This window comes from Arachis hypogaea, chromosome 16 (genome assembly GCF_003086295.3).
Source record: "Arachis hypogaea cultivar Tifrunner chromosome 16, arahy.Tifrunner.gnm2.J5K5, whole genome shotgun sequence".
In the NCBI taxonomy this organism is placed as follows: domain Eukaryota; kingdom Viridiplantae; phylum Streptophyta; class Magnoliopsida; order Fabales; family Fabaceae; genus Arachis; species Arachis hypogaea.
Window position 1 is genome coordinate 138,174,404 of NC_092051.1, and position 144,179 is coordinate 138,318,582.

The window sequence follows — 144,179 nt, forward strand, 5'->3', positions numbered from 1 at the left end:
AACCACTAAAACTAGTTAGTTAATTTAGTAATTTAAAGCATTAGTTTTTTATTTTTTATGTTATTAATATGTATAAAATTCGAAATGATTGAATTTTGTATTTACTTTGAAAAAATTTGATATTTCTGCGGGTAGGGTAGGGTAGGGTAGGATAGGGTTTAGAATTTTAGGGTGCGGGTAGGGTTAGGGTTGAGAGATTCTCAACCTGCGAGTAGGGTAGGATAGAGTTTTAATAAAATTTTCAACCCGCGGGTAGGGTTAGGATAGGGTCCAAACCCTACCTACCCATTGCCAGCCCTACCAGAAACCCCCTTTCTCCTCCACTTGGTGCTCGAGAAGAAAGCAGGAACTCTTCTGTCGATCCCGCTGTCGACAGCATCGCCAAGGCCAACATAAAAGACGATTTCCTGGAGCAAAAATTTGGACGTGATTCGATGGTTTTGGAGACGGAACTGACCTGGGTTGATGGAGCGGAACGGAGAACAATTGGGTGCAGTAGTTGCAAAGATTTTTGGAGAGGAAAAGAAGCTAATTCGTGAAGAATTTAGAAGCAATTTGAAGCTTAAAAGGTTGGTAATTGAGAAGAAAAGGGTCTTTAGATGCGTGAGATTTATGAGGTCGTTGTTGTTGTTTGTTGTCCATGACAGAGACTTAGTGAGTTGACTAAGACAACGGAATCAAAATCGAAAAAAAAGAAAGAAGAAAAGTTTAGAGTAGAACGAAAAAAGATGCTATTTTAGAATTAATTAATTAGGATGAAGGTATTTTGGGCAAGAATTGTTACTTAAATTTTAGTCTCTATCTCCAAAATTTTTAGTCTTCTAAATTTCCACCTTTTTGAGATACTAAAAAGACTCAAATTTTGTGTTGCAAAACTGAAATTTTAGTTCCAATTTCAAACTAACAAACATGATACTGAGTTCTAATTTTTAAGTCTCATCAGTACCTCAAAATAAACACTACCTTAGTTTCTATCTCTCAGTCTCAATCTCCTTTTCAAACACAGTCTAAATGTTATAAAACGGTCATTAATGTGAATGTCATATCATGGAGTATGAAGCACTATCATACATAATGAAATATGGAATATCATCAATTAATGGGGTATGAATTTCTATAATATGTTTCTACTAATTAATAAGTGAGTTAGATAAATAATATTCTACTATTATTTTCTTTAAAACACCAAGTTTATAATTTTATATTATTCTAGCTCTGGTGTTAAATCTTGTATATCATTTTTGTAAATTAGAAATCTAATCTCATAAATTATCAAGTGCTATATTGTGAGAATATCATTAAAATACAATTCTTCTATATTCTCATATTTAAATCTCTAGCCCTATGTATCTACTTTCATCATATTTTCGCAAGACGTTATCAGCACAAAGGCTCTTAAGATAAGAAAGTTTAATCATGTCAAATCTTTTTTATTTGGAATTTGTACCACTTTATATTTCTATAAAAAATCATTTATCATAAATTATAGATGTTAAAATTTACCTTTACTCAATGAATCTCAGTAATATTATTAAGGCAAATAATAATACAACATTAAAGGATCATGCTACGTGTAAGAACTGCGACTAATTAACCGCCTAATTAGGTAATTAATATTGCCCAAATTAGGTTCCAAAAAGTTAGAGTGAGAATTTGAGAATTTTAAATGTGATTTTTGGACTTCTGCGAAAAATCGCAAAAAACCGCGAATCGACAGTCGAATCGGTTGAACCGGTTCAAGTCTGCCCGGTACTGTGCGAGAAAAGTGGAAACAGTAAAAAAACCTTAGAAAAATTATAGAAGTCAAAAACCAGGCGTTAATTTTAAAGGTTTGGCCCGAAGTTGGGTCAAACGGGCTAAAAACGCTAACAGGTTGGACCGGGCCCAAGTTAGGCCCAAGCCCAACATATATAAAGGTTCATTTAATGAACCCATGCAGCACAATAATACAAATTAAACACACACACTCAGCAACAAAGAAAAGAAGGAAGAGGAAGAAGAAGTACTATTCATCTTCAACTTCCTAAGCTCATATCTTGAGCTATAGAGCTCCGATCGCCACACCGTTTGTGGCTACGCATTCCTTGTGAAGCGCTCTACAAAACTCACCCAAGAAACTGGTAAGAAAAGCTCGAATCTCTCTCAGTTCTTCTCTTCAAAATTTTGAGTTTTTAGGGCTTTTGATTAAGTGAGTTTTGTGATTTTGGATGTTTAGGTTCACTCTAATCCTTGCTTAGCATTGGATTTTGGCTACTAAAACTGTTGAAAAAGGTAAGAGATATTAAACCCTTGTGAGATTATGTTTAAATAGAACCCTAGATTGATTTGTGATGGTTTATGCATATATGGTTTGATTATTGTGAGTTTGGGAGCTATTGGAACTTGTTGGTGGCTTGGATTGTGTTGGAAAGCTTGTTGGTGGTCATTGTTGTGCTCATTTGGGGTTAAGGACATATTGGAAATCGGCCAAGGTATGATTTTGGTTTTTTCTATGTAGTATATAATATTCATGAATACTTTGGCTAGTGGCCCATATGATAGGTTTGAATTAAAATGGTTGTTGAGTTATTGAATGATGAGGTATAATAAATTATGATGAATTGATGAGCCTTGGTTATGTTGGTGAAAGTGTTACGATGATAATGCATGATAATTGATGATTTGGAATGATTGATAAATGGCTATATTGATGTTGATAGCATGATATTAGAGATTGATATTGATAATTGATGAAAATGATGGTTAGTAAGGGTATTATTATGTACTTGATAATGTGAAGTGATGGTTATATATGTTGGAGTGGTAAGTTGAAGTATGGCAAATGGTAAAATCTGATATGGGATAGAGTTAATGTAGTTTTGGTTGGTTTGGGTTATGAATGTTGGTAAATTGAGATTTTTGTGAGTATGGGTAAAAGTTGGTTTTTGGTGAACTTTGTCTGATCATAACTTATGCCTCGGTTTTCAAAATTGGTTGAAAATTGTTTGAAATTAAAGCTCATTAAAAACCCTTTTAATCGATATAAAGTTTGTAAAATTTGGGTTTTTGTAGAGGGAGTTATGATCATTCAAAGATTGGTGTAAAAATCTGAAATCCTGCAAAGTTACAGAACTTTATGATTTCTGGTATGTGTGCACGCACAACCCTGCAAAAATTTTAACCTGTGCGCACGCACAGACCTGTGCGTCCGCACACGCAGGGGAAGGCTCGCTGTTTGCAGCACTAGCACAGCTTGTGTGCGCACACACCAATGAGGAATTGCAACCTGTGTGTACGCACAGCCCTGTGCGCACGCACAAGTTGGGAAGGTCAGTCGATTGGGGGCGCTAGCACAGTTTGTGCGAGTGAACAAACTTGTGAATTTTCGTACCTATGTGTACGCACACCCCTGTGCGTACGCACACTTTTAAAAATCTTCCTGGGCGTGCGGACGCACACGCTCTGCTTCTCAAATTTAACTTTGTTTTCAACTATTTCACCTTCCCAACAAGATTGTAAGCTTCCATGACACCATTTCAAGGCTTTTGGGCTTAATTTTAGGTATGAGAACATAGGAAATAACCTAAGGGTTTTAGTTGATGATTATTATGAAAAATTAGAAAACGGAAGCTTAGGTTTTAGGTGTACTGAGGATGGTTTGATGGCGTGTGAAGGTAGACTGGTATGTGACATGAGAAATTATGAACTGTAGAGTTCATAACTGAAATGTGAATTGACAGTGGTTGCGATGAGTCGAGGACTCTGAATGAGATGATGGATCCATGTATACTGAAAATGTTTTCTGAAAATCACTGAAGTGTAATTGTACTGAGATTATGGGACGCTATGTGCCCGACAGGGACGGCGGTTGGATCCTGCCTGTCGAGGTAGCGGCAGCGGCGTAAGGGCGGTGGTTCGTCCCGCTTGCGTTGAGATGTGAGGTCTGAGGCAAGAGTATCCCGCTCGCATCCCTTCGGATCATCAGAGTGTGCAGGCACAAAACCCTGGACAGTGATCCGAGCACTATATCTCGAGGGTTCCCAATAATGATTTCGAAGGGCGATATCTCCATGGAGATGTGTCGGGTTAGCAGTTGAACCGACAATGTGATATCACAGCCAATAGGGCAGGCATTCATCATATGCATTTTCTATCTGTTTGTTTGCTTTGCCGACTTGTATAACATGCCTAATTGCTACTTGAGTTACTTGCCTTATATGCTTCTACTTGTGATTTACTTGTATTGTATATAATTGTGATTTCTACTAGGATTGAGGAGGTTCGGAAGGCGGCGGCGATGGGATCGCATGGAGGATAGGTTAGTGAAGGCTGTGGGACAGCAGTGTTTGGTTAGCATAGAAATCCCTTAACATAGAGTACCCTGTTTATTTATGTTAAGGCTTATATGATCATGCTTATCTATTTTAGTATGCCTTAAGATTGAATCTTGTGATGGATATGGATCTTAGGATTGTCTTTGGCGTCCCGGGGTCTTATATCCTACATCACTGGGCACTATTACCATACTGAGAACCTCCGGTTCTCATACCATATTTCTGTTGTATTTTTCAGATGCAGGTCGCAACCCACCTCGGTGAGTTGCTTGGATAGTGACAGGAGCAGAGGATCATGATACCTTTTGGAGTCTTTTGTTTATTTTGTTTATACATCTCTCACTTTTGTATGTTGTTTTAGCCTAGAGGCATGTATTGAGAGAACAAAACTTGTATAAGTTGTTTTTACTGTCTGGTTTGAAGTATGGTTTGTATATGGCTAGCCGGCTTAAACTCCGCGAGTCGTGGCTAGATCCTTTTGATATTATACTATTATATTTTGATATATCTTATCTGTTTCTTGTGCTTTAAGTTAGAAGCTTTGTTAGCTCGCTTTGCGCTTTGTAAATCCTGTTTTTGAGCTATATCCTTCATCGAGCTTCTAGATTATATTGTTCTTTCTCTCTCTCTCTCTCTCTCTCTCTCTCTCTCTCTCTCTCTCTCTCTCTCTCTCTCTATATATATATATATATATATATATATATATATATATATATATATATATATATATATATATATATATATATTATGTATGAGCTTAGAACTGTCGTAATCTCTTATTAACCTTTGCTTTACGGCGCGAGGTAAGACTTAAGCTAATTACGGTGTTACACTACGGCAATGGTGTTCTTTTATCGTCATCTTGACAACAGATTAAAAAACAAATATTTTACTATAAAATATTTAGCAAAATTACGGAAGAGCCTGGAGAAAATGTATTATCACAAAAAATCGGTGATTCTTCCAAATGTCCAATATAAATGATTACATTTGTAGTTATAGGATTTTAAATCCATCGCTGAATATAATTTCACAATGTTTAAAATAACCTCACAATTAAAATTGTGTGGGAAATATATTATTGATAAAGATATGTTAGTGAAAACATATTCGACATTTCATCTCTTAAATATACTCCTACAATAACAATATTGAGACAAGAGATTTACAAAATACTATAAATTAATTGCATGCCTTCTTGTGGTATAACAAAATAATGAATTACTCATGAAAAATCATGAAGTTTGCCCATTTTCATGAAGTTTGCCCTCTGTGGTTCTACTCAATTCCCCTAAATGAATGTAACACATTGTAATCTTAAAAATGATAAAAATTACTATTTTGGTAACAAATATGATAAAGAAAAGAAGAAAATATTCTTCAATAATAAAAGATCATCCAAAAAGTAAGATAATAAAGAAAAGAAAAATGGGCACATTAAAAATATAGAAAGCAGATGTCATTGTTATGATGGTAAAGGTCATTGATCACGTACTTGTCGTACGCCAAAGCACTTAGCTGAACTTTACCAATCATCTTTAAAAGAGAATGAGAAAAAGATAGAAACTAATTTTATCTCAAAAGATGTTCCTACCATAACTTATTATGATATGTCTGATTTCTTTAAAGACACTGAAGTAAATATTGGTCATCTAATCATTAATGTAAATGTTGAATAATTTATTTCCTTGTTATATATTTGATTTTTGATATATTTATATATGTTTTTACTTATTTATATTTGAATATATTTACTTTTAAATTTATCCTTCTATGTAAGTTTTAAAACATTCATAAATAAATTTGTGATTGAGTTATGAATTTTAAAGATAAATATTTTTTCACGTGTTTATTCTTTCTTTTGAAAATAATGATAAAGATACAAGAAGATTCTTATAGATAGTGCAAGCATGTACATTATTCTTAAAAACAAAATTTATTTTGTCAACTTTATACATAAAAAGGCAAGTGTTGCTATTATTATTGGTACAAGTAAAATAATTGATAATTCTGAAAGAGATGTTATTTTATTTTTTAGAAAAACAAAACTCATTATAAATAATGTGTTATTATCTACAAAGTCTCAAAAGAACTTGTTGAGTTTTGAAGATATCCATAAGAATGGATATCATATTGAGACAGTATTTAAGAATAACAATGAGTTATTTCATATTATGAGTTACAATTCAAGTAAAAAAGTCATATTGAAAAAATTGCCTATGCTTTCTTCTAATATATATTATACTCGTATTAATGCAATTGAATCACGTGTTATAATAAATCAAAAGTTTATTAGTTCAAATGAATTCACAATTTGGCATGACTGATTAGGTCACTCTGGAACACCAATAATGCAAAACATTATTGAAAACTAATAAGGGTATTCATTGGAGAACCATAAGATTTTTCAATCTAGTATTCTAGTTAGTTATGTTGTATTGCATGTTTTCAGCAAAGACTAGATTTGAATCTTCTGAATTCCTTCAGTTAATTCAAAGTAATATATGTGGACTAATTTATCAATAATGTGGATCTTTTAAATACTTTATGGTCCTAATAAATACATCTTTATGGTCCTAATAAATACATCTTTAAGATGGTCTCATATGGGCTAATTATTATGTCGTAATTTGGCGTTTGCGAGACTACTTGCACAAATTATAAAATTAAAAGCACAATTTCTAGAAAATTCAATCAAAACAATTTGCTCTGATAATGTTGGTGAATTTACTTGTCAAGCCTTTAATGGTTATTATATGGCTACTGGTATAAGTATTGAACATTCGATAACTCATGTTCGTACACAAAATAGGCTAACAGAATCATTTATTAAACGTCCCCGATTGATTGTTAGACTCTTTCTTATGAGAATGAATCTCCCAATTTTTATTTCGAGGTATGTTATTTTACATGTTGTAGCAGTTATTCGGTTAAGGTCAACAAGTTACAATTGACTTTGGCCAACAACCAAACATATCCCATTTGAGAATATTTGGATGTGCACTATATGTCCCAATTGCTCTACCTAATCGCACCAAAATGGAACCCAAAAAATTAGAAATATATGTTGGATGTGATTCTCCTTTTATTGTAAGGTATCTAGAGATACAAATAGGAGATGTATTAAAAACTCAATTTGTAGATTGTCACTTTAACGAGATAATATTTTTAACATTAGGAGGAGAGAACAAATCGTTGTCCAAAGAGTTAAATTGAAATACATAATTGTTAATAAGTTTGCATTCTCGATTAGGAATGACAACACTATCGTACCCGCGAGTACCCACTCTATCCCTATTTGCTCGAGGGTGGGTTTTAGCAGCGCGGAGCGGGGCGGGTTTAGGTAATACCCGCCTTGTATATATATAATATATGTGAAATCATTAGTTAAAAAATTAATAATATTATATCATTCTTAAGGTTTTACTTTAATTGATGTTAAGTATATAATAATGGTTATATAAATTTTGAAATTTAATTTTATTTATTGAATCTTAATAATTATAGGACCGCGGGTAAAGAGTGAGGCAGGTTAGGGTTTAATTTTGGCCTATCCGTGAGTAGGAACGGGACGGGTTCTATGTGGGTTATTGTAAGACTGAGTCTAGTAGCGCAAAAATTCGTCCCTATCCGCTCCATTGCTACCCTTAGGCGTGATGTCGACATGGCAGTGGTTATGGTCATCGACGGTAGTTTTTGAAAAAGAGAAAAAGGTTTTTGGAGGTTTGAAGAGAAAGAAGAAGGAGGTTCTATCTAATGTCCACATTAGTCCACGTTTTAAAGGAAAAATGAATGGAATGATGCATATGTCTCGCATTTTAAATGGTCAAAGATGATTTTGTATTTTCAATTAGTGAGAAATTAATTTGTCTTCGTAAAAAAATATTAAGGACTTATTTATCTTTCTCTCTTAATTTAGATAACCAATATTTTTTCTTCGGTGCATACAAAGCGTCAATCTCATGTTTAAAGAAGAAGCGAAAAGTATTGTAGTCCCACGTTTAATAACTCGTAAGTTCTCAAGATCATTTTATATAGGATCATTTTATATAACCTTTGGGTTTTGTTTGTTTGGATCGAAGTACAAAAGAAATGGAGGAAAGAGAAGCTAAGATACATAAAAGATTTTTAAATATAAATTAGACAAATTTAATTTTAATGCATTATCAGTATAAAAACACTTTTAGATATGCATTTGATTATATAATGTCATGTCAACAAAATAACTATTATTTTAACTATATGAATGGTTAGTAAAAAAATAAATACGAATAGACAATTATATAAAATGCTTTATACCATCAGTGTATCAAAATTAGACTCTAAATTATACATCAAAATATGAAAATTGTTCCCTCTTCCATTTTTCTTTTACTTAAGTCCAAACAAACAGAGCCTTACAATAACCTCCATAATAAGTCCATAGTGCTCATAGTATTTTTTTTTGTGTGTTTGTAATAAAAATTAAAACAAATAGGAACACAACACCTAAAAATTACACAACAGAATCATTCAACAAAATCTGCTTGAGATCATCACTTGACTGAATTCACACCGATTGAGAATAACCATTCTTAGCCAAACAATCAGCAGCAACATTAGCTTCTTTTCTAACCCAAGTGAACGACACCTCCCAGTTCTTACTTAACAACTCCATAATCTTTTCGGTAATCTTTATCTTTATAGTAATATAAATGGGGAGCTCATATGCCGACATGGCACTCATACGTTGAGTTTGGAAATTTATTTGCTTAGGTATCGTCACTAGATTGTTATAGGATAGTGAATAAATCAAATTCGTTGATTATGGCACCTTTTTTAAAAATTTGTTGATTCTTTTTATTTAAACGCTATGTTTGAAACTTTGAATATTTGTGTTTGTTAGAATTTATATTTTAAATATATTTGTATATTTATTTTATCTCACTACTAGAAAAAGCGTTTTTTTCGACGCCAAATATCGACAGTTATTTCTGCCGTCGATATTTTTCGACGGCTTGCTGTTGATGTTGCTAAAAAAAATAATTAAAAATAAAATATTAAAATCGACAGCAAGGTCGTTGATAATTTTATGATGCATTAGCCTATCGTCACATTGTCGACGAACCTGGGGTTTAGAATACTTTTATTTTAAAATCGACGAAAACAGCGTCTATTTTATTAGTTAAAATATTGATAACACTTACCGTCGATAAATTTAAACGGTTTAGATCACTTTCTAAAATTAAATGAACGGTGTAGATTTAATGTATAAAATAGACGGCTAGGGTGTTGATTTTTTTTAAATTAACATCGACAAATATGCCGTCGATTTTTGTCACTAAAAACACTTGCCCGCGTCCACTTCCCGCGTCTAAAGCTCAGAAACACAATTCCCTCCTTTTTCGCCAAATTCCCCATTCATCCCCAAATTCCCCAGTGGCCAGTGCCTTCGGCGCCTTACTCAGTAGTCCGGCGCGGCAGCTAATTGCACGAGCTGACAACGAACCCAAGGCGAGTAGAACTCCAGCAAGGGTCCGTTTCCCCTCTTTCTTCTTCGGTTTGTCTACTAATTCAATTCTTGCTCCTTTATTGCTTATTAGCTATGAACTCTTCTTTCTCTGTGTGTGACAACTTCGAAACCCTAATTGCTAACATTAACAAGTTTTTGTTGCCTTGCTGATTGTGTGGCAGCTTCGAAACCCTAATTCTCTTCCTGCACGGGATGTGAATTTTGTGATGTGGAATGGGTAATATATACTTCTTTAGCCCTATTTCCCCTAATTTAACAACAATGCTAACTATGAGCATTGAGCTTCAATCACTTTCCTATTTGGTGTGCTTGGCCAAACTCATATTTGTATACTTCATCTTCTTCAAAATTAATCAAAATTGGAAAAGAAAAGGTGAAAATATCATTAGTTTTCAAAGTTATCTTTCTGACAAATTTAAATATAGGATTGATGCAATGCTGCTTCAATTCAAGCAGTGTTCTGTTAATACAAGATTATTAGCAAACACTAAAAGTGTCTGTGTGTGAAAATAGGAAAGTGAGTGGAAGCTGTTTGTGTAACTTCTATCAGCATAAGGTTTTGCTTTGTTGACTTGTGTGGAAAAGACAAAAAGGTGAATTGGTTATTGTCTGGAAATGATATAGTAATTTACTATTTTCATGTGTGTATTTTTGTGTAAATGGATGTGTTAATCAATAAACTATATGAGACTGGTTATAATTTATGGTTAGCATTAAAGAAAATAAAACATTCTCTGCAGATACTTGGATTTTTTGCACTTTGGTTATATTATTTATGAAATTTGTTTATAAACATGAATCATATTTGCTTATATAACTTATAAATTAAGTTTGATTATAGATTTGAACATAAGACTACTACTTTCTTATACAAGTGACTTGATTTACGGCTGATTTACAGCTGAGTGGGGATGCCAATGCTTCCAAAGGACCAACAATCACCCAGTTCTGTCTTCTTCTCTTTGTTTTATGTTTGCCCACACCGGATTCTTGAATTTATGTTTCAGTGTTTGCATTCTGTTGAGTATTGACACTTAGAAAATAGTTGAAGTCATGATCATCAAGAACTAAGAAAATGAAGACCATTTCTCACTCATTCATTGTGGCTTTTGATTGTTAATTAGTTTAATCAAGTTGTGGACTAAAGAGTGTAAAACCAATTTTTTATACATTAATAGATAAGAGAATTCACCATAATTATTAAAAAATAATAATGTCACTCTTATTTTTTATAATATTATTGTTCACATATATATTATCTAAGTTGATAAAAAAGTATATATAGACCACATAGAAACGAATTTAGTGTCATCATATACATAAGAAATACTAATATACATAAGCTAGCTAGATACAGAACATGCAACTAACTGACTAGATATCAGATTGATTAATGCATAATACACTAATTTAGTGTGATCATATACATAAGAAATACTAATATATCAAAGTAGAGTCTAGACAGATTATTTCTATTCCTTTGAATCACTAACTGATGAGATGTCAGAGGAAAGTGATGAACCCCTATGAGTTGTAATATGTTCAAAATTCTCTTCTGTGGGTGCATCAAGTGACTAATCTTCTAATTGTGTATAAATGATAGCTTCTTTATAGAAACGAGTTGAATGTCAAGGCTCTCCTTTGATCTTCTTTGGTTCAATAATAGCTTCTGATGTAGTTTTCAGTTCTAAGGACAAAGGAATTGAAACTTTAAATTTGAAAGAAAATCAAATTAGTGCCATGAAAAATGTGTATACATAAAGAGTATAAAACTACTTGGTTTAGCTTGTAATCTGTTTTCATTTCCTATGATAAAATTTATGTGATCATTCAATTTTAACTTTCTAATTAACACTGCAGATTTATTTTGGACATTGATTCTCTAGATCTTCTGCTGAGGCATTGTGTAATATTATTTCCAATCTAACCTATTAGGTGAAAACTATTAGGATAATATGTCTACAATTGAAAGAAGGATCATCAACTTTGAACTTTAGTGGCACTAAAATGAACAAAGTATAATGAAGACTTTGTAATCCCATGGAAGACATAACAAATTTTCATCTATATGATCTCTCTCTCTTTTTTTTTTGTTTTCCTATTCATTGTAGAAATCCTTGTAGATTATCTATGTACACTAGTATGCTAAGCATGATTATCATCAACTATGTCTCTATTGCAACCTGCAATTATGTTGTTGATGCAGCTGATCATGACAACATACCTATCTCTAGAAATGAGCTTCATGACTTGTTGAGCAAGCATTATTTAAATGGTATTCCCCTGTTGGTTCTTGGTAACAAGATCGACAAACCAGGGGCTTTGTAAGCAAGAGCTGATGGAGCAAATGTAAGTCTCTTGTTGAGATGTATAACATGGTGCTGAATCAATCAGAAAGTTCGCTTAAACATTTCCATTACAGGAAAATTGTAAATAAGATAATTCATAGTTACTAATTTATTAACATCTTATGTTTCGTTACCTTAATTCATAGTTACTAATTGAGGTTGTACTTGTATTACTTCTAGTCAATAAAATTTGTTTGATGTGTGCAAGGAACTAAAATCCATCAATGAAAGAGAAGTTTCTTTAATATATATTTTATATTATTGATTGATTTTATTATATACTAGTGATTCAATAGATACTATTGTATTTGTTTAGCTATTTTTCTATTGAGTTTAAGAAATTAATTTTATATTTTTATTTTTAAAATTATAAATTTAATATTAATAATTAAAAATAAATTATAAAAAATAAAATATTTATGCAAACTACAAGGTTTTCATGATAAGATTTTTATGTATTGTTTTTAGTGTTGATGTGCCTATATATATTTTTTGGTAGGGTTGACATAGTCACAAGTATTATCAAAGTTGTAGTGGCATCCATTTACACTATCTCAGGTATTGGTAGAGTTTAACACTCCCAGAGAAGCTATTCAAGGTTTAACCTTCTACTTTTTTATTTATTTATCTTTGTTAAACTATTGAGTTTTAATTTATCTTTGTCTTTATTATCTGTATTAAATTATTATGCATGCTTATCTATACTTACTTATCTATGCTTGTTTGGGTAAACTATTCATGGTGAAAGTATAAATTATATTTATGATAAGACTTTTATTTGTTGTGGTTTCTCGTTGAATAAAAAAAATTTAAAAATTGAATATTATCCATTTGATATGTAGGAAATTAAAATCATTAATAATGAAAAATCAGAACCGAAGTTGGATGTATGATAGAATGTATGACCAAAGGCGAGGTCTTAAGCCCAGGTTTGTTAAAGGGGTAAATGAATTTGTGGAAGTGTGTACTAGAACTCATGAATTTCTCAAAGGAGTTTTAGTTAGGTGTCCATGTGCCAAATGTCAATGTGGGAGATTTAAACAGCTGATCGACATTAAGATTGATCTATATACTCATGGGTTTAAACCTAATTATTGGGTTTGGACAGAGCATGGAGAGGAGATAACCACAGAGAATCAGATTATGATAGATGAAGACATTGAAAGCAGCTCTGCATTAGGTGGTATTATATGGGAAGAAAATTTTGATCGTTATCATGAGATGGTTGTTGATGCTTTGCAACCTAAGTTTCACATGTACATGCAACCAGCAGTGGAGGAACCAAATCGAGATGCTAAGAGATTTTATAACCTCTTAGATTCAATTAGTAAACCCTTGTGGGAAAATTGTATCCATTCACGATTGTCACTTGCTAGTAGGATGCTAAGTATAAAATCACAATTGTCTTTTGACCAGTGGACAACTTTGTTTAGAGAAATGCAAACAACTCTAAATGAAATTCCTGCTAATTATTATGAAGCTAAGAAAATTGTTTCCCAACTTGGGTTTAAGGAGGTTAAGATAGATTGTTGTGTCAATGGTTGTATGATATATTACAAAGAGGACAAAGATCTTAGACAATGTAAATTTTATGGGGAGTATATATTTAAGCCTAGAAAGGGTAAAAATAAAAAGGTTCCATATAAAAGAATGCATTATTTGCCATTGATTCCAAGGCTACAAAGGTTGTATGCATCAATGAGTACTGCCCCTCATATGTTGTGGCATCACCAAAATCGCAGAAACGACGACGTGATGACACATCCTTCTCATGGTGAAGCATGGAAACATTTTGATACCAAGCATCCTCATTTTTCAAGCGAACCGCGTAATGTTAGACTTGGACTTTGTTCTGATGGGTTTTCTCCTAATGTTCATTTTAGCACACCGTACTCTTGTTGGCCTGTTATAGTCACCCCTTATAACCTTCCACCTCATATGTGTATGAAAGATCATTTCTTGTTCCTAACGTGCATCATACTTGGAAAAGAAAATCCCAAAGCAAAAATTGATGTTTATCTTCACCATTGATAGATGAACTTAAAGAGTTGTGGGATGAAGGCGTCCTAACATACGACATTCATAGCAAGAGGAATTTTCAGTTAAAGGCCACATTAATGTGGTCCATTAACGATTTTTTTGCTTATAGAATGTTGTCTGGTTGGAGCACGGGGGGAAGATTAGCGTGTCCAATATGCATGGAGGATACCAAGGCCTTTTGGTTAGATTATGGCAGAAAGAATTCGTTGTTTGACTGTCATAGGAGATATTTACTTGAAGGTCATCCTTATAGGCGTAATAAAGTTAGTTTTAAGAAGAATGTTGAGGAAGATGAAGAACCTCCTATTAGGCTTAGCGGTGAACAGATCTGGAAAAGAGTTAGACAATATCCTAAAATAGTTGACAGAAGATGACAAGTGCGATTGAGCGGATATGGGGTGGAACACAATTGGACCAAAAGGAGTATATTTTGGGATCTCCCATATTGGAAAGATCATTTGGCTCGTCATTGTTTGGATCTAATGCATATTGAGAAGAATGTTTTTGATAACATAATGAATACTGTTATGGATACTGAAAGAACAAAAGACAATGAAAAGGCAAGGTTAGACATGGCTATACTTTGTAGGTGACCAGATTTGAATTTGGTGCAAGTACGTGAAAGTCATTGGGCAAAGCCTAAGGGCACTATGTCTTGACACTCCAACAACAAAAAAATATTTGTAAATGGGTACAAGAGTTGAAAATGCCAGATGGATATGTTTCAAATTTACAAAGGTGTGTCGATGTCAGGGGAGAAAAATTGTTTGGGATGAAAACTCATGATTGTCATGTATTTATGGAGTGTTTGCTTCCGTTAGCCTTCAAAGAGTTGCCGGACCACGTGTTGAAATCGTTGACCAAAATAAGTCAATATTTTAGGGACCTTTGTTCATCTACTCTTTGGGTTAGCGATCTTGCATAAATGGAAGCTAATATTCCTGTTATTTTGTGCAAGTTAGAAAGAATTTTTCCTATTGCTTTTTTTGACGTAATGGAGCATCTACCAATTCACTTGGCATATGAGGCACGTGTTTGTGGACCAGCTCAGTATAGGTGGATGTATCCATTTGAGTGTGAAATAGGCACGTATAAGAGATCGGTGAAGAATCGGGCTAGAGTAGAGGGTTCAATTTGTCAAGCATACCTGGCTAGAGAGACATCAATTTATTGTTCTTATTACTTTGAGCCACCTGTAATGTCTAAGAGAACAAGGCCAAATCGGAATGATGACGGTGGTGAAAGTTCATCTGAGCCTACCCTTTTTATTTTTGATCAACCGGGTGTTCCTGGGAGAGCCAACAAAGACAGGTGATTGACTAGTATGAAAATGAAAGCCGCTCACTTACATATCTTGTTGAATTGTCCTGAAGTCAATAAATTTAGAAGTCAATACGAGCAAATCCATGGAAGCAATAATTCTTTGTCCAACTTTCCATCATGGTTCCATGAACATATAAGTTATTACATTTTGTTGACTGTACTAAAATATGTCAAAGTAAATATTGTTTTTCTAAATACTATATTTTGTTTGACAAAATCAGGTAAAAAATCCCAGTAATGGCATAACTTGTCCTCATCTATTGAGTTTAGCATTCGGTCCAAAAATTAGGGCAACGAGTGTTGGTATGTTCAAGGTCAACGGGTATAGATTTTATACTCATGAGCATGCATGTGGAAAGAAGACAGATAATACATAAAGGCAATGGAGAGAATGATGCATCTAACTGGTATGGTACTCTTAAAGAGATTTTGATTGTTGATGAATATCCAAGTCTTGTTAGTTTGAGAGTCACCTTGTTTTACTGTGAGTGGCATAACCCTACCAGGTCTCGGGGATTGCATAGACACAAAGACTACAAAATAACTGAAGTATTACCTACTAGGAGATATGGGAGTTACGATCTATTCATCCTTGCACAAAAAGCTAGACACGTGTATTACATGCCATATCCACAAGGCTGTAAGTCTAATTGGAAGGTTGTGATTATATGTAAACCGGGAAAAATAATGGAAGAGACACAAAATGAGTCTGAAACCGAGGTATATCAGAATGATGAACCTCCACAAGCTAGGATCATTTTAGAAACCGAGTTTCCACCATCATTAGCATCTACATCAGGAGATGTTGATATGATACAACTTCAATTAGCTGACCTCCAGGTTCCTATTGTAAATAATGAACAGGACGATGACATTGAGATCTATGATGACGATGATGCTTACATTGATGATGATGATGGAAGTTCAGAATTCTCGGATTGAGGTTTTAGTTGTAATTCATATTTTGTAATTTCTTGTATCGATTACTTGTAATTCAAATTAAACACCTTTAAGAAACTATCTTGGACACTAATTAAATAAATATTTAGTGTGTGCGTGTGGAAGATGACACTGATATAATTTGGTTTCTGAGGAATTAGGTTTTTATTTTCTCCCTCTATTTAAGTCATAAGATGATGCTGGTTTGTGGTTTTGGTGGTCATTGCAGCTTTGGGATTGAATTGGTCATCACATAATCATGTATTGATTCTGCTGTTATTTCTTTCTTTTATCAATGTGTTGTATTTCCTTGTTTGATGTTATTATTTTCTTATGAAGATTTGTGGTCCTGGTTTGTTTGTTTAACATGAATAAATCCAGGCAGAATCATCCATATATATTATGTATATCATCTTGATGGTCCATATGAAGCTACAAAGAGTACAGTTCATGTTTACTCATTCATATAAACTGTCCACATTCTTTTATCCTTTTGTTTTCTGCATCTAATTGAGCCTTTTTTTGAGTGTTCACAGGCATCTCTATCTTGTAGTAGAAACTGTATGTGTTAGAAAAAAGTGCTTGGCATCTAATGCTTTTTTTTAATTTTCTGTTTTTCCTTTTAATACAGTATTGAGAAGCATCCACCACATCAAAAAATTTGGAAAGCTGGAATACAGTATAGGATATGGTTGGTAGAGGCGGAGATCACGGCCGTGGCCGTGGCCGAGGCCGAGGCCAAAAAGGGAGGCCTAGGCTTTCTACCGGTCACCCCCTTGACTTGCATGCGGATCCATACACTCTTGTTGGGTCATCATCAGGCACGACTGCTCCGACCAATGGGAGACCGCCACCTATTGCTACGACTACCCCCTCTCGTCAGGAGCCTCAGATACACATGATGCCTACTCTGGGTGTGCCAAGATCATGCACACAACAAGCCAATGAACCTTCCAACACTGCCTCACATGGTGTGCAAGAATGATCCAGCTATTGTAGCGCCCAGTCGAGCAGGATCTTGTGGGGAAAGACAAACCACATCTAATGGTACCCAAGATACTCATGGTCAAGGAATATCCACCGCCACTGGTCACTCCAGCACAAGTGCTCCCACGCTTAGATATGATGGTGCCAAATGGTTTGTTATTTGCTTTAAATTTTATGAATTTCATGTCTCGTTTTTACTAAGTAATCTATCCTTATCATTTTTTTTGTTTTTGATGTAGTTGGCACCCACCTAAGCCTGGTTTGAAGCGTATTTCTCAGGTTTTTAAGGAAAACTACAACAAGCCTTGGCTGAGTTTTGATGAGGCAGATGATGATACTCGAAAAATATGGTGGATAGAGTGGAGGGTAAATTTTAATTACTATATTAAAGTATTTAACTCGAAAAATTATATGGCTGAGTTTTTAAGGACCTGCATGTTTTCACTGCACATGCTAATCTCATTAATTAATTACTAAAGTACATGTCATAATCTGTTTAATTTCAACGTGATAAAGGGCTAATTTGTTGCTGATACATTTTTTTCTCGGATCTTGTTGTTTAGAATTTCAATGCCATATTATATACTATACCATCTGATTTATATATATACTTGCTGGCTGCTTTAGTTAACATGTATGTCCTTGCATCATGGACGCAATATATATTGATTTATAAGGGTAATGATCATACTATATAAACTTTAGAAACACCAATTATTATAGCTACTACCCAAGAAGAATTTGAGTCTTACTTTTTGGTATCTCTTGGTTACTTGACTTGCAAGATTTTTTAGTAATTCAGACTACTACTACCTAATATTTTTAGATAAATTAAGATTAGAAAAGATATGGTGGACAAAGTGGATATAGTAGAGGGTAAATATGTATCATAGTATGTTATATAATAACAAGATATTTTTTTTAAATAGAAATGCTTTGACATTCTTGACACGGAAGAGGATGATATCTATCAAGCTTGGAGGTTTAGAGCTGCCAAGTGCTTGCGAGGTATGCTCCATGCCATTCGCAAAAAAGGTGCCCGTCCATATTGGATCCCACCAGAAGTTCTTGGTGAATTGATGAGACGTTGGGACACTGATGCCTTTAGATAATTACAGGCGAGAAATACAGCTGCCAGGAAATCGACTCGAGGTACCTCCCTTCATACTGCAGAAGGCACCACCTTTCCAGAAGCGAGGTTACGCTTGGTAAGTTGCTTATAGAACCCTCTTTTTTACTTTATACTATCAGTTGCCATCATAATTTATACTATTATTTATAGAGTTGATTTGATATTAGTTTATACTGTTATTCTTTTGATCTAAACCGAAGCTTTGACTTTTGGATTTCTTCATCTTTGTTTCAAAATATGAGCTAAATAATGAAATAAAAAATATAAAATAAAAACAATTGAAGTTAGATTTCAGTTACCTTCTGTGTTGGTTTTCTTTTTCATTAAGAGTGGTTTAGAGTGCCTTTGATCATCATCATCATCAATTACGATATAGTCATGATTTTCATGAACTTCTTTGAGCATGCTTTTATGGGTTCCTGTAAAAAACAATAAAATAAAATGAAGTACTAACCTTCCTTAGCTTCCACAATTTAACAGAGAATGAACCTCTGAACTCTATAAAATATAATTTGCTATTTTAATTGGTTTTGTAACCTCAAAACTCAAACATGAATAACAATATGCAAAGAAAATGAAGGCTTGAAGTCATCAACGATTGTGAAGAGGATCTAATGCATTAGGAACCTTTCTCTTTTCTGAGAAGTTAACATCAAATAGTTGCCCTGGAAGATTATTATTATGTTGTTGTTGCTGCCTTTGCCTTTGATGATGATGATATTGTTGATTTTGTTTCTCTTTAATTAATATTGTTTTGCCTCTGCCTCTGCCAAACTATGCTTTTATGAGTTCTCTTTTATGAGTTCTCTTTTATGAGCATGCTTTTATGAGCTGCTCTATCTAAGTGCAATGGTTTAGTTCAGTACATATCAATTGTACACCCATATTTGTTGATACTTTGGTTACATTATGTAGAATCATTCACTTAGAAGACCATTATGTATGGATGAGTTTTTTGAGCACACTCACACTCGCAAAAAGGATAGGACTCAATGGATTGATGAACACTCTCGAAAGACAAAGGTAACTTACCTTCATTGTAATATTGGACTTATTTTTTTCACATATCCCCTTAATTTTTGCATTATTAATACTTCTAGTAGTTTATCAATCATTTCTCCTCATTGTAGGATATATTTTAAGAGCGTATGTTTCAGGCTGAGCAAGAGCGTTAGCTGCTATAGAGGCTGGTTTAACTGATCCACCGCCTGTCTCTGATGAAAACATATGGATTGAGACAGTGGGTGAAAAACGAAGAGGTAGGGTATATGGCATGGGTGAGGTAAGGGACTCTTCCATGGTGCGACCTCAAGTTGATGGTCCAACCACGACCACCAGCACTAATGTTTTGGATCTTAGAGAACAAATCGCAATACTCAATAGGGAAGTTGAACAACATGCCGCTAAATATAGAGAGCTTGAAGATCGCAACCAGAGGGAGAAAAGAGAGTGGCAACAGACTGTTGAATCCTTGCGTGAGGATCTCAACACCAGTAACTCACAGATGGATAAGTTTAGTCATTAATTGAGCAGCTTGACTGAGTATGTGAGGGCCATGGGTCCTAGTAGTTATGGATCACGTGTTCTCCCACCTCCTTCTTTTACTTTTCCAAGCTCCCAGAAAAGCACAGTCCCAGGTAGAAAACTCCCACCTATTCTGCAGCAACCAGGACAACCACAGAGTTCTCAAAGGGACGATGATTCTGACGATCTTGATGACTCAGATGATTATTTAGATGAGTATGAATAGGGTTATTTACTTTGCTTTGAATATTTTGTATTATTAGTAGATTGAATTTAAACGAATATAACTCTAAGTTTAGTTATTTATCTTGTCTAGAGTCTTTATGTTAGAGGATTATTTATTATTTTGATAAGTTTGTAAACTCATTATCTAATATTTAGTATAAATTTTATTTTTATATTTAGAAGTTTATTTATCTAATATTTTGTATACATTTTATTTCTATATTTAAAAATTTATTTGTATTAATTGTCTACTATTTTTCAAATAAAAAAAATTATAGCTATTAAAATCGACAGCAGGGTTGTCGCTTTTTAAATTTAAAATAGACAAAAAACAAAATACAGACATAGAATTTGTCAGTATCTAAGTAATTAAATCGACGGTTTTTTGTCGATTTTATTAAATAAATATCAACAAAAGTGTTGTCAATTTTATTAAGCATGTGTTGGTATCTAAATAATTAAATCGACGGCAATGTGGTCGATTTTATGAAGGAAGCAAAATTCTCAAACTCATATTATATATGGAATTGCTGTCGATTTTATTAGATTATTATCGACAGCTATAAAAGCCGTCGATTTTATTTGAATTTTGAAAAATCAACCAGTTTAATAGCGACCACTTTTGCCGTCAATTTTACCATCGATTTTTAATATTATTGACAGCTTGGCCGTCGATTTGGCCATCGATTTTAACGATATTTCTTGTAGTGTCTGCAAATTTAATTCAAATTCAAATTAAAGTCAATCAAATTTAGAGAATTCTAACTATGAGTTAACTATAAAAGTATAAGTTATGAGACATGTATAGCACAACAATTCAAAGTAAATCAATCCATTCCTTTACATATATCTAAAATCTAAAATTTCTCTACTTTTTTCAATGACACTACCAAGTTATGGAAATTCTCCATTGTCATACTCAATTGAGATGGTTTGGCTCGATGAAGACATGAGTTTCCTACCAATTTTTTAAATAATATTAAATTTATATTATTCATATTTTAAATTTGTTTGTTTATCCCCATTTAATTGTTCTTTGATTTTTGTTTATCAATTATAAAGAGAAAAAATACACGCCTCAGTTAAGAAGCTCTTGTGTCTCGATTTGTGAATTTGCTAAGAGAAAGAATATCTTACCAAATAAGATATTTTGGTGTTGGACTAAATGTGGGTAACTTCAAGACTAATATAAGACTGTGGTTAATTTAAACCAACATACCAATGTGCACATACTTCCAGAATCGTCAAGAAGATATCACAAATATAAGGCTGTGGTTGCATCGGAAAAGATCAAAGGACGCGAGAGTCTATAATTTACCATATTCTAACGAGGTCGCAGCTCTAATAGTAGAAGATTTTGATTCTGGAGATGCAGGGCGTGGTATTATAGTTTAATTAAAGTCCGGATATCTACAAAGGATTCATGAGACACACACCGCATTTATTCCTCTTCAGTATCCTATGATGTTTTCCTACGGTAAAGATGGCTATCAAGAAGACATTCCTTTGCGAGAATCTCATAGGGCTAATTAAAATAGAAAGAGACAGCGTGTGAGTTTAAGGGAGTTCATAACATTTAGAATACAAGAGAGAATGGTCGAGTATACAACTATTGTTAATGGTGGAAGACTATTTCAGCAGTTCTTGGTTTATTGCTTTTTCATGATTGAAACACAAAGGCTGGCCTACTATCAAAACAACCAAAACAAGGTGAGGAGTGATGTATATATATAAGGGATTCAAGATGCAATTGTTAGGGGTGAGACTCGTGCTTCCAAAGCAGGTAAACGTGTCATCCTACCCGCGTCCTTCACTGGTGGCATGAGATATATGTTTAATAATTATCAAGATGATATGACAATTTGTAAGGAATATGATATTCAAACCTTTTCATCATAATGATATGTAGCTCGAGTTGGCAAGAGATTGGTAGAGTTAACAATCCAATAAACTTAAAGGTTGAAGACCGGCCAAATATATTGTGTAAAGTGTTCAAAATTAAGCTTGACATGATAATCTCGAATCTTAAGTAAGAAATTCTATTTGGAGTGCTAGATGCAGGTATTACTCATCATCCAACCTTATTTTTAGAGACATGTTGCTTTAGATTGTTATAAAATAAATGGCAAAATATTTTTTTTTATTTAACATATTGTTCATTTTTTATTATCACCCTTAATTTATCAAAGCACATAATAAGGGATGTATTCGGTGGAATTCCAAAAAAGAAGTCTACCACATGTTCACATTCTTTTATGATTGAGTGGAGACCATAAAATAACAACGACAACTCAAATTGACCGGTTAATATCTTCAGAGTTGTCAGATCCTGTTTGGCACCCAAAATTGTTTAGAGTTGTATCTACATATATGATTCATGGAACATGTGGTAGAGCTTTCTCAAAATCTCCCTGCATGAAAGATGGGTACTGCACCAAATATTATCCCAAAACATTCAGTAGCACCACAGTTATCGATGATAGTGGATACCCATCATATAGAATACGAGACGCAGGAGATAGGAATCGTTACTGAGAAGAAGGGAGTCCACATGGATAATAGGAATGTGGTTCCATAAAATGCATATTTGTTGATGTCTTATCAACCGCATGTTAATGTAGAGTACTGCAACAAGTCAAATGCTATAAAATATTTGTTCAAGTACGTGAATAAAGGTCTAGATAGGGTAGCAATTGGAGTTTCAAAGGAAGCTTCCAGTGGAGAGGATGCTCAGGTTATTGATGAGATTAAACAATTTTATGATTGCAGGTATTTGTCTGCATGTGAGGCTATCTGGAGAACTTTGACTTATGATATTCATCAGAGGTGGCCTTCAGTGATGAGATTAACCTTTCATTTGCCTAGAGAGCAAAATATCATCTTTAAATATGATGACGATCTTGAGGAAATTGTGAAAGAAGAGAAAGGAAAACATACGACATTCTTAGCATGGATGGAGGCCAACAAAAAATTTGAAGCAAGTCAAGCTTTGACGTATGCTGAATTTCCAAATCAATTTGTTTATGATAGAGAAGCAAGGGAATGGCATCCACGCAAAAGAGGGTATTCTATCGGGAGGTTAAACTATGTTCCATCGGGTACAGGTGATATATACTATATGAGAATTTTGTTAGCTATTCAGAGAAGTTGCACAATATATGAATCTATTACTATTAGGACAGTTAATGGAATTACATATTCTAGCTTCCAATATGCTTGCTATTTCATGGGACTACTGTGTGATGATAGGAAATTTATTACAGTTATTAATGAGGTAGTTGAACTTGCATCTGGTCATCAATTGAGAAAACTATTTGCGATGCTACTAATATCTAATAGCATTAGCAAACCAGAACGTGTTTGGAATGCAAAGTGGACATTATTAGATGGAATACTATATGAGAGGAGAAAAGCATTGAAAAATTAAGGTATTTTACTATGTCTTTTCTTTATATAAAAAAATGTATTCTCTTATTACTTTTATTTTTATTAATAATATTAATGGTTTTATTTTGGAATTACTTATTAAATATTTCATAAAACCATCATGTGCTTTTGCTAGGACTAAATATGACTGATGACGAATTGGAAAACCTCTGCCTTATTGAGATTGAGAAGATACTCAACAGCAACGCGAGATGTTTAGGAGACTATCAATCAATGTCATATCCTGAGATGTCTGATGTTCGCATTTTTCAGAATAAGCTAATAGAGGAGGAGTTAGCATATGACACAAATGAGTTGACTCATACAAACTTATATACGGAACAAAAGATAACTCATGAGCAAAAGTCATTATTTGATGAGACACTCAATGCTGTTATTACAGACTCTGATAGTTTTTACTTCGTTTATGGGCATGGTGGGTGTGATAAGACATTTATTTGTAATGGACTTTCTTCTGCTATTCGATTTAGAGGAAGATTGTTTTAAATGTCGCATCCAGTGGAATTGCGTCTTTACTCCTACCTATTGGCAGAATGACTCATTCTAGGTTTTCAATACCCATTACAATTACTGATGAATCTAATTGCAACATCAAGCATGGTAGTTTGTAGGCTGAGCTGCTCATCCAAAGTAACTTAATAATTTAGGATGAAGCTCCAATGCTCAATAAAATGTGCTTTGAAGCACTTGATTGGACACTCAGGGATCTTATGTCAGTTACCGATCAACATAAGACACATCAACTATTTGGTGGTAAAGTTGTTGTTCTATGAGGTGATTTCAGACAGATACTTCCAGTGATTCCGAAAGGGAGTAGACATGATATATTGTCATTAGCTATTAACTCATCCCATCTGTGGTCGTTTTGTAAGATTCTGAAACTGCATACGAACATGAGGCTTCTAATGTCTTCTTCAGATCAACATGAATGTGAAATAAAGAGATTTGCTAATTGGATACTTGATTTTGGAAACAGAAATATTGGTTCTGTTGTTGGTGATGAGTTAGAAGTTAAAATTCCAAATGGTCTGTTGATTACAACTACTGATGACCCCCTCTCTCATTTGGTAGACTTTATATATCCAAATTTGTTGCAAAATATGTCAGATTACATGTATTTTCAGAGTAGAGCAATTCTTGCACCCACGCTTGAGAATGTCGAGAAGGTAAACAATTTCGTCTTGACAATCTTTCCAGGGATGGAAAAGGAGTATCTAAGTTCTGACACAACATGTCAAGCTGATGAGAATGAAGATGTACAACAAGAGTGGTTCACACCAGAGTTCCTAAATGACATCAAATGTTCAGGACTACCCAATCACAAGTTGACTTTGAAGCCAGGAGTCGCTATAATGCTACTACAAAACATAGATCAGACTTCAGGTTTATGCAACAGGACAAGGTTAATAGTTAACGAACTTGGCAGACGGTAGTGACCGGTAGAAATATTGGAGACAAAGTGTACATTCCAAGAATGAACTTGATTCCTTCAGATTCAGGATTGCCATTTAAGTTCCAACGGAGACAATTTCTATTAACAGTATGCTTTGCAATGACCATTAACAAGAGTCAAGGTCAATCATTATCACATGTAGGGCTTTACTTGCCAAAATCAGTGTTCACTCATGGACAACTTTATGTTGCTTTGTCAAGAGTTAAGAGTCGCAGTAACCTCAAGGTTCTATGTAATACCCGGTCTAACTGAAATTTAGTAAATAATAAGTTAAATAGGAGCGAATATGGTTGGAAGATTTGGCAATTGGAATTTGATAATTTAAATATGATATTTGGATTCAGTGAATTTTTCCGAGTCGGAAAATATAGTTTTCTGCGTAAAAGTGCGCAGTGGAATTTTGACCGGCAGTACCTGCTGAGATCTGTCTGGTACTACAACTGAGGAAATTGATTATGGGTAAATAAGATTAAGAAATGAGGAATTATAATTAGGGAAGGTAGAAATATTTAAAGTGCGATTTAGAGTGCTAATCTTAAAGGTTTTGGCCCAAAATTGGGCCAATGGGCAAAAATAAGTGAACCGGGCCTAAGTGGGCCCAAGACCCAACATATATAAACATTAGTTGTGAGTATTTCAGCTCATTTTACCCTAAAAAGAAGGGTTGGGGCGCTGATTTGAGAAGAGAGAAGAGAAGAGAGAAAACCTAACTCTCTTTGATCTTCAAACCACCATAACTTGAGCTACGGAGCTCCGATTGACGAGCCGTTTGCGGCCACACATTGCTCTTCTCATCCTCTACAATTCTATCTAAGTTTGGTGGTAAGTATTTCATTTATCTCTGTCCAGTTTTCGAAATTCCCCACTGTTACACGTTTTTGGGTAGTTAGTGTTGAAATCTTGTGATTTTGGGTGTTTAGGGATACTCCAATATGGATTCTAAGTGGGTTCTATCCCTACTTCATATGGGCTGAGGTAAGAAGTGCTCAAACCCTTGTGATTTATCATTTTTATGAGCCCTAGGTTGATGTATGTATGTGACATTGGTTATGTTAGTGTATTTGGTGATGTTGGTGCACAATTGGGAGATTGGTATTGCTTGAGGAGCTTTGGTAAGGCTTGGAGCTAAGGTTGGTGAAGAATTCCAAAGAAGAGGCTCAATTGATTTGGCTACAAGAGGTACGGTTTAAGTTTCATTTAAGTACCGTGTGTTGTGATGAGAATTCCTAGGCTAGATGCCCCTAGGATTAAGTTTGGATTGTGTAAATGGTTGGTGCTAATATGCATAGTTGATATGTAATGTGAATTAATGATTGGGTTGAGAATTGTGTGACCTTGTATGCTTGGTGTATTGAGAATTTGATGTACTGGGTAATGAGTATTGATTTGTGGTTTATGCATTTAAATTGTGAAAATTGGGCCGAAGGCCGTGAATTTTGGGCCAGAGGCCGGAAAGAGGTAAGAAAGGTAAGTCGATGTGTGCATTGTATGATGGCACAAGTGATTGGATGAATTTCAGATAATGAATATATGAATGATTAGGTTGGTTATTGAATAATAAGGTTTGAGAAGTTGAAGTGTGGAATTTGGTAATTTTGGGTGAAATTATGTAGACGAGGTATGTTTGGTTCGGTTGAGATATATTATGTGATCATATATGTGATTATGATTATTGATGCCTTGATGGTATGATGATGCATTAGAGATATGTATGTTGTGATATATGCTTGGGGAATGATTAAGGTTGATTTGTGGGTGAAATCACGTGATAGTGAGTATGATATTGATTACGTATAATGATGGTTGATTGGAAATGGTATTATTGGAAATTGGGATGAGGAAGGATGTATGACATGATATTGTGTTTGTCCTTTAGCCATTTGATTGAGAAGTGTTAAAATGGTTAGATGTGGTTTTGGGAATTTTTGGTAAAGTGTCAATGTGTGAGTTGAGGATGGCTTGATGTGGATTTTGGTACATTTTGATTGATTTCAAAAAAGGTTGAAATTGGCATGTTTTGGTTGATTTTGAAAAGAGTTGAAAATGGCTTGTTTTGAAAATGGCACCTAGTGGTTTTGTATGAAAATATGGTTTTTGGGCATACTTTGACGGGACATAACTTGGACTACGGATCTCTGTTTTGTGCCAAATCTATTTAGAAATGAAATTGGATCCGGGATGTCCATGCCGTTTGAAGAACGGGTGAAAAATGATTTAAAATGAGAAAGTTATGTCCGTCGGAAGATTGAGGGTTGAATCTGTAAATTCTGCAGCTTTTAACTTAGAAAATTTTTAGCAGAATGACCCTCCACGCGTAGGCGCACTTGGTGCGTACGCGTCGTTCTTCAAGAAGGCACTATCCACGCGTGCGCGTGGTGTGCGCGGGCGCGTCGATGCGCTGCACCAAATGCCCAGCTATTTTCCCGAGAGTTGTGCCAGAGTTGTGCCAGTTTTGTGCCTGGGACGCAAGAGCACCCACGCGTACGCGTGGCTGACGCTTGCGCGTCGTTTGGCTATTTTTCAACCCGCGCGTCCGCGCGTATGATGCTTGCGCGTCGATGAGTTTTGTGGCCATCCACGCGTGCGCGTCTAGTGCGCGTACGCGTGGCCCTGTTTTCATGCCAAAGTTGATTTTTGAGTTTTAAAAGCCAAATCTCATACTTCTAAGCCTCCGATCTCACCTCTCATGTATTAAATCATTCTGATATGCCTAGCAATGAGCTAGGGGATGTGGTAACTTGCGAGTGAAGCAAGGGGAAAAGTTATGATCAATGATGATCAAAGATGATTATATGAGATATGGAGGATGACGGTGGAAGTACCGTATATGCCATGAGCCGGAGGGCTATATTTATTGATAAATGACCCGTTCTTGATTGGACCATGAGCCGGATGGCTGAGTTATTGCCGGGTTACGGCAAAGCCATTATTGTTTATGGCTGAGTATAAATGCATATATGATTAATGAATGAATATGTTAAATGGATAATAATGAAAAAAATATTGAAATGTGATGTGCGACCCCGGGTAGTAGGCAGTGGCGTTGTCCACTTGCTCCGGGTATGAGACGGGAAAGGAGGATTATGATAAACGAGTTTAATCGTGGGGTTTTGAATAAATGTGTATTTGTGATACCTGGGTAGTAGCAAGGGTCGTGGTTCGTCTCGCTTGCTCCGGGTCATTGTCTGAGGATTGATAATAATGAAGGGTGATTATGAATAAATGTTTATTTGTGATACTTGGGTAGTAGCAAGGGTTGTGGTTCGTCCCACTTGCTCCAAGTTAATGTTTGAGATTTGGTAACAATGAATGTTGATAATATGAATTGAGATTGAATGAATATATGTTTGAGATGCCTGGGCAGTAGCAAGGGTTGTGGTTCGTCCCACTTGCTCCGGGCCAATGCTTGAGATACCTGGGTAGTAGCAAGGGTTGCGGTTCGTCCCACTTGCTCCAGGTCAGAGATTGCGACGCCTGGGTAGTAGCGGCAGTAGTGGTGAATCCACTCGCTCCAGGTTGAGCTTTTAGACACCCGCCTGGGTAGTAGCCGCAGTAGTGATTATTTCACTGGCTCTGGGTTGAGCGGGCAGTAGCAAGGGGGTTGTAGCTCAAACCTACTTGCTCCGCAAGGGGTGTTTCTGTCCAATGGTTAGCTACCAGGACATGTCGGGTTGGCTATATAACCGACAGATGATATCATCAGCCATAGGGCAGGCATTCATCATTTGCATATGTTTGAATTGTTTGGGTTTGCCATTTGTCTTGGATTTCTACATCATATATGCCATGTTACCTGACTATATGCTACTTGTTCTACTTGTATCATGTTTGTGTATTACTTGCCTGTATTGCTTGTGTTTGTACAACTGAGAGGCCCTTCATGCTGGTGTCGGTGGGTGTGAGGGCTGTTCTTAATGGGATGAATTGATGATGCAATTGCATGATGATGTATTGATATAGAACTACTGAGGCAGAACAACTGGTGATGGTTTTGCTTATGATTCTGAGTCTGATTCGTGGAAGAGTCAGCGAGTTGGAAAACATGTGAAACATGAATTAAATTTAGCACTCCCTTATGACAGTTGCCTATTCATGGATTAGCGAGAACCTAGGATGAATAATTGGTGAAGAAGTTTAGGATGCTTAGTGAGTTTTTGTTGCAGTACATTGAATTTATTTGGCACTTTTACCGTACTGGGAACCCATGGGCCCGGGGTTCTCATTCCGTATATATCTCTTGTTTTTCAGATACAGGTCCAGGTGCTCAGAAGTGAGTTGTGGGTCGTCTGAGAGACGGCGAAGATCTTTATTTCCTCTACTTTGTGTTTTGATTAGAATCTCTCCACCTTTGTTTTGGAAAGTTTATATTATATATTGAACTCTTTGAATTTGCCTATAGAGGCTCTCATGTTTCCTTCGGGAGAGATTAGGATATACTGTTGTCAACTAATTTCATAATGTACTCTAGCTGACCTAAACTTCGCGGGTCGCGACTAGTAGCTATTTACTTATGTTATATATATCTATCTGTTATCTATCTCTTAATCTCCTTTACGCCTTGTCTGTATATCGTTTTCGGATTCACGGTTTATCTTTTGTTGTCGAAACGTGAGAGATACGTCTTCGCGATTTTATTTCTACTCTTTTCAGGCTTCTCGATTAATGCTCCTTTCGAAATTACCTATATTTATTTATTAAAAATCCACCTGAGAGTCGTACCACCGTAATATCATTGACTTATGACTCGAGCATAAGGATTTGAATATTAGGGTGTTACATTCTAATTCTGGACGAAGATAGCAATCTAAAGTCATCAACAACAAATATCATATTCAAAGAAGTTTTTAATAATATTTAGGTAAGAAAAATATTATTTTCATTTTAATAACATATTATGATTTACACTTTTGTACAAATATTTAATGTAGATATAACTAATTTATCTATAATTCTACTTTCAGACTTGAGATGAAATATGCAACAGAGAGCACAACATCATATGACAATTGTTTTTCCAATGAGATTAGTAAGATACTAGGTTATCGATAAATTTTTATTAGCCTTTTGATATAAAATTTAGTGTAAAATTGACATGCTACTATTACAGTTATATATGTTCTTATTTTTTCATGTCTCATTTCTTATGGTTCAATAATATTATAGACTTCAAAGTTCAAACTGTTCCATTTGCATTTTACTTTGAATAAAGATAAAACAGCATATTCACTACGTTTATTATATAATGATGATGATAGTGTTATACTAAACTCGAGAAATTTATGATTATAAAATATTATTTTTGATTTACCATGTCAAATTTAAATGTAAGCCCGTGCATTTAGTATCCATATTATCACCTGCAACATAGTTAATAATATTGTTCAACACAAGATACACCTCCATAGAATAATTTTCACAAATCAGAGAATCACAACTAACTTCCCACGCAATCATAAGACCATTTTAGATTGCCAATAGCTTATTCCTGAAAACTGAATCAAATGGCAGACGTCCCAAACTACTAGCATCCATGTGCCATAATGATCACGGATAACGCACCCAAATTCTACTACAAGAGAGTCCAAGAGAACACTAGCATCATAGTTGACCTTAAGAAGATTTTGGGGAGGTGGATGCCACCAAAAATTTTGAACTGCATAATCCTAAAAAATTCTATCCTTCTTCGCCATTTTCAACTCATTCGTCAACGCTCTCGCAAAGCAAGAAATTTTTCTCCTAGGTCATGGCTCATTTGGGTTGAAGAAATCATTATATCTGTTCCACCAAATCCACCAAATTCCAGCAGCCACTACTTCCTCTTTACCATTAATAACGCTAGTAATTCAGGATCGGATATCATAAGCATTAGCACGATCAACAATAGAAGGATCTAAAGAATAACATACATCACGAGCAGTGGAACAATTCCAAAGACAATGTAACACGGATTCAGGATTATTACCACATTTATTACAAAGGTCACTCACCATTAAACCCCTTTTATGGCGGAAGGCATTAGTGGGAATGACATCATGAAGTGCAAGCCAAAAGAGAAATTTGACCTTTTCCGGAATAAAAAGCTTCTAAAGCCACTTCTAATTCCCATCATCTCTACATTGAAATTTTATATGCACAAGCCAATTGTACCTGCTTTTGATAGTATATCTCTTCAAAGCAGCCGATTTCCAAATCCAACTCGATTTATTCACGCTCCTTTTAGTAGGAGGAATAGCCCGCAAAAACAATTTAATATCCTCAAAAATTGGGGTGGACAAATTTCCAAAATTTCAAGTCCCATTATAGTAAACATCATCCAGCTTGAGCAATAAATCAGAAACATGAACAAATGGGAGATAATATGCAAGAATATCTAAAGGACTCCAGGGATCATACCACAAGGACTAAAGTGAATTTTCTATATGCCACCCAGGACCCTCTTTGATGGTCATATAAACTTTGGAGATGCTTTTTCACACAAAAGAACCATATTTAGCCGATCCTTGATCTTTGTTTTGCTTCAAATATCTATGAGAAAGAAGTTGCATTCACAACCGCTCCTTATCCTTCAACATTTGCCAAATTAATTTACCAATAAGCGCTACATTAACATACTGCGAATCTCTAACTCCAAGCTTTCCTAGATTCTTGGGAGCCATAACTTTCTCCCACTTTACTAAAGGAAGACTTCTACCATTCGCATTACTTTTTCACAAGAATTGATGCATCATAGAATCAATCTTGTCATGAGCATAAGAAGGGAAAAAGGGAAGTTTGCATTTAATAGACTGGAATTGAAGATAGAACCGATTTTACCAAACACAATATCCTGACCTTGTTTAGCATATGCCATTTTCAACTAGCCAATCTAGCACGAATTTTTTCAATCATTTTTTGAACTGTCTTTCGCGCAGCTCTATCATGATCAATATTCACCCCAAATATCTTCTCAAGTGTTGAGTGAAGTAAATGCTGGAAACACCAAATAAAATATCCTTCATTCTCTGAGAAATATTTTTAGAACATTGAGCTTTCGACTTGGATAAATTCACCTTAAGCACATACACTTTTGTAAAGATGTCCAAAGCTTCCATGACTATTTCAACTTGACTCTTGATGGCCTTACAAAAGAGAAACAAATCGTCAACAACACATAAGATGACAAACTCTAGGCTCTCTTTTAGAAACCGCCGCTGAAATCCAATAACCACTAGAGACAAGGTGAAAAATAATGCAAGCAAGTATTTCCATACAAATAACAAAAAGGTATAGCAACGTTAAATTTTCTTATTTCAGACTTTTTAAAAACTTAAAATTTTGAATCTTTTCTTCATTTCATAAAATGGACAAAAAAAAAAGAATATACACAACGCATAATAAATCTGACAGTTGTAGTTAGAAATTTAAAATTCTTCAACAAATATTCTAAAAAACACCAATCAACTCTATTATAAATTTTCTCAAGATCAATTTTGAAAACAATTGTTCTTTTCTTGAACTTTGTCTTTCGCGTAAAATGAAACCATAGCTTATGAGGCACAATCACGGCATATCAATTTTAGAACTTGATTAATGTTTATACACTACATGTGCTACTTATGTACCGTTTCTTTTTTTTGTTGCATGCATGGGTAAAAAACTCACGAATAATATATTTATTTTTTAATCATATAAAAAAATATAATTGAATAATTATATAAAATATTTTATACAATTAATATTATATTAATATTTAATAATAATAAATTTTTTATATTTATAATAAAATTGATTATTTTATAATAAAAAATTTTGACTCTAATAAAAAATGTTTAAAATTTGATTATTTGAACGATGGATTAATTTGTTTAAAAAACAAAACACTTATAAATATAGCCGATTACTTTTGTGGTCTAAATTTCTGCTGTTTTATAGACTCTATTTTTTTTTATAAAAATTTTAATATTTTAAAATGAATAAAAACTCAGTCTTAAGTTGAGCTTCCTTTAAAAGAGTTATTTACTTGCTTATTTATTTTTTACCATGCTTCCTCTTCCTACACGTTTTCTCTCTCCTACCATCTCACGAGCTTCATCCCACATCCCATTGGGCTTCGATTTCTCTCTCTTTCCCCAGTGATTTCCCCTTCTTTCCACCCCTTGCGTTCATCTCACTATTTCAAATTGCACAATAACCACCCCATAAAAAAGCCCTAGTTTACACGCACTGAACACACTCTTCAGGTTCTTCACTCTCTTATTCCAACTAATTCTTTTTTTTTGTTCTCTTCCAATCCATTATCGTTTCTTGGAATTCGGCATATGGGTTGATGATGGTGATTAACTAGGTTGAGTTTCATGTGCGATTGTTTTCGGTGATGATGATGATGATGTGGATCTGCTTCTTTGGTTGCAGGAAAAGTTGAGGAAGGAAAATCCCCCCTTTCTTTTCCTCTTTTTTATTTTTTTTTATTTTGTTTTTCTTTTTTTTTTTAACTATTTTTTGGAGGAATTAAGGGTTGGGATATATGTCCTTCAATCAATCAAAATCCGACAAGAGTGACGCTGTGTACCGAAAATCCGGGCGATCCGCCAGCTTCAATCAGCAGCGAGGCTCCTCCGGCGGTGCATACGGCAGGGGCGGCAGCGGTGGCGGTGCCGCACCTTCTCCGTCACTATCCTCGAGCCGCAGGTGAGTTAGGGTTCGTAAATTTGTGTTTTTTGGGGTTTTGGGTTATGATGATAGTGAGCAGAGAGATTTTTTTTATCAATTTTATTCTTTGCTATTTATTGACGAATTGATGTAGGTTGGGAAACTAGGTTTGTTATGTGTGGTGTGAGCTTAAAATCAGTTAAACATGCGTTTTTGCTCTGTTGGTGGATGATTTTTCAATAAGAAAAGCTTTGTTTGGTATCTTTGGGAGTGCCCTAGAATCTCGGATAAACTTCCAGATCATTACATTGCTGGTTTTTAAGAAATATAAGGTAGACAAATCTTAGTGGCAGGCTGTAGTACATGACATTGTTAATTGGTTGCTGTACTTAATTGGAGTGTCATGCAGATTTGTGGATAAAGTTGGGAGCTTGATTTCTACTTTTTGCAGAACAAATAATCATTCTAGAGGGAATTCTCCGTGTGATGTGAAAGTTTTGCTTTTCCATCTGTTTTTTGTTTTCATTAGGATTATGTCTTCTTTCATCTTCAAAAAATTCTTCTTTTGATAAAAAAGAATTACAAGAGATGTTATTTTCCTTTTTCTTTCTTTTTAATTTTTTTCTTAAATAATGATATGCTGATAATTTTTTATGACTGCTACTTGTGTTAGTTTTAACAAGAAGTCTAATAATGCACAAGGTGGGCAATCTAGGGTAAACCCTACCGTAGCAAGTTCAACCGAGTCTAATAGTATTAATGCAAACCGGACCATACCAAATGGTAGCCATCTACAGCCTCAATTTCATGGTAAGTTTTAGCAATATTCTCCATATTTTACAAAATAAATTTTCTGTAGATATTATGCTCTTATGTTATACAGTAGAATTTGTTTGCATTACATTTTATAATAGCCTCCTAGTTATGTTACATGACTGAGTGTTTAGTAAATGTGATTGTCTTTATGGACATCATTCATCCATGTTGAATAAAAGGAGGATCTGATGCACCAGTTACCAATGCAACTGTCAAGTCACCCGAGTCAAATGCTCAGAGAAGCACCAGAGCTATTCCAAAAGCTCCTACTTCTCAACCTCCCACCTTGAGTTCTGATTCAGCTCCTCCGACAACCCCTGCTAAGGGTATGCTATTATCCTTGTTGTTTCATACTTCATATATAGAATGTCTTAATATTTCAGAATTGTAGTTTGGGCTGATAGAAATATAACATGTTGTGAAATGTTATTTTTGACTTCTGAGAGCGATTTTGAATATTGTTTTCCATCTCAGGAGATGCATCCAAGGCTTTCCCTTTCCAATTTGGATCTATTAGTCCTGGTTTTATTAACGGAATGGCAGTAAGTTTCTTATTTGCTAATTTCTTAATGTAATCCAAACTTTATGTGTATTTCGTAAAGCCTGGAATTTCAGGCTGAGTTGATGATATTCTATTTTAATATGCAGATTCCTGCTCGCACAAGCTCAGCTCCACCCAATTTAGATGAGCAGAAGCGTGATCAGGTATGCAACTTATTATTATCTTCTCTTCATTTCCCTGTTATCTGTACTACAATATAATTTACGACCGCTGCTAATCCTTCATAAGGTAAGAGAACCTAATTGTTGACTTCCTTGGTTAGAAATTGTTATTTTCAGAAATGAAATCAGTAAAAGGTGTGCATCTGTAATTTTATACTCCATCTAGTTGAGGTTGAGATTATGGGCATTACTTTTCTCATGATAATTCAAGTATTATTTTTACTGTGGCGGGTCTAATTCTGTAACTTACAGGCTCGCCATGATTCTTTTAAACCTCCAGCACCAGCACCAGCACCAGCACCGGCACCAGCACCAGCACCGGCACCTCCTGTTCCAAAGCAGCACTCAGTGAGGAAGGATATAGTTAATAATGATCAATCTAATGCTGGGACTAGGGCAAAAAAAGATATGCAGTTGTCATCATTGCCTCCAGGAAGCCAGATGCAGAAACCTTCAGTTGTTCCTTTAAGTGGAATTTCAATGGCAATGCCATATCATCAGCCACAGGCATCTGTACAGTTTGGCAGTCCCAATCCTCAGATTCAATCTCAGGGTATGCCAACAGCACCTCTACAGATGCCGTTACCAATGCCTTTGCCAATTGGAAATGCTCCACAAGTGCAGCAACAGGTCTTTGTTCCAGGCCTTCAACCACACCAGATGCATCAAGGACTCATGCATCAGAGCCAAAACATGAGTTTTACTCCTCAACTGAGCCCTCAATTGCCCCATCAGTTAGGTAGCATGGGTATAAGCATTGGCCCACAATATTCCCCACAGCAAGGAGGAAAATTCGCTCCTCGTAAAACTACTCCTGTCAAGATAACTCATCCTGAGACCCATGAGGAGCTTAGGCTTGATAAAAGGGCAGACACATATTCAGATGGTGGGTCATCTGGTGCTAAATCTCATTCTAGTGTGCCTTCTCAGTCTCAACCTGCCCAGCCATTTACAGTTTCTCATCCTATTACTTACTATCAACCCAATTCCTACAGTGCAAGTTCTGGCTTTTATCCACCTCCTAGTTCTCTTCCATTAACAAGTAGTCAGATAACTCCAAATTCTCAACCACCAAGGTTTAGTTATGCAGTGAGCCATGGTCAGCAAAATGTTGGTTTCATGAATTCATCATCTCATAATTCGATACCTGTTAATAAAGTTGGCACTCATATCCCTGCCATTACTGAACCACCTGCTCCGGAATTTTCCCACAATGTGCTTAATGTTATCTCACCATCATCAGGAGCAACATCTATGTCTATTAAAGATAGTAGTGGGACTGGTCTTGTGGACTCCTCAGTTGCCAATTCCAATATTTCTGGTGCCCGAAGGAGTCACTCTGCTAGATCTTCAGTAGCATCTGGTGATGCTAACTCCTCTTTGCCACAGAAAGGTTCTGAAATTTGCTCTGAAGTTTCTTTGGAACAGTCTAAGTTATCCAGTGATTCTTCAGTTTTGAACTCACTGCCAAAACAATCTTCTGCATCTACCGAGGTTACAACTGCTCCTTTGAAGTCTTCCTCTGCTGTGAGTGCTGAGTCTGTTTCAGTTGTGTCTAATGATGAAGAAAAGGGGAAGGAATTTCTCAGTAGGTCAAATTCTTTGAAAGATAATCAGAAGGTACAGAAGAAAGGCCAATTACAACATCAGGTAAGTGAAGAATTTTGTTCTCAAGTCATCATTAGCTATTTCTGTATTAGTTTGCTTTCTAGTATTGATTTTTTTCCCCCTAGGTTGCCGTACAATCTCCTACTGTAGCTGATGTCCCTTCCCAAGCTGTTGAGAGATCTTCGGTCATATCTGAAACTGTAGGAACTAAAACAAACCATTCTGCCGCAGTGACCAGTGAAGATATAGCAGCAGCAACAGCTGCGGATGAAGACACGCTATTAACTCCCTCTGTTAGTATGTCTCATGCTGAAGTGAAAAGCAATGGCACTACAGAACTTTCTGTTTGTGTTTCAGCTGAAGGGCCTGTCGCTCAAACTGGCTATAGTTTGAATAACAATGATGAGCTAGATGAATTTTTGCAAGAGGATAAACTGTCAAAGGATAAAGTTTCAGAAATGGGTGAAAAAACTGAAATATCATCTATTCAAGGTTCCAAACAAGAACATGATGAATCTAGTGTTCCAGAATGTGAAAGGACAAGTGATAGTTTAGTCATGTCTACCTGTAGTGCATTGGGTTCTCCTAAAGATGTCTCATTGAGTAGAGATGATATTGCAGTCAGTAGTGGAGCTGTTTCCGCAAGTTCTGGCACATTAGACCAGCACTCTGCTGATGTTCCCGAAACAACTTCAAAACATTTGAAAGATAGTTTAGAGATTGCTGAAAGTTTGGTTTCTCTTCCAGCGCCAGGTACTAAGGATAGACCAATTTTGGAGCAAAATAAGGTTAAAACTACTAAGGGGAAAAAGAAAAGAAGAGAGATTCTTCAAAAGGCCGATGCTGCTGGATCAACCTCTGATCTTTATAATGCGTACAAGGGACCTGAGGAAAAGAAGGATGCTGTTGTAAGTGCAGAGAAAGAGGACAGTGTTTCTACTTCTGAAAGTTTAGAGCAGTTTTCTACTGGTGCTGCTCAGCGAGATTGTATAACGAGTGAGCATAAAGCTGAGCTTGATGATTGGGAGGATGCTGCTGACATGTCTACACCAAAACTTGAAGTTTCAGATCAAACTGAACAGGTTACTGACAGTTGTATAGTTACAGTGAAAAGGTACTCTCGAGATTTCCTTTTGAAGTTTGCAGAGCAGTGCACAAATCTTCCTGAAGGATTTGAAATCACAGCTGACATAGCTGAGTCTTTGATGGGTGCCAATGTTAGTAGTTCACGTGATCCACATCCTTCTCCTGGAAGGATTATAGATAGGACTGGTGGGATGTCTAGGATAGATCGGCGTGGAGGTGCTATTACTGAGGAAGACAAGTGGAGCAAAGTTTCCAATGCTTTTCATTCAGGTATGCGTTTGGATGGTATTGGAGGTAATGCAGGATTTCGTCCAGTTCAAGGAGGCAATTTTGGTGTCTTAAGGAATCCTCGCTCACCTCTGCCATATGCTGGAGCTGGAGGGATTCTTTCTGGGCCAATGCAATCCATGGGAAATCTGGGAGGAATGCCAAGAAACAGCTCTGACAGTGACAGGTGGCAGCGTGCTTCTAGCTTCCAGCAAAGGGGTTTGATTCCTTCTCCTCAAAGTCCTTTGCAGATGATGCACAAAGCTGATAAGAAGTATGAGGTCGGTAAAGTGACAGATGTGGAAGAGGCCAAGCAGAGGCAATTGAAAGCTATATTGAATAAGTTAACTCCTCAGAATTTTGAGAAGCTTTTTGAGCAGGTAAAAGCAGTTAACATTGACAATGCAGTAACTCTCACTGGTGTCATCTCACAAATATTTGAGAAGGCTTTGATGGAACCTACCTTCTGTGAAATGTATGCCAATTTCTGTTCACATCTGGCAGCTGATTTGCCTGATTTTAGTGAAGACAATGAGAAGATAACTTTTAAGAGGTTATTATTAAACAAGTGCCAGGAAGAATTTGAGAGGGGTGAAAGAGAACAGGAAGAGGCTGACAAGGCTGATGAAGGTGAGATCAAGCTGTCTAATGAAGAAAGGGAGGAGAAAAGAACCAAAGCAAGAAGACGCATGCTGGGTAATATCAGATTGATAGGAGAACTGTATAAGAAGAGAATGTTGACAGAGAGGATTATGCATGAGTGCATCAGGAAGTTATTGGGTCAGCATCAGGATCCGGATGAAGAAGATATTGAAGCTTTGTGCAAGCTCATGAGTACAATTGGGGAGATGATTGACCATCCCAAAGCCAAGGAGCATATAGATGTGTATTTTGATCGGATGAAATCATTATCAAACAACATGAATTTATCTTCAAGGGTGAGGTTCATGTTGAAAGATTCCATTGATTTAAGAAAGAACAAATGGCAACAACGGAGGAAAGTTGAAGGTCCAAAGAAGATTGAGGAGGTACATAGGGATGCTACCCAAGAGCGGCAGGCCCAAGCTGGTAGGCTGGGTCGTGGTCTGGGCAATAATCCAGTAAGAAGAAACCCCATGGATTTTGGTCCAAGAGGGGCATCTATGTTACCTTCACCTGTTGCCCAAATGGGTGGAGTACGAGGGTTGCCTACTCAAATTCGCGGATATGGTCCACAGGATGTTCGTATGGATGATAGGCATGAGGCAAGAATCCTATCAGTTCCACTGAGTCAAAGACTTGGTGATGATTCAATTACCTTGGGACCCCAAGGGGGTCTTGCTAGAGGAATGTCCATAAGAGGCTCAACTGCAGTTTCAAGTTCAGGAAGTCTTAATGGTTATAGTAATTTGCCAGAGGGCTCAGCATACAGTTCTAGGGAGGACCATGCTCCAAGATATATTCCAGATAGATTTGGTGCTCCGACCGCTTATGATCAACCCAGTGCTAAAGAGAGAAATATGACTTATGGTAACAGTGACATGAGAAATGCAGATAGGAATTTTGACAGACCTGTTCTAACTTCACCTTCCTCTCAATTGCAAGGGACAGTGGTCTCCCAGAATCCTTCTTCAGAAAGGATTTGGCCAGAAGAACGATTACGAGACATGTCAATGGCTGCAATAAGAGAATATTATAGGTACTGCTTTCTCTTTCTGGTTTTTCATTCCACTTCCTTTTCACTTTTCAGCTTGCAGGCAATTGTATTTTTATTTTTTATTTTTACTCTGAATAGCATGCTTAATATTTTACAAGTTACAATACTTCTAAGAAATATGAACATCAGTATGCTGACATGTCTAGTTTCTTGGGATTTTTTTTGGTTCTCACGTAAAGATTCTACTTCATACTAGTTAGACAAAGTATATATCCCATTTCCCATTTAATGATTTAGATTATTAAAAGAAAATTGATGATTTGTATTAAATTGTTCGTGTCATTTCATTGTGATCTCATTCTGAATGTGTTACAACCTGATTTTTTTTAGATTTATTTTTGTGGTTTTTTTGGGATTTTTTTTTTGGGGGGAGGGGGGGGGGGTTAAAGAACATGATATTATTTGCACAGAATGAAAATTGTTGATTCTTGAATAAAGCTAGTGCAGAAATTGAACTTTAGGTTCTAATGTTAGTAAATGTGGACAAAGTATGTCATTTGTATTTTTAACATTTTTATTTATACTTAATAAATGTAAAAGTTGGTGAGTAGTATTGGATAAGATTCCTCCTCAGCATGCATTAAGGAGTGTTTTGGCTGTCAAAATTGTTACCATTCTTTTAGTAATTTATATCATGTTAATTAGCTAGGCTTTCTGGGTTCCTGTTTCTTCTGTTATATTTGGGTCATTGCGTTCCTCTCACTTTTTTTAAGTGATTATGCTAATGTTATAAGATTTCATGTCCAAAAAATGTTGTTGCTTATATAATCAATTCAAATTTTTTAATGACTTAAATTCTTCAATAATTTTAATTTATCCTATAGTATAAAATGAATCTTTGTATGAGTGTATATAGATGCATAAATATATAGTTTAGGAGAAATTATACCGATTCATGAAATCCATCGTGAATGTCTTGGTGATATTGTCATCTTCTAAGCCTTCCTTTTGATGAGGTTAGTGTTATGCTGACAAGAGTGTTAAGTGTTATATTTATAAAATACAAGAGTATTGGGTGTATCATTACCTAAATCTTAGGGAAGATCAATGCATGGTTTTAGAGATAGGAGAGCTGGGTTAAATTTGATCAAATCATAAAGCGAGTAAGTGTGTGAATTGAGATTGAATCCCAATTAAACTGGTTGAATCATTAAACCTCTAAACCAATACCTTAACCGGCTTGAAGTCTAGTCTGGTTTGCTTAATCTTGATATTTAGTGAAAAATTGAACCGAAAGCCTCAGGCTAATCATTGCTATGTATATATAAAACAAAGGGTTGAAAACCTATTTTTAAAACACAGGCCTCTATGTGAATGAGCACAACCATATTTTTTCTGCTATGAAGAGGCTGCTGCTAGAATAATTTTTAATTTTCTTGCTTTATTATAACATATATAGATATAGTGATGCTAGTTCCTATAACTGATGGATAGATGTTTATGGTGTAGATTCATTTTATGCATGTAATAATTATTACGGGTGGCAAAACTACCTGCACTATATGTCACACAAACTTTTTTGGCTAAAGTTGTGTTTCCTGTGAGAATTGTTCAGTCATTTTGTCACACAAATATCTAACAGTTTTTTGTTCAATTCAGTGCTAGGGATGAGAAGGAAGTTGTTTTGTGTGTTAAAGATTTGAACAATCCAAGCTTCCATCCTTCCATGGTCTCGATTTGGGTCACAGACTCTTTCGAGAGAAAGAACACAGAGAGAGATCTTCTGGCTCAGCTACTAGTCAACCTTGTGAAGTCTCAGGATGGTACCTTGAGTCCAGCCCAGCTCATCAAAGGGTTAGTTTTATTTGATGTGTGACTAATGGTAGAGAAAATCCGTTGGCTTGGAAAGAATTTTACTTATTAATCCTTTTTAATGTTGTCTAGGTTTGAATCTGTTCTTAGTACTTTGGAAGATGCGGTTAACGATGCTCCAAAAGCACCGGAGTTTCTTGGCCGCATGTTTGCCAAAGCTATAACAGAGCATGTAGTCTCTTTGAATGAGATTGGGCAGTTAATACATGCCGGTGGAGAGGAACCTGGCAGTCTCTTAGAAGCGGGACTCGCAGCTGATGTTCTTGGAAGCACCTTGGAGGCCATACAAATGGAGAAAGGCGATACAGTTTTAAGTGAGATCCGGACAAGCTCAAATTTGCGGTTGGAGACTTTCCGGCCGCCGGAACCTTTGAAATCAAGGAAGTTAGAGAACTTTATTTAGAGGATAGAGATGCTCATAATATCCTGTTGGAATAGAGGGAAAAATTATTTATGCCTAGTGTTTATAGGATGCTCAAATTTGCTGAAAACGTTTTCTCCATCAGGGTTGGTGAAGAGAATTTTGCATATGGTATTTCTGTCAAATATTATTTGTGACATCAATGCAATTATATAACAGGTTCAATCAAGCAGCAGAAATTTTAGGCTGTTGGTTATAGTGTCTGCCAAGTGGGTTTACTTTCTCAATACACGTATCATTCGAGTGTCCATGAAAATATAACGACACATTCATCTGCATCATATTACATGAAGCTCCTTAAACATACCAAATAGGCAGAGACTACCTATATTTTATTATTATATTCATGCCTTGTCTTAGGTGGGACAGCTTGGACATGGTGTCTTAGGCTCTGATTTCGGGATAAAACACCAAGACCGAAGTACAAAGATAGAAAATTAGAGAGACACACAAGAAATTGTCTTCATCTTGTTTGGTAAAAGTTAAGATACAAAAACAGGGAAACTTTAAAAGTCAGTTTGTCTTTACTTTCTCAAACAGCACCAGCACCAAGCTACATAACGTTTTTCTTCTACTATCATTCTTCCAAAATCATAAATTCATAAATCTTGTATCTGACATTTACGTAATCATTAGAAGAAAAAAAAAGAAGAGAAAGAAAAAAGGGGAGAGAGATAGAGAAAGAAGCTAAGAGTGCTAGAAGCGGAGTCGACAGTCGCTATGGATTGATGATGGCAGAGTGGTAGCGACGAAGTGCAAAGGCAAAGGTCCAAGGTGATCGAGAGAGTTAGAGAGTCCCTGTGACTGTGAGTAGAGACAAGGATGGGAGTAGAGGCACCCATGAAATTTCTGCGAGGGAAGAATTTACTAAAATGCCTTTACCAATCATTCTAAAATACTACATTAGTCTTCATTCATCAAAGTTATTGGTCAAATTATCTCTTCTAACCGGTTACGAGATAGTAACCGAATAATGTGTCAAGTACTCAAGTCACAAGTGTGAGGATCATGAAGAAATGATTTTTAAAAATAGAAACTATTAAACCCCTAATAATTTTTAAAAATAGGACTTATGAATCCGTCTAGAATAATAAAATTTGTCGTTGCACAATGTAGTTAGTTGGCTAGATAGAAACTAACAAATGAATCAATTAATATACTTATGGTTAATATATATTTTATTAAAGGAAACAATCCGCTACTAGTAACCACACTGGTGTTCTAATAATTCTTTAAAAGGAACGTGAATACAAAATTTGAGTTTAAACTGTAAAGGACATATTCGTTAATTACGCCTCTAGAAACTTGAAGGGAGAGGGATTCAAAGAACTCACACTCAAAGTAATGATGGCATCTCTCTTTTGGAATCCACTAAGCTTTCCCTTTTCTTTATATAATTCTTCAGCTCCTTACTTTTCCCACGAAATGCATACACTACGCAACACAGAATAGCATAGCCTACTTAGGACTCCTTTGCCTCTTCCAAAACTTGTTCTTTTCAGGAAACCACCACCAAATCTGTAAGAAGTTTTTTTTTTTTTTTTTTTATTATTTTATATTTTGTGTTGCTTGTTAAATTCGTTCTCTTCATTGTTATTTACATCCCATGTTGGATTTGGAATTCAGTACAACTCACAAAAAGTAAATGTATTTTATGTGACTTCTGCATGTTAAGTTACAGTTTACTTGATTCTTTTTCTTATTAGTATTTTTTTTTTCAGCTTTTCCTAGCGTTGGTCAATTATAAGAGAAAATCAATGATAGGGTGCTTATTAGTTCTTTCAGGGTTAGATAAATTTTTTATATTTGTAAAGTTAGGTTCATGATTTTGGTCCGTGGAAAATGTTTCTCGTGGTTTTGGTGCAAAAAGAATTTTAAGAAGTAACTTAGTAAATTGGTCCCTACTGTCATACCATTTTTAAATTTGGAGATAACTACTGATGCTTTGAACCATATTTGTGAAGTTGTTTTTTACTTGGGAATTGGAATGATAGTGGGGACTACTTTCACTTAGTTTGGCTTTGAGGAATCTTTGGACCAAAATCACACAAAAAAAAGAAACTTGCAAGAATGAAAAACATGAATCACTGATTATTTTATAGATATTTTTTCATGTATTTGTTCTATTATAGAAACTTCTTAAGTAAAAGAAGGAAAATAAATGATGATGATATCTTTTACTAAAGGGAATTTGATTGCACAAGAATGTCATTGAAGAAGGGAGCATAACTAGCTCTTTCCTCATGACTCAAGAGTTTAATGTTTCATCACTAAGTTATCACTCATTCATTCCAACTTTCCAATGGTTGAAATTACTTAGTTTGATCCTTTGCTAAAATTTTTGTTAAATCTTAAAAGTGGAACAATTTATTGTGTGTATTAGTGATGTTGATGATTAATCTTGATTCAGAAACATGATCCGGCCTATAATCTTTTGCTGAATTCACTTAAACTTCTTTGTTCCTTACTCCAAAAAGTGTCAGTCTAATGTGTTTTTTCCCCTTCCTTTTTCTTAAAAGTTTTCACCCAAAGAAAAATGGGAGCCATATGCTGTTGTGGAAGAAAGCCAAGCAAGGGGAACAGCCTGGATAGAAAGCTTGAAAGGAAAATAATTGAAATGAGGAAAAACAAATTTGGAAAATCCAAATTGAAATCTATTGATAGCGTAGTTATGCTGTTCCCTATGTTTAGGGAGAAACTGAAAACATTAAGAGGAATGTTTGAACAGTATGGTAAATTCCAACAACTTTCTAACTCTCTTTTCTTTATAAGTCGCACCTGTCAGCAACGCAATACAAAACTAACATAGTTTATGTTGGTTCACAGATGAGGACTCAAATGGATATATAGACCCCAATGAACTCAAAAGGTTCTTAGAACATCAGCAATTTCATCTTCAAGAGGAGGAGTTTGAGACCCTTTTCCGTTATTGTGATATTGATGGAAGCAAAGGCATACAATTTAACGAATTTATTGTTCTTGTTTGCCTCATCCATCTCCTACAAGAACAACCATCCTTTGATAGTGTAATTGTCAGAAACTTACTATGTTTTCTTGATCTTGAAACTGATGTATGACGATTTCATTGTTTCTGTCTCAGTCATCAAAGGCAGAGTTAGCAAACCTTGGAGAAGTATTTAATACTATGATTGAAGTCTTTCTGTTTTTCGATAAGAATGCCGATGGGAAGATTAACAAGAAGGATATGGTGAAGACACTAAATGACACTTACCCTTTGGAGAAATCTCCATCACACATCACCGAAAAACGATTCAGTAATGTTTCCTTCTATGCTCCTTCTTCGTCGTTTCGTGTTCTTTTTGCCATTGTTATTGTTATTGTTATTACCTGCTTTGACATCCCTTTTTGGTTGTCTTCTCATCCTTGCAGAAGAAATGGACTGGGACAATAATGGACAAGTCACTATCAGGGAGTTCCTCTTCGGTTTCATCAAATGGGTTGGAATTGATGCAGATGAATAGATGCATGATGTATTGTGTAAGAACAGATATACTTCTAAGAGGATTGCTTTAATTTCTATCATGCTGAATGTTTGAGTGTAAAGTTTTTCATTTTCTTAAAAGTGTGTTGGATAGATACAGAATTTGATTGTGGCAATGAATCAAGAAAAAAAAAGAAAAAGAAAAAGAAAAAGGATGTGTATAGATAGATATATATAGTCTGAGTCCTGCTTCATTACAGAGTAACACTGATACATCAAACTTTCTGTTATATATACAACCTTCATAGACAATAAACTTACAGAATAGATAAAAGATGGAGAGACAAAGAAGAAAGTGTAGTTTTACAAAATTTAGTTTCCATGTTGGTTACTCCATTATGTTCTGTAACTTCTTACTGTATTCCTAGAGCTTGGATTCTCCTAATGAGTGACAAAGAAATTGCATTTCTTTCTCTCCAATCTTCCCTGCTCTCTTTGTTCAGTTCGACGAGTAAGCTGTCCTTGCCATCAAGGATGCTTACAATTTGCCTCATGCTTGGCCTTAATTGTGGGTCACAGCGGGTGCATGCGATTCCCAGTCTTATCAATCTCAGCAGTTCTTTCTCATTGTACTCTCCATTGAGTCTTTTGTCTGCTAATTCCTTCAATGGCCTTTTTCGCATCTCGAATTCATGAACTTTCTTCACCAACAGAACCTCCGGCTGCCTAAAATCTACTGCCATCTGTCCACTTACAACTTCAAGAACCACAACTCCAAAACTGTAAACATCAGCTGCGGGCGTTGCTTCGCCGGATTCCACGTATTCTGGTGACATGTAGCCAAAAATGCCGCGAGCCGATTTGCTAGTGTCTGTGATTACATGGTGGCCGTGTTCATTCCTTGTCAAAAACTCAGCAAGAGCAAAACAACCAAGTCTGGGATTCATATCTTGCTCAAGAATGATAGCTGAAGAGGTAATGTTTCTATGAATGACTTGCTCATCCCATTCCTCATGTAGATACAGAACTGCACAAGCAAGCGTTTTCGATATGTAATACCTGTGATGCCACTGAAGGACAGAAGAATCTCCGGATCTATGATTGTTATGACGGAGAAGCATTTGACTCAGAATTCTTCTAGCTGAGTAGTCATACACAACAAGCATCTCGCCTTGCTCGGTGCACCATCCTCGAAGCTGCACCAAATTCCTATGGCGCAGCCTTGCTAGATTCCGGAGTTCGTTGGAGAATCTGTCACGCAACGCAGGGCAAGTTTTCATCCCGAGGCGTTTCACCAAAACATGGCAATTGTCATGTAGGATTCCATGATAAGCAGTTCCAAAGTCTAGCTCTGCCACCCTCCTTGAATCTGAAAAATTGTCTGTAGCTGAAACGATTTCCTTGAATGATATTTCCCTTGGCGTCTCCAGCACAGGAAATCGCCGCTGTTGATTGGTGCTCCTTGAAGACATGATCTCACTGTTTCTGTTTTCAGCGGTTATGTATACGGTTTCCCCTGCAGCTGTGTGATAGTTATTCTCGGTAGCAAAGCTGTTGCCGCTTGCGCTGCTATGACTAGTCTCCGATGCGGATGACAAAGAGATGTATAGAGGGTGAGATTGAAACGAAGGGAGGGCTGGCAACTTGCATGACACGTCGGAAAGTGCTTCCACAGTCCATTTCATGCTGGGACGCAGCTGCGGTTCTTGGAGAGTGCAGAGAAGAGCAATGTGAATGAGATGCTGCATCTCTGAAAGCTTGTAGGAACCATCTGGAAGCCGTGTATCCCCTGCTTCCAGAAGCTTCCCTACATCGGAGAGTCTTCTGATCCAATCAAGCAAAATAATTTCATCATCTGGATAAGCGAGGTCTATGGCTCTCCTTCCAGAAACCACTTCTAGAAGAACTATTCCGAAGCTGAAGACATCGGATTTCGAAGTAGCATTGCCTGCTTTCTGCAAGCTTTCAGGGGGAAGATACCCAATCGTTCCTCCGATTCTCGACGTGTCTCCCAAACGGAAATTGTCAATTCTTGTTGATATTTTTCTCGGCTTGAACTCAAGCTCATGTTCTAGCCACCTTGCCATGCCAAAGTCACCTAGTTTGGCATTGAAATGCGAATCAAGCATCACGTTGCTGGTCTTCACATCCCTATGAATGATTTGAGTTTCCAATTGTTCATGGAGATAATGCAATGCCGCCGCCAAACCTTTCACAATTTTCACTCTGTGTTCCCAATCAAGAAGCTCAGTCTTCGAATTCTCCAGCTTCCGGAAGAGTATACGGTCAAGGCTGCTGTTAGGCATGTAGTCATATACAAGATGCAACTGATCTTCATGAACACACCATCCTCTAAGCCTCACAAGATTCTTGTGGCGAAGATCCGCAACCGCCGTTAACTCTGCTTCAAAACTCTTCTCAAATTGCTTCCCTTTCCCCGCCAAGCAGCATTTAACGGCTACAATAGTTCCGTCACTCGGCAAAACCGCCTTGAAAACTTTTCCGAACCCTCCACTTCCAAGAACTTGCTCTTCGCTGAAACCTTTGGACCCTATGAAGAGCTCTGCATAGCTGAAAATCCTGGGGTTGTCCCTCCCTATCTTGGCTGAAACTTGCACCCCGTCCATGTCGTGAAACGCGCCGCCGCCGGAACACTTCTCTTTCTTCACTCCATGCTTGCAAATTGTCCACCCTTTTAAGCCGTATAACTTTCTCAAAGAATCTTGGAGCAAAGAAACTACTTGCCTCCCACAACCTCTATGATGATGAGGAGCCTTGACTTGTTTCTTTGGTAGTTGAAAAGGCTTCTGATCAGGTTGATCCATTTCACCGGAATTTGGTGGAAGAACAATGCAGAGGTGATTGAGCTGCATGGCTATGGTTTTTTGGAGGGAGCTATGGAGTTGAAAGATATATAACAAAAGAGGCCCTTTTTGGTATATTGATTATGACGGCGTTGTTGTTTTCTCATCGTGGTGGTTGGGAATATTTTTCAACGCGTTTAGCTTATCCCCGTTGAAATGAATGCAGCTATCCAGAAGTTGGAAGTTCGAGCCTACCTACTAGAAATATGTTTAAATATACCAATATATTATGTTTGTGTGATTTTTTTTTAATATGATGGCGAAAATGTTATAATACACAGATAAATTATGATTTGAGTGTGTAATATTAAATTATGGAATGTTATTTTGATTTAATAAAATTATAAATATTATTTTAAATTAAATCGTTATTAACAATTTCGGTGTATTTGTATACATTCATATATGCTATTTCATATATTTTTAATAAAATAATTTTCTATTAAATATGTTTCGTGGAAAATAATAAATTTATTAGTAGAATAATCAATTTTTTTACCACTTTTTTGGTGTCAAAATATTTTTTTTTATTTAGTCTACTTAAATATTTTTAATAACTCTTTCTTGCTATTATTATTCTATTTCATAATCTCTATTTTTCAAAATATTTTAAAATATATACACAAAATCTGTTTATTAGGTATATATTTCAATATATTATAATTAATAAATTTTATTTATAATTTTATACTATCATATTTTGTTTGTATTATACATTTCAATATATTTTTTATACTATAGAACACTATCTATTTAAAAATATCAGCAAACAAATAATTTATCTCTCAAAATCCGTATAATTTGTTTATAAGAAACATCCGCACCAATAAATAAATAAGAACCTATTTTTCAATAATTGATATTATATGATAAAGTAAAAAAAAATCTATTAGATAAAGATACTAAAAAACATATACAAGTCAATATTTAAAAAAATACCAACTTTACAAGATTTTGACATTGTTGTTGTTGTTTTTTTTTTTTTTTTGAATAATGATATTAAATTACATACAAATTACAAATATTTTTACACACGAGTCTTTAAATTTAACATTAATTTAGCTCTTTGCGTAATGTATGAGTTTTGACTGATTTTTTTTATTATAGAACATATGAGTGTGTAGTGCTTTGTTATGGGATATGAGGGTGCTACACCTTAATGTAGGGCAGTTTTTTGTGATTTTTATTGTGAACAATTCGGACTGTGCGAATTGTTTGTGAAGCAAAATGTAAATGGCAAATCGGACGGCAAAATGTAAATGGCAAATCGGACGGTCCGATTTGCAAGGAGAAAAAATTTAAATTTTAGAAGGTGCAAATCGGACCGTCCGTGTTGTTTTTTTTTTTTAGTAATAAAAAAAGTAATTTGAAAAGTCCGAATTGATTATTATAAATTTTTTTGAACGAGTTTAAACAACTCATAGAGTCCGATTTGGTATGAGAATTTTGGACCGTCCGATTTGTTCTTAACTGATCCCACAAGTTTGTAAAGCTCACACGATTTTCATACCCTCATCCTCCCACAATCCCTTCTCCATAATAAAAATAAAAAGCGTATGAGTTTTAGTTTAGTCGAAAATAGTTTATAAAAGTTTATAAGACAGAAAAATGTTAGACATTAATTGAAACTTATCAAATTTATCATGTCACTTTTTTTATTGAAATATAAAAGGTGCTTTTCATAAGCATGTGATTATGAATGGTATTAATATTAGTTGATACTATTATGAAGATTTTATTTTTGTATTCGTACGAAGATGCTTTTTTTTGCCATTACATAATAAATTGTAAGGTTTGATTTTGATATATTGTAAAAATGTTATTTATTTTAAAATGTGGCTAAATAAATAAAACACACTTTTAACACAAGGATCTTCATAAGAAGATATTTTTAATATCTTTATTTGATTAGGTGCCATTAATATTATAATAGTTAAGGAGGCCTACTACACATACAAACTTCTTTTATATATAAGTTTATATAAGTTGGCTCAAACTCAACAAAACAACCCTCAATTTAGATTGCGTATAAATACACACTTTTTCAATTCTTGAATAACGTAAAAATCATTATAACAAACGATTCTTCTCCCTCAATCAAAACTGTAACACTCAAAATTCAAATAAGGATCAAAATCTCTCAAAAATCTCTTAAAATCGTCGCAAAAAATGATAGAAGTTTCGAAGCTGAATTCGAAAAGAATTATGAGAAAATGAAATAAGAATACAAAGAAGAAGCAGAGGTTGATGAGGAGGAGGAAAAGGAAGAATTTTGAATTATGCAAAACTTATCAATACAAAAATACCAAAAATTCTTAAACAATACACATAAATATCTTCGTTTTACACCAAAATTTGCTGCAAATACACAAAAATGTTTTCTTTAATGCTGTATTTTTTCTTCTTTTTTTTCTTCTTTCTTTCTTTTTTTTAGTTGAATGAATGTAAGTTCATCATTTTTCAAGTAATTTTGCAGCATTATGCGTTTCTTCTTTTTCTTTGTTTGTTTGTTTTTTTTTTTTTTTGTTAAGAGAGTAAAATAAGAATAAATTTGAGAAAATAAAACAAGAAGAAAAAGATGAATAAAAAAAAAAGAAGAACATGATGATGACGGTAAAAAAGAAGAAGAAGAAATAGTAGAAGATGGGGAGGAGGAAGATGAAGAGTTTTGAATTATGTCAGTACAAAAATACCGAAATTCTTAAATAATACACATAAATATCTTTGTTTTACACCAAGGTTGCGATAATCGGACCGGTCAAAGAACCGGTGAGGTCACTGGTTCAATGGTTCGACCGGAGTTCAACCGGTTTAATTAAATATTAAATAAAATTATTAAAAAATCTAAAAATAATTTTAAATAATAAATTATTATAAATATATAAATTTAATAATTTCTAACTTAATAAAATTTAAAATTTCACATAATAAAGAGCAAAACTTCAAGAAGAAAGCTATGGAGAGTCAGCACCTAAGCATAAATATGTAGCATATACATATAGTATTCTTCCATATATTTTTTGAAACAGAGAAAATTTCATTCAGGATAAAGGAAAGACATCTAACATAGCCAAGTTCTGAACATGGCTTGGGGCATCTTCCAATCCACATGCAATTTGGAGTGGTAAGAGCTAAGGTTGCTAATTCATGAGCTACTCTATTCCCTTCCCTCTTAACATGACTAAATTCCACAAATCTAAAATTTCTAATAAGTGAAATGGGGCTAATTTTTTTTGTTATGGAAGTAGAAGTGGTGATATACCTTAACATTGTAATTTTTGGTGTTTTTCAAAACTGTGGAAGTACAGAAATCGGAGGGTCCGATTTCTGTACCTTAAAATTTTTTTTTACCACAAATCGGACGGTCCGATTTGTGTACCTCCCACAAATCGGACGGTCCGATTTCTGCACCCCTACAAATCGGACGGTCCGATTTCTGCACCTCCCACAAATCGGACAGTCCGATTTCTGCACCTCTACAAATCAGACGGTCCGATTTCTGCACCTCTAATAAATCGGACGGTCCGATTTCTGCTTCTCTAATTAAACGATCCCACACTTGAGTATAACACCCCAACAATCCACATTTTAAAAAAACACCACTACCACTCCAATATTAAAAATAAAAAATTCGTGAAATGGCATCAGTAATAAAAGTTCCAAAACAAGAATTAAAACACCTCTATTTGAGGGCACCCATTACTTCTATATTGTCACTTTCAAGAATCACCTTTGAAAAATAACAGTCTTTTACAAAATTCAACCCCCAAAATGCTGCATATGCTTCTGCTTCATGTGCTTCAAGGGGATAAGGTATTGCTTGGGTTGCTGATGCCTCCATTATGATTCCCATCTCATTCCTAATTACAACACCAACTCCTCCATTAATATCGTATGACTCATTATGTATTCTTCCATACATTAGTCTTTGAAACAAGACTAAAAATGCACAAGCACAAGCATAAAAATCAAAACCATGTAAATAACATGACACTTATGTCTAAATTGTTAATAACGACAACACCAGCAGCAGTTTAAATACAACACCAAGAACAACACAGCAAGATTATTAACAAAAAAATACAGATTATTGTGTAATATAAATTATTAACAATTAATCAATAACACAGTAAAAAGAATAATTATTAACACCATAACAAGAACACAGTAACAGCCAAAAACACAGCAAAGAGAATTGCAACAGCACACCATTCCATACCATAACACAGCAAGAACGACTTTTCAATACACAACACAGCAAGAACATAGCAAAGAGGAGATGACTCACCTACCAGAATCTTCAGTGAGCACGGAAGAGTAGAGGGAGGCGACCACGGCAGAGTAGAGGGGGCTGGAGAAATTGCGGCGAGCACGGCAGAGAAGAGGGATACCTGCGACGAAGGAGAAGGAGGAGCGACCAACCACCAATGGACGACGCACACGAACGGCGGTTGCGGGACGCGGTGGAGGCTGCGATGGTCAAACCCATCGCTGCTATGGCTGCGGGACGCGGTGGCGGTGGGCTGCTCGACTGGTGGTGGTGGGCTGGTGGCTGCAATGGTTCTCAGCTTCTCATTTCTCAGAGAAGAGAGGAGAGATGAGTGGCTGTCGCTTCAATTGAGAATTGGGATTTAGGATTTCACTTCAGCACTTGCCCTTTTTCTTTTTTTTTAATTTTTATACAAAACGGCGACGTTTAGAGGACGCATTTCTGAACCGAAAATCCTCTAAAAAACTGGACGGTTCTACCGATTTACCGGTTAATCGCCGATTCGACCGGTTTTTTGCTAGGCAATTTTTAGGCTTATCCGAACCGGTTTCTGGTTATTTCGGTTGAACCAGCCAGTCCGGTTCGATTTTCAGAACCATGTTTTACACCGAAATTTACTACAAATACACACAAATATTTTCTTTAATGCTGCATTTTTTTCTTCTTCTTTGTTTTTCCTTATTTCTTTCTTTCTTTTAGTTGAATGAATGTAAGTTCATCCTCTTCCAAGTAATTTTGCAGCATTATGTGTTTCTTCTTCTTTTTTGTTTAATTTTTTTTTTGTTTTTATTCTTGTTAAGAGAGTAAAACAAGAAGAAACTTGAGAAGGTAAAACAAAAAGGAAAAGATGAATATATAAGAAAAAAAGAAGAAAAAGATGGTGATGATGATGAAAAAGAAGAAGAAGAAGTAGCAGAAGATGAGGAGGATGAAGAGGAAGAGTTTTGAATTATTCAGAACTTATCAATACAAAAACACCGAAAATTCTTAAACAATACATATAAATATCTTAGTTTTACACCAAAATTTACTGCATATATACAAAAATATATTTTTTAATGCTGCATTTTTTTTTCTTATTTCTTTCTTTCTTTTAGTTAAATGAATGTAGGTTCATTCTCTTTCAAGTAATTTTGTAACATTATGTGTTTCTTCTTCTTTTTTGTTTTTATTCTTGTTAAGAGAGTAAAACAAGAAGAAACTTGAGAAAGTAAAATTAAAAAAAAAAGGAATAAGAAAAAAAAGATGATGATGATGATAAAAAAGAAGTAGCAGAAGATGAAGAGGAGGGAGAAGAAGAATTTTGAATTATGCAGAACTTATCAGTATACATACACCGAAAATTCTTAAACAATACATATAAATATCTTAGTTTTACACCAAAATTTGCTGTAAATACACAAAATTATTTTCTTTAATACAGAACTCCTATATTACATTTAATTCAAACTATTAACAATGAACATCAATTTTCACAAACAGAAACAACATTATTCACCTACAAAATCATAAACTAATAACGAAAATATTAACTAGAATCGAACCACACCTCAACCACTTGATTGGATTCAAAACAATAATCCACTTCGTCTAGTTCAATTGACAATTTAAACTTGAATAATTCATTATCTTCAACAACGGGATAACTGTTTAAAACTGATTTCAGAGCTTGATTTTAAAAACGTAGAGAATGAAGGAAATTGCAAAAAACGAAAAAAGATAACGCAGAGAACGAATGAAGAGAAACACAGAGATCACAGAAATAGAAGAGAACGTAGATAAAAAACGTTGATAAAATTCGAAAACAAAAACGAAATCCTTTCGAAAAAAACAGTTATATATTTGTGCGTTGATTGAAAAGTTAGTTATATAGTGATGCGTGAGGTGAATTAGATTAAAGAGACTTAGGGTGAGTTTGGCTAAATTTTTTAAATAAGTTCTTTTGAAAAAGGAGTTTAAAATATAAGAACTTTTATTAATAATAACTTTTAAATAAGTTATTTTGTGTTTGAAAAATTATTATAGAAGTCTTTGTTTTAAAGTTGTGCATTAAATATGAGTGATAAAATAACTTTTAAAAATAGAAGAAGTCACATTTTTTAACTTCTTCAAAAGTTCTTAAATAACTTTTTAAAAAGTTAAAAGTTTATCTAAAAAATTGTACCAAACACTATTAATGTAACTTTTTATAAGTAAAAAAAAAAAAGTAACTTTTGAAATTTTCCAAACAGACCTTTATATAGACTTGTATAAAAAAATGACTTATATGTGAAGAATATTTGAATTGTGAAGTCGGTAAAAATGATTATTAAACTCATTGGTTACAAATTCAAAACAAAGAATAATTAATATTGAATTATAATTATTTATGTAAAATAAAAATCGAGTTATAATCATCTTGAGTAATGGATAACTGCAACATATTCAAACTTTTGTATGAATACTAAATATAAATCTCTATATAATACATATAATTACTGATTAGTGACAAATTTTTTTATCAAACATGATTTATTTCAGTATATATTTTAAAAATAATTAATCATACTATTTTATACATAAAAAAATTAATTATTCGTATAAAATATATATTAAATTACAAAGTACACATTAAAAATTAATTAAATAATACATATATTTATATATAAATATATAATAATTAATTTTTAGTATGTACATAATATTTTTAAAAATAATTATAATTATCTATTTTTAATATTGTATCTAATTTAATATATAAATAAAAATAAATAGTTATAATTATTCTTATATACACATTAAATATATTTCAGAGGTACATATTTTTTATTTTTGGATAAACTATCGTTTTAAATTTTTTAGATAAGAAAATAATAGTATACTTACTTCTTTTCTTTTCTTTTATTTACCTACCTAGCTATGTCATATATGTCTCACATTTTCCATATCTACATAGATACCTTCAATGTGAATCGAGGATACTTTACTTAACACACTTCCTCCTTTTCTTTTCTTTTCTTTTCCTTTTTTTCCTCTTCGCTTGAGAAATTCAAATTGTCTTTTTTTTTTTCTTCTCTTGAGAAATTCAACTTGTTCCTAGAACTTTAACGTTAATGTGAACCAATAAAGTAGCAGGTGTTCCGTGAAGAACGTAAAACAACATTAATAAGACCAGCAGAGGAAAATTCGCAAAATTGAAAAAGAATCATCTACTTTTTGGATTTATCACATGTATTTGTGTGTATATATGGTTGTCCCTTTCTGTCCTTAATGTGCGTGTCACTATCTTTGATTTATTCAAGTTGATGTAGAAGCTATATTTGAAATTACACGACTCAGTTTCTTCCTAATTCAACCAATTTGATGCATTAGGTTTTCTTTCCCCGCCAACTAAACCACTCTACACTCCACTGTTAGGCCCATTAATTCGAACTTAGTTATTTAATTTATTCATCTTAATTTAAAGATTTTTGTTTTTCAAATATTGTTTAAGTTCTTATAGTCTATATAAATCTTTTTTACAACAAAATTTGAATATATATATATTTCTAACAGATATAGTACAAATAATTTGATATTCTAGTTTTTTCTATATCTTTTAATGTTTTATTTGCCAAATCTCCGTTTATATATGGAAAGATTATTGAAGAATATTAGGCAGTAGTTAGTTGGGGATTATTGGATACGATATTCAGCATATAGCATTTATATTAGAGAGAGAAAGCATGCATGCATTCAAAAAAAACGCCGTATTAATAATATACATTACAACTCAACAAAAATTATTGGAGATAAGTGTTTCAATGAATCGATGCTTGACAAGTTTCCTAATTCATCAACAACCACCATCATGGAATATAGGAATAAGTATGGTAAATGTATATAGTTGAATAAAATTAAGGTGTATGTTATGAATATTGAAAATACTTGATGTTGATGAAAATAAAAATCAGTCGTCGGTATATTTGTATTGGTCACTACAACAAAAAATATTTTTAATCACAAATTTTTAGTGGCATTAATCTAATAGTCATTATATATTTTATTTAATTTATATTTTTATGGTAATTATTTATTTGCTATTATTATTAGAGTTTATCTATCATATGCTTTAAGGATATATGTTAAGACTACAAAATAAAAAACTTTTTATTAAAAATATAAAAAAAATTAAATTTTTAATGCATTTATTTTGTATTTATTAAATAAAAATATTTAAAATTGTTTACTATTGACACTACAGCAAAATCTAATTTTAGCAGCTATTTTAGGAGAGCAGTCAATTAGAATCGCCGTCGTTGTTACTCTAATTTCACATACCAGCAGTTGAGAACAACCCGCCTCTGAAGAACAAATATTAGCTAAATCTTATTACTATATGTTATAATGATAATTATATATTTTTTGCATCAAGTAAAAATATTTTTATTGCAATTGTATAATTGCTACTAGATATTTTTAAAAACAAAGTATAAAATAATTAATGTCTAATTGTCAGTAAATATATTAGTGATTATTTTTTTTCATTAAAAAATAAATAAATAAAGAACTGCTAAAAATAATTTGTCTAATAGTGTGTTTATATATATTATTATTTCACACATTCATTTTTCATAATTAAATTTGAGTTTAGTCCTTTTTAATAATTTAAAAATTAATGGTTCTTTTTCTTGATTTATATCTCTTAGGTCTTTGGTATTAATTAATTTTCCCTAAAGCTTAAGGGATATAGATGGCTCTCGAATTCAAGATAACATGATTAACATCAATAAACAAACTTTATAATTTATATTCTTAAACGATAATTTGGATGAACACGTTAGTTTTTCATTTATCAAACTTCACACGGTTGTAATTTTTGCTTAGCTTTTTGTGCTGCTAATCAAAATACTATCTCAGACTAAATACTTAAAAAATCTAATTAAATGTCAAATAGACCGTGTCATGTTTATGTTAAAATTAGACATTAAAATATAAAATATACCTTAAAAATAAATTAAATTATACATATATTTATATATAATTATATAATAACTGCTTGCTGGATGATTATTTTTAATATGCATATATAGCATTCTTAATATCGAAAATACATTTCTCTCTTGAAATTTTGCTTAATTAGTAAGGTTTAATACAATATACCATAACAAAAATACACATACCAAATGAATATTTAATAATAATAAGATCCTTTTCGTTTATAATTACTTATTGTGTGTTCTAAGTAGCGTGCAAAAGCATTTTTCATACCATAGAAGACGTTTATTTCAGCGCAAATTTTTGGCTTAAGGACAAAATCTGTAATTCACTAGGTGAACGAAAAAGAAGAAAGAAATGAAAATCAGTTTCTTCAAAACAGACAAACAAACAAAAAAAGCATGCAATTGTTAGGTCGATTTTAGGTGAACACCGCAAATCAGTGGAAAACATTCCCAAGAGAATGAGCCAAATCGCAGTAGAGGGCCACACCAACCGGCATTTGAAAATTGGAAACATTATAGAGATAATTGGACTATTATTATATTGAACTTCACTTAATGAAACCTAATTTCATAATTAACAACCACTGCCAGTACCAGCTACGTGTATTTATGTCACCTCAACACAACCATCCACTAAGATATCGAAAGCAACGCCAATCGCGTGAACAGGTTTCAGACTAATCAGGCGTTAGAATTAACCAAAAACTTAGCTAGGTATATATAGTTAGGTATAAATATAATGAAGGGAGCTACTTCTCTATTTCCCTTTATCTAGTAAGAGCTATATAGAGGAAAAGAAACAAAAATATGGATAAGAAAAACGGAACTAATTGAAACATATACGCCATGACATATCTGCTTAATCATGAGTCCATGACAGAACTAGGAAGAGCGATATATAATTATATATATACACAACAGAAGATGATATATATATTATTCATATTTGAAAAATTTTATTCTTATTGAGGAAGAACTAACCCGGATCCATGCTAGACTAGCCAAGTTAGCTCGTGGGAGAAGGAGGACGGTCTTACAATCGGCAATGGATTTGTGGTGGCACTACACCACATCCGGCAGATAGCAGCGGTTATGTATAGGATTAGCAGCGGTTTTTTACTGCTGCCAAACGAATAGCAGCGGTTGATAAATTCGCTGAAAGATAGTATGCGGCTAAACCCTTAGCAGCGGTTATTAGTAACCGCTGGAACAACCGCTATTAAATGGTATTTTGCAGCGGAATTATTTTACAGCGGTTTCATCCGCTGCTAAATCGTCAAAATATGATTTAAGGGAGATTGAAGCGGTTGTCAACCGCTGCAAAATCCCATACGTTTACTAATCCTGTTATGAATATAGCAGCGGAATTAAAACCGCTGCCAAATGTCGAGTAACACTTTTTTTAAAAAAAATACCAGAATTTATAATAGAAAATGACAACTCTTTTGTTTTTTATATGTTCATCCACTCAACTGCATTAATTTATTAAAATAACCAACAACCAATCCAAAAACAACACACGAAACAAAACATAATTAATAAATGCAAAGGTGAATCATTATAACGATAATTTGCATCCATTACTGTAAACTACAAATAAAGTCAACAAAATAAAAAATTACAAATAAATATCTCAAAAGTCATTACGAAAGTAAATAATAAAAGAGTATAAAGATTCCAACACTGATAAGTCAAATCATTAGTGTCCACACATCATCTTGCATGGGATGAGGTTGGTGCACTTCTCAAAGAATCCAAACCCGCAGCTATTTCAGGTGGCAAATTACCTCCTTGTTGCTGGATTATGTATGTCAACAAATCTCCCATTGTCTATATTTTTGCCTTCCCTTCAGCTGCCTCTGTCTCTATTATCTGTCTCTTTGCCTTTTCCTCTGCTGCCTCTGCCTCCATTCTTTGTCTCTTTGCCTTTTTCTCTGCTACTGCTGCCTTGAGTTCTGCTGCCTCTGCCTTGAGTTCTGCTGCTTCTGCCTTGAGTTTCACAATCTCCATTTGATACTCCTCAATCTGTACACCGTAGTCCGACTGCTCTGGAATGTTACGAAAACACCGATTCGGACATGTACCAATACCGAGTCCACGAACTCTTCTTGGGTGCTCCTTTCCAAGCACTTGTGCAAGGGAATCATTCTGTGAAAATTCCTTGCTAGAGGGGTCTTGGCTCTCAACAAATTCAATTGCTTCCTGCAAACATGTGAGGTCCGGATTTACACTAATCTAAATTCAATGATAGTAATTGCAAAAGGAAATTTGAAAAAGTAATGAACATGATTTACCCCAACCAAACGCGCTTCTTCATTCATATACTTTCCATTCTTTTTTTTATGACTCATGGTCCATCCCTCTCCTCTCCCAATAGGCATTTCCAGTCGTTGCTCCTATAACAATCATCAACACACATTTGTATTAAACACAATACTGTATTACCAGAAACACGTCAATATTGTTGAACTGAAGTTAAATTAATTACTTCTTCGTGTCTCTTTCTTGCCATCATTTTAGAACCTCCGGTATGTGTGTATTGTTGCTTTGAACGATTAACGGTATTTTTTCTACACTTCTCCTGCACACAAAACGAAAAAAAATAAATGTTATCGGAATAAATTACGACACTGTTAATGATTCTATAAATCAGCCTTGAGCGTACAACTTCAGGAAACAAAAAAAAATGATAAAGTGATGACCTTTTGGGTAGTAGTTTTTTCACTATCACAATAAATTCAGCATATTTAAAATCGCATACATTGAAATTTCAACTACATATTTGTTACCTGCGTGTCATCGTCCAATCGATATTGAAGAAACTTTTTCCAGTGATTTGCCTCTATTCCTACTGGCTTACGCTTGATATTTTCCTCAAAAGTTAGTTCTTCGTCATAAACCTTATGGAACAAATGATTTCTTGAATTCCTCCAGCAGTTTCCTATTCTTTGTAAAATTTCCCGCTTTATCCACCCTCTTTTATCGTCCTCATAGTGGAAGACTCGCTACAAGTAGTTCAAATCAAAAGACAACATATAATAATTAACCACCTCAAAAAGACATGTATTATCAAAATACATACTTTATGACATCAACAATTCTCTACAACAAAACTCACAGAATTCAACTACAAGAAACCCAACATGCACTATCCTTCTCTATTTTACCAGACTAAAACAAATAAAATAGAAAACCAATTATGTATCCACCTACTAACGGAGAGTTGCTGCATAAAAAAACAGCATCCCCATAGAAAGAAAACAATGAAATAATCTCTCAAGAAAAAATTAAAACCACATAATCGTTCAAAATTTCAAAGTTAGAACGGTAACATAATCAACTTGTGCGGATGTGTTCCAATTTTAATTTTGAAAGGCATTTTCATCTAACCGAAAATCATAAATAATAGCTAGTCACTCTCTAATTAATAGCAATAGGAGCAGCTTTAACATTCTCATGAGATTAATAAGTTTCTTCATTATTGTTGTTATTATTATTACTACAATTATTAGTTACATTGCTATACACGAAGGATCAGATTAATTGGGGATTAAGCTGTATAATTTTAAAAGTAAAAAAAAAAAACTAAAAATAGAATCACAACAAACCAAAAATACCCTTGTGTTAGTTTTACTTCAATTCCACCTGATTAGGCCACTTCCCATGTGAACAGAAACCTAAACTAGAAACACCATTCACATTCATGAATCTGATGCCATAATCCAAATAGCCAAACAACAATAATAATTCACCCTATATAGTACCCCATCCTCAGATCTTTTCACAATTGTCTATTCTCTCACACTATTCTAGCACCTCATCTATATCCCTCTCTGTATGTACTTGTGGACGCTGTTTTTGTAATTATCACACATTCAAAAAGCACGAGTTATATGATTCCTTTTCTCTATCCCAAATTATCTGTTACACTTTTACTAAAAAAATGAAGAAAGCAGAATTCTCAAATTCAAAATACATGAAATTCCTTCTCAAATTCAAGCTAAAACAAACATATTCACATTTGATTAATCATATAAAAAAACAAAATTAAAAAATTAAAAAATTAAAAAAAACAAGAAGAACATAAGAAACGAAGTCTGCAGAACACAAGGCCAGAACCAAAAGTGAATAGTTGAAAACAATGCTAGAAAGTATAAACCCAGAACTTACCCGGCAGCGACGGTGAGTGAGCAGCGACGGTGAATGCCCGCGACGGTGCGTGCCCGCGACGGTGACTGGCCCGCGACGATCAGATACAGTGAGGAAGAGAAGAATGGCGGCGGCTGGGGGAGCTGACAGTGGCTAGTAGGGCGTTGCCTCAGGGCTAATGTTGGCGGTGGCTGTTCTCCCCTAGGTTAAGCAAACTAGGGATTTAGTTTACTATGTGAGAGTGATGAGACATACGGAAGAGAGGGTCCGGTGTATTAGGGGTGGGGTTTTCTATTTTTTTGAGAACCGGTTTTTTGATAAACCTGACCGGTTCAGTCGGTTCACCTAATTATCTTATATTATTATTGTATAATATAATCATTTTAAATTTATTTTTGTGATAAAATTGTTTGAAAAAATTTTGATGAATTTCATAAATTTTTTGGAAATTATTTTATATTTACTAACTATTTTTCATCTTTTTGATATACATTTCAGACTATTTTTTTGGTATCATTGACCTATAAACATAAGGTGCGTAATTATTTATGTGTTCTATTTGTATTATTTGGAGTATTTTAGAGTTATTACTTCCCTTTTTTTTTTGTCATAATACTATTTTCGATGTGTGTTCTAATTATTTATCTCAAAAAAAAATTAATGGTTTGTTTACATCAATTTCTATCACCCTAATATTAGTACCAAACTATGGTATGTTCATGTTCATGTACAATGTACAGGATAATTAATAAAAAATAATTAAAAAATTTATTAAAAGAGTTTAAACACAAATTATTATTATATTTAATATTATAAAAATCTTCAAACACATTCAAAGTAACAATATATGAATATTTCGTAATTTATCTACTAAATGCGGTAGGATTGAAAAAAATGAAATAATATTTTTATAATTATATTTAAATATAACTAAAACATTAAAAATAAATACACAACACTACAAAAAATCTACGGTAAAATATAAACTATAATAGTTACTTAAATTAAAGGGGAACATGCATGTCACGAATTATAAAAAAGTTATATATGAAAAATAAAAATAAATTGTCAAGTAAAAAATAAAATAATGAGAAGATTTAAGATAAGTCAAATAAGGTAAAATAAATACTGTGTAAAGTAAATAAAAAATGTATTGTAATAAAAGATTAATATAACTAATTAATATAATACATAAAGGAGAAAAAATTACATACGATATCATTGAAAAAATTTATAGAAACTTTTTTCCAAGAACAAACTAGTAATCAGCTTTTATTAAAATATTCTAAAAATGTATTTAACAAAAATAGTTCTATTAATCAAATTTTTAAAAGAGACCATCGAGTTATGCACGCACCGAATTATACTATGTATGTCAACACAGAGTGGTGTGGTAATAGTGTGTCATTTTTATTTCAGTAATTTATTCTTTTATTTGTTTTATGCTTAAAATATTAAAAAGATGCTAAAATAATACTACAAACTAGGGAGTACTTTTGAACTTAGTTAAAATTAAAGTTGAGTACCTTAATTGGTTGTAGATATGGACAGACCTTCGAATAGTTGTCCCTAATGATGTTGTCGGCTTACAATTTCTCATGAGGCTTATTTTTTTTCTTTTAAAACATATTTATCCATCATAAGTCACCAAAATGAAATTATTAACAAATATATGAAATTATATATTATCCAAATAATTAGGTTTAAAATTGTAAAAATTTAAATTAAATTTATTTAAAATTTAAACATTTAAATAATAACTATTTATATGTTACATAACTTGAGTAAAATATGTTATTATTAATAAAAATTTGAGAGACTAATTTAAATAAATATATATATACATATACGTATTAGCAATTTAAAATATTATTTAAATATATGAGCCAAATATTCGAATGACAACTTTAAAGTAAAAGATTAAAGTTTAACTAGAATATAAATTCTATTTAATTCAAATTATATTTTATTAGATCAAAACAATTTGAAAACTAAATTTAAAATAGCACGTTACAAATCAAGCATTTGCATAAAATTAAATTACGTGAAAAAGTTTAAACCAAATCAATATTATCCAAATCGTTTAAAATTATATCATTCTTATATTTTGAATAAGTTCAAAATGTACTACAAAATATATCTAAATTGGCGTACATTTCATCGTCGTTGTATACATGTAATTATGTACGTTTTTTGGTGTACAATAGATATGGACAAAACCTGGATTCTTAAGCCACGAGATAGCATAGAATATAAACGAGGACTTAATAAGTTCCTAGACTTTGCATTTGTGAATGCATCGTCGGATAACATGATAAAATGTCCATGCCCTCAATGTGGGTTTCAATTTATGCAAACAAGAGAGGATGCATACGACCACCTGTTGATAAAGCCTTTTCCTCCTGGATATACTTTGTGGTTGCGTCATGGTGAAAAACCAGCTGATGAGAGATCTACTTGCACACCGATACTTGAGAAAGTTACAACCGATGAAAATCCATATCTTCAAATGGTGCAAGAGGCATTTAACTTCACAATGCCTCCTGGAGGTGAGGAGACCACAACAGGGGATCCTGTAGAAGACGATGATCTGGAGTTGCCGTACTTGTACGATGGTCGAAGTCACGAGGCACAGAATTTTCACGATCTTCTTGCGGATGGAGCAGAGGAATTATATCTCGGCTGCTCGAAATACTCAAAGTTGTCTTTTTTGGTGAAACTTTATCACATTAAGTGTATGTGCGGGGTGAGTGACAAGACCATGTCGATGATCTTGGACTTATTGCGGGATGCATTCGAGCAAGCCAAACTCCCATCCACTTTCTATGAAGCGAAGAAAACTATACGAAAGTTGGGGTTGAATATAAAAAGGTTGATGCATGCCCAAATGATTGCATGTTGTATTAGGGTGATGATGAAGACGCGACCAAATGCAAACAGTGTGGGACTTCACGATGGAAGCAAAAAACGCGAAAGGGTTCCGTTACGAAAATCAAAATACCGGTCAGGAAGAACGGAAAGCCTCTCCCAGCAAAAACTCTCCGTTACTTTCCTCTTATACCACGACTGCAACGGTTATTCATGTGTAGCAAGACTTCAACTGACATGGTATGGCATAAAGAGTCTGACAATAATGATGGGTACTTGAGGCATCCAAGGGACGCTGAAGCATGGAAAGAATTTGATGCAAAGTATCCATATTTTTCCAACGATCTGCGCAATGTTCGTTTAGCTTTAGCTAGTGACGGATTTAATCCTTTTAGCAATATGAGTACGAAGTATTCCATTTGGCCAGTGATTCTTATTCTGTACAATCTTCCTCCATGGCTTTGCATGAAACAAACTTCTTTTATCTTATCTATGATTATTCCCGGTCCTAAAATGCCGGGTAATGACATAGATGTATATTTGGAGCCCTTGGTGGATGAGTTGAAGCAATTGTGGGATGGTGTTGAAACTTATGATGCTAATAAGAGGACCACTTTCAAGATGCGTGCGGCGCTAATGCGGACTATTAGCGATTTTCCGGGGTTGGAAAATTTATCTGGATGGAACACGTACAGTGGGTTAGCATGTCCGAACTGTAATGTGGACGCTAAGCCTCAGCGACTAACATTCAGTCGAAAATGGTGTTACATGGGATATCGCCGCTTCTTGCTTCGGAGCCATAAGTATAGACTAGACCGTAGTCGATTTGACGGACAAGCTGAAAGCAGGGATCCACCGAAGAAGTATTCTGGAACAGATGTCTTAAGACAGCAGTGTAACATGCATGTAACGTTTGGGAAGAACTCAACTCTGACAGCTAAAAGAAGACGCATTAGTGAAGATACAGATCAAGATGACTCGTATTGGAAAAAGAGGAGTGTGTTCTTTGATCTTCCGTACTGGAAGGATCACATGTTGCGTCATAACCTTGACGTGATGCACATAGAGAAAAACATTTGTGACAATGTGGTCTTCACTATTTTAAACGATAGCGTCAAATCAAAAGATAATCTTAAAGCTCGCAAAGATTTACAAAGCATGGGCATAAGGCCTGAATTGTGGCCGGACGAAGGTGGTAAATATCATTCAGCAATCTTCACAATGTCGAATCCACAGAAGGATGTATTTCTGAAGACTCTACAGAACGTGGTCTTTCCAGATGGTTACTCGAGTAATATTGCTCGTTGTGTTGACATCCGGCAGCGCAAGTTGTATGGGTTGAAGAATCACGACTGCCACATTCTAATGGAACAATTACTTCCAATATTGGTGAAGAATGCATTGCCAAGTCCGGTATCGAATGTGATTGCAAATCTGTCCTCATTTTTCCAAGAACTCTGTGGAAAAGCTATAAATCCTATGCAGCTTGGTTCCCTTCAGAATCATGTTGTGCAAACTCTGTGTCAGATGGAAATGATATTTCCTCCATCCTTCTTCACTGTCATGGTTCACCTTACGGTGCACCTCGTTGATGAACTAAAACTTGGTGGCCCGGTACATTATCGGTGGATGTATCCAATAGAAAGGTTAGCGTGCTAATAAACTCATTTAAGAATCCTTTTTCCAATTTTCTTACGTGTATACTAAACGTTATGTCGGATTCATGTAAAAGGTACTTGGGACGATTGAAGCAATACGTGCGTAACAGGGCACAAGCTGAAGGCTCAATTGTGGAGGGCTATTTATCCGAGGAGATTTTGACATTCTGCTCCAGATATTTGGATAATACTGAGACTAGAATCAACCGTCCAGCGTGAGTTGACGATCGACCTGTTGAGATAACAAACAATGCAGGATGTACTATGTTCCCTGAAATTGGAAAAGCTTCGGGGGCTGTATCACATTTTGCACTAACCCCAATGGAAAGAGATCAGGCACATCGTCATGTGCTAGTCAATTGCGAGGCCGTCGCTCCATTTATTGAGTAAGTATGCACATGTAATCATTAAGCACGATTATAACCAATTTCAAATACTCAGTCGTTGGAATAATTTCTTGTTATGTCATGAAGTAAATTTAGGTCAGAAACCAAGCGAAAGTTACGGGATCAAACAAGGTCGCACTTTAAGATAGACCGTGTTGTGCATGCAGAATTTTCAAGTCGGTTCAAGCGTGAGGTTCGCTGAAATTTAAGCTGACCAACTTATTTCTGTCCTAGAATTATTTCTTGTAAATTTCAATTTTTAATACGAACAAACTCTAATTTATGGTGCTAGGTTCCAATAGATAGTACCGTACATTCGAAAGAAATGAAGTTGCTGGCATGTGGTGCCATGCTTCAGGCAAGACGGTTTGGGTCATACAACGTCAATGGGTACAAGTTTAGGACTATCACAAAGGAAGATGGGCTGAAAACACAAAATAGTGGAGTTTATGTCTCATCCAATACAAGAAGTTATGCCAGCATGTGTGACAACAGAGTGGCTGTTGGTAGTGTTCCATATTATGGAAAAATTGTGGACATCATCGAACTGAACTACAGCTGCCATTTCACAGTGGTTTTGTTCAAATGTATTTGGGCTGATACAACTACGAGCAGAGGAATCAAAGAAGACCATCTGAGCCTTATCAGCATTAATTTCGCTCGTCCAATTCACACCGGTGATCGAGAAGAGGATGAACTGTACATATTGGCATCAGAAGCTCAGCTCGTGTACTATGTACGTGATGAAGTAGATCAAGAATGGAGTGTAGTGGTTCATGTAAAACCACGAGACTTGTATGACATGGGAGGAGAGAATGAGGATGTTGAAGCTGCTTTTTCTCCTCAGCCCGGGTTGAACATGTCAGCATCAGGTGACATCAGTGATTTACAGTTGACAAGAGATGATGATATAGAAGACCCAGTAGCAGATGGTTCTGATAACATAGATTATGTGCCATAGTGAAAATAAGGCAAAACATGTGCATCATTTTCATAGTATATGTGTGTGTTAGATAAGTTTAACAGTGTTTATGATGTGCGCAGTTTGCTGGTTACATTACTATCTGTGTTTTCGTATTTGAATTAAGTTTTCATTTCAAGTTGATTTTCATGAATGCCATCAGTTCCTCATCATCATTGTTATTGTTCTTAACATCCAATAAAGAAAATTATGACATCGAGTAAATTATCTTGAATTACAATATTGTTATCATTGACAAGTATAGTTAATATAAAAAGGTGTTGTAACAAGAGAAATGAAAACGGAGGATTTCTCATCATGCTGTGCAGGCACAACGTTCGCTAACAAAATGGCTATGGCCTCTCCATTCTCTTCATTGGAACATGCAATTACGGTTGCCAGAGACATATGGTCCCGTAAGTTGAATGTTAGGTCTTGGTTGGAGGCTTTATCAGGTCGATCTTGTTCTAATGAATACTTGGAAACGGCGAACGAAGCAACTGTGCAGGTATGTTCATTAGCCGTACTCTTAAACACTTGCGTTCAACATTATTTGAAAAATAAGAATTTTAAGTTGCTATATACTTATGACATTTAACCAGTGATAGTTGTTCCATTAATGCTAAAATTTGTAGGAACTTCATGAATGTGGATCAAGGTACGAGGAGAAATTTGGCTATGTTTTTGTGACATTTGTAGCTGGTAGGACATCTGAAGACATACTTGCTGAATTAAAGGTTGGTAATAAATTTCTAGCACAGTAAGTGAATTACAGAAACACGATATGTTTTACAAAATAGACCATCAACTATACATTTTATTATGGTGCAGATGCGCTTTAATAACTCGCATGGTGTTGAGTTGGAGATTGCTTCAAAAGAGGAATTCAAGTATATAGAACGTGCTATTAGAGAGCTTCTTTCCAAGAAATCTGTCCAAACTACTGAAGAAGGAGACGGTAATATTTAATTTTGCATTTGTTAATTTTGAAAGTCCTCTTCCCATATTTCCGAAAATTTCTTTCCTTAATAACTAGAATGACTTGGAAGTTATCATTATCTTTTAACTAGTGCTATATGTTGTTGGTTGCATGTTCATATATTCAGTGTCAGCGGAATATTCAGGCGAAATAGTTGCTGACACTCTAGATGGAGCAGGCACTAATTCAGAAGATGATTTAGATGCTATCTCCTCCGGTGGATATGACATCTCCAGGGATGTTGAGCTTAATAGGGTTCCAGAAGAAGACAATGAAACTTTAAACACCCAACACAGAGAAGATGCAGTACATGCTACAAAAAGGGGTTTCGATCTGAACAAGATGCCATGGTTTGGAGATGACTTATCAGATCCGTTATCACGTCACTGCAGTGCTTTTTTGACAGAGTATTTCTGGCCAGGTCAATACGATGTTGATGATAAATTTTGACTCAAAACTTGTTTGTCTACATTAGTAATTCTGATTTTTTTTCCATTGAACTTTGTCTTGACTTAGTGAATTCGGACGTTTACTTGATTTTTATGTTACCAGTTATGGTTAAATACAAACTCAAAATGGCTGATACTACAAGAGAAAACATGATTCGTAAATTCGACTTTAGTTATTCATGTATAATTTTTTTTTAACTAATGAATTCTTTTTTATGTAACACAAGATTGAAAATCTATTTAATGCATTAATTAAGTTGCAGTATTTGAACCTTATCTTTTCATTAAAAAAAATAATGAGGATTAGAACAGTTATAAGAAGGCAATAATGTTTATACAAAAAAAATTCAAGTATTAAAAAATATTGCAGCGGTTGGGAAAAATCGCTGCAAAACGAGTATCAATGTTTTCAACAACTGGACATTTAGCAGGGGTTACAGAAAAATCGCTGCAAAATGAGATTATTTAGCAGCGTCCCCTAAAACCGCCACAAAAACCGCTGCAAAACGGGTACATCTTGCAGCGGTTACCGTAAAATCGCTGCAAAATAAGCTCATTTGGTAGCGTCCCCTAAAACCGCTACAAGAACCGCTGGCAAAATCTATTTAGCAGCGATTTTATAAAACTGCTGCTAAATAACCGCCGCTATCTGCTGGTTTTCTTGTAGTGTGGGTACTTACATAAAAAACTTCGGTTCTCAAGTTAATAATAATCTAAAAAGTATAATATTTATGGTTAGATACCATATTTTGAGTATATGTTAAACTTTTTATTTATTAATAATATTATTTTTAAATTTTTAGTTTAATTTATATTATATATATTGATATGGCCACCTTTAATACGAGTTATAACTCGGCATTATAGCCGTTGTCACTAAGAACTATAACTGTCGCCCGTTATAAGCTCGGCCTTTCATGAGGCATAACTCGGTCAGATTAATACTCCTATCATAACTGACATCAAAACGACATAATAAAGTCGGTTACAAATCAATTCGAGAACCGACGATTATGGTCGAGAAGGTAACGGATGAAGAATTCATCATATAAAGGGAGGTAAAACATTTTTTTGGATGAAGTTGAAATAAGACAATACACTGACTTAAACTTTGGAGTGCTTTTGCAGGTACACTCCTCCCCTCTTCCTTATTTGCTCACGCTGTGACGAGAAGAAAAGCTCGGAATCGAGTGTTGGACGCTCAGGCCCTAAGGTTATAGCTTTGCCATCACCAAGTTGCGGAGGCCGACCTATTTCACAGACAAGATCAATTGGCGTCCACTGTGGGGCTCGAGGAAATCCATTCTTTCTTTTGGTCCCATCACCCTCACTTACACCTATGGCTGACGTACTACCCCCTTCCATTTCCGAGCTTATGCGGATGGTAACCGAGCTACAACAAGCCAACCAACGAATGGCCGATGAAAATCACATAATGGCTGCTCAAATCGCTGAACTGAACCATGCTCGGATAGAAAATAATGACACTCATCACCGGTAATTAGAGGATAATGAGCATCATTCCGAACACACTCACATCTCGAAGACCCTCCGAGCTGAGGGAGCTCAGCCTGAAGAAGAAAATGAAGAGTCTGACGACTCGTAGGACCCTTCACGCCAGAAGTGATGAACTTCGAGCTACCAAAAAGATTCACTCTCCCGCTGACCCTCATGCCCTATGATGGGATCGGAGACCCGAAGAAGTTTCTCGAAAAATTCCGATCAATAATGATCGTTAACGGTGCATTAGATACTGTTTTGTGCCGTTGTTTTCCGAATTATTTAGATGGTCCTGCACTTGATTGGTTGTGTGCTTTGCCTGCAGGTTCCATTTCACGACTTTAGCAACTGGCCAAACTATTTGAAGAGCATTTCGCCGGATCCACAATTTATTTGCATGACTCGGATTATCTTAATACAATCAAGCAAGGACAAAATGAGAGCCTGAAGGATTACATGACTCGTTTTATGAAGATCGCCATAAGCATACCAGACCTTCACCCCGAGGTCCATCTCCACGCAATCAAAAGTGGACTCCGACCAGGAAAATTCCAAGAAACCATTGCGGTAGCCAAGCCAAAGACTCTTGCTGAGTTCCACGAAAAAGCCAAAGGCCAAATCGATATCGAGAAACTCAGACAAGCTCGGAAGTCAAACAAAACGAACTACAGAGATGAACATAAGTCGCCGAGCAGTAAGCAAAGTTTTAAACTAACCCCTCGGTTTGATTCTTATACGCAGTTCAACACTAAGCGAGAGGACATAATAAAGGAAATCCTGAATTCAAAATTGATCAAGCCACTGAGAAAGGCTGGTACCTACCAAGATACTAAAAACGCAAATAAATCTAAATATTGCGCATTCCACCAAAAGCACGGCCACACTACTGATGACTGTGTGGTGGCCAAAGACCTTCTGGAAAGACTAGCTCGGCAAAGCCACCTTGACAAGTATATTGGAGGTCACATCCAAAAACGTACAACGACGTCTACAACCAATGAATTACCCGAACAACAACACCGGGGAAAAGAAAAGGTAACATCGAGCAATTATGAAAAGCCTTGAGGAGTAATTAATTATATTTTAGGAGGATACGCCAATGGAGGCTCCTCAAGCTCGGCGAGAAAAAAGATCATTCCGAGTAATATGTTTGTTAGAAGGTCCGCAAAGCGAAGCCGAAGCACTAACACAACTCCCACAAGTCACATTTACACAAGCAGATTTCAATTCTACCATACAGAACCTGGATGATCCCGTGGTTATTACTCTTCAGTTGGGCGACCTACTGGTCAAGAAAGTACTTCTAGATCCTGGAAGCAGCGCCGACGTCCTGTTCTACTCAACGTTTCAAAAAATGAAGCTCAGTAACAACATTCTCCAATCAACAGGGGGAGATCTTGTCAGTCTCTCAGGCAAACGAGTTCCAATAATAGGGTCAGTGTGGTTACAAACCACACTGGGTGAGCATCCTCTTTCAAAAATATGTGATATTCAGTATCTAGTAGTAGACTACTTCAGTCCATATAATCTTATCATTGGCCGTCTATGATGCACGGACACGGGACACGACACGACACGGGACACACCGACACGCGAATTTTAAAATCTTACATGACACGGAGACACGCATATATATAAAATATAAAGTATTTTTTAGATAAATTATAATAATATTTTGATATTTTATTGATATTAAAACATAAATTAAAATTTTTAATTATTTTTAATGTCTTATTTTAATTATATCAAGTATTTAAAATATTTTTTGTTTTAATAAATAATAATATATACTATATCTAAATTTATTTTAAGAATATATGTTAAGAATAAGACTGGACACGCAGACACGTGATGGTTTTTCGGTGTGTCCAGACGTGTCCGGAGAAGAATTTTTTATTTTTTTATTAAGACACGGTTGGACACAGCAGACACGCATGTCGGACAAGTATCGATGAGTGTCGTGTCCGAAATGTGTCCGACACGCGGACACGATAACTCAGAGAAGTGTCTGTGCTTCATAGTTGGCCGTCCTTTTTTAAACAAGTTCGACGCCATTGTATCTACTGTTCACCTGTGTGTTAAGTTCCCCTTGCAGGACGATCATGTTGTCACAATCCATGGAGATCACAAAGAAGCTCGGCACTGTTACAACATCGGCATGAAGTTCCAGAATAATTGGAAACAACAAGTCAACAATGTCGACCTAAACAACGATAGTTCGGCATTAACCGACCTAGATCCAAGAGCCGACTTCCAAGAAAGACCTACTCCATCTGATGACTTACAGAAAGTATATTTTAACAATGACCCTAACAAATTCACCTTTGTAGGTAAGTCAGTCAGTGTAGGCGAGCTACAAGCCATCATTGCCTTCCTACAAGAGCAAGCCGACTTATTCGCATGGACGCCTTCCGATATGCCTGGCATAGACCCACAAATCATCATCCATAAATTAGCTATAAACTCATCTGCAAAACCTGTGCAGCAAAAGAAAAGAAAACTCGGCGAAGAAAAAAGAAAGGCGTCATTGGAAGAAACACAAAAGCTTATCAATGCAGAATTCATCAAAGAGATCAGATTTACCACTTGGCTAGCCAATATGGTCATGGTAAGGAAACAAAACGGTAAGTGGCGCATGTGCGTTGATTTTACCGACTTAAACAAAGGATGTCCAAAGGATTCTTATCCTTTACCATCCATAGACTCTCTGGTAGATAACGCTTCCGGTTACGCTACCTTAAGTTTCATGGATGCCTACTCCGGGTACAACCAAATACTTATGCACCCCTCTGATCAATGTAAAATAGCTTTTATTATTGACTTCGGCAACTACTGTTATAAGGTTATGCCTTTTGGATTAAAGAATGCAGGAGCAACTTACCAGCGTCTTATGGATAAAGTTTTCACCAAACAAATTGGCAGAAACATTGAGGTTTATGTAGATGATATGGTCGCCAAGACAAAGGTCGGCAGCAACCATATTGACGACTTAATAGAGATATTCGGCCAAATATGCCACTACAACATGCGTCTGAACCCAGAAAAATGCGCTTTCGCAGTGCAGGGTGGTAAGTTCTTGGGGTTTTTATTAACAAACAGGGGCATTGAGGCAAACCCTGACAAATGCCGAGCAGTTGTGGATATGACAAGCCCGAAAACAATAAAAGAAGTATAACACCTCACAGGAAGGCTTGCGGCACTATCAAGATTTGTACCTTGTTTAGCTTCAAAGTCTACTCCTTTTTTCCAAACAATAAAAAGGAAAAATAGATTTCAATGGACCGACGATTGTGAAAGAGCTTTTAACACACTAAAAGCAACTCTCTCACAACCGCCGATTTTACAAAAACCCCTTCAAGGAGAAGATTTATTTTTGTACTTATCAGTTACTGATTGGGCGATAAGCTCTGCTCTTGTTACAGAAAGAAACAAAATTCAACATCCAGTATACTTCGTCAGCAAAATGCTCCATCACGCCGAGCTTAATTATCCGAGGATAGAGAAGTTGGCCTTAGTATTAGTCTTCTCAGCATGAAGGCTCCGGCCTTATTTCCAGAGTCATGTCATTAATGTCAATACAGATCACCCACTACGACAAGTGTTACACAAGCCCGACATTGCAGGAAGACTTATAAAATGGTCGATCAAATTATCCGAGTTCGACATCAGATATCAGTCAAGAGGGCCAATTAAATCACAATTCCTGGACGACTTTATTGCAGAACTTACAATACCCACAGAAGAAGACCACACAAAGCAATGGACCTTGTACATAGATGGCTCATCCAACAAAGAAGGGTGTGGTGCTGGAATACGACTGGAGGCCGATGATGGTTCCATCCTTGAACATTCCTTACACTTGTCTTTTAAAGCTAGCAATAATCAATCGGAGTATGAAGCCCTGGTCGCAGGACTCCGACTTTGTATAGACCTCCATATATCCACTATCAAGGTATACTGTGACTCACTGTTGGTTGTTCAACAGGTAAACGACCTGTTTCAAGTAAGAGATCCTCTTCTATCTAAATATTTACTGTTAGTAAAAAATTTAATTTCACAATTTTAAAAAATTTGAAATACAACACATACCAAGAGAACAAAACCAAAGAGCCGATATTTTATCCAAGCTCGGCAGTACCCAGTCAGAGATCTCTAGATTACACCAATTTACTATAACATCTCCAAGTGTTAACCTGACACAGGTGCTAAGTGTTACACAGGAAAGAGATTGGCGAACAGATTTCATAGATTACTTACAAACACACCGAGTACCAGATAACACCGATAATGTAAAAAAGTTTCGAAGACAAGCAACCTTTTTCACATTACTGAATGGAGCCCTATACAGACGAGGATACACTCGCCCATTACTAAAATGCCTTGGCAAAGACGAGGCCGAAATAGCACTGTCCGAAGCATATGAAGGGATCTGCGGAACACACACAGGAGCTCGGAGCTTAGCCTCCAAAATCCTCCGCGCCGGCTTCTTTTGGCCATCACTAAAACAGGACAGTCAGAACAAAGTTCGGACCTGTGCAAATTGCCAGAAGCACGCCCCGACCATCCATATTCCTGCCGAAGATATGCATCATAGCGACGTTACATGGCCTTTCAACCATGGGGATTAGACATACTCGGCCCATTCCCTACGGCGCCGGGCCAGGTAAAATTTCTCATAGTAGCAATTGATTATTTCTCAAAATGGGTCGAGGCCTAACCTTTGGCTAAGATTACATCCCACCAAATGATCTCTTTTGTTTGGAAAAACATTATTTGCCGTTTTGGCATTCCTCATCATATCATCACTGACAATGGTCGCCAGTTTAGCGATAAGAAATTTCAAACTTTTTTGCAGAACCTCAAGATCAAACAGCACTTTGCCTCCGTTGAGCATCCTCAGACAAACAGGCTAGCAGAAGCAGCAAATAAAGTGATCTTGCACGCACTTAAGAAAAAGTTGGACGACGCAAAGGGGCTATGGGCCGACCTTATACCTGAAGTCCTGTGGGGATATAATACAACACCCCAATCATCAACCAAGGAGACGCCATTCCGGCTCGTATATGGCTCTGAAGCTATGATACCACTAGAAATCTCCCAAAGCTCAATTAGAACACAGCTCGGCAACCAAGAAGAAGCTCGGCGAGCCGAGCTAGACATCATCGAAGAAATTCGAGATATAGCCATGCTCAGACAACGTGCGCCACAACAAACATTATCTCGGCGCTACAATAAATCGGTCAGAAGCCGAACATTCGAAAAAGGAGACTTAGTCGTTCGAAAGACAGAAGTCGCACGGCGACCACCATCACATGGCAAGCTCGCCACAAACTGGGAGGGCCCATATCGAGTTACACAAGTCCTCGGCAACGGAGCATATAAACTAGAATCAATAAATGGTACAATCCTACCCAACACTTGGAATGTATCTTCCCTAAAGAAATTTTATAGTTAAAAAGTCAGGGACAGGCTTGTACTCTTTTTCCTACTACCAAGATTTTGTTCCTAGAGGGTTTTGCTTGGAGAGGTTTTAACGAGGCTAGCCTACTTGCACCTTTGTATTCAAAGGTTCACCAAATTCATATATCAAATTCATCTTCAAGTATATATGCCCTATACGCATCTATCACTTTCTCGCTTTCCAATTTCAAAGCATAACTACAAACTCGTCTACAACGACGAACAGTTGTCAATCCGAAATAACTCGGCGCCACTAACATACACACATAGAAAGAATATCCTGCACATAAATTTCAATCAAACAAGCAAAAAGCTTTTCTAAAAAACAATTCAAATCCATGATATATAACCAAAACAAAGCAATTCCACCAGCATCCATACAAAACAGAAATTGTCACAAGTTTTTAACCTTAAAGAGGTTCTAACAACATATCCAAAAATATTCAAACAAGATCTATTAAATAGAGTTTTTACAAAACAACAGAAGAAATACTAAACATTCTCAGCCTCGTCTTCGGCCTCCCCATCATCCTCAACTAACTTTCCGTCACGAACAATCTTCGCAGGATCCATTTCAGAAAGATCAGCATCAGGAACCAAGAACTTCACCTGTAAGCATGCCCTCTCAAAACCTTCAACAAAAGAGTCCAAAATTTTATCACCTTTCTTTTTCTCCATCTCTTTCAGCCGAGCAGTAACCTCAATCAACCGAGTTTCCATGCTCGCCAGATCAGCTTCCTTTTTCTTCAAATCTTCTACATCCTTAGCATAATTATCTTTTGTTTCCTTCAACTGCTTCTCAGTTTCAGTCAACCGACTTTGTAACCCAGCAGCAATACCATTGCTCTTAATTAGCTCTTCTTTGTACACAACACATTCCGCTTTCTCACCCGCAAGCTTCTTATGCCTCAATTCTTGGCTACGCCCTAAACTAGCAAGACTAAGACCAACCACCTACGAAAACATGATAACTACATACATAAAACATACAAGTAAATAAAACCAAACTACCAATATAAAAACAAGACCTTACCTGCATGCACTGGCCAATAGCCATCTCACCAACCTCATTTGCCAAAGAAATGTCGGCGGAAGATTGACAATATTGGTCGGCAACAGCCATGTAGGGGTACTCCTTCCCCCACACAGACACACCTCCACTCTGCTCAAACATCTCATGAAGCCTTTTTTGATTCACAACAAAGGCCTCAATTTCCTCTATAGACACACCATGTTCTTTCCCACTAGACTCCTCAGATAAATCCACCACATCCGACTTCCTCTTTTTCACAATCACCTTCCGACGACCCTGAAGGGGCTGACTAACTTCTCCGGCCACTACCACCTTCTCACGATTTGAAGAGAAAACCTCCTTTTCCAAGTTCTTATTCTTAAAACGAGACCTCAACGACGCAGCCGAAACGCCAGGGTACTTACCTCCTGCAAATTCCAAAGAGACAAAAGCAAATCAGCAAATAACTAAACAATAAAAACAACAGAGACCACAAACAAAACTCACCCATATATTCTACCACAGAATTTCTATCCTCATCCCACTTCAACAATTCAAACATCGAAATCAACTCTTTCCGATCAATTTGTTCTACCAAGAACTCAATAATACAAACATTCCTCGGAGTAATAACTTCGGCACTGAGGATGTTCTGCGGTTCCGAACACCACCATAAAGGAAACCTCTCAGCCAGCAACTCATCAATATAAAACGGAAAATCTCTTTCCACATTCCTCACTTTAAGATACATCTCTTTAAAATCCTTGAAGGATGATTTGTATAGTTTAAAAATTCCAAACCCAGGAGTACTGTTCAAATTAACCCACCCTCTTTTCAAACTCCTTTAGCTTGAAACAGAGAGAAGAATAAATCCACAGAAGGCTCCAACTCCAGAAACTCCATCAATATCTCAAAACTTCGAAGAAATTCCCACCCATTAGGATGCAACTGTGAAGGAGCACATTTAAGTTACTTCAGAATCTGACACTGAAAAACAGTGAAAGGCAGTCTCACTCGCAGCTCCTCTAACACACAACTATGCATGTAAAAAAACTCAAACCCCTGCCTCCTATGATAAACCCTATCCTCACTACTACATGGCAACAATTCGACTTCAACACCACAACCAACCCTCACGATTTTCTTCACATCTATCTGCTTCACAGCAGCATCATAACAAAACAAAGAAACCCGACACTTTACATCATCACTTACCCAGTCATACGACCAGTCAATCTCCCCTTTTTTCTCCTTCTCTAAACCCATGAAAGAACCAGAACAGAAAAGAAAAGAGGTAGAAGATACAGATGATAAAACAAAAATGAAAGAAATGGCATGCATACCTCTTTTACTCATTCTGTTTCCCAAGCTGCAAAAACCAAGGGTCATGGATAAGTTACCAACCCAAACCTTTGAACTTAACCACATCACAAAGTAACTGCCAACTCAAATCACACCAAACGACGCAGTTACCTTGGAAAAATAACAAGCCTTTAATACCCCACGCACTAATTCTCTCTCCTAAATACAATACAAACGAACCCCATTCCTTTTTAATGAAATACGTTGAATTGGGGGCTCACTTAATAAACCATCTGACCGAATTATAACTCATCAAAAACTCAACCTGCTTCATTAAAAAACCCTCCTCAGGTCAAGCTTGGGGACTATGATATGACCACCTTTAATACGAGCTATAACTCGGCATTATAGCCGTTGTCACTAAGAACTATAACTGTCGCCCGTTATAAGCTCGGCCTTTCATGAGCCCTAACTCGGTCAGATTAATACTCCTATCATAACTGACATCAAAACGGCATAATAAAGTCGGTTACAAATCAATTCGAGAACCGACGATTATGGCTGAGAAGGTAACAGATGAAGAATTCATCATATAAAGGGAGGTAAAACATTTCTTTTGGATGAAGTTGAAATAAGACAATACACTGACTTAAACTTTGGAGTGCCTTTGCATGTACACTCCTCCCCTCTTCCTTATTTGCTCACGCTGTGACGAGAAGAAAAGCTCGGAATCGAGTGTTGGACGCTTAGGCCCTAAGGTTATAGCTCGGCCATCACTAAGTAGTGGAGGCCGACCTATTTCACAGGCAAGATCATATATAATTATAATTATATAAATTTTAAAATTTTATTTCATTTGTTAAATTTTAATAACTAATAAGAGCAGAACAAGTACATGCATAGGCAAATTAGAGTATAAATTTTTACTACTCATAAATATGGATGAGGTGTATTTTAATACGGACTATAAGAAGAGACTAGGAGCCCGTTTGGGAACGCACAAAAGTTACTTTTTTTTACTTTTGAATTATGAAAAGTTACGATAAGCGTATTTGGCACTATTTTTAAGAAGAGCTTTTAACTTCCCGAAAAGTTAATTTATAGCTTTTGGAAGAAGTAAAAATAGATGACTTTCTCCTTTTTGATAAGTCATTTTATCACTTCCGTGAAAAAAATTGATTTCAAAACAAAAAAATTTACTTTCGTTCTTGATTCTGTGGAAAAATGTTTCCTGTTTCTGCTGGAAATACTGGTCATCCACCACCATTTTCACTCAAGGTTCCATCTTCTAGAAGCACTGGCCTTCCACCATCATGCTCACGCAATGTTCCATCTACTGGAAGTGTTGGCCTTCCACCACCATTTTCACGTAATGATTCATCTGCTGAAAGTATTGACCCTTCACCACCATCTTCTGTTCCATCTGAACCAGCATATATTTCTTCCAGGTATTTTTTTTATCATTTTATCATTCTATTTTTATTATTAAATTTGTATTGAATATTTTGTATGCTATGAAATCTCAGTTTTAATTTTATTTTTTTATATGTGAATTTAATTTTAATTTTTTTATATGTGATTTTATTTTTATACAACTTGCTATTATTTTTATAATTAGTTTTATAATTTTCTTTTTTTTTATGTTCTTCCCCAACAAATTCATGAAAGTGGCAAGTCCGAAAGAAAATTTAAAGCTGATTGGAATGAATTATTGGTGCTTGTATGGCTTTACACAATTTTATTCGACGGAATGGCACAAGCGATGAACAATTTGAAGAATTCTATGAAAATTTTGATTTTATGGGTGAAGGTGAAGGTGAAGTAGAAGAACCAGTTTCTAATGATATTACGTGGGAAGAATCGAATGCTGAAAGTACTAGAAAAATGGAACTAATTAGATAACAAATAAAGAATCAATTGCCTGATCGATTGTAATTTTAGTGATTTGATTATGTAAAATTAACCTTCAATAATGGAAAGTATTTGTTATTATCATTATTTTAATATCCATTCTCTTATGTTAAAAAAATTGTATTTTTTGAGTTATTTATCCAAACACTACAACTTTAAAATAAGTATTTCTATAGTTAAAAATCCAAACACAAAATAACTTATTTATAAGCTACTATTAATAAAAGTCCTTATACTTTAAGCTCCTTTTTCAAAAGAACTTATTTAAGTTATTTACCCAACTGGACCTAGGTTGAATAAGTCAAAAATCCGTCAATACGCTATTTCTGGGTCAGCCCTATCCCCAACAAAAGGAACGGGCTGGGTAATATAAAATTGGCCCAAACCCAAATGGGTGAGCGTGCTAGTTTTTATATCTAAAATAAAATGTAACGTTCACATGACCAAAAAACCAAAATGTAACGTTCATGTTCGGAACTGAGCAATTGGCAGAATAACACAAAGTCACAAACACAGACACCATTGGCCCCCACATGAAAATTTCAAAATTCAAAAGAAAAGAAACTCCACTTTCGTTAAAATGAGGATAAAGACAAAGAAAGAAGCGGTCCACGCTTCGTTGCCCACTATATTCACTGCTCTGCTCTATCACTCTTTCCAAGTTTCAATTACACTCAAACTCAAACGCAGTGATATTCCTCTGTCTCTTCATTACTTGCGTCGTGTTATACTTATACGTCGTCGTTTTAGGGTAAGCGAAAAACAAGATGACCACCATGGAGAGCTTGATTGGGCTCGTTAACAGAATCCAGCGTGCTTGCACTGTTCTTGGTGACTATGGAGGCGATGACAACAACACCTTCTCTTCTCTCTGGGAAGCTCTTCCTTCTGTTGCTGTTGTCGGTGGCCAGGTTCGTTCTCTGCTCTCTCCAATTTTTTTGAGAAAGTATATGGTTTTGTAGAGAAAATTTTGGATACATGTATTCTTCTTTTGTATTTTCTAGCTCGTTGTAAGTCTGAATTCTTGAAATTTGTGGTGGAGAAAAATTCGAATATCTGAAAAATGATTCTTTCGTTATATTTATGCCTTTATGGTACCGATTATCCAAAAAAAAAAAAAAGAAAAAAACACAATTTTTTATCTTGTTTATGTTATTTTCGGTTTTGCAGAGTTCGGGGAAGTCTTCAGTTTTGGAGAGCATTGTTGGTCGTGACTTTCTGCCTAGAGGATCAGGTTAGTGTTAGGTTTTTATTTTATTTTCTTTTCTCTGTCGTGATTAGTGGTTAATTTATTGATTGGTCTATGTTGATAATTTACTAAGTCTGATTTGTTTCATATTTTTTTGTGGCATGAATGAATTGCAGGGATTGTGACAAGGCGGCCATTGGTGTTGCAACTCCATAAGTTGGAAGGTGGTTCACAAGAGTATGCTGAGTTTCTTCACCTGCCAAGAAGAAAATTCACTGATTTTTGTATGATTCTAACCAACTTGCCATTTTGTATTCCGGTTGCTCATAAAATAACTTGAATGCTTGATACCATCTTTTGCACCTTTGGTGCATAAATGTGGGAATGGTTGGTTTTGCTCACTCTTCACAATAGCAAACTTGCTTTGACTAATTCTTGGATGTCCCCTGTTTTAGTTCTTATTACATGCCTGGTGCTGCTTTCTCTTTTTTTCATCTTTTAGAGAAAACAATTGATAACATTAGAGTTATCCAATTGTATTGTCTCTGGTAATGAAGGTTCAATTTCAAGATGTTCAAGTTCATTATTTTATTTTATTTGAGCTATAGGTCAAGTTTTAGCGGACTCCTAACTAGCAATTTAGAATGATATTGATATAATTCGGAAGCTACTTGTTTAGTTTTGATGGTTGAAGGATTTTGTATGCATTTGTATTTTCCCGTTGCATAAAGTGTAAAGGAAGTTGATAATCCTTTTAAACCATCTATCTTGCTTTTGAAGCCTTGGTCCGCCAGGAAATTCAGGATGAAACTGATAGAGTAACAGGGAAGACAAAGCAAATATCTCCCATTCCAATTCATCTTAGCATCTACTCACCAAATGGTATGCTATTGTCTCTCTCTTTTCTAATATCTTTTAAGTTGGTTAGCTTCTTGTTTAGATAAGAAGTAATTATATGATATACACTTGAACTTCTTTCATATTCTGTTTGTTCTTTGAACAATTTGAATTTCTAATATTGCTTGGTCTGATAATGTTATTATTGTTATTATAGTTATTTGTAATAATAGCAATAGGCTAGTGTATATGTTAGGATTCCATTAGTTTATGACTTAGTTACCATTAGCAAGGTTATAAAATCAAATTTGGATATGAATTGTTTATCTGTGGGCTTATTGTTTGAACCGTGAATTGGATTGTATTGTGAATTGTTAGAATCATGATCAATATAGGAAGTAACACAGTAATATTCTTAATTTAAATGATTATACAAAAACCAGCTATATATTAGTATAATTGAAGTCCGATAAAACTACAAATAAAACAACATTCAAGTAAAAAATTCCTATATTTTCAGCATTTTGACTTTGATTAGTTACACAAAACTGATTCCACAAATGGTTTGCCTGCTTCCTTTTCTCCTTCTAGAATTGATACTTGCACAACCTTTTGGTACACCATAAAGTGTATACTTTCCATTTTCGGAAATGGTACACATTTATTGCTTTTGATTCTTTTCATCATATTCACTTTATACCTAAAAAAGGAAGGTCTACACAAAGGTGTACAAAAAGAGTGGTGCTAATAACACAACTTGTGTATTGGCTGCGAAGGGTTGTGTAGTTGCCTTCTCTACCACAGGTCCGAATGGCTTGCATACAAGGTAGCGCTGGCTCCAAACTTGGTGAATGATGCAGAATTCCATATGCAATGTGTATGGTGCAAATGCAAGATGAAGCATGAATCCTATGAATCTAAGATACAGCTCCAATATGCATGGTTCACAAATTATACAAACCCCATTTCAATACATGATACATTGTGCTATAAGTATTGATATTGTGATGAATTGCATCGAATTGGATCACAATTTATTTGATTCTTACTAGAATGTGGCATTAGTAAATGGAAAGGTTAGTTAAGAGAGTGAGTTAGAACTAATTAGTAGTGAATTAGAGTAAATAGAGAACACGGAAGAAAGAACGTGTCTTTTATTATCTAGTGAGGAGTCTTTAGAGAGTAGAGGAGCTCTAGCTCTTCCTCAAATTAGTTAAGCACTGTATGAGGGCTCTCGTGCCCATTTTAAACGACTTCCTTATTCAATAAGTATTTTCCTTTCAATAAGTATTTTAAAATTAGTATTTTCCTTTCAATTCTTCCTCTCACTGGTAGGGGTTCTGAAATTGGCAAAGCTCCCAAGATCTTGGGGAGCTTGTAAAGTTGCAAAATAATAGAAATATTATGAACAACGACAGGAACAGAGGAGTTTGTTGATTTGGTGGATAGATTGGGTATGGTAAATCATCTTGTCGACGAATTCTCGGATGCCCAAGGAGCACTGATGGCATATAGGCTATTGGAAGTAAAGAATTGGGCCATCTTCCATTCTTTCTGCTTTTTTATTCCCCTCCTGATCTATTTATTCCAACTAAAGAAGCTAAAAATTACTTAACTAGGTGACTACCACTTCTTTTATGGAGTGGGATTAGAACCCTCCATTCTCATTCATTAATTTTTTCACAGTTACTCTTAACTATACTGATCAAAGTTTCGATCAATTTGAAATACTCCAGGTCATAGTTATAAGAAATCACCAATTAGGTGATGTACCTTGTTCTACCTCTTGCATTCCAATTTGCAGTTCTTTCACGTATTGGAACGCTATGGATCGCGAATTGGATCATCTATGGGATTGCCAATAGAGAGGGTGATGGTACTAGTTCTCAACTAAAACTCAAGGTAAAATTAAGGCATAGAAATTCCAAACCTACCTCAACATGGAAGATGTTTGGATTTTGGAACCATAAACTCATCTAGGAATTAAGGAAAGAATAAGTGAAGAGAAAGGGAGGTAGAAGGTAGGGGGTAGAGCCAAACTAAAGAAGTAAAAGGGAAGAGCACAAATTGAGAGCGTGCAGATTATTGTGTTAGAATGTACTGCGTACCGAAATCACTTATTGGCAAAGCCAATTCTCCCACGTACTATATATTTGTTAGGTAGCTTAGCATGTACAATATACATGTTCCCTACTACTCTCTGCATTCTTTATCTCTAAGATGTAGTATTTGATGTTGAAGTATAGATTGTGGCATTTGATTTGATTATTAAATATGAATGACATTGGGTTTGATTGTGGAGAATTTCTTATTTTTGAACATACTTATATTCTATATATGTTTTATGAGATATAAATACATAACCATAACAATAACAATACTTTATATTTTATTGAAAAGTAGCTGCCGTCTCACTATCTGCTACACCTCTAGTGTGTTTTGCATTTAGGATTGACTACATTTGTGATTGTTTGACAAAGTGTAGTTGACTTTGCGGTCCGTTGAATTATTACCATGACATAGAAAGAAACTATTACTTCAGTGTAATTTCAAGTTGTTTAGCTGTAATAATTCTTGTGCTTACAAATCAAATGTCTTAGTTTTTCTGTTTTTGTTTTTTGAACAGTTGTCAACCTAACCTTGATCGATTTGCCTGGTTTGACTAAAGTTGCTGTAGGTATGCTTTTTATGCAATTGCTAATTATATTCCTTGGGGGAATGATACTTCTAATTTTTATTCATTAACAACTGTGTCTATCATTTTCAGAGGGACAGCCTGAGAGTATTGTTCAAGAAATTGAAACTATGGTTCGATCTTATGTTGAGAAGGTAAATGAGAAGTAATAATGTCATTGTTGCATCAAACATATTGTGGCATGCTTGCTTTCAGTCCGCCTTGTGTTTTTGTAGGCCAACTAAAATAATGAACATTTCATCTAAGCAACTTCTATAACTAGATTTCTCGATGGATCTGAACTTCTTTGTCTAGTTTGACTAAACATGATTAAATGAGCATGCCATGTTTTGTCTTTTTCTATTTATTCTGATTGCATATTTTTAAGTGGATTATATATCTTAATACTCCCATTACTTCATTTTTAATGTATTTGTTGTGTGGGCAGCTGGGCATATTGTTATCCGTCTCTCTCTCTCTCTCTCTCTCTCTCTCTCTCTCTCTCTCTCTCTCTCTCTCTCTCTCTCTCTCTCTCTCTCGAACAATCCTCTCTCTATGTTTTTGTTGGTGATGGTTTGGCCTCCTTTTGCCTGTTGAAGCATTTTTCAAAAATAAATGACTGTAGAATGCATGCGCCCAAGGTCCATTTTTTTTTACCCCTCATGCTTTATACTGTTGACTATTTACTTATGCTCTTGAGTCTTGACAGCCTAATTCTATCATCCTAGCGATATCTCCAGCCAATCAAGATATAGCAACATCTGATGCTATTAAACTTGCTCGAGAAGTTGATCCCACAGGTAATTTTTTTATTGCTCCCGGGGTGTTCATGGGTTGGGCTGGGTTTAATTAGACCCGGACCCGGCCCTAAAAGATGACGGGTCTATTTTGGCCCGACCCGTAAGTGACATGAAATAAACCGGGGGTCGACCTGATATAAAATTAGTATATACAAATTTGTAAATTTTATATGCTAGAGTAATAAAACTTTACTTTTAAAAATTAATTTAACAAATATATCATATTTATACCAAAATAAATTATTTTATAGAAAAGACAATACTGTGTAATATAAAAAATATTAATTGAAGTATAAAAATATAATAGGATATTACTAATCTCACTCTAAAACATATAATTTCGGTATAAAAAAACTTCCCCCTGGACCCGAAAATAACAAAGGGAAAATGACGAACCCGAACCCGGCAAAATATGCCTTGGGTCCGGGGCGGGGCGGGTCTTGGACATCCCTAATTGCTCCAAAGAATTTCAGATTATGTCATTTGCTTGTGTGATAGTCTAGCTCTAAAATCTTTTGTTATATATGTAGGAGAAAGGACATTTGGGGTGTTGACAAAGCTGGATTTGATGGACAAAGGAACTAATGCTTTGGATGTACTTTCCATTTCTCTTCTGAGCTGACGCATGTCCCTTTAATGTTCTTTTAAGTTTGAAGTGTGCCTATGAAAATTATATGATTTGTTTGTCTTCTTACCTAACTTTGTCACGTCAAGGTCCTTGAAGGAAGATCTTACCGTCTCCAACATCCGTGGGTTGGTATAGTAAATCGGTCCCAAGCGGATATCAACAAAAATGTTGATATGATTATTGCTAGGCGCAAGGAGCGTGAGTATTTTGCGAATAGTCCTGATTATGGGCATTTGGCCAATAAAATGGGCTCAGAATACCTTGCAAAGCTGCTCTCACAGGTTTGCCTTTTGGTTATTGTCTTTTATATCTTTCGTATGATATTTGATATGTTGTCTTTTTTATCATGGGGGTTTATTTTGTAGCACTTGGAGTCAGTAATTAGGGCAAGGATACCTAGTATAACGTCTCTGATAAATAAAAGCATTGAGGAACTTGAGTCGGAGATGGATCATCTTGGAAGACCTATTGCTCTTGATGCTGGGGTGAGTGGTTTGCCATTGTGATGATTTATTTCAAGATTGAAGCTGGGACATCCTTTCGAATATTTTTTGAGCCTCTGTTTTTGTTGTAGGCCCAACTATATACCATCCTAGAACTTTGTCGAGCATTTGAACGGATATTCAAGGAGCATTTAGACGGAGGGTAAATATCTTATATGAAGTTTCATTTTTGTGATATTTGAATGGTAGATAGGGAGGAGGAAATGAAGGAAAATGCAATCAATACCTTTTGAATATTACTATGATGCTGAGTTTTTTTCACTTTTTTTTCAGAATTTTTTCATGGTAAAATGTCTATGACCGAGTTATTTTTTTATTTAGGCGGCCTGGAGGTGACAGGATATATAATGTCTTTGATAATCAGCTTCCAGCTGCTTTACGCAAGCTTCCACTTGACCGGCATCTTTCTCTCCAGAATGTAAGGAAAGTGGTGTCAGAGTCCGATGGTTATCAGCCTCACTTAATTGCCCCAGAGCAAGGTTACCGGCGCCTAATTGATGGGGCTCTCAATTACTTTAGAGGACCAGCTGAAGCTTCAGTAGATGCTGTAAGCAGTCTTGCTATGTACACAACAGTTACTATTTTTGAGCTAGTCACAAAATGGATTAAGCTGTCTATTCTTGGATTTTCTGTAGGTTCACTTTGTTCTAAAAGAACTTGTGAGGAAATCAATAGCTGAAACTCAGGTAACATTCAAGAACTGTATTCTTTTGGTTAGCTCGTGCATGAAGTGCTGTGATTCTGTATGAAGGTATTCATATGTGCATTTAAGCAGGAACTAAAGCGCTTCCCAACTTTTCAAGCTGAATTAGCTGCTGCTGCATATCAGGCATTAGAAAGATTCCGTGAAGAGGGTAAGAAGACAACTCTTCGGCTTGTAGATATGGAATCTTCTTATCTCACAGTGGAGTTCTTCCGAAGACTTCCTCAGGAAGTAGAAAAAGCTGAAAATCCTGCTGCTTCAAACAGTGATCGATATGCAGAGGGGCATTTCAGGAGAATTGGATCTAATGTGTCATCATATATAGGACTAGTGTCTGATACGCTTAAGAACACTATTCCAAAGGCTGTGGTCTATTGTCAGGTTAGACAAGCGAAGCAGTCGTTGCTGAACCATTTCTATACACAAATAGGGAAGAAAGAGGTACTTACTTTCTAGTTGGTTGTTAAATTCTTGATTTTAAATCTTTTAGGAGCTGATGATTATACCATGCCAGAATGAGATAATCTTCTAGTAGTAATATTATATGCCATATCCTTAATTAGAACTTCTTTTTGGGCGGATACTTCTCTAGGGTACACAGCTTTTGCAAATGTTAGATGAAGACCCTGCAATGATGGAAAGGAGACAACAATGTGCGAAAAGGCTTGAGCTATATAAAGCTGCGAGAGACGAAATTGATTCAGTTTCGTTTGTACGATGAGCATCGCCGCCTGGTGATTGTCTGCCTCATATTGTAACTTAACTGTAACTGATTGTAACTTTCTTAGTTTTTGTTCTTGCCCAGTTGTCCGAAGGTGTGATATACATCCGTATAGACTGATCTCAGGCTATATGTAAAACTGATATTTGTATTCATTGTGTATCTATTATGTGTCCATTCTTTTGTTTGTTTGCTTTCTTTTCTCTGACATCACTACAGAAATAGAAGACAGACCGAGTCCAGAAGAACTCATCTCAAATAGTACAAGTGAATGTGTTTAACTGGCAAGGAAGGATGTATATATAGAAGGCAAAGTTACCGTATGTTATTATGTTGTGTGCAGCAAATTAATGCACGGTTTTCTTAGGTAATAGTGGGGGTGTTTGTAGTTTCTTAGTGTTAATATAATCCTGTTTAGGGAAAAGGAATTGTAACAATCCCTCCCCCCCGCCTTTCCCAATTTTTTGATGATCAAGACCTTGGTGTACGGAATGTGCAGTCATATTCGTTAGATTTCTTCAATTTACATTCATCTTCCCTCTGACTATACATCCATTAAACTCGTAGGTTATATTTATTTTACAAAGAAATACAAAAAAAAAAAAAAAAAATTAAACATTTACAATTTTACATTCTTTCCCAAAAGAATTTTAAATGGCACACTTTATTTTCTATCAATTTTTTATTTTCTTTTTTATAGAATTAGAACTTGTTTGGGTGGTATTAAATTGTTAAATTTTTTTTTTTAATTTTTTAGTATGTTTGGCAAAAATTTTAGTAGTAAAAGTAAAAATACTAAAAAGATAAATATTTTTAGAAGCTATAATTTATAATTTTTTTAAAATTTTTTATTTATAAAAAGATATTTTAATATTATAGATAAATAAAAAATATTTTTATATTGTCGTATTAATTGTTAGATCAACAAAAAATATAATTATTAAATAAAAAAATATTTTTTACATAAAATATTCAAACATTAAATTATTTTTATTTTTTTAAAAGATTTTTAAAAAAAATAATTATTTCTTTTTTCGTAAAATCGAACCCAATTAAACCCTTATTCTCTTCTATTTTAAGATAAGATTAATTATAATTGTCTTATGATAATTTTATTAGAGATTTATTTGTCTAATTCAAAAAAATAGTACGAATTTAAAATGGTCGTCATTTCTGCAGCTTGAATAACTTATTTTGATCACCCTGTCAAATATAAATCAAAGCAATAACAAATACGTTTGCTAAAATAACTTTTAAAATTTAAAAATATTATAATAGAAATTAATATAATAATTAAATTTAGATATTAATTAATGGATGAGATTATATTTAATTTTTTAATTTTAATAAGTATAAATCAACTTTAAAAAATTCTTTTTAAGTGCTTTTAAAAAATACCATAAACCTTGAGAGACAAGTGGGGCAATTGGCCAGGCAACTAGCTGAACAGCCAGCTAATGCCTTTCCAAGCGATACAATTCCTAATCCAAGGGAGGAATGTAAAGCTGTGCAGTTGAGAAATGGAAAGTTGGTTGGAGAAGACACCAAAGACATCAACAAAGATGCAACAGAGCTAAAGGAAAATGACAAGGTGGAACATAAGAAAGACAAAGATGCACAAACCTCTAAGAAAGATAAGGAAATCATGAAGCCACAATAAGAGGAAAGGAAGGGAGGAGTAAAGCCCTATGTCCCCAAACTCCCTTACTCATAGAGGCTACACAAAGAAATGATGGATCAACAATTCCCTAAGTTTTTGGAAATCTTCAGGAAATTTGAAACCAACATTCCATTAGCTGAGGCTTTAGAACAAATGCCACTTTATGCAAAGTTTCTTAAGGAACTTATCACCAAGAAGAGAAGCTGGCATGAGAAAGAGACTGTGATCCTAACCCAAGAATTAATTTATCAAACATAAAATGAGGTTTAAGTAGCGATGTATATTTAAAATCTAAAATGTTGTTAATTGAATAAAAAATCATAACCAAATTTTGATTAACTAATTTAATAAAATAATTTTAAAAACGATATCCATATTATTAAAAATTGGTTAACCAAAACTAAATTTTAAAAATCAATTTTTAACTGATTAATCAAAACCAAATTTTATGCTACTCTTAATTATTTCAAATTGGTTGTCTGTTTTTTTTTTTTAAATTGAGTTATTTTTTTAAAATTAATTTTTATTTTTATAACCGGTTAAAAATTAATTTTTTTATTTTTTAATCGATTAATAACTAATTTTATCACCTAAATTAAATATTTGATGACAGCCCTAGATTTAAGCACGTGTTCAAAAAGTTTTTTCAATCAGGGGTGAGCATGGGTAGCGGATACCCGATTATCCGTCCGAATTCGAACCAAACTAATTAAATTGGTTCTGGAACCGACGGGTAATTGGGTCCAACTAGAGGTGAGCACGGGTCGGTTTGGTTCGGGTTTATGGTAAAATTAGAACCGAACCGATCAAAATATAATTGGTTCGGTTTGGTTCAGATTTGCATTTTTTTGGTACATATACCCGAACCAAACCAAACCGATTAAAAACGGATTAGTTCGGTTCGGAAAATTGAGTACCCGATGACTTTGAAATTCATAATAAAAAAACTAAATTTTTATCTTAAAAATTCAACAAGTACAATAAACATGTAACATCAATAGAAATAATCCAAACATGTTAAACACCAAATACATTAAAAACTAAACTCATTAAAATCCAAACATATTAATAATGAATAATCATTGTCTAATGGAAAAGCCATATATATTTTTTTATTTTTTTATTTAATTAATATATGATCGGGTTCGCGGGTTGGTTCGAGTTCTACTAGGGGTGAGCACGGGTCGGTTTGGTTCGGGTTTATGGTAAAATTAGAACCGAATCGATCAAAATGTAATTGGTTTGGTTTGGTTCGGATTTATATTTTTTGGTACATGTACCCGAACCAAACCAAACCGATTAAGAACGGATTGGTTCGGTTCGGGTAATTGGGTATCCGATGACTTTGAAATTCATAAAAAAAAAAAAAACTAAATTTTTATCTTAAAAATTCAACGAGTACAATAAACATGTAACATCAATAGAAATAATCCAAACATGTTAAATACCAAATACATTAAAAATTAAACTCATAAAATCCAAACATATTAATAGTGATTATTTTTGTCTAATGAAAAAGTCATATATATATTTTTTATTTTTTATTTAATTAATATATAATCGGGTTCACGGGTTGGTTCGGGTTCCGCACCTCCAGAACCGATACCCGAACCAATCACTAACAAAGATCATCGGTTTGATTCGGATTGGACCCAATTATCCGTTAATTCCAGAACCAATTTAATTGGTTCGGTTCAGATTCGGACGGGTAATCGGGTACCCGCTACCCGTGCTCACCCCTAGGTTCTGCACCCCTAAAACCGATACCCGAACCAATCACTAACAAAAGACATTGGCTTGGTTCGAATTGGACCCGATTACCCGTTGGTTTTAGAACCAATTTAATTGGTTCGGTTCGGATTCGAACGGGTAATCGAGTACCCGCTATCCTTACTAATATTATAGCTTAAAATCACATAGAGACAAAAGAGAGAGAGAGTTTATTAACAGAGAAGAATATTATAGTAAAAGAGAGAGAATGAAATGTTTTATTGCTGTGTGTCTAATACTCATGCCATACTATCACTATTTATACATGTACGAGCACTTCATTTTCAACTCTCAATTAATTTGATTTTGTCTTGAAAAAGATTCCTTTAGCATTGAGAAAGATAGCCACCCAAGATATACGTGGTCATCCATATCTTTATCACAACACTTTAAACTTTTTTACAAGTCAATGGCTATATCAATGTCGCAGATTTCACCCGTATGATTTTGCCTCAAGACACGGTAGAAACTAGGAGCTTGAGGCTGACCCAAGATACTATTGGCACTGCAACAGACGATATTCATACCACAATAGCCTCATAAGTCATAATAACAAGACTAAAAACATAATAACAAACTAATAATGGCATCATAATTTCATATGGAAGAACTGTGTGACTCAACTTGGTCAACAAAATTATTTAATTAATACAACTTTTTCTCCTATTAAGTGGACATCAATGCCATTCCCAGTGGTGTCACATCCTCCATTGCATGATTACTTGACCACCCTGAAAAATAGAAACAAGAAGGCATGCCTCTGTGGAGCCAAATAGCTTTCATTTCTGTAAATTGCTTTCAAGCCTTTTGATTGCAGCACTAACACCACTTTTTATGTCTCTCTTATCTAAGTTTTCATTTGCAGCTTGATTCCCTTCATTAGCTTTTTCTATCAGCTTCAAATGGAGCCAACCTGCCAACATATCATGAGACAAGAATTTCAACAAATATAGTGAAAACTTGGTTGAATATGAGAGATTGCTACCAGATTGAGCATCAAGTGATGCTTCTAACAGCATTATATTCCACAACATATTATATATGAAACTTATGCATCTGCAAAAGTCACATCGACAATCTGAGCTGACAAAGTATCAAGAAATATAGCTATGTTACCAAGAGGAAAGCAAAATGCTGCTCCCAAAACTGATCCTAGCATCATGTTCCTAGCTCGCCAACGTAGTGATCCTGGCACTAAAAAAGGAAACAATCTATTAATACAATGAAATGAATGAAAAATGAATTGTTTTTGTGATTCAGTCCATGTTATAAAGAGTCTAGTGGCAGAGTATCATTTCTTACATATTAAACCAAAAGCTAAAGCAGTAGCTGAACTAGCACCAACAACATTAAAAACATCATGCACACCTCGCTGCTCTACAAGTAAATTTTGTAAGCTATAAAATGCAGCAGTGAACATTCCAAGGCGTACTCCTCCAACTATTGAGCCCCGTGTAACCCTAATGAACCGTTTCTCCATAGCATCTCTCATCAAACGATATTGCTCACGTTTGTCTTCTGTACTTCCAAGCTTCAATGTCACTTCTGCGTCCTTGCTCTAGCAAAACATTAGGAACTTATAAATACCATGACTAAAATTGGATAATAAAGAATAAAACCTCCACCTTCACATACTTGACAACAGAATATTTAATCAACAAAGAAAAGATAAACCATAGCACTATGTTCATGGGTTTTGTTTCTCTGTCTAAAGAAAATGCTAGCAAGGTTTATTTTTGCATTCAAATATTAGCATTCATTCCATCTATTGATTATTGAAGTGGGTCAGGTATTTATCTCCTCAACTTCATAGCAATGCATTAAAAGGAAAACAAGCTTATACAAATAGTAGAAAAGAGTGAAACTTCACATTAGATGACATGAATAAAGAGGATATATACTATCTATTGTGACAAAATAGAAACATCTTTGCATTCATTTAAGAAAGTAAGTACTCAGTTATTCTTTGTACTGCAATTGCAATTCAACAAATTAAAACAACTCTAGCCTTTTTAGCTTAAGTTCTTGAAAACCTACAAATGGATCAAGTATACCTTTATGCCAGCCTGTTGACGGGATTAGACAATCTTTTGACATCTTTATGGTACACTAATGGATTGGTTTACACCTTCCTTCTGATGTTACTAGTTCCCCAAGAAAATAAATCTCATCAAGTTAGAAGGATTGAGCAAAAACTCTAACATTTTTTGGATTATGAATAAACAATATCAAAGATAAAGTTCAAGTACATTTAACTCTAAATAGTTTCTTACCATATTATGGAAGGTAGCTTAGCGTTATATACAAGTAGTTTTTCAAGGAAAATAAATCCTCTGCATCCACACAAAAAGAAAAAAAAAAATTCTTTTGACATCAACACCAAAGTGTTATTCATGACACATCTAACAGTAAGCAAAAGAAGATCACTTTCATACACTGAGTTACACGCAACATTGAATTCTATAATGTAAAGAATGAAATCCATGATTGTAGTCTGGATGTTAGCAGTAACACCTGTTCTGTATTCAGCATAAAACACTCTCGTAGCCATACGGGAAAAAATAAAGAAAAAGGAATCGAGGCCTCTTGTAATCAGAACTTACAACAGAAGCATGCCTCCTTGCTACCGCCTATAACATGCCAGTAAATATTCCAATAACAGTTGTTGTACCCCAGTTAACAGCTAACTTTGGGGAGGCCTGGTAAAGGAAATTAGATAATATCAATGAAACTAATAATTGAATGAACTCAGGATGGTGAAGGCAAACACATTTCATAGTTATCTTCAAGAACCTAGAAGAAAAGGAAATGGGCCCAAATCAATGCTTTTTCCAATTTACTAAATTATTTCCAATATACCAATACAGATTGACCTAGGGTTGGTCAAATACATATTCATTATATTAATATCTTTGTGCAGTGGCAAAGAAACCAGTTCACTTACGAATACCTTCATATAAACAAGAAAATTTTAGTGAACCCTACTCAAATTCTTTGCCTAATGCTACTATATCAAATATTGCAGCTAGATCAATTTAAGAATAATAATGATATAAAATTGAGGAATAAAGAAATATGTGAGGAGTTTCGTACAATTGGTGTGGGGGATTCTGCGTCGTCGGTGGCTTCCATGGCGGTAAACGCCGTAAAATGGAAACGGAGTTGTGTACGGAGAAATTAGTTAAATTAGGTAACCAAATCGAAATGGAAGGAGCTCTAAATTCTCAATTTCTCATCGTCAAATCTGCCCGCGTTCTGATCGGCGTCGGCACTGACAGTTGTGACTCGTGAAAACAACTTCCTTCCTCTTCTTTGTCAGTCGATGTCACCTTTCGTTGTGACACCTTCTTCGCCAGTCCATTCACCCGAGTTTTTAAAATAGTATTTACTATCTAGACGTAAAGTTTAATGTGGCTATTACCAATTAGTACAATTGAAAGACCTTACTGCAGAGTATTTATTAACATTGCAAGCAATATGCCCCCAAAATGGAAGTTTACAATAAAAAAATAAAACAATATAACACTGCAGAGTATTCATTTAATTACTCAACTAATTAGAGTACAGTTTACATATAATTTCTTCATAGTTACTATCTTATATATAGTATGTACCGCTAATATAAATCTAAATCTCACCATTAGTTCTAGCTTTCTTTCAATTTTTTTTTCGTTTATCTGCTACCATGAATTATAACAGTAAATGAATAGCATAATATTTTTGAAGTTAAAAATCAAAATTAGATTATAGAAGATCCTCAGTTCAAAATCAAATCTAGCTTTTATATAAGAGCAAGATTCTATTAATATTTAAAAAAATTGAACAGCTCGATTATTTTAGAGTGATCAAGATTGTTTTATTCAACAACTAAGAATGTATAATTTCAAAGATTGAACAGAAAATAAAACAATTAACACTTTAACATATAACATTCCCCAAAAATTATAGACTAACCTGACTGAGTGACCGAAGAAGACGACGCTGGAGCCTGGAAGAAGCTGGCTGCTAGTAGGGGTGTAAGTTATCGAACCGGACCGAAAATAGAATACATGTATAATAGAATACAAATACTATATTTACATAATTCTCTCTCACACACACACTATTTTACATGACTTTTCTTTGTTTTCACATGACTTATAATTAATATGTTTCACAATTTGTTGTTGTGGCTTCGTGCTTCTCCAATGACAACTGATATTGAGGAGCTTATTTAAGAGTTTGAGAAACTTGAATTAGGTATGCAACAAAGAAATTTGTTGTTCCTTTTATGGTTTATGTTTATAATTTATAATCTATATTATGTTTATAATCTATAATGATTTTTTTGTTTTATTTTTGTAGAAATTGCACCAACCGGAGAAGATGATGATGAGTCTGGTGTGGATTCAGATTAAGCATAGTGGCTGTTTGGTTTTTATTTATTTTAAAGTGACTGTTTCAGTTTAAAATGTGTTTATTTTTGCTGTTTTGCTAGACATTTTTAATTGTCTTTGTTTTATGTTTAATTAAGTTGAATTTGTATTGAATTTGGATGTGATATACTCTTGTTATTCTAGTTTATTGAAAGTTTTAAACTTCATTTTATGGTAATTTAAATTCTGATTATTAGGTGTAAAAAAATCGAAAAAACCGACCGAACCAAACTGCTGTTGGTTCGGTTCGGTTCGGTTCGGTTGTTCAAACAGCAGCCAACCGAATGGTTGATATCATTGTAGAACTGATCAGGTTGGTTCGGTTGGTTTTCAGTCCAAAACCGAACCAAACCGAACCGATTACACCCCTAGCTGCTGGAGAGGGAACGGCTGACTGAAGACGAAGCTGGCTGTTGGAGAGGGAACCGCGAACAACGATGCTAACAGAGATACCGACTGAGACGCCAACAACAGAGAAAAAGTTGGTTGCTGCGTCGCTACTACTACCAGGAAGACGATGGAGAAGACGATGCACCAGATGGTCCCACGGACGAGGTGGAGAAGACGATGCGCCTGACGCCTAATGGAGAAGACGATGAAGATTGGAGAAGCTGGTTGCGTGGTAGGAGGAAGCTCTGCCTCTGCTAGGGTTTCTACTTTTTGGGTTTACTCCATGGTTCCGCCGTTAGTAAGATAGTATTAGGGTTATGAGTTGGAAAACACATAAAAAGTCATATATATATATATATATATATATATATATATATATATATATATATATATATATATATATATATATATATATATATATTATTTATTTATTTAATTATGATCGGGTTCACGGGTTGGTTCGAGTTTCGCACCACAAAATCGATACCCGAACCAATCATCAGCAAATGTCATCGGTTTGGTTCGGGTTGGACCCGATTACCCGTCGGTTCCAAAACCAATTTAGTTGGTTCGGTTCGGGTTTGGACGGGTAATCGGATACCCGCTAACCGTGCTCACCCCTAAATTAGATAGTAACAAATACATGACTTCTCTTATTTTATGTATTTTGTAAGTTCAAAAAAATGGGAAAAATTAACCCTAAAAGTGATACGGTTGTTGGAAGTACTTCTTCTCCAAGTGCAGCTACTCCCGCTGCTAAGAACGATGGTCTTTCTGGTGGAACATCGCAAAGTCCAGCTCCCCCACCGTTGCCTGCCTCAAATCCTTCATCAGAAACATAAACCGAAGCTGCTGGAACTACTGGCGAGCCTCCAAAAGAGGTAAAATGTAAACCCAGTAGAGCACCTAGTAGTGTTTGGGCGCATTTTTCTATAAGTTTTTTTAATGAAGCCTGCTGCAACTATTGTAAAAAAAAATATGCATACAATAGTTCTAGTCATGGTACAACAAACTTGCATAAACATTTAAGAATTTACACTAAAAATCCTCATAAGCAAGCTGAAGAGGGGCAGAAAAATATTGCACTTGGGAGCCAATTTGAGGATGACCCTAATGCAGTCACTATGAAACTTGTTGATTTTAATCAAGAGAAAACTCGTCTTGCTCTTGCAAATATGATAATTGTTGATGAACTTCCTTTTAAATTTGTTGAGACTTAAGGTTTTAGACAATTTATAAGTAAAGCACAACCTAGGTTTAAGGTTCCTCCCGTTGGACAATTGCTAGAGATTGTATGGCTTTGTTTAGATATGAGAAAGAGAAGTTGAGAAATTTGTTATCTGAAAATCGCCAAATGGTTTCCCTTCCTACCGATACTTGGACCTCAATTCAGAATTTGAATTATATGTGTGTGACTGCGTATTATATTGATGAGTCTTGGACATTGCATAAAAAAATATTGAATTTTGGTTTGATTACTGATCATAAGGGTGAAACTATAGGGAGAGCCTTAGAACAATGCTTGCAAGAGTGGGGTATTAGAAGGATATGTTGTGTAACTGTTGACAATGCTAGTGCTAATGGTATTGTAATTTCGTATTTACTTAGAGGCATGGGTGATTGGAATGGGTCAACATTGTTAAATGGGGAGTTCATGCATATGAAATGTTGTGCTCACATATTAAATCTAATTGTCGATGATGGTATGAAAGAGATTGATAGCTCAATAACTAAAATCAGAATTGCATGCAAGTTTGTTAGGTCATCTCCTTCTAGGATGCAAGCTTTTAAGAGGTGTGTTCAAGAGGCTAATATAACTTGTAAAGCCAGTGTAGTGTTAGATGTGCCTACTAGGTGGAACTCTACCTATTTGATGCTAGAGGCTGCTGAGAAGTTTGAATCGGCTTTTAGTCGGCTTAGTTATCAAGACTCATTTTATTTGTTGACGCTTGAGTCTGAAGGAGGACCTCCTGATGCTAATAATTGGAAAAGGGCACGTGTGTTTGTGAAGTTCTTGAAAATATTTTATGATGTAACTCTTACTTTTTCTGGTTCTTTGAATGTCACATGTAATAATTTTTTCAATAAATTGTGTGACATTCAAAAAATTTTGAATAAGTGGAGAAAGATGGCGACACAAATGAAAATGAAAGTAAAACTAGACAAATATTGGGAGGGTGATGGCATAAATTATTTTTTCTTTGTGGCTGTTTTTCTTGATCCTCGTTACAAGTATGAGTATGTTGAATTTTGTTTTAATCGGGTGTATGGGTTGAATCAAGCCAAAGATATGTTGAAAAAATTGAAGGATATCATTCATAAGTTGTTTGAGTATTACTCCATGATATATCCCCTTCCGGATGGTAATTCTTCTGGTAGTTTTAATTCTAGTATTACCTCTCATGATCATGGGGTTGGTGGTGAAAATGCAAATGAGGAGGAAGATGACTTCGAAGATGAGTCTAGATTGAGGGTTAAAAAAAGCAAGGTGAGGTCAAAAGGAATGAATTAGAAAGATACATGGAAGATGATGTGGAGGATAACATTTCCGGTTTTGACATTTTGCGTTGGTGGAAATTGAAATCAATGAAGTATTATGCTCTTGCTCACATGGCTAAGGATTTGTTGGCTATTCTCGTCTCTACCGTATCTTCTGAGTCGGCATTTAGTACTAGTGGTCGTGTGCTTGACCAATTTAGAAGCTCATTAAGTCCTTCTACTGTTGAGTCTCTAATTTGCTCACAAAATTGGTTGAAGACTCAAAAGAAGATGTATGACTTAAAGCAAGAACTTAAGGACCAAGAAAAACTTGAATTAGGTAACTATTTTTAAATTATATTGCTTTAAATTATTATGTAATTGTTGTTATTGTTGAGTCTTTAATAATAATTTAATTACTGTTAATGTAGAGCTTTCAACTTTAACAATATCTAATGAAGCCATTAGAGTTGATGTTGTTTACAACAATTTGAGGTTAATATTTTTTCACTAATTATTTATTTGTTGAATTACTTTTAATTAATCAATTTTATATATTAACATTAGCTAATTATATGCTGATTTTTTGAAGGTCACAACTTCTCTCTTAAATATGCTTGGTTGATGGAGTGAAGGATTATGAAGTGAAGACTTCGAAAATTAGACAAATATTTCTATTGCACTTTTGTATTTAGCTTCTAATGTTTAGATTTTAATGTGTTTTGGTTTTAGCTTCTTTCAAAGATTATTCACTAGACTTTTGTATTTAACTTCTAATATTTCTATTGCACTTTTATATTTTCATTAGACAAAGATTATTCACTTTTAATATATTTGGATTTTGATGAGTTTAGTTTTTAATGTATTTGGTATCTAATATGTTTGCATTATTTCTAATCTATGATGTATAGACACTGACACGGACACGGGACACGCTGACACACGAATTTTAAAATCTTACATGACACGGGGACACGCATACATATAAAATATAAAGTATTTTTTAGATAAATCGTAATGATATTTTGATATTTTATTGATATTAAAATATAAATTAAAATTTTTAATTATTTTTAATGTCTTATTTTAATTATATCAAGTATTTAAAATAATTTTTGTTTTAATAAATAATAATATATATTATATCTAAATTTATTTTAAAAATATATGTTAAGAATAAGACAAGACACGTTGACATGTGATGGTATTTAGGTGTGTCCAGATGTATCCGAAGAAAAATTTTTTATTTTTTATTAAGACACGGTTGGACACAGCAGACACACGTGTCGGACGAGTGTCAGTGAGTATCGTGTCCGAAATGTGTCCGAGACGCGGACACGACAACTCAACAAAGTGTCCGTGCTTCATAGTTTCTATTGATGTTACATGTTTATTGTATTTGTTGAATTTTTAAGATAAAAATTTGCCAATTTGATTTTTTTATGAATTTTAAAGTTATCGGGTACCTACTATCCGAACCGAACTAATCCGCTCTTAATCGGTTTGGTTTAATTCGGGTAGAAACACAAAAAAATACAAATTCAAATCAAATCGAACCAATTTTTTTTTATCAATTCAGTTCTAATTTTACTTTAAACCCGAACCAAACTAACCTGACCTGTGCTCACCCTATTTTCAGTTCTTATGAAATTTGCTGTTAAAGCGTGAAATTTCAAAATCATCCTTGTCCAAATTATAATATTCCAAATGTATCCTTGCCTTTATCTAACCATGTTGCTCTTGCTCTCCTTTCAACTCTTTAGTGTAAACTGTAATTGAGCAGTGACAACAGCTGAGGTCCTTGGAGCAGTGCGCCGTCGCCACCGCTCGCCGCCGACGCAGTGCGTCTTTGCCCGCTCGTCAGTGAGCCACTGCCACTGTGCACCACCACCCCTGTATTTGTGTGCGACTCCTCCTAAGTGACAAGTTGTGTAAATCTTGTATATTTTCGCTCTTTGCTTGTGTTTTCTGAAACTTGCCATTACATGCTCACTAAGTTTGTTAATGCTTTATGTTATTACGATGCCCTAGCAGTTAGTTATTAGCGTATTCTTCTTGAATCAATATCTACAGCAGTAATTCATCGTTCATCGTTGTGTTCAAGTCTCTTTGGCCACCTAAGCATCGAGTAACACTATAAGAAGAGAGATGAAAGCCCCTTCCTCTCTGTTCCTGAGGGGCCACATTCCTTGCGCCAATTCACTCCTCACTACTTACAAAGGTTCTATCCACTTCCCTCATTTCTCAACTCTTATCAAGTGTGACCACAAAAATCGCTTTCCAATAATCAATTTTCTTACTTGGCACACGGCTGTATTGTTATGTGATTAGCTGCAATTGTTGGCTGTTGACTTTGATATTCCTTCCATCGGTAGCTTTTCATTTACATTTTCCCATTCAAATGAAGTTTCAGTTTCCTTTGTAGTTGACTATAGTTGGGTATTAATGCAGGAGCACCCAATGCAACAAAGCATCCCATCTTCTACTTCTGTAAGAGCATCCAAACTAATTCATATGAAATTGCTAATGGAAGCTACAATCCCACTGTACAGCAGACAAAAGAAAAGAGTATGATGGTATGTGTTACTCCCATAACTGTCATGTGCTATCATGAAAGTTTATCATGATTGGTTTTTTCTAAATACAAAAGTTAGCTCAAGGAGGAGGACTAATGAAGCTATTAATAAAGGGTAATATTGGCCAATAGCCTAGTAGACTTAACACCTCCACATCGCTCTAGCACTAGGCCATAGCCATTTGGAATGTGAAGTTTGCGGATCAGATATTTATGGCATATGATATTGTTACATCATTAAATTGATGTAGTGGATTATCTATTAAAATGGTTGGAAAAGACTTGGTTGTTGTATAAAATTTTATATGATTAGAACTTCCAATTCAGTGATGGATTTTGTGAGTAAACAAATCAGCAAAAAGTTATTTAATGCAAGTATAAGCGTTATTTTATGGTGAACTTATGTAACTCGATCATCTCCTTTATATTCAACATCTTTTTAGAGCAGATGTTTGGGCAAGTTTCAGTCGGAAGGATTTAGGCATTTGGCTTCTATTTGGTCCAAAGAGCATGGCAATTTTAGAGGGGTTTCCTTGTTGAGTCTTCTTTTGTCTATTCTTATTTTTATAATGAGGATTCTTTCTTCTAAAATATTTTTTTTGTTATATTCTTCTTTTATCAATGGATATTCTCCTATTGAAAACTAGCATGTTGTCATTAGTATTTTCTTTAACCTTGGCATAATCTTTGTTTCTTTTGTTTTTATCTAAATATCCAATTTAGTTATTCTTTCTTATGAGTGTTGTTTTGGTAGCATGGAAATATTTGCTTATGTTAAATATAATTATTCAAACTGTAGGAGAAGCAATCTAAAAAAATTGAATCTATTGGAGCTTTTCAAAAGTTGCCAATAGTGATGCCATCTATTGACATTCTTGAGTCAGCCCTAAGAAAGGTGAAGAAGATTTCTCCAACGAAAGGTTCTTGACCTCAATTTGTACTTAATTTAGTTACATGTTAATCTCTTTCATCAACATTGAATTTTGGTTTGCATAAACTGTAGGAATTGCAAATATTGCAAAAAGAGAGAAAAACAAGGGTGCTAAGCAACTTGATGCATTAATGAAAGTATGTTATTAACTTCCTCATATTCAATGCCTAGAGCTATATAATGCCTATTTTGGGCTTTCTGGCAATATGTCTTATAAATCATAAAGTGAATAGGGATAAAGTTAATGCTATAGTTCTTGCTAGGAACTTGCTGTTCCTTTGAGGACGTATGTGGAGAACTTTCCTGATAAAGCATATCTTCATCCTTATGAAAGGTCTCTTATTGAGTTGACACTTGGAGACGGATACTATGAAAAGGTATGTTTAAAGAGTTGCATTGCAGCACTGGACATGTTTTAGACTTCCATTTGCATGTTCCCATAATTATTAAGGGTACAGTACTATATGTTATATTGAGATAAATCTGTTATATGTTAGACATAATTTTTCTACTGTAGATTTACAATTGTTTAACAGGTACTAGGAAAAGTAGATACATTAAGGAAGAGGGTAGTCTCTGTTGGAAAGGAACATGCTTCACTTTGTGCAAAGGTATCTAATTATTTACATAATTGTTTGACATATTTCTTGGTTGCGTATGAAAATACCAAACCTGTTAATTTATGAAATTGGGAACGAAACACCCGATCTGGCAACCCTTGGTTTCTAGTAAAATTCAGTCTCTGATTTTATAGGGTGAAGTTCTCTGTTTGCTCACAAACTGTTAAAAGTTCTATTTTTGCTCATTCAAACCAATGAAGTTTCTGGTTTGCCATCTCGTAAACTCACTTATTGGACCAGCAGACCAATTTTTTTGGGTCAATAGCAGCTTTCAAGCTCATGAAACAGGCCAACCTATGCACTATCTTACCCAAGTCCGAGCTAAGATGTCACATTCTGTCCTCATATAGGCTATGATGTTTGGCAGCTATTTGTCCTTGCAAAGGTGGTTGTAATTTTTCTTTCTCTTTCAAGATTCGTCAAGCTTTTCAAGCCAAATCCATTGATGGTTACCTAGTTATATTGTAGTGATTGGAGAAGAAAATGACTGGATATTGATTATATAAAACAGAGGTGATCAATTGGCAATTAGTAAAATGGGTTTTGAGTAACAGCTCAGTCTCTCCCACATTCTAATCCAATATATGCCTTCCTCTCCTAACCTCTCCACACCTTACATATAATCCCATTCACTATTCTCTCTCCACCAGTTCACCATTCTGTTATGCTCTATAGGATTCCATGCTCACCGTTCTAGTTATGTTTTAATGAGATTTTTACGGTCCTAGTTATGTTTTTCTGCTTCTCTAGCCTCCAGAACCATTCCATCATCACTACTATAAGCATTTTATTGTGATCCATGCCCTATTAATGATGGCTGTGCCTGTGATGCTGTTGCTTCAAACATTACTGATGAACATATCTCAAGTTTTGAGTAGCTTTTTTGAAAACTTCTGTGTTTTACAAATTATTTACACCCTCTATACAGTCTCTGATGTAGCATCTATCCCGCTGTCTTATCTGCCAATATATTTTAGAATTGACTGTTGTGTGTTGCCGTCCAAGATTGACAGCTACAAGATCTATCAGATGGAGAGTCCCGATATATTGCTTCATATAACCATCATATTATTTTGTTGTTTGTATATACCACATGCTATAGTTTCCTTTCCTAAAATGGTTGACATACTTCATCTTCCAACAGTCTTCATCAAAGAGAGAAGCAGAGGAACGATTGAATGGGGTAAGTTGCAAATCCCACATGGAAATCTGTTTTTTTTTTTTTTTTTTTTTTTTTTTCTGAAGGTTTCTTTAATCCGATGGTGTGATACAGGGTCTTAAGAAAATTGAAGAGATCTTTGCTAGTGAACGGAAAGTTGTCGATGATTTGTTAGGCATAGCCAAGGTATTCTGCATTTCAGCATTCACAGATATAGTTCTATTCTATAGATAGCATTGACAGCCTTACTGCATATGTTGGGTTTTAGTATCAGTTCTATTCTAATAATTAATTATGCTCTAGAGCTGTAGTATTAATGAGCTGCTGCTCATATCTGATTCAGTGGCTGTGAGAGGATGTTATAGGCAGTTAAGAAGTTATTACTCTGTCACAGTAGTTACACTTTGATATTAAAGCCCCTTACATTATCTTATGTTTATGTAGTCTTTAAACATCAGAATTGATTGTAATATCCAAATATCATTCGGAATCCTGAAACTATTCTCCATGCCTTTTTCCATAGAGGTTAGCTACATGAATAGTGTCTTAGTAAACTGCGTGCAGCGATATTATCTGATTTTTATATGCATATACGATATCCATCTGATTTTAATCGTATATGCATATATGCATCCGAGTTCTATGGTTTTCCATCTGCATCTTGGGAATCTTCTTTCCTTTGGTTTTTCAATAATTTTCCATCTGATCATAATCCATATCATATTGTCTACCTGATTGCTGATTAATGTTACAGACTTTGAGGGCAATGCCTGTAATTAATTTGGAAACACCAACACTATGCCTTGTTGGAGCTCCTAATGTTGGCAAATCTAGTTTGGTTCACGTACTTTCTACTGGCAAGCCCGAGGTATGCATCTGAATCTTTTAAAAGTTCTTTGTTCAAATCCTGATTATGTACTATACAGTTTGAGTTTTTGAAAAGCTTGAGCTTGAATTGAATTATTGATCTTCCTAACATGTCTATCATGAATTAACACTCTCAAAAAGCTTATTTGGTTAGGGCAGATGATGGCTGTATAATTTACATCTATTCATTGTTAGTAGAATCAATAAATAAACTATCTGCCTTCAAGAATGTCTTTTATATTTTCTATGAGCTCTCAATTAAATTCTTTTACTATTAAAAGGAAAATAAATATTTTACTACAGCAACTGCAAAAGTAATTCTGAAGATTTAAACATATGATCAGCCATGTAATATTTTTCCCTCCTCTTCCCTTTCTTTTCTACCTAATATTCCAGATTTGTAATTATCCGTTTACAACAAGAGTTATTCTTATGGGTCATATTGTCTTAAACTACCAGAAGTTTCAGGTTAGCATTTTATTCAAGTTTTTATTTGCTATTTTGCGTTTTTCTATTTCAGCCAAATGTATTTGCAATGATGACTGTAGGTAACAGATACTCCAGGCCTGCTGAAGAGACAAGATGGTAATTAACATTTCCTTTATTTTTGCCAATTTCTAAGTAGTATAATTTTATCTTATTTTCTAAATGTTATCTGCTAGACTTCCAAAAGAGTTTATGATACTAGGACGCTGGTACAAGTATCTAGAATGAACAAGTACGGAAAGGGGATAGATTATTTTGTAAAAGTTAAGGATATGAGTACAATTGGGTATGGCAAGTTCTCCTGCAACTGTAGATCATTTTTGTCTCCATTGGGTAGAGACAGGAAACCAGGCTGCTCATGGGTTATAAAAGAAAAAGAGAAAGCTGCCACCACATAAAACCTCACTCCAATTAGAATGTATTGACTGGATTGTAGTCGAGCAAAATGAAACAATTAAGATACCATATTGAGAGAGTGTGAGTCAGAGAAAGAACAGAAATAAAGGCGGAGAATAATGCCTGAAGGTACCCTGCCAGGCCAACTTGTCATAAAAGGCGGGTCGGACATGGAATTTGAGCCCGAAAGACAGCTCGACCACTTTTTTTGTGACCACTTAAAACTAAAAAAAATTAATGAAACAATGAAACATTTTTTGGTATATTGCTAATTTATTATATAATAATAAAACATTTTTTCATTAAAAAAAAAATATTAGTGCTTAAATCTTTTGAAGACTGTTTTTTAATATTATTTTAAAAAAATAATTTTTGGTAGGCTATTTGCCAGTTCACCAAAAAAGGGATGGATCGGCATATTTGGCCCATATTTTTATGCCGGGCGGGATAGGGGGCAGGGTGGGCCAGCCTGCTTGCCAACCCTCCCCGTCACTATCCAATTTCAAATTCTAGTTAGTCCTCTTTAGTTTGGTAGGTTTCATGATTTTCAATGCCTTCTCTGCTCTGCATCTCTGCAGATCATTGTTTAGGAGTTCTAGTGTGCATTTTTCTGCGATTGTTTCTGGTGTGTCCTGGACATTCTACCTTAATTCTTCAGGCTTGGTATGTTCAAAAGTTTTCGGGTTTTCCCTATTAATCATTTTCACCTGATTATGGTTAGAGATTGTCTCCCATAAAGGTGCAAAGATCTTTGTTATTGTATAATCTTTTTTAATTAAAAAATCCTGAAATGTATGTATGTTTCATGTTGTTTCCTTATCTGGTATACAAAGTCATTGGCATCCAGTACTGTAATAATTAGTTGATTTGTCATTGTTTCTTATAAATTGCCATTGATTCTCCTTGTTCTAATGTGGTTTTAAATGACTTATGTCCTTCAATTTATGATTTATATGCTTTTATTTTCCTGGTTTTTAGAGGACAGGAATAATTTAGAGAAGTTGACTCTTGCTGTCCTTTCACATCTTCCAACAGCAGTTTTATATGTTCATGACCTTTCTGGGGAGTGTGGCACTTCACCATCTGATCAGGTATGCTTTTTATGACAATTGAGTTGATAAAATAACTAAATTAAGGCTTAAACTAAATTTTTAATTACGGGCTATAAATATTATTGAAATATGTACTTTTTATGTAGCTCATCAGGTTCCTTTTAAATTAGATGTATGTGAAAGCCTTATATTTTGTTTTTAAGATGTTTATTGCTTCTGTATTCATGATCCTTTGAATATTTGTTTCGGATGTACAATTCAAAGTTTTACCTTAGATATTCCATTGTATTTGAAGTATTGTCCATTGAGGCTCTTTTTGGTCTATATTGATATATGATAAGCTACAATTACATGATAAAGATATTGCGATTGACCAATTGATGTTCATCCTTCAGATTTTTTTGTCTGTCTGTTAAACGTTACTTTATTCCAGTCATGCTTTTTATTAATGGTGTTTATGAGTTGGTTTGGATCAATTTTGACGTAACAACTAAACTGATTCAGCCAATTAGAATTATTTTCTCAGGATTAGATTGGTTTTTTCAATTAAAAAAACTAAACCAACCTAATGCAATCAAAACTGGTTTAGACTGTCCTGGTTAATTCAATATTTGGGGTTCTTTTTTAATGCGAAAGTTGTAAATTAATAATAAAGGATATGAGACTTTTGTGTAATTGAATAGACTAGAAAGAGGACTAAATTTATATTTTTGGGCAGTCATCCTGTAGCTAGAGGTACAAGAGACCTATGAAAATCACAGGAGATATTATTAAAAGAGATTTAAATATTAATAGTTTAAATATGAATGTGATTCCAGACAGAACACTATGATGTTATTTGATCCCGACTCCACCTTGTTGGAGAAGGCTTGCTTCTTGTCTTATTGTAGAATTTGGGTGTTTGAGGAAAAAAGAATTGAAGAAACTTAAAATGGGACTAATCGGAGTGTAAATTTACTCGGGAATATCCCCAAGACTCCAATCAGTGTGTGTACATATACGCTGAATACATAATTGTGTACATAATCAAGTGCCTTAAATTTATAGAATGACGAACAAATTGACATTAATAAGTATCCTATGTTCTATCCTATTTCTGTAGCATGTCAACGTTATTTACATCAAAACAACGCTCCTCAAGGCATGCATGTATATTTTATGCATCAAACATGTTACATATGTTTGTAACTCTTACTCCCATGTATATTGACAAAGCATCAGTTGATGATGGTTGGTTATGCAGTTTTCAATATACAAAGAGATCAAAGAAAGGTTTAGTGGACATTTGTGGCTTGATGTTGTATCCAAATTTGATCTGTTGAAGTCATCACCTGTGGTCTATGCAACAGAAAAGCCATCTCCCACAGAATTTGATCTGGAGAAGTACCGGAAATCAGGTCCTGATGCAGCTATTCATGTATCTGTCAAAACACAAGAAGGACTAAATGAGGTCAGGCAAATCTGTTTCAAGATTTCATATTTCAGCTAGAATCTTTCATGGTTCGGGTTATATAAGAATAAGGCCACAGCAGTGTCTAGCAAGTAACATTTTTGTCAATGAAAATGGGTAGGGTTAAGTGTAGATCTTCTTGAATAGGAATTGGCACTAAATTAACTACTAAGATTCATTGCTTTTAATGTGTAGCTGAAGAAAAAAGTGCATGAGCTGCTTAGCCTGCAGATGGCGAAGATAAAAGATACGATGGAACAACCAAGAGAAGTGAAAGGTACCACTAGCGTAACACCAAATTTGTGAAGAAATTCGCAGCTAAAATAGAGGAAGTTGAAGTCTTCATAAAGCCTGTAAATCTTTGTAAAATATGTTAGGCACCATCTATGCCGCACCTCCATACTCGAAAACCAGCAAAAGCTTCATTACAGGCTCCTCTAAGCAATTAAGCACCACAGAATTGATTGAGCGTAGCAACAAGAGCTGAATCTTAAGTGCTTATGTACCTTGGCATCTTTGAGATCTTTATTGTTACATTCACATTGGAGATACAATGAAAGCTTGTTTGTTTGTCGCCTTTGAACTTTCAATCAATTTGGCCACGGCATGTAACTTTTGTTATCATTTCGTTGTAACCTTGATGAGCTCAAAACTCAAATCTTGTCAGAAATAATGATAAAATTGGTTTGACAAAACACTGATAATTTATTTTCCATTCTTGTTTGTCATGTAGGTGAGAGTAAAGTTTTACTTTTACCCCATAAATAATTATTACAAGTTTAATTTTGCTTGAAAAGTAGATATATTGTATGGAAGACAGCATATATAAAGGAATGTTTTTCATTTGATGAAAGAATTTACATTCTCCCAAACGTCATGGTTAGCTTCTACATTCTATTTACGAAGACAAGAGAATGCTTGAGCCAGAAAAATAATAATGCAAAAATGCTGTTGTTCAGTTCATTCTTGTCAAATGCTAATTTAGGCAGCAATAATGGTGGTAATTTGATGGACTTGGTTGGTTGCCTTTTGTTCTTTACTTGAAACATAGTGAAGCAGAACTATCAAAGACAAATTAAAGTCCTCTTCCTTTTTGGCTGAGATGAGTAACCAGTTCCTGCTTTATGTAAAATGCATCACTGTCTCTTCAATAATAAGTTTCAAACTTCACTTTCACCCAACAATGGTAGTGAAGGTGGATTACAGAAAAATCACAACTTACATAAAGCCAAAACAAAAGAAAAGGAATAAGAAGGAAATAGCTCAAGAAGTAGGACAATATGGTTTCCCCTTTCATCCTCAGTTGCAAAAGTAAACCAAGACCAATGACTCTGACAGTCACACTTTAAGATTAATCCATAATTACCTCCCTGCAATAAGAATCTGCTGTAGTCTCACACCTGCATAAGGAACCTGCTGCTAATTCCTTTTTTAAATTCATAAACTCCTTCTTTTGCACCTAATATCAATCCCTTGTACCCATATGAACAATGAAGAGCAACCAGCAGTGTATCAAGAATCATCTCAAAACAATGACAGAAATTAACACATACAAACATAACTATAAATCATCTCAAAACACAATCCTGCACAGAAATTTTGCAACTAGTAACTGACGGCACCAAGCATTGCGCACGAACATACTGTGATGAGATTATATACAATAAACAAAAGAAGATTTGAACATATGGTATTAATATAGAACTTATCAAAGATTGTGGCTAAATAATCTATAAGACTGCAGAACTGAGAATTGCACTAAGGTTTTGGGACTCCTAATGTTTGGAGTTGCATTGATATACTAAAACAGAAAACTATTTGAAGAACATACTTGGATCAGAATATTTTTTTTCAAACTGATTAGGCGATAGGAAAGTAAATAAATTTACAAATTAACTTCCTCCACCCAAGTGGCATGATCATGCAAAAAAAAAAAAAAAAAAAAAAAAAAACAAGACAAGTCCCCTTTTGTATTACACCTTTAGGAGTTAACACTGCTATACACAAATGATATAGTTAAGTTAGCAAGTATTATAGACAACTGAAATTACTGTACTCAAAATCAGGTTCTGTATCCAACTTTCACTTGATCACTTGATCTTGCATTGCTGCTCGGCTGTACCTATTCCTCCGTGACAACTTGTTCACAATGGCTGCACTCTTCAGTACTGGAAACTCTCAACTGCAATTTCGAGTATAAGAATTAGATAATGGAAAAACAGCCATAATAGAACACGTATAAGATAAGCACAAAATCAGCAAAGCAACATAAACATTATCAAAGAAGCCACTCCCACCTTAAGCTTGAATTTCAGGAAATTTTAGGATCCAAATTATCAATCAAATCAGAGTCCTTTGGCTGCACCACACAGTCACCAAACAAGTCCCTCAGTTTCCCATGGCGCACCATGTTATCGAGAATTTCATCCTCGAATTCCACGGCAGAACTCTTGGGCTCATCCTGTTCAGTGTTCTTTGCTGAAAAGACTAGTTCAGACAACCGGTCCTTCTTGGCCTGATGGCAGTATTTTGTATACTCGGTAGTCCCATGTGTTATGAGATGGTAAGTGTAGACCACCTTCTTTTGCCCCAGCCTATAAGCACGGCTGATAGCTTGCCTTTCGACCGAGGGGTTCCAAACCACATCCAGCAGCACCACCCTGGAAGCACCAACCAGACTGATTCCTTCACAGCAAGCTTTTGTGGATGCAAGCAAGATCTTTGCTTGGCTGTTTGGATCATTGAAGGAATGAATGAGTAACTGCCTTTGGTTCTTATCCAGCTTTCCACTCATGTAGAAAACTTCTTTTTTCTCAGTCCAATTGAAAATTGACTTTAATTGCTCCATGATTAAAGTCAAAGGATCAAGGAACTGGCTGAACACAAGCACTTTCTCGTTCATTGCATCACAGATCCTTACAAACTCCACCAAAAATCTTGTTTTGACACCAACAGTTGGATTCAGTTTGAGGTCTTTCAACTGTTCCATGTCAACAAGAGCTCTTTCCTTAGGTGAAAGAGTGCAGCAAAGGAAAAGGGATGGATGGACAGACACCAAGGCCGACTTGCTATCAAAAGGCAATGTATTTGGATGTCCTTCAATGCCCTCAAGAAGTGTTTTCTGCAAATCACCTGGCATTAAAGTCACCACGCAGTCTTTCAAGCCAGGAAGATTCTTCTGAAGAATACTGCCTTTGTGAACATGCACAAATGGATCCATCAGCTGCTTCAACTGCTTGATGTTCTCATCATTTAGATTCTCAGTTCTGACTGAAGAAACTGGTTCCCAACTGAGACCTTTAGATTCTTTCTTCTCTTGCATCAATCTTCTTTGGCAGAACTTTTTAAGCTCAGGAGGTATGGTATCCGGAAAGGACGGTCTGACCACGCAGATTGTATTGTAAAGCTCCAGAAAATTGTTCTGGAAAGGAGTCCCGGAAAGGATGATTCTCTTGTGAGTTTGAATCTCAGAAAGAACCTTCCAAATCTGACTACTCTGATTTCGTGGCGTGTGTCCTTCATCCAATACCAACAATCCAGGAACTTCAAGAAGGATTTTTCCCATGACCCCTCTGGCAGCATTCTCCTTCAAGCTTTTATCACGCTTCAAGCCGGTAAGCCTCTGAAATAGACTGTAGCTGATTCCAAGAATACTTGGTTCTTTGAACCAAGAATACAGCTTCACCATCCGGATATCTTCCTGGCTTGGAGCAGACCCTCCAACTTTGCTCCATGCAGCTCGGTGCTCTTTTCCTGATGTGTCTTGATTGCTCAAATTATGGAACGGAATCTCATTGTCCCACTTTCTGAACTCATCTTCCCAAGTTAGCAGTAAGCTAGCAGGAGCAATAATCATGGGATGGCAATCTGGAAACACTTTCAAGTATGTCTGAAGGAACACGATGGTCAGCCGCGTCTTTCCAGTCCCTGGAGCATGAGAAATGATGCATCCACCCGTGCTGTTCGAGTCACAACTCTTCAATTTAGGAAGCTCCATGGTTCCTGCCAAGTTTTTCCAAAGGAATTCAAAACCTTCAAGCTGATGAGCATACAGGTTTTGCTTAGTATCTGCTGGAATCAGGTCCCAAACTGTGCCTTCCTTGTTACAGTAACCACCTTCTCGGACACCAAATGGAGCCTCATCAAAGCATAAGCCATTAGGCCCATCAGATAGCAGCTTCTTTCTTGATCCTTCTCTTGGATACTCACTCACCTGTATTATGTACAACAGAAGCATGCAAACAAGCTCATCCCATAGTTCAAATCAACACAAGGCATCAATTAACAAAATTAAGCATTGATTATTGGATGAAGTGAGTGTTATAGGTAAAGAGATAATAGTTCACATCAACTTTGATCTCCTAGTTCATCAATGAAGGGATTCTACTTACAAAGGGTACCGGCATGCCTTTTATGTCTATGATCATCCAATGGCAGAGTATGCAATATATTCCAGTCTCTTCATCATGGACAAACTTGTGCTTACAATTGGTTGCCGGAGCCTCTGTGTTCTGTTGCGTTTCGACAGTCTCAACACAGCCAACCTGCAGTTCATACCATAAATTATGATATATATCTTTTAGAATGTCAAAGATCAAAAGAAGCCTATGACTGTAATATGTTTTAATTACGATGTAAATAGCTATTTAGTGAATGGCCTTCATCAATTTGTAAAGGTATCAGGCCTAAGGCTATGAGATGAGAAATCAGAGAGAATGAAAATGTGAATGAGATTGTGATCTTAATTGTTTTCTTACGCTGCAGTATATGATTGATATATAGACTAACTATCATAACTAATAGTGACACACCAGCTCTTACTCCTAACACAACTAGTTACTAGTTACATCAACTCTTTGAACATTTAACAACTCACCAAAATTTCAGAAAATTAATCAATCATTGAAAATAATACAATGCGCCTACCACTATTGTTGCATATAAAAACACAGATACAAAATCCAACATTCAATATTATTATAAATTAGACATTTTATTTAGTGTTTCAGCAAACGAAAGATGACTTACCAAGGAGTCAACTTCACCTAGTCTGAGCAAAGAATCCATTTCTTCCCACAACATATCCCTCTCCTTCTCGGATTCAGTTTTTTCAATTGGCACTTTCTTTCCAAAAAAAAATTTTCTCTGAACATCGAGAGCTGGTTCCTTTGAGATTGTATCTTGCTTATGAACATTATCTGGATTATGCTTAATCCGAAAGCATTCAGCAAGAAGTTCAATCAACGGTGCCTCCTTTGGCCTAGATGGATTTGTTGTCACTCTATGTTGCTCCCTCTCTTTGTAACTACTTTCGCAAACCGCCCCGGCCTTATGCTTCCCTTCAGCCTCTCCTTCCTTCTTGTTCTCCCTCTCTTCCTCTGCACTCTCCATTCTTTCATCATTCATCGGCACTCTTTCATCGATCATTGGCGAGTCCCCTTTGTCCTTTGCCACAAAATCAGACACACTTTCACGACCCTTCTGTTTTACCGGTTTCTTTTCATCCTTTTCTGAATCATTCTCCTCAGGTGTGGATGGACGCGAACGCTTTTGGGAAGAGGCTTCAATATCAGCACCAACATTTTCTCCTGTTCTTTCCACTCTCTTCCGTGCTCTATTCCCCGCCGGCATTGGTTTCTTTGCCACCTTCTTTCCTTTGTCTTCGTTCTTCTTTGAAGAACAACCCTCCACTGGTTTCTTAGCCACATTCTTTTCCTTATCTTCATTATTTTTTGAAGAACAACCCTCCACTGGTTTCTTAGCTACATTCTTTTCCTTATCTTCATTCTTTTTTGAAGAACAACCCTCCGCTGGTTTCTTGGCTTCCTTATCTTCATTCTTTTCTGAAGAACAACCCTCCGTATTGCGATCTCCAAAGAGAACACTAGCACAATCTGCATTCTTTTTTGAAGAACAACCCTCCACTGGTTTCTTAGCTACATTCTCTTCCTTATCTTCATTCTTTTTTGAAGAACAAACCTCCACCGGTTTCTTGGCTACATTCTTTTCCTTATCTTCATTCTTTTCTGAAGAACAACCCTCCGTATTGCGTTCTCCAAAGAGAACACTAGCACAATCTGCATCCTTTGGTAGCATTTTCTCTGGCTGATGATCAAACACATTATTCTCGGTTGAGGATGAATTATTCTTATTCTCACCATTCTTCTTGCAAATTCCAGAGCATTCAGTTTCCACAATCACCTCGTCGCAGCGCAAAACTTTATTGCTATGAGACTCAAAAGTTGGCTCTCTTCTCTTCTTCTCCTTCTTCCTCCTCTTACATCTCCTCTTCTCCTTTTCCTCCTCTTCATCCTCATCATCAAAGGAACTTGAACCACTATCATCACTGCTTGAAGCTGAAGTTGATGCTGAAGCTGATGCTGAAGCTGAACCTTCTCCCTCATCCTCCACTCTGAAATCTTCGTCATCACTGTTATCAGTGTCCTCTGACTCACTTGATAATCCAAAATCCCAGTCCAAACTTCTTCCACCGCCCTCACTTCCTTCATCACTACTACTACTATCACTCAAACCAACGATTATAGGATCGTTGGCAGAAGTTCCAGCACCATCAATAGGAAACACGTTTCTTTCTTGAACTTCTTCCTTCTTCTCTTCATTAACATACCCACGATGAAGCTTCTGCAACCCCTCAGCAGCTGCATTATCATCACTATCATCGCTGAGTTCAATCACGTCTCTTGGCGGAGGCATCTCAAGAGGTTGCTGAGGTTCCATCATCCATCGTTCATGGAAAGCCTCATAGTCAAATTCCACAACCTCAACATCAACTTCAGCCTTTCTTTTCCCCTTCTTTCTCTCGCTGGACTTTGATGACGACGAAGACAATGTTCGGGATCCTGATCCAATACACGGTGACGGATTCAAAGACCTCTCTTTCTTCTTGCTTCTTGTTCTGCTAGCAACACCATTAACGATCACCATGGCTGAACGAAAAAGAAAGCCTTTTTTTCCGTTAATTTTTCTTCCTTCTTCCTGCTCCGTTTCACCTTCTGCCGAAAAACGTTTTCTTTTTATTTTCAGAAATAGAACAGCTTAGGGAGGAAGGAACGTGGTAATGGAGAGAATAAAAAAAAGAAAGAAAAAAAAAGAGAGAGTAGGTGGCAGAAGACAGAGGCAATAGCAAAGCTATGAAGTTTTTGCCTTGGTTGTCTACTGTGTGTTAATGTAAAAGGCGCCAAAGAAGAGAAAGCAAATCGGGTTGTAATGGGTGTTCCAAATATGGTAACCTGGTAAGTCAGAGTCAGCGTAAACTTGACTGGCAGCACACAGTAGTCTTAAAAAGTCTCGGTTTTTATTTTGTTTCACTTTCACAGTTTCACGCCAAATCCAAATCGTACTAATAAAAACGGACTCTATCTTTCCAATCTTTTTATATCGATTTGATAAGGTTGGCATGTATAAAGTATGATCTCTCCTACTCTCACTCTTCAGTCACAAAAACAAATACTCTCTCTCTCTCTCAAATATAATATAAAAGAAAAAAATATTATAATTATGTATATATCTTTTTATTGTTAAACAATATTTTAAAATATTATGCCCCTGTAATATAGGATTAGTTTGAATAGATTCATAAGTAATTTTTTTATTTTTAATTTATAAAAAATTATAATATTAATGTTTGATATAATTTTTAAATTTTTTTAAAAAATTATTCAAGTGTTTATAGAGAAATTAAAAAATGATTTTTTTATAATAAAAATATTTTTATTACTCTATTTTTAAAATAAATACTTTTAAAAAAAATAAAATATAAAATTATTTATAAACTAATTTTAATATAAATATTTACTATTTAAGTTTTTTTTTTAAAAAAATTAATTAAACTGTTTATCTAAATTAGACCATAGTCATGATATGCATATATATATTGTTTTCATTTATAGATTATAGGATGAGGGATAGAAAAAAATTATAAAGATCCAAGATTCAATTTTTAAAATTTGTATATAAAATAAAAAATAATATAAGATTTTGTAAGGAAGAGTGACTTTGAATATACAGTATATCTATTTTATATATATGAAAATTGATATCCAGGTTTTCATATAAGTGAGAATGAATGATATATCAATTATAGTATTTTATTGTTAAATTAATTTATTTTATAGATTGTAATTTTTATATAGTTTTAGTTTTTTTAATCATCTATTCTAATTAATAGTAGACTACAATGCAAACATCATCTTCTAATTAATATCTATTTTAATATAATTATTAGACTATCTTCTAATAAAAAATCTTATCAGTTTTTGTTATTAACTGTATTTGTTAAAACGTTATTTCATCATATATTTTAATTTATGAATCATGCATATGCAATGACAAGAAATTATAAGGTGTGAACTGTGAAGTCAAATTGGTATCTAATGATATTGGAAGAAATTATTAAAAGGTTTGGATTTATTTTAATTCAGCATTAAAATTTTGTTTTCTTTTAATTCTTGTAGGGGGATTGTATTTTTTTTTTTTTACTTTATAAAAAATGTTTTTGTGGAGATTGGCCAATTGGATAATTTATCTACCGATGAATATCTATAAACTTTTCGTCAGAATGAGTTATACGTCGGTAATAAGATACACTTTAACATTGAATCAGTAATTAAATAATAAGTTTTGTAAATTATAATAATCTAAATAATCTTCTTATTTTTTTTTATATCTGAAATAAAAAATAACAGTTATATCTCTGAATAATTTTATTTTAAATAAAAAATAATATCATATTTTAGTATTTTAGTAATTGTTATTAATAACTGACTCATATGACTTATATAACTTTAACGCCGTATCAAAAAATAAAAATCTTATCTTATTAGAACATTTTACTAAAAATGTTTTAGTGAGGTAGAAGTCATATGAATAAGCTTTGTGTGAGTGCCAACTAATACATTATCTTGTATTTATTAAGCTTTTGATTTTTTATATGGAGAAGAGAATGTAGCAATAATACAATAATGTGGAGAAGAGAGATGTTATATATATATATATATATATATACATTTTATATTCTTTCACTTGGTTCCTCTTCAAAATTTTGTGCATGCAGCAACCCATTGGCCAGCGGCAAACCCTTAAATGGAGCTCAGTACCGCGACGGATTAGTCCTTGACCTGCCGGGTCAGGGGATACCGTGGGAAACCAAAAAAAAAAAAAATATATATGGTATTAGCAGAAAACGGACTTTTCGTTTTAAGTTTGAAAAAAAAATTAAAAAAGTTAAAAATTCTAATCGGATGGTCCGTTTTGATTTAAAAAAAGAAAAAAAAAAGAAAACAAAACTAATCGGACGGTCCGATTTGTAATTTCGAAAATAAAAAAATTTTAATGTTGAAATCGGACTGTCCAATTTTCATTTTAACAAATAAAAAAAAAATAAAAAATACATATCGGACCCTTTGATTTGGTGTTTATTTTCTTCTTCAAGCAAATCGGACCTTCCGATTTGTAGTTTATTTTTTTTATCAAACAAATCGGACGGTCTGATTTGAATAAAACACCATATAAAAAAATACCTAATTTTTCAATAACAATGTATTACACATATATTTAACCAATATAAAAAAAATTAGCCTATTTATTAACCTAACTTTTGTTTAAATTTTTAATTCATTTATTAAAACAAAATAGAAAAAGATTGACTCCTTTCTTTACGAGATGAGCATAAAGAGTGTAAAATTAAAGAATAATATATTATTTTTGTTAAATTCGTATAGATTATTTGATATATATTTTAGAAGATTTTTAGTTATTTGTATGCCTGTTTTAATGTTTAAGAGTTCTTACGTTACTATAATCACTAGTAGATTTTTTTATTGTATTTTTAATGTTTAGTGATGCCTTAAACAACTTAATTAAGTTATTTTTGAAAAAATAGTTTAAATAATAAATATTTATATTAAAAGTAGCTTATAAATAAATTATTTTGTGTTTGGCTTTTTAGTTCTAAAAGTATTTATTTTAAGAGAAAAATGATAAAAAAAACTTTTTATTATGAGAGAAGTCATTTTTTTTAACTTCTCCTTAAACATCAAAATAGCTTTTTAAAAAGTTACAATTTTATTTTGAAAATTGTACCAGACATTAATACTACACATTTTCATAAGTTAAAAATTAAAAAAAGTCACTTATAAACCTATCCAAACGGACCTTAGTGCATTAAGTAGAAGTTTCATTTAGTTTTTCTACTAAAGCATTAAAATTATAATTAAAGACCTATTAATAATTATAGTGACTTAGAGCGAAAATATATAGTAAAAAAAAAAAAGGAGAAAAACAATTATCTGTACTTATAAATTTTGCGAATGTTGATAAAAATACTCATTAAACAAAAAAATTAATGTTATACCCATAAAAAAATAATATTAAAAAGAAAAATAATCAGTTTAAATTTATCTTATTTAATATTTATTTATTATAGTGTGTATTAAATAAAGTTAAAAATAATAAATTTTAATAGTTTTTATTTAATATTTTTTTATTATTAAATATTTTCATATTAAAATCAACATAAAAAGATAATAATAATAATTTTCTATATCTACAAAATAATCTATACAAATTTAACAAGAATAAGTGAATAACATAAATATTCTTTAATTTTGCATCTCTTTATGTTCATATCAGTATCTTTCTTTAAAAAAAAAAAGTTAACCAAAAAAAAAAAAAAACCACAACTTTGCTTCCACAGCCATACTCATCACTTTATGCGTTATCAAGAATACCACTATACTAAAACTAAAACAAATACTTCAATATATAAGGCATAGATTGACATAATTAGTTTTTATTATACTACTAGCATTATATTTTATATTATAGAATTTATTATGACGATATAATATTTTTGTTTTAAGAGTTATATATATTGTTTTTTAACGAACTACAAAATCAAAAAATTTTCTATTATTATTTCAGTTAGCTTTAAAAATTATGTACAAAAAATTATAATACTATTTTTTTGGATACTACGCATGTCTTAACCTAGTTATAAGTAAAATTTGAAACTAATCATACATAACTCTTAATTGATGGAGAGAAATAACGAGGATAGTAGGATAATTTATAACATTATTAGAAATTAAGGTTATAATTGATAATTGAATAGTTTTTTTTTTTTTTGGTTGGAAAAAAGGTGAGAATGATGATATTGTGACGATATAAATTAACGTGGCAAATCACCCAAAAAAATCGAGAGAATATATAAATAAGTCATTAAATAAACAACAATGTTAGGAAACTAAGAGGGTACCAGCAAAAAATCAGCTAAATGTCTCTGTGTGAATCCAAAACCTCTATATGGATAGTGTTTATGCTATGCATTATGATATTTTTTTTCTTTATAAATTAGATGGTTCTGAATCTATTTTCTAATTTATCATGTTTTAAGCATTTGGAGAGGGAAGAATAGTGAAGAGATGGAAGCTAATTGAATCAGTTTTCGTGATTCATGTTGCAATGATACTAAATGTATCTCATCCTAATTTAAATGTAGTAAAATATTTAATAATCAATATTTTAAATCATAAATAAATAAAATTAATTACTATATTTATAATTAATTAAGTTATTCTATTTTTAGCTAATTTGAAGTTAGTTCATATACTTTTCCTTAAATGAATATAAGTCATCAATTATTTTTCATTAATTAAAACAAAGCAAATACTACGCGGCTTTTCAATAATATTAATATATTATTGAATATACGATGGAACTTATAAAATCATTCCCATATAAAATGGCTGATTAAGTATTTAAGATATTAGTATTTATATATATATATATATTTTAACAAGAACAAATGAGACTATGCATCATTGCCCCCTTTTTGGTTTTAGGATTTTTTAAGTTTATCTTTAACAAGTGCATTAGTCTACCTTGGATAATTGCTGAGTAATAAACCATAAGTAGAATACAACACCTTTCTTAATTAATGAACTTAAGTTGGGGGTTATCTAATATCAAGTTATCCAACTTTGTTCCCCAAAAAATGCTTAAACCTTGGGTAAGTACGTACTTTATTTGGTATGGAGTGTTCCACCTTCCAAAATTTACTTTTGTTGACATGATGACATCACACATGAAAATAAAATTGTGCAATAAATAAAGAATAAATAATTATTTTTTATTATAAAAAATTCAAACACTAATAAAATTGACCACGAAAAATTAAACTAACGTTATATTCATAAAAAAAATTAATATTATTTAGTAAAAATATTCAATCATTAAATTTTAAATTAATCCGTTAAAAATATTAAATTTTTAAATTATTTTTATCATCATCATCAACCTCTATTTTTTTTGTTATGTCCGACCCGAAAACAAACCCAATTACAACCCTAAACTCCCTCCTAATTGTTTCTTACTATCTCTAATCCTAATTAATATTCAAAACTTACTCCTTCTACTACGTTACTGCTGCGGTTAATTTGGAGGGAACTGAGTTGCTGATTTGCGGCTGGGAAGAGGAGCACTGTTGTGCTGTCAAAACACCACCAAAGGAACCACTCCTTCTTCCTGGGCCATTGAGCTTTTCTGTCGCATGATTTACGCCTAAGAGAAGAGCGCCGTTGACTGCTATGTCTGAGGGAGAAGTGTCCTAACTTTTATTGCTCGACGTTCCTCTTCCATCGTCAGCATCTTTTCTTGGTTGGCCAAGATCCCATCTTATGATCAAGAATGCTTCCTCAGCAAAAATGCATTGTCTCTCCCAACCCTTTGTTTGCAATTAAATCGCAAAAACCTCTTACAACACCCATTGATAATCTAAATCACCAACTTTCTTTTCCAAACTCTAAATTGGAGATTGGACTTATGCTCGAAATTAGGGTGGCGCTCCTCCTCTTCCTCCTGCGGTAAAAATGAGTTGTCAACAACGAGAGTAGCAATCAGGTAGTCGAGTGAAGAAAAATGAGTTTGCCTTTGTGATTGATTGAATAAGGTTGAGCTGAGGCAACAGGGGCGAGTAAGGGAGGATGAGGGAAGTAATCAAGTGGTGAGGAAGAATGAGAAATGTGAGGATGAAGGGCTAAGTTAAGTGAGTAAAGAAGAATAAGAGAAGTGAGAATGAGGGGCTGAGTTAGTTGAATGAGGGTGAATAAGGGTAAGGAACTGAAGGTTATTAGGGTTGATTCTGATTTTGAAGAGTTTAGGTTAAAGAGGTTGAGTGGAGAAGATGATAGAGAGGTTAATTTGAGAATTTTAAAAAAATTTAATGGGGTCAATTTAAAATTTTATGATTGGATATTTTTGTCAAATAATACCTATGAAGCATGGACACTTTATTTAGTTGCTGTCTCGGCGTGTCGGACACATTTTGGACACGACGCATGAAGACACTCGTGCAATATGCGTGTACCTCATGTCCAAACGTTTTCTGTCCAAAAAAAAAAAAATACCAGTCGGACACGGCCTAGACACAGCCCAATAGCATTTTGAAAAGTTCTCCCATTTTACCCTTTCACTTTGACAAATCACAAAAGTAAAAAACCTAATTTCCACCTCCACCCCAAACCGTCTTTGGCTCAGTGGCTCCACACCCACTCATCCTCTCCTCACCGCCGGTCTGCCGCCACCTCCAGTCGTCGCCGCCACCTTCGGTCGTCGCCGCCGTGGGTGTTCGTCGTCCCTCACCACACCCACTCACTCTCAATCTCAGCATCTCCTCTTCACTGTCGTTACTTTTGGGGTGCCTATTCGCTACCGTTCGCTACCTCTTTGGTCACCACTTCCGCCGTGCTCGTCGTCGCTGTTCCCGTGCTCGCTGCTGTGTTTGTTGCTTCTCCAGCCACTACTTGTTGTCGTCGTTGCTCTAGTTCTCACTGCCGTGTTCGTTGCCTCCCCAGTCACCACTTCTACCGTGACCATTACGCTGCTCCCGTGCTCTTCCGACGTGCTCTTCTGTGTCCTCCATTTCAAGTAAGGGAGAATGTTTATTTTTCCATCAATCAATTTCTGGATCTGTATTTCTATTTTGCCCTCGCCTCTGTGATTCTGATGGTAGAGGTGTCTTTGATGATTATGACTCTTTGAATGATAGAGGTATAGTTGATACAAAATCTTGGTGGCTAATTCACGGTGGTAAAGCAAAATTTCTTCAACCAATTGCTCTTAGACTACTAGGACAACCATCTTCATCTTCTTGTTGTGAAAGGAATTGGAGCACATATTCTTTTATCCATTCCCTAAAAAGAAACAAATTGAAGCCTAAACATGTAGAAAATTTAGTATATGATGAAGAAATAATATGACTTTAGATAACTTTTTTTTTTGTGTACATGTGTTGTACAAAATTTTTACTATCTCTATTAACTATTAAGACATAGGAGTTTAAGATTTTAACTTTTGAATACTTATACATTTGAAAAAGAAATGCATATTATATGGTTGTTTTTGAAAATATCTCTATTAAGACATGTCTCTATTTAATGAATATATTATATTATTATATTATTAATATATGCGTGTCCCGTGTCCGACAACTTTTTAGAATTTACGTGTTGTCGTGTCGTTTCGTGTTCTATGTCTATGTCCGTATCTGTGTTTCATAAAATAATACTAATATTTCGTGGGTATAATATTAATTTATTTTTTTTTTGTTGTGGTTAGTTTTTTTAACTCCAAAATTTTCATGGTCAAAAATATTATTTATTCATAAATAAATGCGTCAATCAAAGTACTTATGAATCATTATTTGTGATTAACGATACTTTCACGATAAAAGGGAATAGTGTTATGGCATTTCTTTGTTTAGTTGAAAAGAAAAACTCAATACGAATAGAACTTACAACTTTTTATTAGTATTTTCAGTTATTAATTTCATTTTTTTTAGTTTAATAATCTAATTGTTACGACGGGTAACCGGAGATTAGTGGGTTGGACTCGTTAGGTTGGTCCAAATCGTGTGAAGGAGAGAGCCCTTTGACCAGGTTCATATCTGAGGGCTTCCGTCCGACTTGTGTATGTGAGAGAATGTAGGTGGTACCTGCAAAGATACTCTGATGCCTAAGTCAGCAAGGGTCTAAGCAAGTTTAGAGAATATTGGAACTTAGAGATACCTGAGGGATGTCAGTGTATTTATAGTGGTGAACCAATAACCACCGTTGGAGTAGTTCCCTCTTTTAAGGAGAATAACCGTCCCTTTATCTTAGAGAAGTTGAGATATGGCTCCTGGAAGTAGGTGAGAGATTTTGGGGGCAGTTACTTGAATAAGCGTTATCTGCCAACTAATCTTCACTTCCGACTTCCTTAGGGCAAGTCGTGGTTGGAACCGACTTTTTGAGAGAAGGTTGGTGTTGAGTGAGGGTTAATCTTTGGATTGGACGTCTCATTTGAACCTGGACCTTAGTGTTGGGTCAGGTATAACACTAATAATATATTTTTAGTACATATTTTAAAATATTATTAATTAATTATTAATAAAAAATAATAAATTATATTAGTAGTTTAGTATTTTTTTTTAATTGAATAGAAAAATATTTATAATAATTTTATTTAATTTTCTACCAAAGATTAAAGAATAGAAGGAGAGGGAGTGAAACAATATAATTATTTAGATGGGTTAATTATTAATTTGGTATTTAAAAGATTCAATCACAGACAAAAAAATTCTTAAAAAAAATTATTGACAAATTAAAATAGTCTTTTGAATGATTTGAAAATACGACAAAAAGAACTAATAAATATTATAATTTTTGTAAGTAATAAAAAAAATTTATATTTAACAAACGGTTTGTCTATTATATCTAAAGTTTTGTGGCAACATTTGAATAAATATTTAGAAGGTACACAAAAAATCGAAGCAAAATTTGATCTTTAGATTTTTCTTTTTATTTTTCAAACAAACAAATGTGATCATTCACAATATTTTTTTTAAAAAACAATTTACTTGATAAAAAATTATCAAATTTTAAAAATGAAAAGATTTTATTTTTCTAATAATATTTGAAAAAAATTATATCAAAATTTAATATCTAAAGTCATTTTTGAGAATATATATTTAATATCTAATTCTTTTTATCATATTTGTTAATCTTTCAAAAACTTTTTTTTATTTGAAGTAAAGAGCTCAACACACAAGGCGGAGCATTAACAAACAGAACATGATAAACCAACAACACCCAACATGTGACATCCCGTAGTCATCTCCGACATTGTCATCAACAACCATAGGGTTCACCACCAACCCATTCGTCGGAGAATCCGAATGACCTGTTGATAATTTCCACCACACTAGAAGCTCGATTTCTGAAGATCCGCTCATTTCTTTCCATCCAAATTGACCATAATACTGCAGAGAAACCGATGAACCACCGCTTCCTGTCGTCTTTTCTCATTGAACCAGTCGTCCAACTTAGAAAGTGCTCCTTTAGGGAACCTGGCATAGTCCATAGCCTCCCAAGAGCGAATAGCCAAGCACCCCACACCTGTCAAGTGAGCTCACATCCAATAAACAAATGAAACACAGATTCTACAGACTTACGGCATAACACACACATGTTGTCGTTCTGGTTAATAACGCCTAGTCTACACAATCTATCCTTGGTATTCACCCTGCCAACCAACACAAACCAAGAAAATAGTTCAATCTTTGGAGGGACGAGACCTCTCCAGATAGCACTAGTGAAGTTATATCTCATGACGTCCTCCTGAAGAATCTCTGCTTGCATCACCTGCACAAATGAGTTAGTTGAAAAAGAACCAGATTTATCAAACTTCCAGATCACACTATCCTCCCGCTCACTTGTGAGCTTAGCCGTTTGTAACCTCTCATGAAGCTGGTTTAGTAGCTCCAACTCCCATTGAAATAACTCTCTCCTCCATTGGAGGTTCCAAATCCACTCTAACCCATCCCCAAACCCACAATTCTCTATAAAAGATCCTTTCAAGCTTGATACCGAGAACAATCTTGGGAACACATCTTTCAATAGACCACCAGGTAGCCAGTTATCCTCCTAGAACCGGGTCGTTCCACCATTCCCTACCTCCATGGACAAGTCTCTGATCATCATTTCTCTCACATGTGGCTCTCTGATCTGGAGTTGGCATATTTTCTTCCAGGACCCCCTCTTGTAGGTACTGGCTGGCCACTCAGCATCTCAGCAGGGTTCATGTTATTACAGGAGCAGACAACTTTCTTCCATAACGGACAGTCCTCTTTCGAAAATCTCCACCACCGCTTGAAGAGTAAGGCTGTATTCAGAATCACTGTATCCCCAACTCCCAGCCCTCCTGCCTTCTTTGGAGCCATAACTAACTTCAAAAACTTATTTGTAACGTTTTTTGGAATTTGCTTTGTCAGCAGTACAAACTTTTAGGTACCATTTTAATACTTTACTCTTATTTAGACTATATTAATATTAAAATTTAGCATAACATATATTTTATTAAATAAAAATTTCCATTTATTATTAATAAATTTGTCAGATTTACGTAAAATATATTTACCACTTATTACTAATAAATTTTTTAATTTTTTATATAGATCATAGTAGAAAAAAGAATTCTTCTCTCACATTAATTATATAAAAAATAATGAATGAATCTCATTAGTATAATTAGGGAACGGTAATAATATGACACTTCCTATTAATATCACTTTTCTATTTTATCATAGTAGGTTATTTTTTGGGTATATTTCTGATATTTATAGTAATTAAATTAATTTAAAATTAAAATTTATATTAAATATAATATTTAAAATAAAGTTGGTATTATAGAAAAAATCGTATTATTTTAAAAAAATTAATTAATTACTATTATTTATATAATTTATTAAATAAAATAATAAAAAAATATAAAATTTAAATTGAGTTGAAACTAAATATTAGAACGATAAATTTTACATTGAGTCTCAAATTAATATTTATGATACATAATTTCATAAATATTTATGTAGTTATTTATGAAATCTAAAATAAAATTGAACTAAAATTAAATATGGAAGATGCTCTAAAAATAAATTAATAAGAATAGATAATAATTTAGAAAAATCAAACAAAAAATATATTATTAACTATGGAATAAAAAATTTGTATTTCTTGAAATATCTCCTTTTGTTTTTACACAATTTACACTTCGAATTTGCCACCTGATTTTGGTCGTTGTTTTTGGCCGTACCTTGAGTCTTCAATAAAAGCGTTTTCAATTTCAATAGTAGCAATGGCTTGTATCCTCTTCTTTCCCTACAACGGTAAGCTCCCTCTCAAATCTCAATCTCAATCTCGATCTTAATCTCCTCTTTCAATTGTCTATTTTTACCTTTTTTCATAAAGATTTCTCTGAATAACATAATAGCATGATACAGAATACTTTCTTTTTTAATGAAAACATTTATTTCTTTTACCATACAACAAATATTTCTAACCTTTTCATACCCTGTAAAGTGCTGCGAACCTATGGTTTATTTTGTCTTTGTCTTAAAGTGTAACATTTATTAGCTGAGCTTTTCTTAGAATTGCACTTGATTTGGGAATTCCCATTAATTTTCTTGCTTCGATTTTTGGGAATTTTTGTTGTTGCTTTTTGCGGATTTTTTTAAAATAAAGAATTTAAATATTATTTAACGAATATAAATAATTTGTAGTATATTTACCAATTTTTATTTCTTTTATATATTTCTCGTTTACAGTGTAAACGAATTAAAATTGCTTATATTTTTTGTTTACGGTATAAATGATATATATGAAATTTGAAAGAATATATATATATATATTGTTTACAGTATAAACAATATATGTGTATTATTACAAATAAAATTATGATTAAAATAATATTCATGATATGATTTGGATCGATTTACAAAATAAAAATAGAATTTTTTATATTTAAACAGTTAATTTTTTAACAAAATTAATTAAACAGTTAATCTCTCCTACAATTTTTTTATTTTTTTGACGTTTTCAATTTAAATTTAAAAATTAATACTTAAGAGAATACATAAAAATATTTAAAAAATTAAATTTTTAAAATATTTTATATACTTTCTTAAATATTAATTTTTAATTTAAATTATATATATTTTAAATTTCGTTTGTGGTATCACCATTTATCATATTAAAAATATCAGAAAAAATAAAAAATTTATAAGTTTGTGGGAATAATAAATCTATTACATTGTTAATTTTCTTCCATTGTGAGGTCTTTTATTGTATTTCTATTTTAGTTTCTTCTTTGATAAATGCACTTTCTAGGTAATTTATATTTTGCAATGGCTAATTTTCTTTTGGTTCAATTTAAATACAATAACTAAATCTGAATAAGTAGATAATTCTAGAATAATATTTTGGATAAAAAAAGTGGTAAAGTGATAAATTAAGAAAGTGGGGTAAATTTCATGAAAGTTACAAAATTAATAGTAATTAACTCCTTACTTTACTATTTTACCAACTTTTTTATTTTAGAGGATTCAAATTTTAATATTTTCTATTGTTATATGAATAAACCTGTGAGATATATTTGTCCAGATCCTAGTATTTTGATTGTAGATACTACTAAATAGGCAATCATGGAAACAGCTGATAAAGCTCGAAACCAGGTATTGGTGGTTACTTATTTGGTGTTCAATGTTCTGCATTTAAATTTGCTCTTTTGGAAATCACTTAATATAAATATTTTAATGTTTTTCTTACTGCCATAAAGAATATGAAAGTTTTTAACATTTGAAATTTTCTGAGTTAAAGCAAATCCTAGAGGTTGAGTAGTGAATTTGCAATCAATTGAGCAGTGTCCATTTAGTTCCTTCATGAAGAAAAGTATTGTCATATACTGTGAGCCATTATCTTTTGTTTGCTAAGATTTTAAATTCTTATGCAGCCCTAGCAAATTAAAAGACTCTCATAATTTGCATTTCTAATGTTTTAAAATAAATGTAGTTTATTAAAACAAAAACTTAGGGCCGTTTGGGAAGCTTTAAGGGCAGTTTAGATAAACAATTTAATTAAGCTTCTTTTAAAAAAATAGTTTAAACAATAAAAGAATATATTAAAAATAACTTATAAATAAATTATTTTGTGTTTGAGTTTTTAGTTCTAAAAGTGTTTATTTTATAGAAATGTGATAAAAAGTAGTAGTATTATGAGAGAAGTCATTTTTTTAACTTCTCTACAAGTTCTTAAATAACTTTTTAGAAAGCTACAATTTGATTTTGAAAATTATACCAAATATTAATACTACTATTTTTCATAAGTCAAAAACTCAAAAAAAGCTACTTTTGAAGCTTCCCAGACAGGTCCTAAAAATAACTTTTTTGAGGTTTTGACTTATGAAAAATAATAGTATTAAAGTTTTGGTGCAATTTTCAAAATTAAATTGTAACTTTTTAAGAAGTTATTTAAAAACTTATAGAGAAGTTAAAAAAATAACTTCTCTAATAATACTACTACTTTTTATCATATTTTTATAAAATAAACACTTTTAGAATTAAAAATTCAAATACAAAATAACTTATTTATAAGCTATTTTTAATGTAACCATTTATTTTTTAAACTATTTTTTTAAAAAAAAACTTAAACTGGGCCCTCAGGATCAAAAAGAGAGGTTGGGATAGTTTTTAAAAAGGAGAAATGATGCAACTTTTTTTACGTTATAAAAGACAAACTTTTTATCTTCTTTCGGTTCTTATCAATCACTACTAAAGTATTAATACTAAAAATAAAATGTGTACAAGAATAGTGTATACTAAAGATGGTGCATATAACATTATTCTTTTAAAAGAGTGATATTTTTCGAAATATAAAAGTTAGACACTGAATAGGAGAATTTTCCTTTATATGAATACGTTTATAGATTTATAGTACATTATTACTATTTTTCTCTCATTTTATGATCTGATTGTAGGGTTCAAGTGTAAGCATTTTAGAGAAAAATCCTAAAGTTGTTTTTGTGTTAGGTGAGCCCTGACTCATTACATTCAAATTAATATGTTTTTCATGTTCTTCTCACAAGATATTCTGCTCCATTGAAGAGTGAATATGTGTCCTGAAAATGATGCAGGTGGCCCAGGCAGTGGGAAAGGAACACAATGTACAAACATTGCCAAACTGTTTGGTTATACTCACCTCAGTGCTGGAGATCTTCTGCGAGCAGAGTCCGAATCTGATTCGGAAAATGGGTATCACTTATGAGTCATTGAGCCATTCTTTGTCTCTCTTAAAATCGTTTGAATTCAATTTAGTATGATATCATTGTTATAGCCATTTGGATCTCAAGATTATAAAATGTGTTCAATATCAATGAAGCATGATTAGGATTAGTAAAATTGTTAAAATCCTAATTATCATGTGTATCATCTTTTCTGATTTGTATTCATATATTCTTCTTTTTTAACTCATTATGATAGTATATTCTTTTGGCCATACTTTCCAAATTTATATTTCTTTCTATACAAATTTTATGTTTTTCCCCTATACTTGGTATTATTCCTTGTCAATTTCAACAGGTAAATTCTATTGTTCAAGTTTGTTAATTTTCTCTTGGGTCTTTTCAATTTCTTTATTTTTTTTGTGTTTGACACTTCACAGAATAATGATAAAGAATGTGATGAAAGAAGGGAAAATTGTTCCTTCAGAGGTGACAGTGAAACTTCTGCAACAAAAAATGTGGAAAACTGGCAAGGATAAATTTCTCATTGATGGCTTTCCTCGTAACGACGAAAATCGAGCAGCATTTGAGAATGTGGTAAGTTCCTTTCTAAATTCTAAAAATGTTTTAATTTGTTTGATTTGTTTTCCAAAACGGATATATAATTCTATCATCTTTTAATTTGTTTGATTTGTAGACTGGAATAGAGCCAGCTTTTGTTCTGTATTTCGATTGTCCCGTGGAAGAGATGGAGCGGCGTCTTCTTAATAGGAACCAAGTGAGTTTTGTCTTTCCAGAAAAAAAAAAACAGAGAACTGTTTCTTCTAATTTTCTTATGGTTATCAGCAAATTCATATTTTTTTTTGGATAATGAAGGCAAGAGAGGATGACAAGATTGAAACAATAAAGAAGCGATTTAAGGTTTTCTTGGAGTCTAATCCACCCGTGATTTCTTATTATGGCGAGAAAGGAAAAGTTCGCAAGGTATTTGGTATTTTGGTGCTGCAACCACAAGTGTTGATAATTGAGTTTTAAATACTTTGTAGTACTAATGGAATAAAATTTTGCTTCTTATAGATTGATGCCGCAAGGTCTATTGATAAGGTTTTTGAGTCCGTCAAGACAATTTTCGAAGCACAAGATTAGATGGGAAAACCACTATTTTAAATGCAAAAATTTGGTTATTGAAAAGAAGCTTCACAAAGCTCTCTTGTGTGTTAGGAATAAAGTTTGCCTTTGAATTCGTTAAAATTGACAACAGGATACACATGTGATCAGCCAAATGGTGGATCTCGAATACAGAAAGAAAATGCAGGATGATAGTGCCATGAGAATGAAATTATTATTGCTAAGAATTTGCACAATTGATCAATGATGAAACGTAGTAATTAGTATGGTTGGCTGACTTCAATTCTATGGTATTTCATGGTTGACTGGTTTTTAAAAACCATCGTCGGATAAGTCAATGCTTTCTCTTATATGTATAAAGTGTAGGGAAAAAAATAAAAAATATAAAACACTAACGCCCACCGTGGAGCTCGAACCCACAACCACAAGGTTAAGAGCCTTACGCTCTACCAACTGAGCTAGACGGGCTTTTGATTTAAACAATTCAAAATTTCTAAGAAGTCTCATGTTTATTAAAAAATCAATTAAAGAAAAATATATCAAAATTTCAATGAGAAAGTAAAGTATATTAGAATGAATATATATAGATTAAATAGCTACTTTTAGCCACCAAAATTCTTAGCATTCACAAAATTAACCACAAAAAATTAAAATTAACTTTATATCCATGAAATATAGGATTTTACAGAGAAAATTATCTAAATCCTAAAAAATTAAATAAAATTTTTAAACTCTCCTTTAATATAACCTTATCCTAACTTTTGATTTTGTTTCGCATTATTACTTTTCCAATCTCAAATCCTACCATCTTTCTCATCTCCAACTACTACTTTCACTGCAACTATCACCACCCTTCCTCCTCCATCCGAGTAGGCCTTTTTCACAATTTTATGTTGCCATGCCTGAAGTGAAAAAGTCAGCGCCACCTACGCTGCATGAAGGTGTCTTCCCCTTATGCTATCGAAGATCGTCGATCTCTGGCACTGCGCACGCCAAGTGTCGGTTAGCACCGACATCACTAGGGGTTTGGAGAAGAGGATACAAGTGGCGATGGCAGCGGCAACAGCAACAACGTTGAAGCATTCTCCGCCGCGGTCAGGGATTCACACCAAAGACAATGGAATCAATGCGGTGAGGGAGAAGTTGATGTTTGATTTGAAGACCGAGACTGACAAGATGAAAGATGCGATTTTGAGGAAGGAGGCGGTGGTGATGGCTGTGGAGAACGACAATGTCGACGTAGTGGTGGAGCAAATTTTGCGATAATTTACATCGACGGCAGTGGCTAATGCAGCGGCGGAGACGATGGTGGTTGAAATGAGGTTGTGGAATCTAAGGACGAAAAGGGTTGCATATAAGGATCCGGCGGTTGTTTGTGGCGAGGAGGAATGACAGTAGTTGAGAATAAGAAAGGTAGTATAGTTGAAATTGGGGAAGTGATGATGTAGAATAAAATCAGAAGTTAAGATTAGATTATATTAGAGGATAGTTTGAAAATTTTATTTAATTTTTTAAGATTTGAATTTTATTTAATTTTTTAGAATTTGAGTAATTTTATTTACAAAATTTATTTTTTATGAATATAAAATCAATTTTAATTTTTTCATAATTAGTTTTGTCCGTGTTTAGATCTTTAATAGTTAGAAATATATATATAATCGTAGTTTTAACTTAGACTAAGAGAGAGATTATCAATTTCTAGAGAGTAGTTTCTTTTAAATATAACATTATACGATCTGATCATTTATAATTCGGTCATAATTAATTATAAATTGGCTATGTTGATAGGTTACGGTATATAAGATAGAATTTTAACTTTTAATATTTATTTAAACAAATTAATAAATTAGATTAATCTAAGTTGGTTTCAGCTATAGTTAGAAAATATATAAACGATCATTTCTAATGATGATAATTTATAACTAAGTAATTGCATTTAAGTAAAACGACTCCATCTCTAATCATAATTCTCTACAAATAAGAATGGGACATTTAAAGCACTTAAATGAGCTTTTTTCTTTTTCAACGTGAATTTCAAACACATCCTAAACAGATAAAGGTAGATAAAAAAAAAAATCCTCAAAAAGGTTTCTTCTTTGAACTTGTAATTAATAATATTTATTGACTTGAATGACGAAGCCATTTACAAATATTCACATCTCCTGTTTTACCTTTTCAAAATATACTTTTTTTTAGAGAAAAAAGAACAAGTTCAACTTCTTCCGAAATGAGATATACCTTAGTCATTTATACAATAACATTATATTTCAAGAAATACTATTTAGAATAAATAATTTTCAAAGTATATTGTGTTATTGGGTTAATAAAAGTATCTATTAGTGTCAAGAAAATCAATTTCGATTGAATATACAAGACTATTTCATGGTTAAGAAAGGGTTATGAGAAACACGGGTTTTTTTTAAATAAATAAAATATTTTATTTATAGATATAAATAATTTATAATATTTTTATTGATTTGCATTCTATTACTTATCTTGTTTACAGTGCAAACGAAATAAAGTTGTTTATATCTCGTTTACACTCTAAACGAGATACGACATATTTGTCATTGCATGTATCACGTTTACACGAATGTTGTGTAACAGGCTTTATCTCGTTTACAATATAAACGATATATGAACAATTTTATTTCGTTTATACTATAAACAAGATAAGTAATAGTTCGTGTCTATATAAGAAATTCGTTCACAGTATGATTATTGTCACTTTTAAACCACTTTTCACTTCCTTTGTTTCTCCTCTAGACATTTCTGTTGATATTATTATGGTACTCAGACATTATGGCACTCGCAGATGTACGAGATAATGACATCAACTACTTGAACGCGACTTGACATATCGCTGGAGCGATCGACTTTTAGGTTAGTGTTGTTTTTTTTTCTGTTTTAGTTAAATAAGCATATAATTATATGTTGAGTTTGGAAAACTTAAATTATAATGATGATCAAACATTATTAAAATATGTTTAAGTGCTTAAATCATTTTCATTGTTTGGATTTGGTTTAGTGTGCAAGAAATAAAAATTATTTTTCTCATGACCCATTTGAATTAAGCCCACCTTGATCATATCTAACCTTCAAACAAAGCTTGCCTTATAGCAATATGATTTTAAATTAAGTGGCTGAAATCTAAAGTGGCCCAAGAAACTAAGACAAAGCCCAAGTCAACACTTCTCTTGGACAAACAAAAGCATTGATCCGAATTGAGAGAAGAATGAAAGGAATAGACCAAAGACATCAAGGCATGCTTCGGTTACTATATGCCTTGACAACTGGAAGCTAAAATTCAATTTGATTTAATTGCATTAAAAGATCCACACGTTACTCCATTTCTTGGGAACTGAGATTTGGATTTTAATTGAGTTTAATTTGCTTTGAATGCTTCCTTCGAAAGTTTCTTCTTCTCTCTCCTCTCTCTTTGCTTTCGGTCACTTTAATCCATCAAAGAAGGAGATGGAAGAAAAAGAAAAGTCATAGAGAATAGCCAAGAAAGATATTTGATACAGAAGAAAAGATTTTGAAGAAAAACTTCAAGATTTTCGTTGCCAAGAATAGAAGAAATCTGCCTCTATCAGGAAGAATATCTAGCTTGATAAAAAGTTCATTTCCATTTTGGTTCATCAAAGAAAGAAGTTAGCTTCTGAAGTCTCAAGTAGGAAGAAGCAAAAATGAAAATCCTGAAGCACTTATAGGTTAGAAGCTCATCAAGGATCTGAATCCATTCTTGGGGCCAAAGTCAGGATTAATGACCAAGATGGAAGAAGTTTGAAGAAAAAGAGTGAGAGTGATGAGGTAAGCTTGCATGCGTCAGCCTCGGTTTTCTCATCTCTCTCTGTTGAAGCCGCTGCTACTCTTTGATAGGAGAATAAGTTGCTGGATTAAGGTTTCAACTTTGGAAGCTTCCCCTTCTATATTAAGGGTGAACGGCCAAGGGTTGAGATCAAGGAGAGTAAGTGAAAAGCACAGAGTTCTCATAGCTACCCAAGCTTTCTGAGTTCTTCTCCTTCAATGGTGTTCATTTTGTTTTCTTTTTCTTAGTTTTGTCTGTCTGAGTCTCATGGTGAAAAAGGCAAACATGGTGAGGTTTGTAAGAAAAAGCCAGTGAAAGAAAAAAAGTAGTGATCAAAATTAGAGAAAAATCCATAGATGTCTCAGAGTTTCTTTTTACATCTATCTGTTGTGTGTCATGATCCTGTGGCGATTTTCTTGCAAGTTGGGTTAGCAATTTGCTGTTGAAAGCTTGGTTTCAATCCAAGTCAAATTCAGATTGGGGTTAGAATCTGAATTTCTCCCCGATAGGATTGGGTAGATCCTAGGGAAAGAGTATGTGTTTGTAATCTGTTAAAGATAGTGTAATTCTGTTACTATTGTGATGGAGACTGGATGTAGGCTGTATTGCACTTAACAGCTGAACCAGGATACATCTTGGTGTGATTCTCTCTACTCTGCTTTTTTTCTGTTTTTGGTTCTCAGGAGACGAAATAAAAAATGTCTCTCAACTTGTTACGAGACAAAACTAAAATGTCTCTTAACTTGTTACGAGACAAAAATGAAAATATCTCCTGAAGTTTGTTGAAAAAGCAAAAGTAATATTTTGCAAAAAAAAAAAAAAAAGGAAGCTAAGATTCAACCCCCTTTTCTTAGCCACTGATTACCATCAATTAGTATCAGAGCTTGGTATCAAAGAGATTAAGCTTTGCAGCTTGGAGGAAAGATCCTGATGGCAAACAACAATGGTTCAAACCTGATGGCCTATACTCTGACCGAAGAACAATCAAGCAACAGACCCCCATTCTTCAATGGGAAGAACTATAGTTACTGGAAAGAAAGAATGAAGATTTTTGTTCAGTCTGTAGACTACAGACTTTGGAAGATAATTCTGGAAGGACCACAATTTCCAACCGCAATAGGAGCTGATGGTGTGGTTATTCCCAAAGTTGAGACAGATTGGAATGAAGATGACAGGAAGAAAATAGAGCTCAACGCCAAAGCTGTCAACCTGCTTAATTGTGCGGTCAGCTTCGAGGAATGCCGACGGGTATCAAGATGCACAACAGCAAAAGAAATCTGGGACAAGCTTCAAGTTACTCATGAAGGCACATCCCAAGTCAAAAGATCCATAATAGACATGCTGAACAGAGAATACGAAATGTTTTCAATGAAGGAAGGAGAAACAATTGATGAAATGTTTGAAAAATTCAACATTATCATCACTAGCTTGGATGCTATGGGAATCAAACATTCAGAATCTATGCTTGTGAGAAAAATATTGAGATGTCTCACTAAATAGTGGGAAACCAAAACTATTGTGATAGCTGAGAGTAGTGGCATTGATGATATGACCTACGATGATCTGAGAGAAAATTTACTTGCTCTTGAAAACACCTATTTAAAAAAAGATACAAAAAAGAAAGAAGTTGCTCTCAAATCAGTCACTGAATCTCTGGATGAAGAATCCATCGATGATTTATCTAATGATGATTTTGTTTTGTTTGCTAAGAAATTCAGGAGAATGATGAAGTAAAAGGAACGAAACAAAGGAGGCAGTTCAAGGAAACCTAAGAGGGATTTAAGCAAGATCATTTGCCACAACTGTAGAGAAGCTGGACATTACAAGTTTAACTGCCCAAAACTGAAAAAAGAAGACAAGCCGAAAAAAAGAAGAAGGAGGGACTTATGGCATCTTGGGAAGACTTGGAGAATGACTCTGAGGATGAGGAAGAATCAGACAACAAATCTCAAACCTGTCTCATGGCCAATCAAACTGATGAGGTACATCTCATTGAACCTACTACTGAAGACCTTCATCTTATGATAGATCATCTGAATGAAAAAATCAGATGCTTCTTAAATAAAAAATATGAACTTGAATCTCAAGTTACCATCCTAAAAGCAGAAAATGGTTTTCTCAAAGATAAATTAAGGGAAGCCGAAACTGCTGTTGATCTTGTTGAAGAAAACAAGCGGTTAAAGGCTGAAATTAAGAGCTGTAAATACCATCATTCTGTGTGCAAATCTAATTTTTTTGAGAAAAATAAAAGGTTTCACAAAGAGGTAAAAAGACTAAAAGAAGACCTAACTAACTTTGTTCAAAGTTCTGAAAATTTGAATCAACTCTTAGCTAGTCAAAAACCTCTCTATGACAAAGCTGGTTTGGGTTTTCATAAAAATCCAAAAAATGTTTTTTGAAAAATCTCCTTTTGCTAATGTGGCTTCCACTTCAAATGACATGAGATTTTAAAACCCAACCAATCTGAAAAAACAGCAACCTAAAAGGTTTTGTAGATTATGCAGTCGGGATGGTCACTTTCCCATTCAATGCTTCATAAGTGAAAGAATGATTGGTGATAAAATCTATAAAATTGTTGGTAACTATAATGTCTTGGGACAAAGAAGATGGTTTGACATCAAAGGATCCAAAAAGATTTGGATACCTAAGGTTACTTAAGCTTTTTGTAGGTTTGCCTAGCATCCAAGAGAAAAGACAACATGTGGCATATGGATAGTGGATGCTCTAGGCATATGTCCGAAAAGTCAACATTCTTCATCAAGCTTGATGAGTATGATGGAGGCTTTGTTACTTTCGGTGACAATGGAAAAGGAAAAATTGTGGCCATAGGTAAAGTGGGTAAGAACTTTTCTTCCTTCATAAATGATGTTTTACTTATTGATGGATTGAAACATAATCTTCTAAGCATTAGCCAACTTTGTGATCTTGGATATTGGGTTATTTTTAGAAAATTGGATTGCTTAGTGATTTGTGAGAAATCCGGTGATATTTTGTTTGAGGCAAAAAGATGCAATAATGTGTATGGACTTACTCTAGAGGATTTAAAAGATAAAAAAGTAACATGTTTTACATCTATTGAATCTGAAAAATGGCTTTGGCATAAGAAATTGGGACATGCAAGTATGTACCAAATTTCTAAGCTTGTTAAGAAGAACTTGGTTAGAGGAATTCCAAACATTAAATTTGACAAAGATATTACTTGTGAAGCTTGTCAATTAGGCAAACAAGTAAAATCTTATTTTAAATCAAAAGATGGAATCTCTACTAAAAGACCATTAGAAATGTTGCATATTGATCTTTTTGGTCCCACTAGAACTCAAAATTTGGGAGATAAACACTATGGTTTGGTTGTGGTTGATGACTATTCAAGATACGGTTGAGTTCTTTTCTTGGCTCATAAAAATGATGCATTTCTTGTCTTTTCTTCTCTTTGTAAAAAGATTCAAAATGAAAAGGATTTCAAAATTGCTCACATAAGAAGTGACCGTGGAATAGAATTTGAAAACCAAGATTTTGAAAGCTTTTGTGATGGTTTTGGAATAGCACATAATTTTTCACGTCCTAGAACACCTCAACAAAATGGAGTTGTTGAAAGAAGAAATAAAAGCCTTCAAGAAATGACTAGGGCAATGCTTTGTGAAAATGATGTTCCAAAATTTTTGTGGGCCGAAGCTGTAAATACAGCTTGTTATATCCTAAATAGAACAATCATTAGAAAAGGCTTGAAGAAAACCCCATATGAGCTTTGGAAAGGAACTCCCCCAAATGTCAAGTACTTTCATGTTTTTGGATGCAAATATTTTGTACTTAATAACAAAGAAAATCTTGGTAAATTTGATCCAAAATCCTATGAAGGAATGTTTGTAGGATACTCAACCACTAGCAAAGCATTTAGAGTTTACTTTAAAGAACATAGAACTATTGAAGAGTCCATACATGTATCTTTTTGTGATTCTAATTCTATTCCCAGTGCTATTTTAGATGATGATGCAGGTAGTGAAGCTGATGAGAATCATCAAGCCAATCAAGATAATCCCAAATCTGTCCCAACTGTTGAAACTGCCAGTCCAGAAACTTCTCCTCAGATCGGAAGAGACATTTCCATTTTGTCTCCTAACCAAGCCAGAGAATCCAGAATAGAGAGCTCATCTGAAACTTGTCAAAGAAAAACCTCATCTCAAAAGCCACGTGAATAGAAGTTTTTAAAGGATTACCCGCATGAATTCATCATTGGTGATCCCTCACAAGGCATAACCACTATATCCTCAAGCAAGAAGCAAGTGGAACCAAGTAACGTTGCTTTCTTGTCCCAATTGAAACATCTCAATGTGAAGCAAGCTCTTGAAGACCTCTCATGGGTTAAAGCCATGGAAGAAGAGCTATCACAATTTGAAAAGAATGAGGTTTGGACCCTTGTACTGAATTCAAATGGAAAAAAGGTAACCGGCACAAAATGGATATTCAAAAATAAATTAGGTGAGGATGGTAGTGTGGTGTGTAACAAGGTTAGACTAGTGGCCCAAGGTTACGACCAAGAGGAAGGCATTGACTTTGATGAGTCTTTTGCCCTGGTAGCTAGAATGGAAGCAATTCGGTTGCTTCTTGCCTATACTGCCCATAAGGGCTTTAAAATGTTTCAAATAGATATCAAATGTATCTTTCTTAATGGATTTATAGATAGGGAAGTATTTGTGGTTCAACCCCCCGGTTTTGAAAACAAAGATTTTCCAAATCATGTTTTTAAATTATCAAAGGCTCTTTATGGCCTTAGGCAAGCACCTAGAGCTTGGTATGAAAGGCTTAGTGCCTTCTTATTGGAAAATAATTTTCAAAAGGGTACCACCGATACTACTTTGTTTATAAAAGAATCTAATGATGTTATCTTACTTGTCCAAGTTTATGTAGATGACATTGTGTTTAGATCGGCTAATGAATCCTTGTGTGAAAAGTTTGGAAAACTAATGACTAGTGAGTTTGAAATGAGTTTGATGGGAGAATTAACTTTTTTTCTAGGTCTTCAAATCAAACAAACTCCTAGTGGTATCTTTATTCACCAATAAAAATATGCCAAAGAATTAATCAAGAAATTTGGTCTAGAAAACTCCAAACCAATGGGAACCCCCTATATACCCAAACACTAAACTTGACAAGGATGAAAAAGGCAAAGATGTGGATGAAACGAGGTATAGAGGAATGATAGGATCACTTATGTATCTTACATCTTCTAGGCCGGATATTGTTCAAAGTGTGGGTGTGTGTTCTAGATTTCAATCTCGCCCAAAGGAATCCCATCTTTCGGCCATCAAAAGAATCATTAGATACATTAAAGGCACATGTGATCTTGGCTTGTGGTATCCAAAATCTAATGAATTTTGTGCAGTAGGATTTTGTGATGCAGATTATGCGGGAGACCGAGTGGATAGAAGAAGCACTTCCGGAATGTGTTGCTTCCTTGGAAGTTCCCTCAACATGTGGTCAAGTAAGAAACAAGCCACTGTTGCATTATCCACGGCTGAAGCTGAATATATATCCGCAGCTGCTTGTTGCTCTTAACTTTTATGCTTAAAACTCAATTGGAAGATTATAAAATAAAAATCAATAGTATACCTTTCTTTGTGACAATATAAGGGCAATAAACATTTCAAAAAATCCTGTACTACACTCTAGAACCAAGCACATTGAAGTTCGATATCATTTTATTAGGGAACATATGCAAAAGGGTACTATTAATATCCAATTTGTAAAATTCGAGGAGCAACTTGCTGATATTTTCACTAAACCACTGTGTAAAGACAGATTTTATTCATTGAGAAACAGTCTAGGAATGTTGGACTTAAGTTATGTTGAATAAATGTTGTATTTCATGTATCTGTGTGTTTTTGTCTCGTAGACAGCAGGGAGACAAATCTGGACAAATGATGAACAACTCAAAAGGAGGAAGACAAGATATCTGGTACCTTGGACCTAAGCCAGTTCAACCACTCCTAGGCCTATTCTATGATACGGACTCATTATCCCTGAGTATCACAAATTTTCTTATTTTATTTTTTAAATGATTTTTTTAGAAGCATTCACATCATATCTTTTGAATAGTCTTTTCAAAATCAACCTCTCCCCACTTTTCAAGAAAGTGTCTTTTCGGTTATTATGATTCAAATTTTTAAATTCTTTTTTTTTATAACCGTGTCATTAATTGTGATTTTTTTTAAAAAAGAGGTTTTTTCACTATGCATTTATGACAGTTTCACACCTAACCTCTCTCCACATCCCTTTTTCTTCACCATTCTCTTCATCTTCTCTTTCTCTACTTCTTTTCATCCAAAATGAAAAAGAAACTTCCCATAAGAAGAAGCAACCGAACCCCAATCCCTCCTAAAAACCCACCATCTTCTAAACAACCACAAACCGACACTCACATACACTCACACTCCTCTTCTTCACCCTCTTCACATTCATCTGAGTCTATGACATGTAAGGTTATTCATCCAAAGGGTTCAACCCCACACAAGGAAGCGGGCTCATCCCGAAAGAAGACTTCTAAAGGAAAGGAGCCGATGCATGAAGAAGATGACTCTTCCTCTCCACCTTCTCACCATTCTCCACTCCTCTCCCCTCAGGTCGCTTTGCCTCTACTCAGTGTTCAAGGCGCTCTACTATTCACAACACCAGAGAACCCCCGAATCTTGACTCACTGAAATTCAAGAACAAGTTTGGTAAAAGTCATTCTCACTATGACCCTCATCATTTCATCTCTTGTGTAGCATATGAGTTTCATTCTCAAGTTTTGGTAAATCGAAATTTATGTGCCTCTTTTGTTGTTGATTTAGAAGAACTTGCTGAAAAAGGAATTGATTTCAGAAAAAATTTTCATGATTTAAAATGGACACCCATTTTCTAAATAAAAAAACCGGTTTATCCTTACTTGGTACGAGAGTTTTATGCAAACCTGATTTTTTCATGAGGGTGAACTCCATTCTTATGTTAAAAATACTCATTTTACTCTGAGTCATGAAATCATCAGTGCTGCCCTAGGATATAAGGATGAGGGGGTCAAGGCCTTTATGTCTGGAAAATGGGATAACCATGTTAGTATCTCACTTCAGGATGTCCTTGCTAGTGTCTGTGAAAATTTTTCATCTCTGGATGGGACCAATCTCACCCACAAAGCCCTCAAACCTATTCGGGCTCTGTTGCACCGAATCATCACCCACATAATCATGCCACAAAGTGACTCCTATCAAAGGATGATAGTTTGTGATACTCTTGTGCTATATACAATTCTGAATTCTGTTCCTATATCCTTTGCATATCTCATGATTAGGCACATGTGGGGTTGTGTTTGAAGTGACAAAAAATGCAATCTGCCTTATGGCATGTTTTTGAGTATTTCAATGTTAATCTCAGTAATGAGCCTGTAGAGAATAGGGTCTCTATGATCAAAGGTGGGGGTGTACCCAAATCTGCTAAAAGAAAAAGGCTAAAGGTTCAAAGGCATCTGTGTTTTCTGAAAGTGAAGATGAAAGTCTTTCCTCTGCCTCTGAAACATCTGAATTATTCAAGCATCACTTTTCTGGAATGATAAAAAATGTTCTTTTAGAAGTCTCAACTATCAGTTTTGGAATTAAGAGGTTTTGAGAAGCATTTTTTCTGAAAAATTGGCTCGGTTTTAAAAGGTTCCAATGTTTTAATTTTTAATCTTTAGGAACCGGTTGGAGTTTGTATGTTTGCTTCCTTGGAAATTTTATTTATCAGACACACATTCAGGGAGAGTACATTGAACAAAAGAAAGGAGGAGAAATTTTTTGAAGATCTTCAAAGGGAAGTGCTCTATCCTAACCTTTTCAATTCAGTTTAATAATGTTTGTCATCAAGGGGGAGATTGTTGAGTTTAAAAAAATTATATTATAATGATGATCAAACATTATTAAAATATGTTTAAGTGCTTAAATTATTTTCAATTGTTTGTATGATGGATTTAGTTTAGTGTGCAGGAAATAAAAATTATTTTCTCATGGCCCATTTGAATTAAGCCTACCTTGATCATCTAACCTTCAAACAAAGCTTGCCTTATAGAAATATAGTTTTAAATTAAGTGGCTGAAATCTAAAGTGGCTTAAGAAACCAAGACAAAGCCCAAGTCAACACTTCTCTTGGACAAACAAAAGCACTGATCCGAATTGAGAGAAGAATGAAAGGAATAGTCCAAAGACATCAAGGCATGCTTTGGTTACTATATGCCTTGGTAACTGGAAGCTAAAATTCAATTTGATTTAATTGCATTAAAAGATCCACACGTTACTCCATTTCTTGGGAACTGAGATTTGGATTTCAATTGAGTTTAATTTGCTTTGAATGCTTCCTTCGAAAGTTTTTTCTTCTCTCTCCTCTCTCTCCTCTCTCTTTGCTTTTGGTCACTTTAATCCATCAAAGAAGAAGATGGAAGAAAAAGAAAAGTCACAGAGAATAACCAAGAAAGATATTTGCTACAGAAGGAAAGATTTTGAAGAAAAACTTCAAGATTTTCATTGCCAAGAATAGAAGCAATCCGCCTCTGTCAGAAAGAAGATCTAGCATGATAAAAGTTCATTTCCATTTTTGTTCATCAAAGAAAGAAGTTAACTTTTGAAGTCTCAAGTAGGAAGAAGCAAAAATAAAAATTCTGAAGCATTCATGGGTCAGAAGCTCATCAAGGATCCGAATCCATTCTTGGGGCCAAAGTCAAGATCAATGGCCAAGATGGAAGAAGCTTGAAGAAAAAGGGTGAGAGTGATGAGGTAAGCTTGCATACGTCAGCCTCGGTTTTCTCATCTCTCTCTGTTGAAGCCGATGCTACTCTTTGGTAGGAGAAGAAGTTGCTGGGTTAGGGTTTCAACCTTGGGAGCTTCCCCTTCTATATTAAGGGTGAACGGCCAAGGGTTGAGATCAAGGAGAGTAAGTGAAAATCACAGAGTTCTCATAGCTACCTAAGCTTTCTGAGTTTTTCTCCTTCAATGGTGTTCATTTTGTTTTCTTTTTCTTAGTTTTGTCTGTTTGAGTTTTATGATGAAAAATGCAAACATGGTGAGGTTTGTAAGAAAAATCCAGTGAGAGAAAAAAGGCAGTGATCAAAATTAGAGAAAAAGCCATAGATGTCTCAGAGTTTCTTTGTACATCTATCTATTGTATGTCATGATCTTGTGGGGATTCTCTTGCAAGTTGGGTTAGCACTTTACTGTTGAAAGCTTGGTTTCAATCCAAGTCAAATTTAGATTGGGGTTAGAATCTGGATTTCTCCTAGACTATGATGCACAGACACTGACACGGACACGGGACACGACACGACACGGGACACGCGGATACACGAATTTTAAAATCTTATA

The 144,179-nt window shown here is 34.5% G+C and overlaps 11 protein-coding genes and 1 non-coding gene across 25 annotated transcripts; 8 read left to right on the forward strand and 4 right to left on the reverse strand.

Moving 5' to 3' along the window:
• The first annotated feature begins 13,034 nt into the window (after positions 1–13,034).
• Positions 13,035–14,587, forward strand: LOC112757672 (uncharacterized). Its single transcript, XM_025806227.1, has 2 exons — positions 13,035–14,115; positions 14,208–14,587. Exons 1-2 carry the CDS (start codon positions 13,035–13,037, stop codon positions 14,585–14,587), a joined length of 1,461 nt encoding a protein of 486 aa, XP_025662012.1.
• Positions 14,588–33,216: 18,629 nt separating this feature from the next.
• On the forward strand, positions 33,217–42,496 carry LOC112755229 (eukaryotic translation initiation factor 4G). 2 transcript variants are annotated; one of them, XM_025803184.3, is made up of 10 exons: positions 33,217–33,462; positions 33,635–33,910; positions 34,545–34,681; positions 34,867–35,013; positions 35,162–35,229; positions 35,336–35,392; positions 35,663–37,060; positions 37,144–40,049; positions 41,667–41,861; positions 41,952–42,496. In XM_025803184.3, exons 2-10 carry the CDS (start codon positions 33,747–33,749, stop codon positions 42,280–42,282), a joined length of 5,403 nt encoding a protein of 1,800 aa, XP_025658969.1. In that variant the 5' UTR covers positions 33,217–33,462; positions 33,635–33,746; the 3' UTR covers positions 42,283–42,496. The 2 variants fall into 2 exon arrangements, with proteins under 2 accessions (XP_025658969.1, XP_025658971.1); XM_025803186.3 differs by having other exon boundaries at positions 33,237–33,462; positions 34,885–35,013.
• Positions 42,497–43,607: 1,111 nt separating this feature from the next.
• Positions 43,608–48,654, forward strand: LOC112755231 (probable calcium-binding protein CML22). Its single transcript, XM_025803188.3, has 5 exons — positions 43,608–43,820; positions 44,820–45,032; positions 45,127–45,326; positions 45,401–45,575; positions 45,691–48,654. Exons 2-5 carry the CDS (start codon positions 44,837–44,839, stop codon positions 45,780–45,782), a joined length of 663 nt encoding a protein of 220 aa, XP_025658973.1. The 5' UTR covers positions 43,608–43,820; positions 44,820–44,836; the 3' UTR covers positions 45,783–48,654.
• On the reverse strand, positions 45,946–48,615 carry LOC112755230 (receptor like protein kinase S.2). Its single transcript, XM_025803187.3, has one exon. It carries the CDS (start codon positions 48,613–48,615, stop codon positions 46,156–46,158), a length of 2,460 nt encoding a protein of 819 aa, XP_025658972.1. The 3' UTR covers positions 45,946–46,155.
• Positions 48,655–64,195: 15,541 nt separating the features above from the next.
• LOC112757675 (uncharacterized) lies at positions 64,196–67,859 on the forward strand. Its single transcript, XM_025806230.1, has 5 exons — positions 64,196–64,989; positions 65,076–66,500; positions 66,587–66,727; positions 66,995–67,091; positions 67,191–67,859. Exons 1-5 carry the CDS (start codon positions 64,196–64,198, stop codon positions 67,857–67,859), a joined length of 3,126 nt encoding a protein of 1,041 aa, XP_025662015.1.
• Positions 67,860–71,886: 4,027 nt separating this feature from the next.
• Positions 71,887–72,336, forward strand: LOC140180276 (uncharacterized). Its single transcript, XM_072220733.1, has one exon. It carries the CDS (start codon positions 71,887–71,889, stop codon positions 72,334–72,336), a length of 450 nt encoding a protein of 149 aa, XP_072076834.1.
• An 8,631-nt stretch (positions 72,337–80,967) lies between these two features.
• LOC112755232 (phragmoplastin DRP1E) lies at positions 80,968–88,702 on the forward strand. Its single transcript, XM_025803189.3, has 15 exons — positions 80,968–81,383; positions 81,643–81,706; positions 81,838–81,945; positions 82,442–82,543; positions 85,125–85,175; positions 85,266–85,327; positions 85,882–85,972; positions 86,503–86,567; positions 86,687–86,881; positions 86,966–87,085; positions 87,175–87,245; positions 87,425–87,650; positions 87,739–87,789; positions 87,879–88,247; positions 88,399–88,702. The coding sequence occupies exons 1-15, from the start codon at positions 81,240–81,242 to the stop codon at positions 88,525–88,527; spliced, it is 1,848 nt and encodes a 615-aa protein (XP_025658974.1). The 5' UTR covers positions 80,968–81,239; the 3' UTR covers positions 88,528–88,702.
• Positions 88,703–92,456: 3,754 nt separating this feature from the next.
• Positions 92,457–95,399, reverse strand: LOC112755233 (uncharacterized). Of its 2 annotated transcripts, none has more exons than XM_025803190.3 (4): positions 95,051–95,399; positions 93,260–93,515; positions 93,074–93,151; positions 92,457–92,870 (listed from the first exon to the last, which is right to left on the reverse strand). In XM_025803190.3, the coding sequence occupies exons 1-4, from the start codon at positions 95,087–95,089 to the stop codon at positions 92,737–92,739; spliced, it is 507 nt and encodes a 168-aa protein (XP_025658975.1). In that variant the 5' UTR covers positions 95,090–95,399; the 3' UTR covers positions 92,457–92,736. The 2 variants fall into 2 exon arrangements, with proteins under 2 accessions (XP_025658975.1, XP_025658977.1); XM_025803192.3 differs by having other exon boundaries at positions 93,326–93,515; positions 95,051–95,388.
• Positions 95,400–100,926: 5,527 nt separating this feature from the next.
• On the forward strand, positions 100,927–109,471 carry LOC112755234 (nucleolar GTP-binding protein 1). 10 transcript variants are annotated; one of them, XM_025803196.3, is made up of 16 exons: positions 100,927–101,166; positions 101,317–101,461; positions 101,692–101,816; positions 102,615–102,735; positions 102,819–102,883; positions 103,010–103,123; positions 103,283–103,357; positions 104,511–104,549; positions 104,640–104,711; positions 105,280–105,393; positions 105,789–105,860; positions 105,941–105,977; positions 107,253–107,365; positions 108,570–108,776; positions 108,972–109,053; positions 109,154–109,471. In XM_025803196.3, the coding sequence occupies exons 2-16, from the start codon at positions 101,389–101,391 to the stop codon at positions 109,261–109,263; spliced, it is 1,419 nt and encodes a 472-aa protein (XP_025658981.1). In that variant the 5' UTR covers positions 100,927–101,166; positions 101,317–101,388; the 3' UTR covers positions 109,264–109,471. The 10 variants fall into 10 exon arrangements, with proteins under 10 accessions (XP_025658981.1, XP_025658979.1, XP_072077397.1 ...); XM_025803194.3 differs by having other exon boundaries at positions 100,968–101,180; positions 101,314–101,461; XM_072221296.1 differs by having other exon boundaries at positions 100,968–101,180; positions 101,314–101,461; positions 107,310–107,365.
• A 1,122-nt stretch (positions 109,472–110,593) lies between these two features.
• LOC112755236 (SNF2 domain-containing protein CLASSY 4) lies at positions 110,594–115,972 on the reverse strand. The gene is made up of 4 exons (XM_025803200.3): positions 113,805–115,972; positions 113,168–113,320; positions 111,074–112,989; positions 110,594–110,958 (listed from the first exon to the last, which is right to left on the reverse strand). Exons 1-3 carry the CDS (start codon positions 115,719–115,721, stop codon positions 111,088–111,090), a joined length of 3,972 nt encoding a protein of 1,323 aa, XP_025658985.1. The 5' UTR covers positions 115,722–115,972; the 3' UTR covers positions 110,594–110,958; positions 111,074–111,087.
• A 10,882-nt stretch (positions 115,973–126,854) lies between these two features.
• Positions 126,855–131,432, forward strand: LOC112755237 (UMP-CMP kinase 3-like). 3 transcript variants are annotated; one of them, XM_029294025.2, is made up of 8 exons: positions 126,855–126,993; positions 128,288–128,337; positions 129,639–129,690; positions 129,795–129,912; positions 130,322–130,478; positions 130,579–130,659; positions 130,758–130,865; positions 130,959–131,432. In XM_029294025.2, the coding sequence occupies exons 2-8, from the start codon at positions 128,308–128,310 to the stop codon at positions 131,025–131,027; spliced, it is 615 nt and encodes a 204-aa protein (XP_029149858.1). In that variant the 5' UTR covers positions 126,855–126,993; positions 128,288–128,307; the 3' UTR covers positions 131,028–131,432. The 3 variants fall into 3 exon arrangements, with proteins under 3 accessions (XP_029149858.1, XP_072077401.1, XP_072077400.1); XM_072221300.1 differs by lacking the exons at positions 128,288–128,337; positions 129,639–129,690 and having other exon boundaries at positions 126,884–126,993; positions 129,804–129,912; XM_072221299.1 differs by lacking the exons at positions 128,288–128,337; positions 129,639–129,690 and having other exon boundaries at positions 126,896–126,993.
• TRNAK-CUU (transfer RNA lysine (anticodon CUU)) lies at positions 131,405–131,477 on the reverse strand. Its single transcript has one exon. It is a non-coding gene; the product is annotated as a tRNA-Lys (tRNA).
• Between the last annotated feature and the right edge of the window lie 12,702 nt (positions 131,478–144,179).

Coding starts and splice junctions, on each gene's coding strand:
- LOC112757672 (XM_025806227.1), top strand. CDS start 13,035: ATGAAAAATCAGAACCGAAGTTGGATGTATGATAGAATGTATGACCAA. Junction 14,116..14,207: donor TAACCTTCCACCTCATATGT/GTATGAAAGATC, acceptor CACCATTGATAG/ATGAACTTAAAGAGTTGTGG.
- LOC112755229 (XM_025803184.3), top strand. CDS start 33,747: ATGTCCTTCAATCAATCAAAATCCGACAAGAGTGACGCTGTGTACCGA. Junction 35,230..35,335: donor GTTTTATTAACGGAATGGCA/GTAAGTTTCTTA, acceptor TTTAATATGCAG/ATTCCTGCTCGCACAAGCTC. Junction 41,862..41,951: donor CCAGCCCAGCTCATCAAAGG/GTTAGTTTTATT, acceptor AATGTTGTCTAG/GTTTGAATCTGTTCTTAGTA.
- LOC112755231 (XM_025803188.3), top strand. CDS start 44,837: ATGGGAGCCATATGCTGTTGTGGAAGAAAGCCAAGCAAGGGGAACAGC. Junction 45,327..45,400: donor AACAACCATCCTTTGATAGT/GTAATTGTCAGA, acceptor TTTCTGTCTCAG/TCATCAAAGGCAGAGTTAGC. Junction 45,576..45,690: donor CATCACCGAAAAACGATTCA/GTAATGTTTCCT, acceptor TCATCCTTGCAG/AAGAAATGGACTGGGACAAT.
- LOC112755230 (XM_025803187.3), bottom strand. CDS start 48,615: ATGCAGCTCAATCACCTCTGCATTGTTCTTCCACCAAATTCCGGTGAA.
- LOC112757675 (XM_025806230.1), top strand. CDS start 64,196: ATGGACAAAACCTGGATTCTTAAGCCACGAGATAGCATAGAATATAAA. Junction 66,501..66,586: donor TGGATGTATCCAATAGAAAG/GTTAGCGTGCTA, acceptor TTCATGTAAAAG/GTACTTGGGACGATTGAAGC. Junction 66,728..66,994: donor ACTAGAATCAACCGTCCAGC/GTGAGTTGACGA, acceptor AAGTAAATTTAG/GTCAGAAACCAAGCGAAAGT.
- LOC140180276 (XM_072220733.1), top strand. CDS start 71,887: ATGGAGGCTCCTCAAGCTCGGCGAGAAAAAAGATCATTCCGAGTAATA.
- LOC112755232 (XM_025803189.3), top strand. CDS start 81,240: ATGACCACCATGGAGAGCTTGATTGGGCTCGTTAACAGAATCCAGCGT. Junction 81,384..81,642: donor TTGCTGTTGTCGGTGGCCAG/GTTCGTTCTCTG, acceptor TCGGTTTTGCAG/AGTTCGGGGAAGTCTTCAGT. Junction 81,946..82,441: donor AAGAAAATTCACTGATTTTT/GTATGATTCTAA, acceptor TTGCTTTTGAAG/CCTTGGTCCGCCAGGAAATT.
- LOC112755233 (XM_025803190.3), bottom strand. CDS start 95,089: ATGGAAGCCACCGACGACGCAGAATCCCCCACACCAATT. Junction 93,152..93,259: donor TTTAGCTTTTGGTTTAATAT/GTAAGAAATGAT, acceptor TTCCTTTTTTAG/TGCCAGGATCACTACGTTGG. Junction 92,871..93,073: donor AGCATTTTGCTTTCCTCTTG/GTAACATAGCTA, acceptor ATATGTTGGCAG/GTTGGCTCCATTTGAAGCTG.
- LOC112755234 (XM_025803196.3), top strand. CDS start 101,389: ATGAAAGCCCCTTCCTCTCTGTTCCTGAGGGGCCACATTCCTTGCGCC. Junction 102,736..102,818: donor GAAGATTTCTCCAACGAAAG/GTTCTTGACCTC, acceptor CATAAACTGTAG/GAATTGCAAATATTGCAAAA. Junction 105,861..105,940: donor TAAACTACCAGAAGTTTCAG/GTTAGCATTTTA, acceptor TGATGACTGTAG/GTAACAGATACTCCAGGCCT.
- LOC112755236 (XM_025803200.3), bottom strand. CDS start 115,721: ATGGTGATCGTTAATGGTGTTGCTAGCAGAACAAGAAGCAAGAAGAAA. Junction 113,321..113,804: donor TAGGTGAAGTTGACTCCTTG/GTAAGTCATCTT, acceptor TATGAACTGCAG/GTTGGCTGTGTTGAGACTGT. Junction 112,990..113,167: donor AAGGCATGCCGGTACCCTTT/GTAAGTAGAATC, acceptor TACATAATACAG/GTGAGTGAGTATCCAAGAGA.
- LOC112755237 (XM_029294025.2), top strand. CDS start 128,308: ATGGAAACAGCTGATAAAGCTCGAAACCAG. Junction 128,338..129,638: donor CTGATAAAGCTCGAAACCAG/GTATTGGTGGTT, acceptor ATCTGATTGTAG/GGTTCAAGTGTAAGCATTTT. Junction 129,691..129,794: donor TAAAGTTGTTTTTGTGTTAG/GTGAGCCCTGAC, acceptor AAAATGATGCAG/GTGGCCCAGGCAGTGGGAAA.